This window comes from Lepus europaeus, chromosome 12, assembly GCF_033115175.1.
Source record: "Lepus europaeus isolate LE1 chromosome 12, mLepTim1.pri, whole genome shotgun sequence".
NCBI lineage: Eukaryota > Metazoa > Chordata > Mammalia > Lagomorpha > Leporidae > Lepus > Lepus europaeus.
This window is the reverse complement of record NC_084838.1, coordinates 59,729,815-59,873,993: the sequence shown is the minus strand read 5'-3', so window position 1 is coordinate 59,873,993 and position 144,179 is coordinate 59,729,815. Positions and strand designations below refer to the sequence as shown.

The 144,179-nt window shown below is 42.3% G+C and overlaps 2 protein-coding genes and 1 pseudogene across 14 annotated transcripts; 2 read left to right on the top strand and 1 right to left on the bottom strand.

Moving 5' to 3' along the window:
* Positions 1–44,694: 44,694 nt before the first annotated feature.
* Positions 44,695–114,975, top strand: SNAPC3 (small nuclear RNA activating complex polypeptide 3). Of its 5 annotated transcripts, none has more exons than XR_009867643.1 (11): positions 44,695–45,051; positions 45,773–45,850; positions 60,981–61,065; positions 74,052–74,156; positions 76,042–76,191; positions 80,509–80,591; positions 83,288–83,452; positions 86,952–87,059; positions 88,658–89,192; positions 89,614–90,995; positions 114,704–114,975. XR_009867643.1 is itself a non-coding variant. In XM_062208218.1 (9 exons), the coding sequence occupies exons 1-9, from the start codon at positions 44,735–44,737 to the stop codon at positions 88,803–88,805; spliced, it is 1,239 nt and encodes a 412-aa protein (XP_062064202.1). In that variant the 5' UTR covers positions 44,695–44,734; the 3' UTR covers positions 88,806–89,565. The 5 variants fall into 5 exon arrangements, 1 of the variants encoding a protein (XP_062064202.1); XR_009867645.1 differs by lacking the exon at positions 114,704–114,975 and adding an exon at positions 107,373–107,480; XR_009867644.1 differs by lacking the exon at positions 114,704–114,975 and having other exon boundaries at positions 89,614–89,806; positions 90,862–91,452.
* On the top strand, positions 64,591–65,709 carry LOC133771872 (cytochrome b-c1 complex subunit 2, mitochondrial-like; annotated as a pseudogene).
* PSIP1 (PC4 and SRSF1 interacting protein 1) lies at positions 91,718–143,444 on the bottom strand. Of its 9 annotated transcripts, none has more exons than XM_062208209.1 (15): positions 143,252–143,442; positions 139,846–139,922; positions 120,367–120,505; positions 116,892–116,996; positions 115,129–115,218; positions 107,746–107,845; positions 106,584–106,659; positions 101,439–101,667; positions 100,245–100,363; positions 97,583–97,638; positions 96,928–96,998; positions 96,626–96,727; positions 96,320–96,533; positions 93,765–93,876; positions 91,718–93,221 (listed from the first exon to the last, which is right to left on the bottom strand). In XM_062208209.1, exons 1-15 carry the CDS (start codon positions 143,321–143,323, stop codon positions 93,161–93,163), a joined length of 1,623 nt encoding a protein of 540 aa, XP_062064193.1. In that variant the 5' UTR covers positions 143,324–143,442; the 3' UTR covers positions 91,718–93,160. The 9 variants fall into 9 exon arrangements, with proteins under 9 accessions (XP_062064193.1, XP_062064194.1, XP_062064195.1 ...); XM_062208210.1 differs by having other exon boundaries at positions 115,129–115,191; XM_062208211.1 differs by lacking the exon at positions 143,252–143,442 and adding an exon at positions 143,011–143,054.
* Positions 143,445–144,179: the final 735 nt, after the last annotated feature.

Below are 144,179 nucleotides of genomic sequence, written 5' to 3'. Positions count from 1 at the left end.
CCTGGGGGGTACAGATAATTCTTTCATATTCTGATTTCCTTTGGCTTGCGTAGATTCCCAGGAGTGGGATGGCTGGATCATTTGGGAGGTCTATATTCAGATTTCTGAGGTATCTGCACACTGTCTTCCACAGTGGCTACACCGGTTTACATTCCCACCAACAGTGGATTAGAGTATCTTTCCCCTATATCCTCACTAGCATTTGTTGTCTGTTGATTTTGGTATGAGAACTATTCTTAAAAAAAAAAAATCCTCTTGAGTCCACAAACTCTGACATTATTTAGACAAGGCCATAATCAAAGTGGTTCTCTCCTCCCTTCAGAGAAAGGAACCTCCTTCTTTGATGGCCCCTTCTTTCCGCTGGGATCTCACTCGGAGATCTTTCATTTAGGTCATTTTTTGCCACAGTGTCTTGGCTTTCCATGCCTGAAATGCTCTCATGGGCTTTTTAGCTGGATCCAAATGCCTTAAGGGCTGAAAGAATCTGTTCTTGTAACAGGACACAGGTGAAAACACTGGTTTTATTACAAAAACTTTGACTGGAATAGAGTAGTTTCTCATATGACCAGACATGTTTAAGGAACTGAAGTGAACCTTATGAAGCCAATAACAATCCTTGGAGAAAATGGCCAGGTGCCTCAAATACACGATTCCTAGCCTTGCACTGAGTACAGGATGTCACAGCTGGATAGGCCCATGTACCTGAGAATATAATGGGGCTCTAAAGAAGAGAAGAAGTTACCCAGCTCTGAGGTAACACAAGCACAGCCTGAAGACAAGGCTTTGGCTTGGTTTTCTAATCTGAAGAGGATTTATAAATTTTTTAAAATAAATTTTAATTTATTTCTTTCCATTTTATTTTAAAAGCAGAGAGACAAACAGAAAACATTCACTGGTTCACTCCTCAAATGCCCACAACAGCTGGGACAGAACAAGGCCAAATCAGGAGCATGGAAATCAGTGTGGGTCTCCCCCTGGTTGACAGCGACCCAACTACTTGAACCATCACCTGCTGCCTCCCAGAGTGAGCATCAGCAGAAAACTGGAATTGGAAGCAGAGCTGGGACTGAAACCTGGGCACTCCGATAATGAATGTGGGTGTCCACGTCCAGCTGTGCCAAATACCTGCCAATGGAGAGGCTTGGTGGTGTGGCATAGTAGGCTAAGCCTCTGCCTGCAGCACTGGCATCCCATTTAGGTTCTGGTTCATGTCCTTGCTGCTCCCCTTCTAAACCAGCTCTCTGCCAATGGCCTGAGAGAGCAGTAGAGGACAGCCCAAGTGCTTGGGCCCCTGTACCCACATGGAAGATCTAGAAGAAGCTCCTGGCTTCGAATCAGCCCAGATCCAGCCTTTATGGTTATTTGGGGATGGAAGACCTTTCTCTCTGTCTCTCCCTCTCTGTCTGTAACTTTGCCTCTCAAATAAATAAAATCTTTTAACAAAAAGTCTAATCTGAGATTCCTTATTAAAAGTCCCAAAAAAGCAAAACATTTAAAGACCATGTACTATCAACCACTGTTCTTGCTGAACTTATATAAATAATGAGGCTAAGACTAAACTTACTTTGCAAATAAATTAGTCTTACTATTATCTTTGGTAAACAGGAGGATGACTGCAGAGAAAAACTATTTTTCCAAAGAAAACTGTAATATACCTGTTATTAGATGGTACATTGTTTCTGAGATTTTACTAACTACCTGAACCTGGACTACAACCTAAATTCTTCTAATTTCCTCTGATATTTGGCTAGGACTCCAAACTAACATTCACAATTTTCTTGCACCCTTCTGGCTGGGAACCATGAATTGTTAAGAATGCTCCTTTCCAGAAGCCCTGCAAGTTGAAGCTGGTCAGACTGATAGAGACTTCAGAGGACTCATCATAGCCCTTTGTGATCTTTTCCCTGTGGTTGTATAGATGAGTCAAAGTCTGCTGGAACATCTGGCTCAAACTACAAATCGGAAAACCCCCCTCAGATAGCCTCTGCCTGCCTTCTCTGTGTCTGAAGATGCTTTGAGCCCAGTATCTAGAAACCATCTTGATAGGCTGTCCTCTGGGCTCAAAAACTGAATTTATAGTTTGTTCTAACCACTAATGATAATACCCATGAGTGATACCTCTTATTAAGTATCTGATTGTTCAAATCACATAAACGCCTGCCCTTGTGGGAAGCCCATTTGCAATAGCACTGCATGAAATGAAACACAACTGTTGACTGGCTTAGTCTCAGGATTGAGAGACTAGATCAGTGACTGATAAGACAACCTACGAAGGGTTGGTATTGTGGCGCAGCAGGTTAAGCTGCAGTCTGCGATGCTGGCGTCCTGTACAGGTGCCCGTTGGAGTCCTGGATGCTCTTCTTCAGATCCAGCTCCCTACTAACGTGCCTGGGAAAGCAGTGGAAGATGGACCAGATACTTGAGCCCCTACCACCCACCTGGAGACCTGGATAGAGTTCTAGGTTCCTGGCTTTGGCCTGGCCCAGCCCTGGCTGTTGCAGTCATTTGGGAAGTGAACCAGTGGATGTAAGACCTCTCTCTGTCTCGCCTTCTTTCTGTAACTCTGCCTTTCAAATAAGTAAATCTTAAAAAAAAAATCTGCCGACCCGATTTTGTCAGGGCTCAGAAAGCAGGACTGCAAAGTGGACATCTCAGGAGCGAAGTTTCCCTCTTGCCTTCTGTGCTCCTGTCTCCTGCTCCCTTTCTTCCCAGCCTCCCCAAGGCAGAGCCTAGAGTGTATATTCCCCCAAAGCAAGTACTGGAAACTAGAATCCTTCCTTCCAAAGCAAGCTGTGCAGCCCAAAAATAGTGCTCTTTTCTTCCCCTGCCTGCCTGTCTTGCAACTGGCCATAAAGAAATTCTCCAGCCTACCTTGTCTGATAGTAAATTATAAAGTCCTCATTTCAAGGGGGGTCCTGCCCTATACCTAGGATGAAGGAATGCTGCTCAGAAAAGCAAAAAAAAAAAAAAAAAAAAAAAATTAACAAACAGCTTTGCTGTGTTTCCCAGTCAGTCCATCAGCACTCCATCATACCCCTTTTGTCTGGCCATGGTTCTACATAATTGCTCATGCTTCCTGCCATGTAAGCAAGAAAATCAATATTCATGGGGCTGGTGATGTAGCACAATAGGAAAATCCTCTGCCTGTGGTGCCATCATCCCATATGGGCACCGTTTCTAGTCCCAGCTGCTCTACTTCCAATCCAGCTCTCTGCTGTGGCCTGGGAAAGCAGTAGAGGATAGCCCAAGTGCTTGGGCCCCTTCACCCACATAGGAGACCTGGAAGCTCCTGGCTTAGGATCGGTGCAGCTCCAGCCATTGCAGCCACTTGGGAAGTGAACCAGCAGATAGAAGATCTTTCTGTCTCTCCCTCTCACTGTCTGTAACTCTACATTTCAAGTAAATAAATAAAATATTAAAAGGAAAATGAATGCTCACACTAGGTCTTTGGTTCTGCAATCCAAAAACTCCTAAGTCTCATAAAACTATGATCACATAAATCTGTTATGCTCTTCCCTTGTTAACTTGCCTTTTGGTGTTGGAGCACTGGCCATAACCCTTTAGAAGGAGCAGGAAAGGGATCACCTCTTTTCCATGCCTATGACTCATAAAATTAACCATTACATTCCGTGTGTTTAACTGCCAAATTGTTTTCCAAGTTTACTGTCCCATTTTTACATTCTTGCTAGCAATGTATGAGTGTTCATGTTGGTGATTTTAAGATTTTTATTTATTTGACAGGTGGAGTTACAGATAGTGAGAGGGAGAGACAGAAAGGTCTTCCATCTTCTGGTTCACTCCCCAAATGGCCACAATGGCCGGAGCTGAGCTGGTCCAAAGCCAGGGGCCAGGAGCTCCTTCCAGGACTCTCACATGGATGCAGAGCCCCAAGTGCTTGGGCCATCTTCTATTGCTTTCCCAGGCCATAGCAGAGAGCTGGATAGGAAGAGGAGCAGCCAGGACTAGAACTGGCGCCCATTTGTGATGCCCATTGTGATGCCTCTGCCACAGGCGGAGGATTAACCTACTGCACCACAGCGCCATCCCATGTTGGCGATTTTTTTAAAAAAAGATTTATCTATTTGAGAGGCAGAGCTACAGAGAAGGGAGAGGGAGAGAGAGAGGTCTTCTGTCTGCTGGTTCACTCCCCAAATGACCACAATAGCCAGAGCTGGACCAGTCTGAAGCCAGGACCCAGGAGCTTCATCCAGGACCTCAGGCATGGGAGGCCCAAGCACTTGGGCCATCCTCTACTGCTTTTCCAGGCCACAAACAGAGAGCTGGATCAGCAGAGTAGCAGCTGCGACACAAACCAGTGCCCATATGGGATGTTGGCACCACAGGTGGAGGCCTAGCCTACTGTACAACAGCACTGGTCCCCTCTGGTGTTGGTGATTTTTTAAAACCTTTTTTTTTATTCTTATTACATAGACACTGTTTGCCATAGTACTAGGGATGTCAGAAAATTAGGAAAAATAATTTTCTCTCTTTTTATGGTTCTTAGTTTGGACTGACTCCTATAACAAAAGACAGATTAACAAAAGAAAAACAAAAATTTATTAGCATGTTTACTTCACATTTGCTTGAAAGATACCAAGAGAAATGAGTAAATCTCAAAGAGGTAGATTTGAATTCAGTTTTAAATACCATCAGACCCTGAAACAAGGAATGGTATGGAGGAGGCTGGTTGTGGGGAGACACCCCAGCAGGACAAGGAGTAGATCTGTGTCAACGCCTTCTCCATGGGTAAGGGTCTAGTGGCTCCATCATCAGCCCTCTTCCCAGTGCAGAGAGAGAGACGCTCTTACAATGGCACATTCCCTTTAAAGAGGCAAGTTTCCCTTATAGAAAGGAGACTTCTCTATTTTCAGAAATAAAATTTCTTGAAATAATAAGCTCAAAATAACCCTTAAGCAAAATAGGTATATTTTATGGTGGCAGATTCTGGGCTCCTACAGTCATATTTTGGGGTGACATATTCTAGTCCACTCCACTATCCTTAGGAAGTTTTCTGTAAACAAATACCCAAACAATTGTTTTCTGCTTTCAAGTTTAGATAGGCCCCAGGTTAGGCGCATACAGTTTATGATTTTTTTTTTTTACTTTGTAATGGTGCAAATGTGTAATTATGCAAGCATTTTGTCTCTCCCTTTCAATATAATATTCAATAAATTATATGAGCTGTTCAATACTTTATTATAAAATAAGCATTAAGTTTCATGGCTTGCCCAACTGTACACTAATGTAAGTGTTCTTAGCACATTTAAGGCAGGCTAGGATAAATTATGATGTTCAATGGGTAAGGTGTATTAAATGTACCTTCAACTTATATTTTCCACTTGCAATGAATTTATTGGGATGCAACCTCACTGTAAGTCGAGGAGTACCTTATGAGTAAGACTATTAATCTAACATAAATTTAAAAGGTGAAGTGACTATTCAATGATACTTAGCTAATAAACTTAATTTACTGGCAAGTTTATTTTACCCTTCAACAATTGGCTGCCATTGTATCTATTTATTTTCACTTTATCTGAAAAGTAAAGACACAGAGATGATATGGTACTTCAAGTTTAGGTGAGCTCTTGCATCTCTGCAAGGTGATACTGTCTCTTTAACTGTCAGTTTGATACACCCACCACCCTAGGGTGCACCTCTCACATTCAGGACCAAGGCACATACTCACATTCACCCTGGTTGGATATCCAGTTGGAGTCCCACCCCCTTCCTTATAAAAAGAAGTGGGAAGAGCTCTCTTTCCCCAAAGGCACTCTGATGTACCACTCTCATTTTCTCTCTTCCCACAGCAGACTAGATGGATCTCTTCCACTCTTGCTTAGAAAGCAGCATTTTCATTTTTTTAACTTTTTTTTTTAAATTTTAATTAATTTATTTAAGAGGTAGAGTTAGAGAGGGAGAGACAGAGAGAAAGGTCTTCCAGCCACTGGTTCACTTTCCAAATGGCTGCAACAGTCAGAGCTGGACAGATCTGAAGCCAGGAGCCTGGATCTTCTTCCAGGTCTCCACTCAGGTGCAGAGGCCCAAGCACTTGGGCCATCCTCTGCTGCTTTCCAAGGCCATTAGCAGGGAGCTGGATCAGAAGAAGAGCAGCCAGGATACAAACTAGCACCCATGTGGGATGCCAGCACCACATGAGGAGGCTTAGCCTACTATACAATAATACTGGTCTGGTTTTTTCTTTCTATCATTTATGGACAACACGTGGCCCACTGAATGTGGGTATTTGCGTAGGGTGGCCCACATGTGTGCAAGAATGTGTGTTTACTCCCTCACTACTGCATAAATTCTGTTCTCGTTTGCCCATGACAATAGTCTCTACTTAGTTTTTTTTACCTCTACAGGAGACAAGAACCTGGATTGAAAATTAATATATTCATTGCCCACATCAGAGAGAGAGAGATCTTCCATCCACTGATTCACTCTTCATATACCTGAGAGAACCAGGGCCAACCCAGTCTGAAGCCAGAAGGCCAGAATTCAATCCCGATCTTTTAAATAGGTGGCATGTGCCCAAGTTCTAGAGCCATCATTTGCTGCCTCCAAGGATATGTGTTAGCAAGCTGGATCAGAAGCTGAGGAACCAGGACTGGAATCAGGTACTCTAACATGGGATGTGAGCACCCTGAGTAGTGTCTTAAGAGCTGCGCTAAGACCGGCGCCGTGGCTCAACAGACTAATCCTCCGCCTAGCGGCGCTGGCACACCAGGTTCTAGTCCCGGTCGGGGCGCCGGATTCTGTCCCGGTTGCCCCTCTTCCAGGCCAGCTCTCTGCAGTGGCCTGGGAGTGCAGTGGAGGATGGCTCAAGTGCTTGGTCCCTGCACGCCATGGGAGACCTGGCTCCTGCCTTCGGATCAGCGTGGCGCGCCTGCGACAGTGCGCCGCGGCGGCGGCCATTGGAGGGTGAACCAACGGCAAAAGGAAGACCTTTCTCTCTGTCTCTCTCTCACTGTCCACTCTGCCTGTCAAAAAAAAAAAAAAAAAAAGCTTCACTAAGCGCCTGTCCACGTTAGCTGGAATTTTACATTTTAACCATATTAGGCATGCCCTCAGTAGAAGCATAAAACCAGAAAACCTAAATGGTGTTGGTGTTGGTGTTGGCTAAAGGACACTTCCTTCCCGCACTTAACCATTGTTCTTATTTCCCTCCCCAGTATGAGACTGGCTTTTTTGTTTGTTCTTTATATTGCATTATATTTATTTAATTGAGAGAGAGGGATAAAGAGAGAGTTCCCATCCATGGGTTCACTTTGCAAATGCCCATGATGGCTAGTGCTGGATCAAGATCAAAACCAGGAACTGGGAACTCAATCCAAGCTTCCCATGTGGATGGCAGGAATCTAGTCACTCAAAGCATCACCACTTCTTTCCAGGTTCTGCTTTGGCAGAAATCTGGAGTCAGGAGCCACAGTCAGATATCAAACCCAGGTGCTCCAATATTAGACATGGGCAACTTAACCAGTTTCTTAAGTACTAGGCTAAATGCCCACCCCAAGATCAGCCTTTAATCAAGAGTGATGGGCTATGTAAAGCATCCATGACTTATCAGGTAAGAGTAAGGAGTAAATAGCAACTCCTGTACTCCCTGCCCTTTCACAGAATCCTGCTTACTTCAGTGCTCAGCTGATCTTCTCATTACCATGGTAACAGCATCGCTCATTCCCACTCTAGGGAGCTTTGCCTGCATCTGCTGATGGAAAGACACAACCACATTTGCATCAGAAATAAATACTTCCCAAGAAGGACTTTTAATGACCAACATCCACACACCCCAGGGCTAGAACCACAGGGATCACCCACATAGCCTTGATGGAAAGGAGCACAATTAGCCCAATATTTATAATACTCACCTTAGCATCATTTCATGATTTTAAAGAGTAGGAAATTGATGATTCATAATTTAGGAAGCTCATAGCTTAGCAGGGTACTAAGTGAGAGTATTCTCTTGTCTTGAAAGAGGCAACACAGAGCTGGGGCTTTCTGCAGTGAGCCTGCTGGGTTTTAGGACTGCTCCTAGCTAGTCTCCTTGGGCATGGCCCCACAGTGCCTCTGAAACCTTTTTAAATATCAGAAAGCTAGTAGATCAGGAGGGATCTCTCTCTCTCTCTCTCTCTCTCTCTCTCTCTCTCTCTCTCTCTCTCATATTCACACACACACATTCTCATTCTCAATTTCAACCACCTCTCTTCTGCATTCGTTCCCTTCTATTTACCAACATTCCTTTGGGGTTTAATTTGGAATGACTGTTGGCCTGGGGACCTTCCTCCCAGGTGTCTCCATGTCCCTCCAATCACTGTATGCTAAGGTCTGGAAATGGTTTAAGAGTGTTCAGTTGGCTGGCGCCACAGCTCAATAGGCTAATCCTCCGCCTGCGGTGCCGGCACACCAGGTTCTAGTCCCAGTTGGGGCGCCAGATTCTGTCCCGGTTGCCCCTCTTCCAAGCCAGCTCTCTGCTGTGGCCCGGGAGTGCAGTGGCGGATGGCCCAAGTGCTTGGGCCCTGCACCCGCATGGGAGACCAGGAGAAGCACCTGGCTCCTGGCTTCGGATCAGCGTGATGCGCCGGCCGCAGCGGCCATTGGAGGGTGAACCAACGGTAAAGGAGAACCTTTCTCTCTGTCTCTCTCTCTCACTGTTTACTCTGGATGTCAAAAAAAAAAGTGTTCAGCCAGCTTTTCATTACTATAATGAAATACATCAGGTAGGCCACAATATAAAGAAAAGATGTTTATTCTGAGTCACGATTCTGGAGATTCAAAATCCAGGCAGCATGATACAGACTTTGACTTTGGCAAAGGCCTTGTGGGACTGTATCTCATCAAGGCGGGGTTGTCCATGTCTCTATTGTGTTCTCTGTCTCTCTCACTCTCTCCCTCTTTCTCCCCCTCTCTTGCTCTTGCTCTCCATCCCCTTCCCTCCCTCTCTCCTTCTCTCCCTTTTATAAAGTCAAGAATCAATCCTGGGCAATCCACCCTAATGACCTATTTCAATCCAATCAATTCCCAAAGGTTTCACCTCTAAGTACCATAAATAGATTAACTTTCCCCCCACTTAGTACCTTCAACATAAGACTTTGGGAACTAAATTCTGGCATGAGTTAAAGGTGACAATACTTAAACCATAGCACCCCAAAGGTCATGTGCTGGAAGCTTGGTCTTCAATATGGTGACGTTAAGGTGCTGGAAGCTTTAAGAGGTGGGGTCTGGAGGAAGATAACTAGATCACTGGGAGCACTGCCCTCCAAAGAGATTAACTTAGTTCTCTCAAAACTCCCACTAGTTCCCTTAGCTTCCCATCTAACCGTGGAACTGTTCTCTTTCTCTTACATATTCTCCTACCATCTGCCATTTGTGATGTGGCCAGAAGGCCCTCACCAGAGACCCAATTTTAGGGGCTACCCCAGCTTGGACCATTAGTCTCCAAAACTGTGAGCTAAATAAATCTGCTTTCTTCCTACATTATTCATCCTCTGGTATTTGGTTTTTGCAACAGAAAATGGACTAAGACACTGCCTCTCCTCACCTTGTCTCTGGAGGTGGGTGCTTCAGTGTCTGGAAAAGGGACCCTATTTATTTCTCATCCTGGAAGTTGGCCTCATGGTTTTACCTTTCACCTGCCCTCCCCCTCAATCCCTACTCCCACGCTTCTTTCTCTTTCCTTTCTCCATCCTTTCCTTTGCTGTTGTTCTCTGCCTGAACCTTAGTGCCCCAAAAATGCAGCTGTACAAATTTCATCCCAGTGCTGATGTTCAGGGCTTAGTGTGGATGGCCAGCCTCCAAGCTTTGTGTATTAGAACACAGGCCCTAACGTAACATCCTGGTGAAAAAAACACCCATGGTCAAAGATGTACCCTATGTGTCACCATACCATAATAACCTGTGGCTGTGAAGGAAGTCCCATGAGTATCCATAGCTTTGTCTGGTCAAACGATTCAAATGACTTTATCCCCCATCTTCGGCACCTACTAAAACCTGTCTGTTAAGTACAGCAGTGTGTCAAGCTATAAAATGTTCATTTCCCAGCTTCTCCCTAAAGCAAAGATGCTGAAATATGAGGGGCAGTTTGGGGGGCTGGGGCTTTAGAGAAAGCTCCTTACAGAGGGCTGGTTGGCTAAGGCACCTTCTTCCCTATGCTGTGTTATAAATTCTGTCCTCCCACAGAGCATGACTATTTGAAGAGGGGCCTTGAAAGAGTTGACTAAGTTCAAATTTTAGCAGGGTGTGCACTAATCCAATAGAATGGTGTCCTTATGAGACTAGGATGCAGGAAGAATGCAGCCATCTGCAAGCCAAGGAGAGAGGCCTCAGAAGAAACCAACCACACTGGGGTGCCGGATTCTATCCCGATTGCCCCTCTTCCAGGCCAGCTCTCTGCTATGGCCCGGGAAGGCAGTGGAGGATGGCCCAAGCCCTTGGGCCCTGTACCCCATGGGAGATCGGGAGAGGCGCCTGGCTCCTGGCTTCGGATCAGCATGATGTTCTGGCCGCAGCGGCCATTGGAGGGTGAACCAACGGCAAAAAGGAAGACCTTTGTCTCTGTCTCTCTCTCACTATCCACTCTGCCTGTCAAAAAAAAAAAAGAAAAAGAAAAAGAAACCAACCACACTATCACCCTCTTCTCTGACCTCTGGCCTCTAGAATTATGAGAAAATGAAATTTCTGTTGGTTTAGTCACTTAGTCTGTGATTTATTTTGTCATGGCAGCCACTCCCACTCCCCGCGTGGGTGACTTACATGGACTTCCCAGCTCTCCACTTCAATCTGGTCCAGCCCCAGCTATTGCAGGCATTTGGAGAGTGAGTGAACAGATGAAAGATCTCTGTCTGGGTCTCTCTAGGTCTCTCTGCCTTTCAAATAAAACAAATGAGTAAATAGAAAAATAAGCATCACTTTAAAAATTAATAACCTTTGATATGAGATCCAGGGGACTGAAAAATTTTAGAGAAACACCAACTGACAGATAACTAATTGTGCCTCTGCTTAGAAGCCTGAAGTTGAAAGGAAGCTTGCACAGCAAGATTAATCATGCTTTCTGGTAGCCATAGGTGGCACACGTGGCCCCAAAATAAGGGCCCTTCAAGAAATTGGAGCTAAAGGAAAAAAACTGCCCTCTGGGAGCTACATTAAGATATAAGCAAAGAAAGAATTGTGTCAAAGATAGCAAAATCATAGTAAACAGAGAGAGATGGCAAGACACCTTGGCCAGTTGAACGTAACCAGAACTTGAAGGATCTTTGTGAATGTGCTTAAAGAGTGTGTCGGGGGCAGCGGGGGGGGAGGCTGGTGCCATGGCTCACTTGGTTAATCCTCTGCCTGTGGCGCTGGCATCCCATATGGGTGCTAGGTTCTAGTCCCGGTTGCTCCTCTTCCAGTCCAGCTCTCTGCTGTGGCCTGGGAGGGCAGTGGAGGATGACCCAAGCACTTGGGCCCCTGCACCCATATGGGAGACCAGGAAGAAGCACTAGGCTCCTAGCTTCAGATCAGCGTAACTCCGGCCGTAGCGGCAATTTAGGGGGTGAACCAATGGAAGGAAGACTTTTCTCTCTGTCTCTCTCACTGTAACTCTACCTGTCGAATAAATAAAAAATCTTAAAAAAAAATGTATCTATCAGGTTTGGTTTGGGTTGATAAACTGAGCATGAAAGAGTCAGAGACAGGGATATTGACCAGGTACCTATTAAATAGGCCAAGGCAGTGAGCCCTCTGTCCCATGGGCATTGATAGCCTGACACACCCAGATCCCTGCTATTTATCATACATGGATGACAATAGCCATTAAATTCATCCAGCTGATTCCCTTGTGCTATTCTGTGTTCACCAACCAAGCTCCAAGTAGATTCTGGTCTCCCATGAAGATTTTGCAACTGGGACAAGAATGTGTTGATCAAGAACACAACCATTTGGTCATGAGAGTTATAGATCAAATGGCATTCTAGGTGTAAGAGTGAGCTTCAGAAAGTTCATGGAAAATTCTCATTTCCATTTTTTAAAGAACTTTTTGGAATCCCCTCATGTAACCCTGAGGGTTTGGGCAAGGGGATTAAGTCCCCCTAATCTAAATTTCTTTTCAATTTATTCTATCCTATGATACATTTTTTAAAAGATTAGTTTGTTTATTTGAAAGGAAGAGGGATAGAGATGGAGAGATAGACAGGAAGATCTTGGATCTATTGGTTTACTCCCCAAATAGATACAATGGCTGAGGCTTGGCCAGGTCGAATCCAGGAACCCTGAACTCCATCCTGATCACATAAGTGGCAGGGGCCCAAGTACTTAGATCATTTTATACTGCATTCCTAGGCTCCCGGAGCTGGACAGCAAAGTGGAGCAGCCGGAACTCGAACTCGAATTGGCACTCTGATATGAGATGCTGGCTTAACCTACTGCACCACAATACCAGCCCAGTCCAAACACCTTTGAATGGTCTAACAGTCTGGAACCAAAAAGGCTGAGTATCATTTCCCAGAAAGTGGCAAACACCAAATACAGCCACCGTATGAAGTTGGATTGGGATGACAGCAATCCTTTCCTAGGTAGTACTCCTCCGACCCACTGCCCTCCTGCAAATCTCCATGATTTCTGCATATAATCAACAACAGTAACAACACTCATCTTCTCTTTTCGTCTTAGAGCATACACCAGTAGTTAAACTGTTACAGCTGAATATTACTGTGATTGGTTATGTGGTACTGTGTAAAAACGTTATACATCTGGAGATCAATATGGCATTTATGAAATATGCAGAGCAAGCAAATGGATAGGAAACACTCTCTGGTCATAAAATCATAAAGAAATAAACAGACTCATTGCCATATCAGTAAGACAACATAGGTAGGGGTTGGTGTCTTGGCATAGTGGATAAAGCCGTTGCCTGCGATGTCAGCATTACATATGGGTGCCAGTGCATGTCTTGGCTGCTCCATTTCTGATCCAGCTCCCTGCTCATGGCCTGGGAAAAGCAGCAGCAGAAGATGGCCCAAGTGCTTGACCCCTGCCACTCACGTGGGTGACCTGGAAGAAACTCCTGGCTCCTGGCTTCAGCTGGGCCCAATCCCGGCTGTTGCGGCCATCTAGGGAGGGAACCAGTGGATGGAAGGTCTCTTTCTACCTCTCCTTCTCTCTCTCTGTAACTCTAATTTTCAAGTAAACAAATAAATAGAGAGGGATGGAGGGAGCAAGACAACATAGATGATTTGGTAACAGACTAGCTAAGTAGGCATGTAGCCAATATTCCACTTGAGACCCACTTCCATAACACATTCTGTGTGAATAAGTTCTTCTAGAGCTGTTAACTATTACTCATACCTATGAAACGATGTGTTTTAGACATCTTTTCATCACTTTAACTTAAAGAGGAGCTACTTAGGAAACAGAAGGTTTATTTCAGATTACAACTTGGAGGCTCACAGTCTTAATACCTTGTGACCCCCATTAGTATGGCATCCAGTGGAGGCTGGTGGTGGTAGAACACGTGTAGAGGGATGATCACATGCCAGGCCAGATCAGAGAAACACGGATCACACTTTACCCTTTAGGTGGTCTCTGGTTATAATACCATCGTGATTCAATCAAGTAATTCCACCCTAGCAACCCAATCCAATCACTTTCCAAAGACCTCATCTTCAGATGCCATCATTGGATGAAATAGTCACCCTAATCTGTCAACCATTAGCATTAATCCATTGACCATTAAATAAGACTCTGGGTTTGAAACATCTGCATGAGTTTGTGGAGCCAAATCCTATTCAATCCTTAACATCCCGTAAGCATTATATTGAATAGCATGCCCCTGGCACATAGTAAAGCAAATGTATTTGTTCCTTCTAAATGTACTCATCAGGACTTCTTCCCTCTGGAAAATAATTTGAAGCAAGTCCTATGGATTCTCTATCCTCAAGTAATGCAAAAGCCTTAGTCAATATCTTAGCCTCATGTAATAGTGAAAGCTTTGAACTTGAACTGTTGTACCTGAGCGAGTGCAAACAAAGGAGTACAACACACATTGATAAAATTTAATGGTCCTTTAATGCCGGTGGTGGAGAGTGAGTTCATGCCCTAAAGAACTCTCGACCCTGAAGTCCAAAGCAACAGGGTTTATAAAGGCAAAAACCACAAAATCGGGAGAGGAATACATGGCTACCAGGGTCAAGCTAACCTAAAACCTTTGCAAAACTAGTATCAATCATAATCTTAACAATTCCAGTTACATTCCTAACAATTTCAATTATAATCTTGACATTAATCCAGGTATTGGCTTAAATCATATGTAGGACATAGACAAATTACATTTTTATCATTAACCCAAGTGCAGCCTATCCACTTCCAAGCTTGAGCAATTATGCTAGGGGGTTTCTATGCTTTGCCAAATGTGATGCAGGTTGCCAAGTGTGATGTAGTGGACTGCTATTGTCTGAGTGTTTTAGATCATAGTTTCAGACCAGAGTCTCACGGTGCAGGGAGAGGGGGAAGATGTGTTTTCTTAAGATGGAGTCTCAGGTGCTCCAAAATGGAATCCCTACTGTCCAGGTGTTACTTCACAACATATGGGACCTCTCCTCCCATTCTCCGAGCTCTGGCTTATTGTTTATATTTATGTAAGTACTTGAAAAGCAGAGCAATAGAAGGAGGGGAGGAGAGGGAGAGAGAAAGAGAGAGAGATCAATCTTCCTCCATTGGTTCACTCCCCAAATGCCAGCAATAGCCAAGGCTGGTCCAAACAGAGGCCAGGATCCCATAACTCCATCCAGGCCTCTCATGTGGGTGGTAGGGATCCAAGTAAGTGGCCCATTGTCAGCTACCTTCTGGGATGCATTAGCACAAAGCTGGATCAGAAGTGAAGGTACTGGGGCTGAAACCAGCACTCTGATATGGGATGTGAGCATGCACACATCCCCATGCACTACAACACTCACCCCTGGTTTATTATCAGCTTCTCTCTTTCCTACACTTTGGGCTTTTACTATTCCTCTTCCATCTTGCTAGTGTGCTTCTAAGGTTTCTAGGGGAATCATTACTTGCACTGTGTGTTCCAGGAGTTGGCACTCTTTGGTAGTACCAGGTAATTTTAAAAATTGCATCTTTCTCTAATGGGTGCATTTGTGAGTTCTTTGGAGATCCCTGATCAGTTAGGGTCATAGCAGAAAATAGCAATTGCTTCAGAGGACTTACAGAGCCTCTAATGAAGGGTCTGCTTATAGAACTGTGAACATGGTTAATGGAATTCAGAAGGGACAGTGTCACACACAGATTATTAGTAGTCCGAAGCCATTACCACTCCAGGTATGAGAGGGCAAAGGAAGGAAAGAGTGAACCAGAGCTCGATGAAGACTGAGATCATGAAGCAGGAGCTGCCTAGGTTCCTGGAAGGATGCAAACCCTGCCAAAGACACAATAGCAGTGCACAGAGGCAGCAGGGAAGACATACAGAGAACTCTCTTCTGTTCAGGGACCTCCAGCCAGTGCCTCATGTTGGCCAAACCCAACTGGAAGCTAGCCAGCAAGGAGCTCCACTAACAGAGTTCTCAGGGGATAGCCTTCTGGGAAGAATACTGAGTGTGGGGAACAAACAGAATAACCAGCACACCCCTCTCAGTGGGGATCTGTCACCTCTACTTCCCTTGAAGACAAGTACATCTCCATTACGCTTACTCTTTCTTAGCCTCCCCCCCACCAGGAATTAGTCTTGTCATGTTAACAACTTCCCCTCTAGGGGCCTATAGCAAACACTTGCACATCCTTGGCAGTAATATCCCTCATGTAACATTCAAGTTTTGATATACATCCTGTTACATACATTATGTACTATTCACTGAGCTGTCTGTAGCCAGGCACTGTGCTAGCTGCCCTATCTGCTTTCTCTTTACACCTCACAATAGCACATCAAGGCAGTTATTACTACCTTTAATTAAAGGGAATGATTAGGGGACAGAAGAAGTGGAGAGTTTGGCCCCAAGCAGTGAAGTGACTTACTCAGGATATAAATGTACCAAGTTTCCTCCAGGAAGAGAAAACAATTGTTGACATCCCTTGCTCTGCTTTTGACAATGCCCCCTCATCCTTGAAGTTGGTATCAGTATATTTAGCTTGGACATTGCAAACAACTGAACTTGACTCTGAGATTTCCACTAGGAATTGCCTTATATCAAGCTGGCTGGAGAAACCAAGTCCTTTGTGTCCTCCTTAGTTGCTGGTTCATGCCTTTAACTCATAGGCTGCTTTATTTGGAACATTTTATTTTTTAAAAGATTTATTATTAAAGAGAGATGTCTTCCATCCCCTGGCTCACTCCCTAAATGGCCAAAATGGCCAGGGCTGGGCCAAGCCATAGCCAAGGAGCCAAGAGCCTCATCCGGGTCTCCCACATGGGCACAGGGGCCCAAACATGTGGGCCATCCTTCGCTGCTTTCCCAGGCACTTTAGCAGGTAGCCAGATGGAGCTGGATCAGAAGTGCAGCAGCTGGGACTTAAACTGCGCCCATATGGGATACCAGCACTGAATGCATTGGCTTAACTCTGCGTTGCAGGCGGTGGCTTAACCCTCTATGCCACAATGACGGCTCCAGATTTGGAGCACTTTAAAGAACAACTGTCCTTATTCTCTCTTGAGCATAAGGGGTTCTTTCAAGCATTAAGGCACAATTTAAAGGCCATCTCCCAAGGCATATGAATAACATATGGTATTGTTATTTTGTTTGGAAAAATTCTGGGAAATGGTAATGCTTGGCTCTTGCCAAGATACTGATTTTCATTGCAAGCTGCCTTCTTTCCTGATCAGATCCTCAGTGGAGCTGAATAAAAGCCTATATCTTCAGCTCTTGGAGAACTCTGGAGGGCCAGCCTAGAACTGAGCACAGCCTATGTTTCCACAAGAAAGAAGTGTACTTTTAGGGTCAAAGCTTTGGCATAGTGGGTTACGCCTCCGCCTGCAACACCAGCATCCCATATGGGCGCTGGTTCTAGTCCAGGCAGCTCCTCTTCTGATCCAGCTCTCTGCTATGGCCTGGGAAAGCAGAAGAAGATGGTCCAAGTTCTTGGGTCCCTGCACTCAAGTGGGAGACCCAGAAGAAGCTCCTGACTTCTGATTGGCTCAGCTCTGGCTGTTGCAGTCAATTGGGGAGTGAACCAGTCAATAGAAGACCTTTCTATCTCTCCCTCTGTATAACTCTACCTCTCAAATAAATAAATAAAATCTTAAAAAAAAAAAATAAGTGTACTTTCTTTGGGCTATGCCAAGTAAGGAGTGAAGATACCTGGCAATGGTTTTCTAATATCTGATTTATTCAAGACCAAAGCAAGGCAGGCTTACCTTGACTGCTAGGTGTGAGTAAGTAATTCTCCAAGGAAAATGCAAGAAGCACAGTTGCTATGACATGTAATTAAACTGGATTGGTCAATTCCCAGGTGCCTATCTTCAAGCAGCCTCTTTCTTTCTAATAAGTCTTATAGAGTGTTACTCTGAGTATTACTACATACAAATTGAGCCTACCTGCCTTTCTCTCTTTCTTTCAAAAAGCTACAATGTGCTTTATTTGGTTTAACATGTAATTGAAGTTCCTCTTTATAAGGGCAATACCTTTTTTCCCTAAGAATTACTTTTACTGAGACATAATTTACATTCAATAAAATTCACTCATTTTAAGTATATAGTTTAAGTTTTGGAAAACAAATACAGTCCTGTAATTATGGCCAAAATCAAGATATAGAACATCCCAATACACCAAGAAGGTCCCTCGTGACAGTTTTCTGCCATTTCCCTCACCCAAATGTGTCTCTTAGGACAGTAGTTTTGCCTTTCATAGAATTCCATACAAATGAAACTCTTTTTTTCACTTAGCGGCTTTTTATATTCATCAATGTCTTTGCAAGTTATCAGTTGTCCCTTCGATCAGAGTATACATTTTTGAGTGGATAAATGTTGTCATTTCTCTTGGGTAAGCATCTATTTATGATATTGCTGGAATGTATGTTGGGTGTATTTGAACTTCATTTTTTTTAAAAATATGGCTATGAATCAGAATAGTAGGTGCTTGATATCTGTGACAAAAATTAGCATTTTCAGTCCTTTAATTACATTATTCTAGTACTTTATGGTATTACTTTATTGTGGTTTTAATATTCATTTCCCTAGTGGTTAATGACACTGAGAATCTTTTTGTGTGGTTAGTTGCCAGTTTTTAGATATTCTTTTGTAAAATGTCTATTCCTATATTTTGCCCCATCTTTAATTGCTTCAATTGTCTTATTATTGAATTGGAAGAGATCTTTATGTATTCTAGATACAAATTTATAAGAGATGAATTTTCACATAGTTTCTCTGTGTGGTTTGCCATTAATTTTCTTAAAATGCCTTGGGAAGAACAAAAGCTTTTAATATCAACGAAGTTCAGTTTATTAATTTTACTTTTATAACTCATGTTTTTGTGACCTAAGAAAACTTTGTCCAACTGAACATTATGAGAACTAGCATTGTGTGACACATTCCATACTGGAGGGGCTGGCTTTGTGGAGTAGGGGGCAAAGCTGCTGCCTGAAGTGCTGGTGTCCCATATGGGTGCCAGTTCGAGTCCTGGCTACTCCACTTCTGATCCAGCTCTCTGCTACAGCCTGGGAAAGCAGTGGAAGATGGACCCGCATGGGAGACCTGGAAGAGGCTCCTGGCTCTGGATTGGCAAAGCTCCAGCCATTGCGGCCATTTGGGGAGTGAACAGATGGAAGACCTCCCTCCCTCCCTCCCTCTCTCTCTTTCTGTCTCTCTGCCTTTGTCTCTTGATAACTCTGCCTTTCAGATAAATATTTATTTATTTATTTATTTAGCTGAAAGGCAAAGTTACAGAGAGACAGAGATCTTCCATCCACTGGTTTGCTCCCCAAACAAACATAATGGCTGGAGCTGGGCCAACTGGAAGCCAGGAGCCAGGCGCTTCTTCTGGATCTCCCATGTGGGTACCCAGATTCTTGGCCTAAGAATTTGGGCCATCCTCTGCTGCTTTCCCAGGTGCGTTATCAGGGAGCTGAATTGGAAATGGAACAGCTGGAACTCAAACTGGCACCCTTATGGGATGCCGGTACTGCAGGCGGTGGCTTTACCTGTTATGCCATAGAGCCAGCCCCAAACCATTCAATATTGCATCATTAATTACAAAGATAGCTGTAAGTTTTTATAGATATTAATTATCACGTAAACAAAATTAAGTTCTTGTAATTTGTGGAAATTTTCATAATTGGATACTGAATTCTGTGAATTTTTCTGTATCTATCGAAGTCTAACTTTTCATTATGCTAAAATGATGAATGCACGGCCAGTGCCGTGGCTTAACAGGCTAATCCTCCGCCTTGCGGCGCTGGCACACTGGGTTCTAGACCCAGTTGGGGCGCCGGATTCTATCCCGGTTGCCCCTCTTCCAGGCCAGCTCTCTGCTATGGCCTGGGAAGGCAGTGGAGGATGGCCCAAGTGCTTGGGCCCTGCACCCACATGGGAGACCAGGAGAAGCACCTGGCTCCTGGCTTCGGATCAGCGAGATGCACCGGCCGCAGCGGCCATTGGAGGGTGAACCAATGGCAAAAAGGAAGACCTTTCTCTCTGTCTCTCTCTCTCTCTCCCTCTCTCACTATCCACTCTGCCTGTAAAAAAAAAATAAATAAATATTTTTTAAAAAATGATGAATGCACTGGTTTTCTGATTTTGACTTTTGATTTTACTGAACCAATCAATGTTTTATTCCTAGATGAACCACACTTGGTCATCGTGTATTATTATCACATACTTTTTTTCTGGATTCAGTTTCCTAATATTTAATTAAGGTTTTTGTGTCTCCATTTATGAGATTGACTTACAATTTTGTTTTATTTTGTTTTGGTAAAACTCTCATTATCAAGCTACCCTGACCTCATAGAACAACCTGAAAAGTGTTATCACTTCCCTTTATCTGAAAGAATTTGAGTAAGATTGGTATTATTTCTCCTTTTTTTTTGACAGAATTCCAAGTGAAATGCCTGGGCCTGTGTTGTCTTCTTGAGAAGGTTTTTAAATTATAAATTCAATTTGTTTATTGAAATTGCAGTCATAGAGCTTTTTTTTAACTTTTATTTAATGAACATAAATTTCCAAAGTACAGCTTATGGATTACAATGGCTTCCCCCCCGCCCCATAACTTCCCTCCCACCCGCAACCCTCCCCTTTCCTGTTCCCTCTCCCCTTCCATTCATATCAAGATTCATTTTCAATTCTCTTTATATACAGAAGATCAATTTAGTATATATTAAGTAAAGATTTCAACAGTTTACACCCACACAGAAACACAAAGTGTAAAATACTGTTTGTACTAGTTATAGCATTAAATCACATTGTACAACACATTGAGGACAGAGATCCTACATGAGGAGTAAGTGCACAGTGACTCCTGTTGTTGACTTAGCAAACTGACGCTCTTGTTTATGGAGTCAGTAATCTCCCTAGGCTCTAGTCATGAGTTGCCAAGGCTATGGAGGCCTTTTGAGTTCACCAACTCCAATCTTATTTAGCCAAGGTCATAGTCAAAGTGGATGTTCTCTCCTCCCTTCAGAGAAAGGTACCTCCTTCTTTCCACTGGGATCTCACTCGCAGAGAGCTTTCATTTAGGTTTTGTTTTTTTGTTTTGTTTTGTTTTTTTGGTTTTTTGTTTGTTTGTTTTTGTTTTGTTTTGTTTTGTTTTGTTTGCCAGAGTGTCTTGGCTTTCCATGCCTAAAATACTCTCATGGGCTCTTGAGCCAGATCCGAATGCCTTAAGGGCTGATTCTGAGGCCTGAGAGTCATAGAGCTTTACAAATGATCTCTTTTTATCTTTTTTGGTAAAAATGTTTTTCAAAGAATTTTTGCATTTTCTGTAAGTTGTCAAACTTATTGGCATAGAATTGATCAAAATATTTCCTTATTATCCTTTCGTCCTATAGGATTCATAGAGATAGCAAATTTTTTTTTTTTGCTCTTATTTGGAATTTGTCTCTTCTCTGTCTTTATCAGTCTTCCTCAATTTCATTTTTTCAGAGTCCTTTTTTATTAACTTGATTATTACTATTGTTTATCTCTCATTTCTGTTCTTATTCTTTCCTTCTTGCCTTTTGTTTAATTTGCTTTTTTTCTAGCTTTTTTGAATGTAAACTCATATTATTGATCTTAAACCATATTTCTTTTCTAACATCATTTGGAACTATTAACATTTCCCTAAGGACTGTGCTAGCCACATCCTACAAATTTTGAAGTAAATTGTGTTTGGAGCTTTGTTTTTGACACAAGAGTTATTTAAAGTTGTCTTTAAAAAAAAAAAAGATTTATTTATTTATTTGAAAGAGTTACAGAGAGGCAGAAGCAGAGAGATCTTCCATCCTCTGTTTCACTCCCCAATTGGCTGCAATGGCCAAAGGTGGGTCAATCTGCAGCCAGGAGCCAGGAGCTCCTTCAAGGTCTCCCACACAGATGCAGGGACTCAAGCACTTGGGCCATCCTCTGCTGCTTTCCAAAGAGCATTAGCAGGGAGCTGGATCAGAAGTGGAGCAGCCAGGACACGAATTGATGCCGATATGGGATGCTGGTGCTACAGGCCAGGGCTTTAACCTGCTGCACCACAGTGCCAGCACCCAGCCTGTCATCTTAACCACTAGGGAAATGCTCACTCTGGGCTTTATATTATTTTATAAATTAGTATTCATTTCTAATTTTATTTTGCTATGGTCAGAGAACATATCCTGTATGATTTCAATCTTTGGAAACTTGAGACACATTTTATAGCCCAGAAGATGGTCTGGCTTGGTGAACAATGCATGGGTCCTTGCAAAGAATGTACGTCTGCAGTTGTTGGGCTGGTGTCCTCTAAACAGCACTGGGCCATGTTGGCTGATTCAATCATTCAAATCACCCTTATCCATGATGACTTGTCTTTTCGTTCTATCAGTTACTGGAAGGGCTAAAACCTCCAGCTATAATTTGGACTTGTCTACTTCTCCTTTGAGTTCTTCCACTGTTTGCTTTTGCTAAGCTTTGCACACCTTTGCCATTGTACGTGGATTCTAACCTCAGGCAAGCAGCCAAGGGAAATCACCCCATAAGCATTTCCGGCCCCCTCTCCTCATCTCTCCCTCAAGTTCAGGGTCTCCTGCATGGTCCTGGTCCCATGAGTTGCAGCTTGGCAGTTGTTCCAGGAGCCCCTTACATTCAACCTGCTCTCTGAGGAGAAAATTTGAAGCTCATCCCATTTATTTCTCTTCTTTAGAGGATGTCTCATAGCATCTATTGTCCAATGCCTGAAAACAGTGGTTTCATGGGTTTAGTTCAAATTTAATATTGTTTATGGCTAAAGGGAAAGTACAAAATCAGTTACTCCTTCGTAGCTAAGTGTAGAAGTTCAGAACACTCAGAGTTCTTTTAAGAAAGTTATTTAAAAAATAAAAATTAAAAACGTTATTTTACTCCTTCTTGCTCATTCCATATTTAATATAAATTCTGTAGAAAGAAAATGCATTAATGTTGAGTTTATACTGAGCTCAAAATAAAGAAAACTCCCGCTAAGTTTATTTTACAGAAAGGGAGGGGTCCCTCCTAAAGAAGTAAGGCTCTCTTTGATACAGGAAATAGATGTGCCTTTGTATTAAGAGGATGGTCCTCCTACCCTTCCATTTCCAATGATGATACATAGAATGTTGGGAAAGAGTCGATTCCAAAGGGTGGGCACCATGGTGCAGCAGCTTAAAGCCACTGCTTGGGATGCCCACATCCCATATCTAAGCGCCTGGGATCGAGTCCCATCTCCACCTCTGCTTCATGTCTAACTTCCTATTAATATTCATGGGAGGCAGAAGATACCGGCTCAAGTACTCAGTCCCTGCCACCCATGTAGGAGATCTGGATGGAGTTTCTTACTCCTGGTGTTGTTATGGCCCACTTCCAGCTGTTTTGAGCATTTGGGAAGTTAACCAACAGTTGGAAAATCTGTGTGTGTGCATGTGTGTGTATGTGTGTATTTCTCTGTTACTCTGCCTTTCAAAGAACTAAAAATAATAAACATTTTAAAATAAACATGTTAAAAATAAAAAAGAATTATTTCCCAGTACCATAAGTGGCTAAAACTAGAAATCTTGCCTGATTCAACCAACCTGGCACTATGTTATACTTTGGGGAAATTGGTTGTGTGTTGGTGTTTGTGTATGTGTGTGGAGGTTGTATGGTTTGAGGGAAGGGAAAATTAAATAGTTGGATAAATAAAGAGCTCAGATATTGACAGCATGCTTGCAGTGGTATAAAAGTATCATAATATTCATAACGTTGGAGGAAAAGATTTTTGAAAACTGAATAACCCCAGACAGACACTTATTTGGAGAAAATCATGAGTCTAAAGTTCTCTTTTCATTTTTGTAGCTTTATTCATTTTCGTTTCATTTGAAAGGAAGAGAAAGAGGGAAAAAACATACAGAGATTTTCCATATACTGGTTCATTCCTCAAAATGTCATCCACAGACAGGGCTGGGCCAGACCAAAGCCAGAAGCCCAAAACCCAATGTAGGCCTCTTATGTAGGTGACAGGGACCCAAACACTTCGTCCATCCCAGAGTTCACATTAGCAAGAAGCTAGAATGCAAGCAGAGTCAAGACTTGAGCCCAGGCACTCTCATGTAGTTTACAGGCATCCCAGGAAGAGCTTTAACTGCTGTGCCAAATGCCAGCCCCTAATGTGTTTCTGTTTTGTTAACAACAGATAGCAGGCTATGAGCACGCACCTCTACCCTTGAAACATTATTAAGTGAAACCAAGCCCTTGGATATAATTTTAATGTTATCATGGGTAGAGAAAGACATCCCAAGAGGGAATAAAGTCATTTTCACAATGGATAGGGCATGGGTTCTGAACTTTGTTATTGATTACTCAAGCAGATATGAGTCCACACATGGCCTGTGCTTCCCTACCTCGGGGTGTTTGCTAGGGGTTTTCCTAGTCTGAAACGTCCTTCTCAAGGCCAGATCATATTCCACCTCTCCTGCAAAGTTGTCCTTGAACTTTCAAACTCAAAGTCACCCTCTTCCTCTTTTGAACTGCTGTACTTTCTTTATTCATTACTTATGGCATTTTTCCTACATTGCATTCTACTTACAGAATACAAATCTCATTTCCCTCCATAAACCTAGTTGTTTCAAAATCAGAGACCAAGGTTCATTCCTGTCGATATGCTCAGAATACATTGCACATAAGAGGAGCTTAAAAATGTGTTTTCGGGGGCAAGGGTTTGATCTAGCGGTTAACCACCATTTGGGATGTCTGCATCCCATCCAGGACTGCCTGGATTCAAGTCCTAGCTCTGGATACCCACCTCAGCCTGGCTCAGCCCTGGTCATTGTGAGCATTTGCGGAGTGAACCAGGAAATGAGCTAGTTCTCTCTTTCTTTCTCTCAAATAAATAAGTTTTTTTAAATTTTCAAATATTTCTTTACTGCACAAACAAATGATTGACTAAATAAATAAATCAATAAAAACAATGGCTCCGGGGCTGGCACTGTGGTGCAGTAGGTTAATGCCTTGGCCTGAAGCACCGGCATCCCATTTGGGCACTGGTTCTAGTCCCGGCTTCTCCTCTTCTGATCCAGCTCTCTGCTGTGGCCTGGGAAAGCAGTAGAAGATGGCCCAAGTCCTTGGGCCCCTACACCGATGTCGGAGACCCGGAGGAAGCTCCTGGCTCCTGGCTTTGAATTGGTGTGGCTCCAGCCGTTGCGGCCATCTGGAGAGTGAGTCAGCAGATGGAAGACCTCTCTCCCTGTCTCTACCTCTCTGTAACTCTTTCAAATAAATAAAATAAATCTTTTAAAAATGGCTCCATCCCCAAATTGGGGCAATTTCTTCATGGGCTATCTCTTTCATATTTACTGCACAATACATCAAAACTTCTGTCTATCTCATTGCGACTGAAAAAACAATGGCAAAACTGTTCCAATGCAAATAATCTTCTCTATGTTGAAATGGAAAATTACCATGAACTTCTTATGCATGAAATTCCAACAATAAATACTGAGTGAAGGATACCATGATATATCATACTTACTGGTTTTTTTTTTTTTAAGATTTATTTATTTATTTGAAATAGTTACACAGAGAGAGAAGGAGAGGCAGAGAGAGAGAGAGAGAGAGAGAGGTCTTCCATCCACTGATTCACTCACCAATTGGCCACAGTGCCAGAGCTGCGCCAATCTGAAGCCAGGAGCCAGGAACTTCTTCCAGTCTCCCAGGTGGGTGCAGGGGCCCAAGGACTTGGGCCATCTTCTGCTTTCCCAGGCCACAGAAGAGAGCCGTATCTGAAGTGGAGCAGCCAGGTCTCGAAGCAGCACCCATATAGGATGCCAACACTTCAAGCAGCAGCCTTACCCACTACACCACAGCGCTGGCCCCCATAGTTACTATTTATTATAGCTCACTGGGTAGCTTATAAACAACTGGTTAATGACATGCTGATTTTGTCTTTTTGCACCCTATCACCTATTCCTCATTTTTCAACCCACTACATTCCATTCTCATTATCTGGCTCCATTCCTACTTTCTACCTATAGATCCTCCTTGCCAAAGATAAACATTTCCCTGTCTTCCTGCAGGCTGTAGAATATAGATGAGTTATGCTGTCACTGGACTGTGGGTGGTATCTGACTAGGCCAAGCCAAAGACATTTGAGTCTGACCTTAGGAACAAACTAAGGGGCCATTCGATTTATGGAAACCTGAAATCTGTCAGTCAGGTGTTAGGGAAACAAAATACAGGATTTAAATACTATTGGCTAATGTCAAAATAAGAAAAAAGTCCAAGCCACTTATGTAAATGGGGAATAGGTAGCCTACTGGCAAATTCCAAGAGAAGTAGGCACCATCACAGGTAGACTTGAACAAGTAGTAGACAAAGGGTTTGGAGGTGAGTGGCAACAGGTAGAGTACCTACCCCCTGGGGCCATTGGTGTCTTAGTCCATTTTGTGCTTTTAGAACATAATACCAGAAACTAGCAATTTATGGAGAGAAGAAATGTATGTCTCCTATTTCTAGGTGCTGGTATAGGACTTCCCAACCCCTAGAAATAGGACACATACATTTCTTCTCTCCATGAATTGCCATCTGGTGAGGGCCTTTCTGCTGGCCCAACCCATGGCAGAAGGCAAAAGGACAGAGCTCACAAGAGATTAAGGGAGCAGCTAGCGCCGCGGCTCACTTGGCTAATCTTCCACCTGCAGCGCTGGTGCCCCAGGTTCTAGTCCTGGTTGGGGCGCCAGATTTTGCCCCAGTTGCTCCTCTTCCAGTCCAGCTCTCTGCTGTGGCCCGGAAAGGCAGTGGAGGATGGCCCAAGTGCTTGGGCCCTGCACCCGCATGGGAGACCAGGAGAAAGCACCTGGCTCCTGGCTTCGGATCAGTGCAGTGCCGGCCATGGTGGCCATTTCGGGGGTGAACCAATGGAAGGAAGACCTTTCTCTCTGTCTCTCTGTCTCTCTGTCTCTCTGTCTCTCTCTCTCTCTCTCTCTCTCTCTAACTCTGCCTGTCCAAAAAAAAAGAAAAAGAAAAAAAAGAAAAAAAGAGAGATTAAGAGATCAAGAGAGGCTAAAGTTGCTTTCATAACAAGCCCACACTTGAGATGACTAAACCACTCATCCAGACAGAGCCCTCATTGTGTAATGGCCTCTTATTAGACCCCACCTCCTAACATCGTTGCCTTCAGATAAGTTTCCAAAACATGAACATTCAAACCATAGCAAGTGTATATCTATGAGAATTTAGTTCTTAGAGAAATTAAAAACCTACCCCTAAACTCAGTCAACCCTAATTTTTCGCACCCTAATTCCCAGTGTCTCTTTGCTAGAGAATATTTCTCTGCCACCTCTCTAAGGATATTGTTCTGGGCTCCCAGCTAGCTATTCCAGTGCCCATAATAGGAGGTAATGTGTGATGTATTCTGTTTTCCAGCACTTGATTGATTATGAATTAGTATTTCCCATTCAAAATTCCTTCTATAGGAAAATGTATGCTGGAACATTATTGGTGGTAATGTTCAGAACTTTCTTTTTTAAGATTTATTTTATTTATTTGAAAGACAGAGTTATAGAGAGAGGTAGAAACAGAAAGAGAGAGAGGTCTTCCATCTGCTGGTTCACTCCAAATGGTCGCAACAGCCAGTGCTGAGCTGATCTGAAGTCAAGAGCCAAGAACCCCCTCAGGGTCTCCCACATAGGTGCAGAGGTCCAAGGACTTGGGCCATCCTCTGCTGCTTTCCCAGGCACATCGGCAGGGTTGCTGGATTGGAAGTGGAGCATCCGGGACTTGAACTGGCACCCATATCGGATATTGGTGCTTTAGGCTGGGGCTTTAACCTGCTGTGCCACAGTGCCAGCCCCATATTTAGAATTTTCTAAAGTAGAGTTGATAAAACAAGCTTGTTTGGTTGTTTTTGTTTTGTTTTGTTTTGTTTTTAAAGATTTATTTTATTTACTTGAAACACAGAGTTAGAGAGGTAGAGACAGAAAGAGAGGTCTTCCACCTGCTGGTTCACTCCCCAAATGGCCGCAACGGCCAGAGCTGCGCCAATCTGAAGCCAGGAGCCAGGAGCCTTTTCTGGATCTCCTACATGGGTGCAGCAGCCCAAGGACCTGTGCCATCTTCCACTGCTATCCCAGGCCATAGCAGAGAGCTGGATCAGAAGGGGAGCAGCCGGAACTAGAACCAGCGCCCATATGGGATGCCAGGACTTTAACCTGCTGCACCACAGCACCAGCCTCTTGTTTTTGTTTTTGTCTGTAATTTTCTTTCTTTTATTTTTTTACAGGCAGAGTTAGACAGAGAGAGAGAGAGACAGAGAGAAAGGTCTTCCTTCCATTGGTTCACCCCCAAAATGGCTGCTACAGCTGGCGTGCTGCGCCAATCCGAAGCCAGGAGCCAGGTGCTTCTCCTGGTCTCCCATGCGGGTGCAGGGCCCAAGCACCTGGGACATCCTCCACTGCCTTCCTGGGCCACAGTAGAGAGCTGGACTGGAAGAGGAGCAACCGGGACAGAATCCAGTACCCCAACCGGGACTAGAACCTGGGGCGCAGGCGCCACAGGCAGAGGATTAGCCTAGTGAGCTGTGGTGCTGGCCTATCTTTTTTGTTTTATGAAGATTTTCATGTTTTTGGAATAAGACAAAAATCATTCGGTTTCAGGTCTGGAGAGGAAAAAAATGGATGATCAAGTTGAGTTATTCCATTTAGGTCAACAATGAAGGTGTAACCATAAAGTGAGATCACTAGCCTGTAAACTCCTTTTTATGATAGAGACAATGAAGGTTCAGACAGGTAATTAGCTTGGTTCTGTACAGTCAATAAATGTCTGAGTTGAGCTTCAGACCTGACCTCTAACCACTCTGATTATACTGCCTTCTACAATGTGACCATCTCTCTGTCTTAGGTAGTGTAATGCTGAGCAGAGAGTAAATTAATGAATGCGATGTATTATAACTAACAGAAGTTGACACCATATTTATACTTGCCTAGTAAATCCCTTTTGCTGGGGTAATACACAATACTCAAATAGCGAAACAAAACTCAGGAAGAAGATGACAAAGAGTAGCAGAAAAAATAACTTGCTGCTAGTTCCAGCATTTTGTAGTCCCCATGACCATGGACAGCCATAAAGGGCAGCTACTAGGTAAGAAATGGATTTTGGAGGAGAGCAAATCTGAATCCAAATCCTTCTCTATTTGTTCCTTTTGTCTAGGTTTTAGTGTCATCATTTCTAAAACAGAGATCATAATAGCACCTGATTACTTCAGTTGTTTAGAAGATTAAATGTACTAAATACATTTAACTCAGAAATGATTGATAAAATGAGAGTTTCTTCTTTCAATGAGTTAATTTAGTTTAAGGGAAACTCCTTTTGCTTGTTTTTCACCCCTCAACACTCACCTTACACAAAAAGCCCTACTCATGGAAGGGTGTTTCTGTGTGTAGTAGACAAACTAGGAGAAATAGATTGCACAGAAATCAAATGCTTTAAAATTGAGTGTTAGACACATCTACTCCATAAATTTCTTTCTATCAATTTCAGGAACATTGACCTTCACCCTACAACTCTATTGCTGAACCCTTTCTCTACCCTCTTCTTTGCAATCTCTCTACCTCTAAATTTCTGTTGATTTCTAGTATACAAAACTTTACTTCTAACTTTCCATCCATATAACTATTTTCCAACACATACAAAAAATTTCCCCAGCAGATTTGTTTTTCTTTTTTCTTTTTCTTTTTTTTTTTTTTTGTTTACATCTGCTCTACATCTTGGAATTCTGAATAAGTACTTAATTTCTACTACCAAAACTGGTGGGTGTATGGATGAGGATTTTAAATAACTCTTAGAGACCAGAGAAGTAAGGAAGACAATATGCTAACGAGAAACTGAGTAGAGGGTTTCAAAGTGTCCTTGGGAATGCCAGATCACATGGGTATGCTGCTCAATTCTGCTTCATTGAATCATATAATATGTGAAAAAATTAGCAAATGAGTAAAGAAGAATGTCAAGAGTACCTGCATATTGTCACAGAGGCTAACAAAATGTGGTACCAGTATGAGGTGTATCTATATCCACATTGAAGTTGTCTAAAGCAGAAGCAATCTCTAATTGCCTCAAGTGCTGTGAAAGCAGAAGGCATGGTATTTGCAGTACAATAGAAGAACCTGGATGTCAGCTAATTCAACCCTCTCACTTTATAGCTGAGAAACTGAGTCATCACCTAATTAACAGCATAGCTAACCTGGAGTTGAGGCTTCCTGACTCCAAGTTATTCCATGGTCCGTGATGTCATGGCAGGCATATAGTCACTATCAAGACTGGTCACATGGGTCCCATGCACCTGTGTTAAGATCCAAGAGGAGGGGCCAGTGAAGTGGCATAGTGGGTAAAGCTACTGCCTGCAGTGCTGGTATCCCATATGGGCACTGGTTTGAGACCCAGCTGCTCCACTTTGTCTCCAGCTCTCTGCTATGGCCTGAGAAAGCAGCAGAAATGGCCCAAGTCCTTGGGCCTCTGCACCCACATGGGAGACCTGAAGGAAGCTCCTGGCTTCAGATGGGGGCAGCTCTGGCCACTGCAGCCAATTAGGGAGTGAACCAGCAGGTGGAAAACCTCTCTCTCTCTCTCTCTGCATCTCCTTCTCTCTGTGTGTAACTCTGACTTTCAAATAAATAAATCTTAAAAAAAAAAAAAGACCTAATATTTCCTCAAAGAACTGTTTTGAGGATTGTAGATGAAGGAATGCATTTGAGATCTCCATCATGGCCTGCAGTGTATCAGGCAAAAAATGAATGCTGATAGCCTCTCCTTTCTTAGTCACACCAGCTTACAGGTTGGACAAGGTCAAATAACATCAACTAAAAAACATGACAGCACCAACAGCTGAGAGACAGTGAAATACGGAGGTGTTTACTTGGTGTACGGCATGAGATTCCGGCAGGCAGGCCTGTCCCGCACAGTGAGAGCTGGCAGGTGAGTGGAAAGAGATGGATAGGTAGCTCTGGCCCAAGTTCTTTATCAAACAATGGTGCTTGCCAGGCCCAGCTTGGTTTCCAGCCACAGCATCCACCCTCAGTGGCTCCCCTCTTATTTCCCAGGGGCAAATTCCCTCCCCTTCCAGTTCCCAGAGCCAATCTGACCCAGAGCCAGATGTGTTCAGATGACTGCAACCCCACATTCACTGCCTGTGAACTCTTGACCCATTACTTCAGCCTTTTTTTTTAAGGCAGCATTACAGAGAGGGAGGGAGACACAGAAAGGGGGAGGGGATTCTATCCTCTGGTTTATTCCCCAAATGCTTGCAATGGCCATGGCTGGGCCAAGCCAAAGCCAGGAGCTGGGAATACCACCCTGATCTTCTATGGAAGTGGCAGGGGTCCAAGTACGGGGGATATCTTCTGATGCTTTCCCAGTCACATTAGCAGGGAGCTGGATCAGAAATGGAGCGGCCAGGATTCGAATCAATGTTCATATGAGATGCCGGTGTCGCAGGTGGTGGCTTAACCTGCTATGCCACCACGCTAGCCTCTGTTGCTCAAGCCTTGATGGTCGAGCTTCCGCCTGCTCTCACAAACCTGCTTTCTGCTTTCCCCTGGCTTCCTGCCACTCTACCACACATTGTTAGGAAGCCTGCTTTCTTGTTGCCTTGGGACCTCAAACAGTCAAAACTTACTATGACTGGCACATAATGATTTATCCAAAAGCCATGCTTGTGCTGCCCTTCTTGTCTTTAATTATGCCTGAATGATCCAAGGGAAGTGGCTGCTGACCAACCAGGATCTTTCCTGAGAGTTTTGAGAACTTAATTGGAGACAAAAAATGGTAATTAGTAACCTCTTGAAATTTTCAAAAGAGAAAACGGTAGGTTCTTCCTGTTTCTGAAGGGCTAACCCTGTTACCATCGTTCTTGAGAATTAGCTGTTTGTGTCTTCTATGTTAAGTTTCCACAGTCAATCCAACTTTTGCTTAAGTGTGGAAAGATCTAGAACAGAATCACTCTCAGCTCAGCCAAGCCAAATGCTAAAGCAGAACAATTCACACTGTGCCTAATATTGACCATTGTCTGAGGTTCTCATAAACTGTAATCTTTGAAACTTACTCAAGCTGATGTCTGGTTGTACTTACTGATTCATCGTCTCTCCATCCATCTCAAGCATCTACCGCTGGGCACTGTCCATGGTGCTGGGGTTACAAAAAAATATAGCAAACAGCATTTCTGCTTTCCAACATCCTAGAACAGTGGAGGAGACTCCCATATCAATTAATAATCTCAGTATGAAGGTGTAAGAGCATGGTGGAGGGGTGAATACAGGGCACTGAGAGCACAAAAGGTGAGGGCAAGCAACTATTCTCAGAAAGGAGGTCAGGGAAACCTTCAAGGAGTGGCTGGTATTTAAAATGAGTATTGGAGAATGAGGGTGATTTTTCCAAGAGGAAAAAGGAAGTATTAGTTTATAAAAATACCATGAGTATGACAAATTTATGAGCTATTAAACCTAAGTAATCCATTGCTGGAATTTATCCTACAGTACATTTTAAATGAATAACTTATGTATAAGATAAACTATTACAGCATTGTTTGTCAGAATAATAGATTGAAAACAATCCAAATGGAAATTAATAGAGCACTAGTTAAGTAAATATGGCATATACATTTGATGGAAGTTTTCAAGGGTGTAAAAAACAGAATGAGGAAGATCTCTATTTACCAATAAGAAAGATCATTAAGATACAATGCTAAGTAAAAAAAGAAAAATTTAGTGCAATAGTACATTTTGTTTCAAATAGGAAGCAATGATAATATATATTTATACTTGTTTACCTTTATGTTAAGCTGATGGAGGGACTGGTGTTGTGGCACAGTGTGTTAAGCTGCTTCCTGTGATGCTAGCATCCCATGAGTACTGGTTTGAGTCCTGGCTGCTCCACTTTCAATCCAATTCCCTGATAAAGCACCTGGAAAATCAGAAGAAGATGGCCCACATACTTGGGTCCCTGCCACTCACATTTCAAGCTCCTGGCTTCTGGCTGGCCAGTGCTGGCTGTTGTGGCCATTTTGGGGGTGAACCAAGGGATGTAAGCTCACTCGCTCTCTCTTTCTCTCCCTATGTAACTCTGCCTTTCAAATAAATAATTTTTTAAAAGAATCTGAATTATATTTATCTGATTAAATAAATGTCATTACTATTAGAGTGGAGTGGTGAGAAATGAGAAGACATCAAAAGGGATGGGAGTAAAATTTTTCACTTACAACTAATTTTTTGTTTTTAAGCTATGGAAAATATTGCATAATAAAATTGTTTTCAAAGACTGTACTGCAAGGAAACACCAAAGTTAGATCTAGGACTTAGAAGACAATACTTCTTTTAACTACTCTATAAATCAGAAACTTGATGGCAAAAGAAAGTAATAACTTCACCTGCCTCTTTTTTTTTTACAAAGATTTATTTATTTGAAAGACACAGTTGCAGAAAGAGAGAGAGAGAGAAAGAGAGAGAGAGAGGTCCTCCATTCATTGGCTCACTCCTCAAATGGCCACAACAGCCAGAGCTGAGCCGATCCTAAGCCAGGAGCCAGGAGCCAGGAGCTTCCTCTGGGTCTCCCACATGGGTTCAGGGGCCCAAGCTTTTGGGTCATCTTCCACTGCTTTCCCAGGCACGTTAGCAGGGAGCTGGATCCGAAGTGGGGAAACTGGGGCAGGAATCAGTGTCCATAAGGGATGCTGGCATCACAGGCAGTGGCTTAACTGCTACAGCACAATGTTGGCTCCTATTCTGCCGTATTCTTAAAAGGATGTGAAGACTTCGCTGCAAACACTGAGAAAAAAAATACAATTGCTGTCTTGCCTCTAGGGCCGCTATAACAAAATACCACAAACTGGGTGACTTACAAACAACAGAAAGCTATTTCTCCCAGTTCGGGAGGCTGGCAAGTCTATGATGAAGATGCTGGCAAAATCTGTGTCTGGTTGGGACAGTCCCCTGTTCTACGGATGGCACCTTGAAGACAGGGAGTTGGAGGGAAGAGTTGCGCCACCTGGAGTCACTTCCTATTATCTCAAGGCTTATAGGATAAGTATTTGGTTCCTCTTGCTCTGAAGATAAACAGACCCCCAGCCCAGACCAGCCTAACACCAGGGCATCAAGCCTGACCTAACTTGACCTACATCTCATTAAACACTCATTATAGTACATTAGTGCTAAATGACACACCCACCTGCCTGCCATGACAGGAAACATTGGACCATACAAGGAGCAAAAAGGAGCAGTAGTTAGACTTTGGAAAATCAGGAAAAACCATAAATGTTCCTCCCCTTTATTAGAATGTAATTCTCTTTTCATTAAATCCATATGTCATTAAATATAGCTCAGAGACACTCCTCTCCAAGGGAGGCCACATTCTGACTGTGGAGTGTGTACTTTCTCTTTCTCAGTGAAACACTTGTTGCCCGCTATTCACTGTTCCCTAACTGGCTCCTGAATTCTTTCCTTGAGGCGAAGTCAAGAGGATAGGCAATCCGTCTCCACCTTCTTGCTGTGTCCTTACACAATGGAAGGGAAACACTCTCTGGAGCCCCTTTTATAAGGGCACTAATACCATTTATGAGATCACTGCCCTCATAACCTAATTACCTCCCCAAAGTCCCATCTCTTAATACCACTAGAAGCTCTCAACATGCTTTTAGGTAGTTAGGAGGGAGTTAAATTGGTCTAATGCATCTGCTGGTTCTCAATTGACTTCAGCTCAAAATAATCCTATGCTTAAGTGGCATATTTTGGGTGACATAGCTTAATGGCCAAACTGGAAAAATGTGAGCCACAAAATAAATAAGTAGTTTATTTATTGGGGCCAGCATTGTGGCATAGTGGGTAAAGCCGCCACCTGCAACACTGGCACCCCATATGGGTGCTGGTTTGAGTCCTGGCTGCTCCACTTCCAATCCAGCTCTCTGCTATGGCCTATGAAAGAAGTAGAAGATAGCCCAAGTCCTTACCCCCCCTGCGTCTGTGTTGGAGACCGGGGGGAGGCTCCTTGCTCCTGTCTTCAGATTGGTGCAGCTCCGGCCATTGCGGCCATCTGGGAAGTGAACTAGTGGATGGAAGACCTCTCTCTCTCTCTGCATCTGCCTCTCTGTAACTCTGCCTTTCAAATAAATAAATAAATCTTTGAAAATAAAAAAAGAAGATGATTTGGCTAGCTTGAGTGGTTTCAGTGAGCTCTGGGGCACAGGGGTTGTCCCTGGGTGTTTGTCCCTGGTCCTGGGGTAATAAGACAGGGGAATAGTAGCCCTGAATGTGAGAGCCCAGTAGGAGAAGGGGTGGGGATATGGGCTGTGGTCTGGTTGGTTTGTATATGAAATGTGTACCTGCTCAGTTAGATTTCCTAATGATTTCTAGAAATTGGTCATCCCTGGGCGGGGGGCAGGGTGGTTCTTTCCAGCATCAAAAGACGAAATATCAAAAACACATGATTAATACAGTTACTGTAGGAGAAGTCTTCAAAACATCCATGGAAAACATGAAACAACTATGAATGGATTTTGAAGTTTTTTGTACCCAAATAAACTTATATTTGTTTTGTTTTTTGTTTTGTTTTGTTTTTTTTTTTTGACAGGCAGAGTGGACAGTGAGAGATATTTTAATTCCATGTTTCACAACTTTTTGAGGTACTCCTATTGGATGATAATCTGATAAAATAATTCTAAGGAGCAGGCATTGTAGCACAGTGGCTTAAGCCACTACTTATGAACCAACCATTCCAAATCAGCATGCCTGGTTTGAGTCCTGGCTACTCTGCTTTTTCTGATTCAGCTTCCTGCTAATGCAACTTGGGACAGCAAGAGATGGTCTTAATGCTTGGGTTCCTACCATCCGCATGGAAGACCTGGGTTCCTGGCTCCTAGCTTTGGCCTGGCTTAGTCTTGGCTGTTGTGAGCATTTGGGGAGTGAATCAGTGGATAGAAAAACTGTTTGTGTGTGTGTGTGTGTGTGTCTTCCTCTGTCATTCTGCTTTCAAACAAATCTTTTTTTAGAAAAAAATTCTGAGATGTCCTAATTTAAGCTATAGGTTAGAGGATAGAGGGATGGATGGGATAAATTTATGTTAACGTGACAGCTTTGGGCTAAACCAACAAAGACAAGACCCAAAGAAACTGCTCCCTCCAGCTGCCCATTACTTTCCTGTATGCTGAAGATTAGTCATCAAGGCAACATTGCATCCTGCATATAGAACCAACCAAGAGGCAAAAAGCTCTTCTCTTTAGGGACTATCCTATCCCAGGACACAGCTGGTTTTGTCATATCCCACCTCCTATCTACAACCACTGTAGGGTCAACATAAGCAGCTTATGTGTTCTTCTCCCACCAAATTTCACTATAAAATATCCTGGTTTTTTTAGAGTCAGTGGACCTTTTTCCCAATACTACCTCTCATGCTGCTAGTAGCATATGAATATGTCCCAGCATCCGTCCTTTATTTAAAGTGCCTAGCATCTGTAACAGCTCAATAAAATTTTAACTTTAGAGATCTCTTGATATCTAAATTTAAGAAATTAAAGTACAAAATAAACACCCAGGCCAGGTATTTCGTGTAGTGATGAAAGACACTTTTGGAAAGACACCATATTGGAGTGCTTGGGTTCAAGTCCCAGCTCTGCTTCCAATTCCAGCTTCCTGCTAATATGTACCCTGGGAGGCAGCAAGTGATGGTTCAAGAACTTGAGACCCTGCCACTCTGCTGGAAGACCTAGTGTGAGTTCTAGGCTACCACCTTCAGTCTAGGCCTGGCCCCAGCTGTTGCAAACATAAGGATAGGGAGCCAGCAGATGCAAGGTCTCTGTCTCTGTCCCTCTGCCTTTCAAATGAATAAAAATAAATTTAAAATAAACATCCATAGTTTAAACTGATATAAATAAAATATTGGCTAACTGAATGAAGAATAAATGTCTCCTTCATAGAGTTGGATTTTTTTAAGATTTATTTATTTGAAAGGCAGAGTTAAGAGAGGCAGAGGCAGAGAGAGAGAGGTCATCCACCACTGATTCACACCCCAGATGGCTGCAACGGCCAGAGCTGCTCCAATCCAAAGGCAGGAGCCAGGAGCTTCTTCTGGGTCTCCCACATGGGTGCAGGGGACCAAGGACTTGGGCCATCTTCTACTGCTTTCCCAGGCCATAGCAGAGAGCTGGATCATTAGTGGAGCAGCCGGGACTTGAACCAGCATCTATATGGGATGCCGGCACTGCAGGCCACGGCTTTACCCACTATCCCAGAGTGCCAGCCCCTTTCACAGAGTTCTGACTAGTGTAACTACTCCCTACTCCAGGAGATGGAGCTTAATCCCCACTGCTTGCCCCTTGAGCATGATCTGTGTTGAGTGACTTCCCTCCCAAAACTATGGTATGGAAAAAATGGGGCCAGTGGACAGGGAAGTAGCCTTATAATTCAAAGATGCTTTCCATCCAAGATGGGGGCAAAATCTTATCTTACAGTGTTCGATTATCTGGTTCCAGAGCTTTTAGCCTTCAGTCACTTTCTACTATTACCAGGATCCGTTCCCCTTATTACAGAATATCCCCCCAAACCTGGTTGGAGGAATTGCTATAGGAACCTTAAAAGTGGGTCTGAAGTGGGAGAGGTGGGGTTTAATTGTATTCCAGGTCCTTGCCTTCTACTTAAGAGAAGCATTCTAAGCACAGACACGTATATGGAGCACAAAGTTCATTTAAAAGGTGAGAAAGCGGTCGCATACACATGTAGGTATAGTTGAGGAGTGGAGTGGACTAGAGGGAGAAAAGAGGTGGGGGAAGGGAAGTGGAGTGATGGCACCTCAGCACCTTCTCTCTTCTCTGTCTGCAGAGAGCCCCACCCCGTTGTCGGCCCCTTTTATCAGAATAGAAAGGGCATGGTTAAGTGGCAACTCCCCTCGCAAGTCCCAGGTGAAGGTGGATGGTTTGACTGACAGGTAAGTGGATAGGATTACATAGGGTGGGGGTGGAGGGCCAGCTGTGGCTTCCAGCTGGAGGCCTTAATCCAGCTGTCCCTTATCAGGTGCACCCACCCAGCACAGAGCAAACCAATCATTGATTCCAGGAAGACAGAAGAGTTTATTTGCGCTGTATAGAGCAAGAAGTCAGGCATCTGTCACTCAATTCTTAAACACCCTGAGAGATTAAGGACAGTGAATCTTATAAAGTGGAGAGTGAGCAGTGCATGATCAGCTCCAGTGTGGGCCTTTGGTTGGCCCACAGTGCTCATGGCCTTCCTTAGCTGGTCAGCAGCAGGGAGCTGGTGTGTTCTGAAGGTGCAGAGTGGGCTCCAGCCTGTCTGGGGTTTCCAGGTGGATTGATTATCACTTTGATCATGGCTTGAAGATCCTACACAACATCTCAAAATACCCTAACATAGGTTGTTAGCCATAGAGGTGATGATGGAATTCTGAGTCTTGCAATCCAGAGCTCTGCGGAGTCACCCTGACCCTTGTTCCATTCCGTATTAATCTTTAAGAAGAAGTTGATTTGTCATCACAAGGATCACAAGGAACTGGAAGCTGCAGGAGAGACTATGGCAGGATAAAGTCTGCACCAAAGGCATTAGGGATGGGTGCTAGGTTCTGCCCTTGCATCAGTAAATGTGATTCACAGATACCCTTGAATTCAAGAAAAACTTAAGCAAATAAAAAGAATGGTTGGTTGGCAGAAATTCAGGCTAATGCCAGCCTCACCTCATGGGAGCCAGTGTTCTTGTCCAAGCCTCTCTCCAGCTTCTCCCAAATGTCCCCTCTATGTCCACAGCCCTTTAATCAATAGGGGCCAAAACATTTCCTAATTGTTTTCTGTGCTTTCTACCAGTAGACATTTTTTGCTTTATTTGCTCATCCAAAATTGAAAACATCTTAAAATAAAATTGGCACTGTTCTGGGGGAAAATGTATTAGCTAATTTTTGCATATCACTAGAGCAAAGCTGGGGGGTGGGGTGGGAAAACTGGAAGCCATAGTGATCGCCTAAGACAATGAGCTGGAGGCAATTTAGAGAATAAAAAGAAAATCATTATGCAAATATAGATCTACTAATAGTTATTCAGCTTTGAAAAGGAGGGCTGCTTTAGAATTGCAGAGGGCACAAGATGATTGCACTTTTTCACCTGAGTTGTTGGAAGCCTTTAAAATTAATGTCAGGCCTCTGAATGGTTGTTATCATTCAGCTGATGGCCCTGGCAACAAGGAGCTTTCCACAGTCTTCCAGCTCACAGTAATCTCCATCCTACTAAGACTCCGTTCTTTGATAAAAATACATCCCTATGCGACCCTCTGGCTTCAAGAAAGCTGTTTTAACAGATGGGTGAGGATGAGGCATTTGACCTATCCCTTTCTCACCAGAAAGGTTTTGGCTGTAGCAGCAGATGTTCCAACCAGTCATCCAGGGCTTGTCTTTGAACCTGGTATATATGCCTGCCCCACGGAGCAAGAAGGAGAGAGCGATCGAGCTTGTTCGGAATTGTCACTGACAAGGTAAAATGGAGGATGCTTCTATCTTAGTCTGTTTGAGCTACTGTAACAAAATCCCATAGGTTGATTGGCTTATAACAACAGAAGTTTGTTTCTCACAGTTCTGGGGGCTGGGAAGTCAAAAAATAAAGGGGCTTGTAGATTTGGTGTCTGGTACTGGCCTGCGTTTTTGTTCACAGATGGCATTGTCTGTGTTTCTCACAGGGTGGAGGAGATGAAGCTAGCTTCAGGGTCGTTTTCATGATGGCACTAATCCCATTTATGAGAATTTTGCCCTCATGACTTACTCACTGCCCAAAGGCCCCACTTCCTAATACTGTGAGGAGCTGGGTGGGCTAATAGGAAGTTAGGTCAGATCCCTGTTGGAATGAAAAAAGGGAGAGTCCCTTTAAAAGTAGGCAAAATGCTTGCTTCTCCCCAGGAGCCATCTTTAGCAAGATCAAAGTACTGAATGGACCCCTCTGAGCTTCTAATTTTACCATGGGAATAGAAATGAAATTGCCAATCCCACCCTTCTGATGAGAACGCTGGACAGGGTCACAATTCCAGCCCTCCGATGATTATTAGCTGTTATTCTGTCCCTCTCTGGAACTGTGCTTAGAAGGCCTCACTTTGACAAGTTTTCTGGGTTTCCTACCTTGAAGACCCCTCCTGATGCAGCAGCAGGAAGTTTCTGACTTAAATAAATACACCTTGGATTTATTATGTGTTTACCTACATAGGCCATTGTAGAGGAGCTTCTGTATGTATAAGTAAACATGATTTATCCAGAAAGATGCACAAAAATATGCTAATATGGTTATTGTTTCCTCCAGGAAGGGGCTCTCCATGGCTGATAATGTGTAATATTTTTATCTTTAAATTATGTGCTATATAAGGATATTGCCTGTTCAAAAAAAAAAACAAAAAACAAAAAACAAACAAAAAAAACCTAAATAAATTCTAAACTAAGGGGGAAAAAAACCCTGAAGCCAGAAGAGAATAATAAACTAAATGACTGATCTATAGGAAAGATTTAGACATTAGAGAGAACTGGCTGGAAATGTAGCTGCTATAATTGACATTGAAGTGATGGGTTATGGGCATGCGTTCATCCCAAGGTGACACTCTCAGGTGTCTGTTATCTAATTCTGAGAAAGAATGCCTTGAGCAGTGGCAGAATTACTCTGGAAAATAAACTGAAAGAATTTCACATGTGGAATTACATAAATTGGGAGCTACATGGATTTTAGAGACAGAAAAGATCAAAGATCACAAACTGGCAGGCCCACAGGCCAGATGCCTGTGTATATTGTATTTGGCCTGAATTCTGTTTTTAAATTTTGTATAAGTTACTTGCTAACATGTTAAGAGAAGATAATTTCATATAAAAAGAAAAAAATTAGTTATCTAGCTTCCTTTGAAAGTTTGGGAGCTCTGGAAAATAAAGCCTTCAGATTCTGGCATGGCATCATTGCAACTGTGCCCTTTATACAGAGGCTGGGGGATCCCCAGTTTGTCACAGTTCCCACCATCAACTCTTTCTAATTTTATCACCTGCTGAGTCCACCTAAGCATCTCAGGTGAGGACGGTAATGCTCAGAGCAAACACTGGGAGCCCATGTGTCCCTATTCCTGTTTCCCAAGTCTTAGCCTTTGATAAACAGACTTCAGAAACCAAGAGCCAGACAATATAATCTTGATTTGTGCCACTACTCAGAATTCCTGACTCTAAATCTCACACCACTACCTCAATCCAGTGCTTTGTTCCAACACTCACAATTGGGAAATCTTAGCTTTTTTTTTTCTCCCCTAAGATTTGTACAAAGCTCACCTAGAATAGGAGGGACTCTACTATTCTACTAGAATAGGGGACTTTGGAATCATCCCACATCTTTTCTGTTGCTGTCCAGTTAGAGTGAGAGGCCCAGCAACACTCTTGTCTTCTCCCAAGTTTGCCACAGAGCCAGAAGCTGCCTTTGCCATGGCCTCATCCCAAGACTGGGCAGCTGCTGCTAAAAACCACTGACTGCCACATTGTGACTGGTGCTGATTCTCCCCATGAACCCTTTCCCACGGATCCCTGCAATCCACACCTCTTTAAGTTGCTGTTCTCCAATGCTGCACCTTACAGAGACCACTTTCCCCATCATGCTCACTCTGATCCTACTCTCACCCACAGCTGCCCAGGAACTTCTCTGTTCTCCACTCCTGAAGCCAGTGTTACTAAATCTCCGGATGTGTGTTCATCTGAGTTCTTCCCCAGGGAAGTGTGACCTCATTGTCTGGAGTGACAGCTCCCCCTGTTGAAGGATTTGTACTAAATCTTACAGGTTTTGTGAAGACCATTAGTTTTTAGGATGTAAGAGAATACCTCTCAAACTAGCTTAAGATAGTAAATATAAATATAAATAAACATATACTTATGCATATACTGATGGGGTTAAAACATGTCATCCCAAAAATACAACTGGAACATTGAATATTTTAAGTTAAAGACAAAAAACAGGTACAAAAAGGTCCCTCTGCCTTTCTGTTTCTTAAAAGCAGGAGATGAAATTTGCACATGAAAGACACTCTCCCTGTAGCAGAGGTTCACTGGCATTCTTATCATCAAGGATGGGGCACTGAAGTGGAAGGAAATATGTACAAACAAGCCTTGTTAAAAACAACCCTTCTTTTTCTTGTCACTTCTCTACCCAGCTAACCACCCTAGCCTAAACCCCTTTACTTGATCACATTTTCATAAGTTGCTATGCTGTAGTCAATTCAGTATCAAGATTACTTCAAAGAGTTCATGGAAAAATGAATTAAAAGATGTACAAATATGGCTGAAATCCATGCTTAGTTTTTTTTCATATTTTCCATGAACTTTTTGAGGCTACCTTGTATAAGGGTTCCACCAACTCTAATTGCATCTTTACACCTTCATTTCCTGTGAAATCTGCCGTGCCACATAAAACTTGTATTTAATATAAATGTGTGCACTTTTCTCTTGTTAATCTTTCTTTCGTCAATTTCATTCTCAGGTTCAGCCAAAGATCTCTGAGACGGTCCAAGTAAAGTTTTGCCTCCCTTCCCTTGGCAAATATAGGGGAGGAGATAGCTTTAGCTGCAGTCGTTGGCTCCTTTTTCTCCATTTCCTGCCTTTGTTTTTTCAAACTCTTGCTTCTCTTCCTAACTCTTCCACTGACAGAGATAGGTTGTGTCTAGGACACATCCTCATGTCCTTGGAATGGAGGAAGAGTTTCTTAGTTCATTGATAAAAATCTCAGAGGAAGATTTTGATTGGCTGTAGTTGAGTCGCTTGTTCATCCTTGAACCAATCCCTATAGCCAGAGGTGGAAGGGTTCTAGGATTGGCAGCCCCAGGAGGACCAAAAGGAGCAGAGAAGATAAGATCTAAGAAACAAAAGGCCAGGCAGACAAAAATGACAGAAGTACCCTACAGACTATACTGAGCTTCTCTAAAAAGACAACTTTATACTAAAATGGGCAAAAAGGACTTGAACAGAAACTTCATTGCCTAAAGAAATATGCCAGTGGTCAATAAGCTTATAAAATTTTGTTGGAGATCATGTCATCAGGGAAATGAAAAGCAAAGCCACAGGAGGCATGGGTGTTGGGGCGCAGTGAGTCAAGCTCCACCCACATCAGAGTGGGTGAGATGGAGTTCCAGCTCCTTGGCTGCTGGTCCAGCTTCCTGCTAATGTGTCTGACAGTCAGCATATGATGGTCCACGTACTTGGGTTCGTAAAATGTACTGTCTTATCTATGGCGCCATCCATGCCCCTGACGCTAACTTAGGTCCTGCCCCCACCACCACCACGGGGCATAGTAGGCTTTGGTCCTAAACCTCATGGTCCAATCACCGGTGTTAGCTCCACCCCCACCCTAATGGGATTCGATATCCCTACTTCCCTACCCATCCCCTGACAAAGGGATATTAGGACCCTTTTCCTGGGACACATGCTCTCTCTTTTTCCTTGTTTGCCCCTTCCCTCCCGTCTGTCGGGTTTCTCCCACCAATAAACCCTTTCCTCTTACTTCAGTGTTTGGTGTGTTTTGTGGCAGCCTTACACTTGGGTTCCTGTCACCCTCGTGGGAGACCCGGATGGCGCTCCTGGTTATGGCTTCTCATGGCCCAGCCCCAGCTGTTGTGGGGGCGTTTGGGGAGCAAACAAGCAGATGCAAAATCTTTTGTCTCTTTGTGACTCTCTGCCTTTCAAAAAATAAATCTTTCTGAAAAAACACAAGAGATTGATAAGATTGCTTTTTAACACTACAAAGAATACTATTTCACAGCTACCAAGATGGTTACAATAAAAAATTAAGATAGTGTTGGCAAGGATGTGGAGAAATCCATACATCATACCCTTACTGGCAGGAATACAAAATGGCATGGCCACTTTGGAAAAAAGTCTGGCAGTTCTTTTAATGGTTTAACCACATAAACTGACCATGAATAACATCCTAGGTCTCTACCCGAGAGAGATGAAAACACGGTTCTGTACAAAATCTGGTACATGAATTTTAGAGCAACATTATTCATAATAGCCAATAGGTGGAAACAATCCTTTGCTAAATGGCAAACAAAAGGTAGTACATTCATATAATATATTTATCGGGCTCAAAAAGGGGGGTTACTGATATGTGCTAGACATGGATGAACCTTGAAAATTTGCTAAGTGAAAGAAACCAGACACAGTAAGACCAAGTGTTATACAATGCTGTTTGCACTAACTGCTCAGAATAGGTAAATCTCTAGACAGAAAGCAGAATAGTAATTGGCTAGGGCTGGAAGTACTGGGCGGGCCGAATTGGAGGTGATAGCTACAATGGATGCAGGTGTCTTTCCTGGTGTGGTGAAAATCTTCTCTAAATTGGTTGCAGTAATGGGTACCCAACTCTGAAAATCCTAAAATCCACTAAAGAACACTTCTCGTGGGTGAATTACGTGGTACGTGACTAGAGCATCATAAGCAGCAGGGGCTTTTTCTGTGTGTCCTGCTCTGCTTTTGGGGGCCTCCATCTGAAGCTACACCAACTGAGCTCCAAAATTGCTGGTTCTTGACAGTTAACTCCCTCCTCAGCAGATGACAATGCCTACCTGGCAACGTTTGGTGATTTAAATGACACATACCTAAGGGCTAACGAGGTACACTATGGGTTACACAGGGGGCACTCTGTCAACAACATCGTGCGTGTGAACAGCCATGCTTGTGTTTTACACAGGAGCAGGGGGCCTGGGGAGGTTCAGAAGGAACCTGGTTTTAGACCTTGCCCCCTTGTCTAGCACAACAGTGCAGCCTCCGAATCCCAGCATCAAGTAAAAGTCCTGCACTCGGGAAGCAAGGACCTGGACCGAAGGGAGTGGCAAGGCCGCGCTACCAGGCAGAGGAACGCGCTTCGTAAATGGAAGCGGGGAACCCAGCAGGACTGCCACTGTAGCACAGGTGTAGCAAAGGAGCCACAGCCGCATCCCGCACCTCCCCGCCCGAGAACAATGCGCTCAGACCTGGGCGCAGAGCCTCGCGCGACCGCGCCCGGGGACGGGCCTGGCCCGGGGCCTGCCGGGAAATGCAGTCTGTAAAGCCCCGCCCGCGCCGCCCCGCCGCTCGCCGGCCTGGTGCCTTACGCAACTACAAGTCCCGTCACGCTCCGCGAGACCTTGCTCGCTCGGCTTTGCAAAAGGGAAGGGAGTGGGGACGAACATGGCTGAAGACAGCCGGGGTGGCCCAACGTGCAGCTGGATGGAGGGCAGTCAGGACCCGCTCCCCGGCAGTGGTGGCTACAACTTTCCAGAGTACGAGATTCCCGAGGTTAACACGCGCGTTTTCCATGTTGGCACCCTTGGGGAGCTGTGGCGTGGCCGGCTGCGCGGGGCCGAGGACTTGTCACTGAAGGAGCCGCGGGCACCGGAGCTGCCCGGGTGCCCAGGGGACGCTGCCTCCGATCCGGGGGATGCCGCGGTGGCCCGGGATCTGGACTGCAGCCTGGAGAAGGCGGCCGAGCTGAGGGCGGTGTGCAGGTGAGTGCTGGGTCAGGCGGTCCTTGCAGCTTGGGGCCCGTCAGGAGCCTTGCTCCCGAGCTCCCTGGGGGCTCCCTCTCTGGGAGGGCCTGCGGTTCAGACCCGGCGTAGGAGGACGGCCCTTCCAAAGCGTTCCACGCGCTGGAACCTTCCCGGAACTCGGGGACGGGTCCTGGCATCCGAATGCTCAATCTGCGAGTTGGAGTGAAAGAAGGAGACAGCTGCCTGAAGGCTAATGTTTCCATTCGCCCGTTTATAAAGTGCTTGTTAATGAAGAGCAGCGGTCCGGGCAACACGACGTGCCCCTGCCATTGACACTTGGACAATGGAGGAGTAGCGGAATGATGAGGCTGGAGGAGACTTAACGCGAGGACTGTTCAAACCTTGCTTAACTCTGGCCTTGTGAGGGACGTCCGAGGGATGCTGTTATTGCCCCCCCCCCCCAACGTGGATTGTTTGGGGTGCAAATATAAACATAACTTTTAGTGACCTTTCGTCATTTAACATACTGGTCATCTTCAATCGGCCTGTATCCCTTTCAATATACACTAACGGCACAGCAGTCATTGCCGTGGATTGTAGCCTCTCTGAGCCGCCTCCTGGGTTTTGTCTGACTTCGTAATTATTCGGTGATGTGTTTAGCACACAGCCCCAGCTCGTTGCTGGGATGCACAGGATGCACGTGCGTCGTTGAAGCATTGCTTTCCCTTTTTTGTTCTAGCCTTGATAAACTGAAGTGCCTAGAGGAAGGTGAGGATCCGGAAGTCATCCCAGAGGACACGGACCTGGTGACGTTAGGGTATGCCTGATTTTGTTTTTTTTAGGTGACACTGGTTGAAGCATTTTTTTTTAACATTATATTTTGGAAAGTTGAAACTATAGTGTTGTTACCCTTGTATTCACACCTTAAATGCAACTGTTGTTAGCGTTTGGCCATACTAGTTTCAGCTGTGTATGTGTGAGCTGCCTGTTTTGTCCTATTCACTTGCTGTGCCATTCAATAAGTTGCACCTGTTGTGATATTTTACCCCAAATACATCAGCATGTCACTCCTAAAAGTGCCATTTTCTTGAATAATCAGCATGCTATTACTACAACTAGGAAAATTAACGATAATTTGATAGCCTCTGCTATCCAACCCATATTCAAATTCATGTTATTTTTGAATGTGCATTTACAAAGGTGGAGTTAATTTGGGGTGCAAGCTAAATACTTTGATAGTGTTTCTCAGACTACCTCTGGTAAAGAACCAGTTGTTCTTTGATTTTTAAAAATGTTTAGTTTTTGACAGATCCATACTTCTTAAAATACTGTTAAGATTATTTATTAGAAAAATGGTATTAAAAACAAGTGCAAATTTTTTATTAAATTTAACATCAAGTGATTGTCAGCTTGCACTGAAAGCTTCTAAATGCTTACTTTCATCTTTCCTGTACATGTTGGATAATAAATAGTTCAGAAATTGGTTCCAGTCTGCCATCCACACTCTGAGATGATGAAGTATACTATAGAAAATTGTGTTATGATGAAATTTATAATTTCCTGTTTGCGACCCACTTATTTCACACCAGCTGAGCTATTTCTGTCATCCTTGATCCTCTCCTTTCTATTGTTCCCCTCAGATACTCAGGCATCCACTTTGCCTTTGTTTTCTTTTGTTGTAACTGCCAAATCTGTTCCCCTGATCTACATTGCTAACATTTACATTGGCAGCTCTGGCTTCTGTCTTGCTTAAGTCTAGTCTTCTGTCCTTTTAATTTATCTACCATGTTATCACCTAAGCACGCTGTTTTGTTTAGATACTGTCAATGGTGCCCATAAGGAAAAATTGCTAACTCCTTAGCTAGACGTTTGAAGCCTTCCACGTATATCCCAAATCTTCCCTTCCAGATTTATTTTCAGTCAATTACTGTTTTAAATGGCTGAGGCTGTTCTTGGCCTCTTCCATCTGAAACCTACCCATCTTTTAAAAATAGTTAGGTGCCGGCTCTGTGGTGTAGCGGGTAAAACCGCGCTGCCTGTAATGCTGGCATCCCAGTTCGAGTCTCAGCTGCTACACTTCCGATCCAGCTCTCTGCTATTGCTTGGAAAAGCAGTAAAAGATGGCCCAAGTTTTTGGGCCCCTGTACCCACTTGGGAGACCCAGAGGAAGTTCCTGGCTCCTGGCTTCAGATTGGTGCAGCTCTGGCTGTTGTGGCCATTTGGGCAGTGAAATCGGATGGAAGACCTCCCCGCTACCTCCTCTGCCTATCTGTAACTCTGCCTTTCAAATATATATATTTTAAAATATATATTTATTTGAGAGGCAGAGAGAGAGTTCCCATTGCTGGGTCATTTCCCAAATGCCTGCAACAGCTGGAACGAAAGCTGGGAACTGGGAAGTCGACCTAGGTCTCCCATGTGGGTGGCGGTGGGTGGCAGAAAGCTGGAATCAGGAGTGGAGGCAGGACTGAAACCCACACCCTCTGATACAGGATGCACGAGTCCCACATGGTGTCTTTACCACTGGGCCAAATGTCTACTCTGAAACTCATCTTTGAGATTCCTTTCCAGCTTACTGCAACCCATCTGTTCCTTAGGAAGTAGAAGTGGTTGTACTACCTTGAACTGTCACATTTCTGAGGTCCTTGAAAGCTCCTTGAGAGTCCAAACTCTGCTGGGCTTGTATGCATTGCTCCGGTTGGTGCTCTCTATTGCCGACTGATTAGTTATTTGGCTTTGTCTAACATGCGTACCTGATTGTATTACTCTCTTGCTTAAAACTTTTTGATGTCCCTTTGGCTAAAGACCTGAGTTCCTAAGTGGCTCACAGAGGCCTCAATGGAGTGGACCGTGCTGATCTTTGGCGCTGTGGAAGCTCTCTCTGGGGCTTTGCCTGGAATGCTCACTCTTCCTTATCCCCTTGGCCTTGCTAATTTCTACTCACCCTTTAAGTCCTAGCTAAAGAACTCAGGACTCCATCTAGGTCCCCTTGTGTGTTCCTGTGACACCCCGTGCTTCTCTATGAAAATACTCATCACGTTTAAATGGTACTTGTATGATTTTCTGTCTTGTAGATACACTCAAAATTCTCATACAATATCTTTCATACTCACTGCTATATTCCTAGTTCCTAGAACTGGGACACACAATAGGGAGTCAATAAATAGTTGTGGAATGAGTAGAAAAATAAAGCTTTCATAAACTGAGGTACGTTTGTGATAATCATAAACAAGCAAACTCATTTTTGCCCTAGTTAATAACATGTTAATTGGCTTGTAATGATTTCATTAAGCCATGTTAGATAGTAATTTTAAGACTGTTTACCACATTGCTCACTTTGACTGCTTCCCTCTACTTAGTCAACTGGATGTCCTTCGTTGTCTTCTCATCCTTCCAAATACAGAATATGTGGGTAGAATTAGATCTATAATCTAATGTAAAAGGATTCAATACAGCATTCCTTAGCTGGGATTGTTTTGATATATTGTGAAGTTGTTGTCTTTAAAACATGACTAATGTTAATCTCATTGATCCTAAAAAAGAAAATTAGACTGGTGGCACTGTATCACTATGCTTTCTCTTCTCTAAACACCAGTAACATGAAAACAAGACCTAAACCTGTGATCCTTTATTATGACAAGAACATTTCTGGTTCTCTTTCTTTTCCCTGACAACTGAGAGAGTCAACCATGAGGTTGACTCATTTTGTGTAGGTAAGGGGAAAAGGGTGGTTGGTAGAAGTCTCTAATAGTATTCTTTTCATGTATCCGTGGCAAGCTAGATAACACTTTTAGCACTCTTGAACATTTTTGACTACTTCAATAATAGATTTTACTTCCTAGAAGTAGAATAGAGAATTGCTACTACTGTCGTGCTGCTGAAATTTATCTATCATCCCAAAAGCTCCAACATTACTTTTTTATTTTTTAATATTTTATATATTTATTTGAGAGGTAGTGTTAGAGATAGTGAGTGGGAGAGACAGAGAGAAAAGTCCTCCATCTGCTGGTTCACACTCCAAATGGTCACAGTGGCCAGCGCTGAGCTGATCCGAAGCCAGGAGCCAGAATCTTCTTCCAAGTCCCAAGAGGAGCAACTGGGACTAGAACCGTCACCCATATGGGATGCCAGTGCTGCAGGCAGAGGATTAACCTGCAACACAGTGCTGGCCCCAACATTACTTTTTTTTTTTTTTGACAGGCAGAGTGGACAGTGAGAGAGAGAGAGACAGAGAGAAAGGTCTTCCTTTTGCCGTTGGTTCACCCTCCAATGGCCGCCGCGGTAGCGCCCAGCGGCCGGCGCACCGCGCTGTTCCGATGGCAGGAGCCAGGTGCTTCTCCTGGTCTCCCATGGGGTGCAGGACCCAAGGACTTGGGCCATCCTCCACTGCACTCCCTAGCCACAGCAGAGAGCTGGCCTGGAAGAGGGGCAACCGGGACAGGATCGGTGCCCCGACCGGGACTAGAACCCGGTGTGCCGGCGCCGCAAGGCGGAGGATTAGCCTAGTGAGCCGCGGCGCCGGCCCCAACATTACTTTTAATACAATAGCAGTTTCAGTTAGATTATTTTGTCTGTCCCCCTCACATCTGTGGCCAAGAAAGCCCTGTTTACCCAACTAGTAGGTACAATTTAAAGGATGAAAGGAGTCAGCTTTAGAGTCCTGCGAGAAAAAGACAAAAATAAAATAGAGCATTCAAAACTCTATTCCACCATCATAGAACACCCATTTCTGATATATGTAGGCTTTGTTAGAATTAGGAAAGAGGCCGGCTAATCCTGCACCGGCGGCGCTGGCACCCCCGGTTCTAGTCCCGGTTGGGGCGTCGGATTCTGTCCCAGTTGCTCCTCTTCCAGTCCAGCTCTCTGCTGTGGCCCGGGAAGGCTCCTCTTCCAGTCCAGCTCTCTGCTGTGGCTCGGGAATGCAGTGGAGGATAGCCCAAGTGCTTGGGCCCTGCACCCGCGTGGAGACCAGGAGGAAGCACCTGGCTCCTGGCTTCAGATCAGCGCAGCGCACCGGCCGCAGCGGCCATTTGGGGTGTGAACCAGTGGAAAGGAAGACCTTTCTCTCTGTCTCTCTCTCACTGTCTAACTCTGCCTGTCAAAAAATTTTTTTAAAAATAAAAAAGAATTAGGAAAGAGCATCATTTAGTTGGGAATTTTGTAAACTACCACCTCCTCCCCCACCGTGTAACATAAACATGTCCATGAAGAAGTAAGATCCAAAGAGATCTTACTGCAGAAAATCAGAAAGCAACTGTTCATACAAATTGGCTTGGGAGACTACCTCCCTTCCCCTAGAAAATAACTAGGAAACAGAAGTAAACCTGGACTCCAAACATAATTGAATATGCTCACACAAGTATTTAATGGTGTGGAGATTCCTTAGGTTAGAAACTTTAAAGCTGAAAAAGTAATTGATTAAAAAAGAAATGGTGAGAGCAGGTGCAGAAGTTAAGACATAAACCATGGGACACCTGCATTCCATGTCAAGAATTCCTGGGTTTGAGTCTCACCTCTGCTTCTAATCCAGCTTCCTACTCATAGGCACCGTTGAAAGCAGCAGGTGATGGCTCAGGTTTGTGGTTCCCTGCCACCCACCTGGGAAAACTAGATGGAGGTCCAGGTTCCTGGCTTCAGCCTGGTCCCATCCCAGCGGTTTTAGGCAGTAGATGGAAGATCTCTCTCTGCCTTTCAGTAAAAATGAGAATTAAGAAAGAAGGGGTGGGGGAAGTAAAAGGAAAGAAATGAAAAAATAACACAAAAGTATCTCACAAGCAAAAAAAGTGTGAGACATGCAAGGTAGAATAAACTCAAGTAGAAATTTAATAAGAGGTAGGGCCGGCGCTGTGGCACAGCAGGTTAATGCCCAGGCCTGAAGTGCCGGCATCCCATATGGGTGCCGGTTCCAGACCCAGCTGTTCCACTTCCAATTCAGCTCTCTGCTATGGCCTGGGAAAGCAGTAGAAGATGGCCCAAGTCCTTGGGCAACCCTGCACCCATGTGGGATACCCAGAAGTTCCTGGCTCCTGGCTTCGCATCAGCTCAGCTCCGGCTGTTGGGTACAGTTGGGGGTGTGAACCAGCAGATGGAAGACCCCTCTCTCTTTTTCTGCCTCTCCTCTCTCTCTGTGTAACTCTGACTTTCAAATAAATAAATAAATATTTTTAAAAAAAAGAAATTTAATAAGAGGCGATGAAGAAAGGCATGACAACATCTAAGAGAACTGGAAACTAAATACAAAATTAAAATGAGTTGGGGGAAGTATTAGGAATGGAAGAAAGGCAAAGAAGATAAAGTAGTTATATTATCAGAGTCCCTGAAGAATAAAAATAAAGAAATGGAACAGAACTAACATTAAAAATATAATCTAAGAAAAATTTCCAGCAATGGAAAACAAACTTAAGTCTGCAAATTGAAAGGACTTGCTAAATACCGGGGAAAACTGATCCAGAATTACCAATTCTGGGATTATATCTTAGTAAAACTATTAGGTTTCAGGAATAAAGATAAAATCATAAGGCTTCCAGGCAAAATGAACACATAATTTACAAAGGCAAACTTCCAAGAAGTATTAAACCACAAAAGTGACATACAAATTAAGATCACAAAGTGGCAGTGTTTTTAAGATCTTGAAGTCTGAAATAAGGATTTTATATGCTACTGAGATGTCCCTCAGATATCAAGGTTATAAAAAAAGTTTCCAGCATCCAAGATCCTGAGTAACTGTACCTACTAGCCGTTTCTGAGAAATATACTAGAATATGAGCTTAATGCCTCTGCAGGTGACTAGAAAAGTTTCAGCAGAAGTGCCACTCAGGTGAGGATGAAGAAGGAGACTACAGTGGCTGTGTGTTGAAATGGAGGTTAATATTGCAACTGAGAAGAGGAGAGGAGAGAAGAGGATAATGTGCTAGCCATTGGTGGCTTTAGTGCTGGGGACTGGGGGACTTTAAATAATAAAAGGTAAAATGAGATAATCCAGACTAGAACAAAAGTAGAAATTCCAATCCCCTCTGCCCAATTTCTAAAGTTCTAAAAAGTATATGAGAATACACATCAAAAAAACAGCTATTATGACAAAATCTTTGTGATTGGAAAATACTGTGATAGCATTGAGACTAAGTAACCTAATAAAAGGAGTTTCAGGGACAGGTGTTGTGGCCTGGCATGGTAAGCTGCACTTTAGACTCTTGCATCCCATCTCAGAGTTCCTAGGATTTATTCCCTGTTATTCCACTTCCAATCCAGCTTCCTGCTATTGTGCATCCTGGGAAGGCAGCAAATGATAATAGCTCAAGTGCTTGAGCCCCCCACCACCCATATGAGATCTGTATGGAGTCCTTGGTTCCTGGCTTTGGCCTGGCCCAGCCCTGGCTGTTGTGGGTCCTTGGAGACTGAATCAGTAGAAAAAAGATCTCGCTCGCTCACCCTCTGTCACTATGCCTTTGAAGAGGATAGGTAAGTAGGTAGATGAAACTTTAAAGAAAATAAGTTTCAATTTGGCTTCTAAAACAAAAACCTTGGAAAGATGAAACATATCTAAAATAGTGATTCAGAGAGACTAAAAATAAGGGGTTGGAGAAAAGTTTATCAGGTAAATAGAAAGAAAAATAAAGCAAGAGAAGTGATTCTGATACTAGACAAATAGAATCCAGGCCTCAAAGCATTAGATGTAGCAAAGGACACTTTTTAGAAAATTACTTGTTTGTGAGACAGAGCTCCCATCTGCTGGATCGCTCCCCCAGATATTCACAGGGACCAGGCCAAAGCGGGAAGATAGGGATGCAATCCAGGTTTTCCATGTGGGAGATAGCAAGTGGATTATTTGAGCTATCACCACTGTCTCCTAGGGTCTGCATTGGCAGGAAGGTAGAGTCAGGCCCTAGAGCTAAGAATTGAACAGTTACTCTGATATGGGATATGGGCATCTTAATTGGTATCAATCACTAGGCCCAATAGAACTAGATCCTAAAGAACGTTTTTAAATATATATCTTATGAGGGTATATATACATAAAATTTATAGCCTGAATAGATACCGTATGGCATGTTCACAACAATTATCTATTAGATCACAAAAGAAACATCAATAATGCCCATAAAATAGCAATATTACTAATAATATTCTCTCATTACAGTGACATAAACCTGGAGTTTACCAACAAACACAAAAATCAGACAGGCCCTTCACCTGAAAATTTTAAAACTTATTGAGTAATAACTCCTGGATGAAAGGGAAAATATATTCTGAAATTACAGAATATTAAAAAGGATATTGAAAACACATGGTAGAACATAAGGTAATGTATTTTAAGCAGTAATTAAAGGAAAAGTCAATGCACTAAATATCTATTAATAAAAGTGAGAGAATGCTCAGAAAACTAAAAAGGGACAAACAAGTAAGCCAGGAAAAAAAAAAGGAAATAATAAAGTATAATAAAAGCAGAGATTAATGAGGGAATAATGGGTCTAATTAGTAAATCAAAACACTTTTGAAGTAATTAAAACAGGAGGCTGGTGCTGTGGCGCAGCGCGTTAACACCCTGTCCCAAAGTACCGGCATCCCATATGGGCGCTGGTTCGAGACCCGGCTGCTTTCACTTCTGATCCAGCTCTCTGCTATGGCCTGGTAAAGCAGTGGAAGATGGCCCATGTCCTTGGAGCCCTGCATCAGCATGGGAGACTCGGAAGAGGCTCCTGGCTTCAGATTGAGCAGCTCCAGCCATTGCAGCCGATTAGGGAGTGAACCATCGGAATGAAGACCTCTCTCTCTCTCTCTCTGCCTTTCTCTGTGTAACTCTGCCTTTCAAATAAATAAATGAATCTTAAAAAAAAAAAAAAAAAGCAGATGAAAGCTTAGCCCAGTTGATTAAGACAAAATGGGGGCCGGCGCCGCGGCTCAATAGGCTAATCCTCCGCCTTGCGGTGCCGGCACACCGGGTTCTAGTCCCAGTCGGGGCGCCAGATTCTGTCCCGGTTGCTCCTCTTCCAGTCCAGCTCTCTGCTGTGGCCAGGGAGTGCAGTGGAGGATGGCCCAAGTGCTTGGGCCTTTCACCCGCATGGAAGACCAGGAAAAGCACCTGGCTCCTGGCTTCGGATCAGCGTGGTGCGCCAGCCGCAGCGGCCATTGGAGGGTGAACCAACGGTAAAGGAGGACCTTTCTCTCTGTCTCTCTCACTGTCCACTCTGCCTCCAAAAAAAAACCAAAAAACAAAAAAACAAAAAAAGACAAAATGGGAATTGACACCATTGAAATGAATTTTTAGAATTTGTCCAAGGAAGCCGGCGCCGCGGCTCACTAGGCTAATCCTCCGTCTTGCAGCGCCGGCACACTGGGTTCTAGTCCCGGTCCGGGCACCGGATTCTGTCCTGGTTGCCCCTCTTCCACGCCAGCTCTCTGCTGTGGCCAGGGAGTGCAGTGGACGATGGCCCAAGTGCTTGGGCCCTGCACCCCATGGGAGACCAGGAGAAGCACCTGGCTCCTGCCATCGGATCAGCGCGGTGCGCCGGTCGCAGCGCACCAACCGCGGCGGCCATTGGAGGGTGAACCAACGGCAAAGGAAGACCTTTCTCTCTGTCTCTCTCTCTCTCACTGTCCACTCTGCCTGTCAAAAATTAAAAAAAAAAAAAATTGTCCAAGGTTTGGCAAACTGGCCCCCAGGCTGGCTGTTTCTATATATAGCCACACCTTTTTATTTATATAATATGTTTTGCTTCTTTTTTACTTCAATGGCAAGTTAAATTGTTTTGAGAGAGGTCAGATTGCCCACAGCCTAACTATTTACTATCTGATCTTTTAAGGAAAAGTTTACTTATCCCTGTTCTTCATAAATAAATGATTGATAAATAGAAAATATTGTTAGAGTAATCTCTGCTCTATACAAATAGATTTGGAAACATAGATGAAATAGATAATTTCCTAGGGAAAAACAGGTTACTGAAATTAAGCACATTAGAGTTAGAAAACTTAGATAATATCCATAGAAAACAGAGAAAATTATTTGAGGGGAACTATTCCCGAAAAACTGCAAGTCCAGGTGGTTTCACAGAAGAATTTTATCAAACACTCAAAGACCAGATAGTCCCAGTGTCTTAGTTTTTTTTTAATGAAGCAAACATGATACTGATACTTAAACTTGAAAGCAACAGCACATAGAAAGAAGACTTGATACCAGTATCACTCAACACAGAATAATAGCAGACAGTGTAACACTGTATTAAAAAGATACTATATGGGGAGGTGCTGTGGCACAGCGATTTAAAGCCCTGGCCTGCAGTGCTGGCATTCCATATGGGCACCAGTTCAAGTCCTGGCTGCTCCACTTCTGATCCAGCTCTCTGCTAATTTGCCTGGGAAAGCAGCGGAGGATGTCCTGAATCCTTGGGCCCCTGCACCCATTTGAGAGACCCGAAGGAAGCCCCTGGCCCCTGGCTTCAGATTGCTCAGCTCTGGCCGTTGTGGCCATTTAGGGAATGAACCATTGGGTAGAAGATCTCTCTCTCTCTCTCTCTGTCTCTCTCTGTCTCTGTAACTCTGTCTTTCAAATAAGTAAAATAAATAAAAAAATATATAAAAAGATACTACACAATTGCCAAGTGGAAATTACTTCAGGAATGGAAGGTTAGTTCAAGATGAGACAACTCATTTGATTATTTCCAGAGATGATGAGAAAGCCTTAATACAATTCAGCACCCATTCATGAAAAAATAAATATAACTCAAGGAAACAGATTTTGGAGAGAGATTGTTTCAAAATGATAAAATACATACACTTGAGTCGCAAAGTGTCTTATTTAATAATGAAGCAGCACAGGTAGTCCTGCCAAGATTTGGAACAAGGCAAGCGTGCCCATTTTCTGTACTGTTTTGCAACATTGTCCTACAGATATTAACCATGCACTTTGGCATAGAATAAAGAAAAGTTCTCTATTTAGCTGAAAAATCCCAAAGAAATCAGTGCTAACTCAAAGAAGCAAATAATCTGGTGGAGTGGTAGGATACAAAATTGACATATAAAAATCAGTAATCTTTTTAGATACACTAAGATAAATAGAGTATATAATGGCAGAGGAAATCCCATTTACAATAGCTAAAGTAACATTGAGTACTTGGAAATGAGATGTAACAAGAAATGTGTACACTCCTGTAAGGAAAATTTTTAAATACTGCTGAAAGACTCAGAAGAAGACTTGAACAAATTGAAAGTTACTCCCTGTTCTTAAATAGGATGACTAAACATTATAACAATATCAGTTCTTCCTAAATTAATGCATAAATTAAGTATAAGCCCAATATTTTAATAGAATTATCACTTATTTTATGGAGTTAGACAAGTTGATAATTTCATATGAAAAACATGCAAGAATAGCTAGGAGGAAAATTATGACAGAGTGGCAATTTTATCAGATAGTAAAATATACTACCAAGCCTTTATAATTAAAACAGTAGGTACTGGATCACGAACAAGTAGACCAGTGGAACAGATTAGAAGGTCCAGAGTTAGAGTCAAATACATATGAACATTTAGTATGGCACCACATGTAAGAATAAACTCCGGGGCCAACACTGTGGCATAGCAGGTAAAGCTGCTGCCTGCAGTGCCGGCATCCCATATGGGCGCCGGTTTCAGTCCCGGCTGCTTCACTTCTAATCCAGCTCTCTGCTATGGCCTGGGAAAGCAATGGAGGATGGGCCAAGTCCTTGGGCCCCTGTATCCAGTGGGAGACCCTGAAGAAGCTCCTGGCTTTGGATTGGCGCAGCTCTGGCCGTTGCAGCCAGTTAGGGAGAACCAGTCAATGGAAGACCTCTCTCTCTCTCTCTCTGCCTCTCCTCTCTCTGTGTAACTCTGACTTTCAAATAAATAAATCTTAAAAAAAAAAAATAAATAAAAAGAATAAGCTCCAAGGAGATTATAGAAAATGTAACACCTGAAAGACTTTCCAACTGTGATTTTAAACGAATGATGAAATTGACTACCTAAAAATTAAAAATGTTTGCATGACTAAAGACACTATTAAAGTCAAAAGACAACTGCCAAACTTGGAGAAAATATTTATAATGTGTTCCACAAAGTCCTAATTATCTCTGATGTAGAAGAATTCTTAAAAATTGAACAAAGACCAAAGCTGGGAAAAAGACACAAACCAGTAATTTACAGACAAAAGTAAAAAAAAAAAAAAAAAAAAAAAAAAACTCGTAAACATTTAAAGAAAGCCAAAACACACTTGTAAGAATGTTAAAACTACATGAAGATACCTTTTCTTAACCTTTCAGATTGATACAATTTTTTAAAAAAATATTTATTTATTTACTTTAAAGAGTTACACAGAGAGAAAGAGGTCTTCCAATGGTTCACTCCCCAGTTGGCCACAACAGCTGGAGCTGCGCCAATCTGAAGCCAGGAGCCAGGAGCTTCTTCCAGGTCTCCTACACAGATACAGGGCCCCAGGGACATGGGCCATCTTCCACTGCTTTACCAGGCCATAGCAGAGAGCTGGATCGGAAGTGGAGCAGCTGGGTCTCAAACTGGCACCCATATGGGATGCTGGTTCCTCAGGCCAGGGCGTTAACTCACTGCACCACAGTGCTGGCCCCTCAGATTGGTACAAATTTTAAAAATACACATTCCATTGATGCAGCTTTGGAAACAAACATATTTGGAAGTTGCTTGGGGAGGCAGATTGGTACAGCTCTCCTCTAGGGGAATTTGGCAGTACCCAACACAATTGCATTTGCTCTTACCTTTTGACCCATTATCTGACTTTCAAACTATACTGAAAATACATATGTCAAAGGTTATTCGTTGCAGCATTGTGATTGCAAAATATTTCAGATACCTTAAATTGCTTATGTAGAATAATTTTGAACACTACTTGTGGGAAATCTACACAGTGAAATATCTTGTAGCAATAATAAAGTATGAAAAAGTTATATTCAGGATGTCTGGGTACTAGTTTGTGAAAAAAGCAAAGCTCCTAAGCATGTGCTATCCTTTAGGTATGAAATAAGGTATGGCAGATGTAATTTATCGGCTCTCTTTGACAGATTATTCCTTTTGCCAGCTCTGTTAAAATAGCCCTTGACCCTTTAAATATAAGTGTTTTTCTGTTGCCAGTTGGCACATTATTAGTGTTGTCAGAAAGGGGGATGCGGAGATCTTGTGGATACCTGGGAAGAGTTTTGCTTTCTGGTCCCGCGTGTTGGCTCGGCAGGATCCTGCAGTGCACACAGCTTCCTTTGTGCCAGACTTCTGCAGTACAGTGCACCCAAGGCCCAGCATCTTTCCCAGCCTCCTGCACTCACATTGATACTTCCCTGAACACTTTTGCTGGGACCCTAGGGAGTGGACTTCCAGCCAATTCTGCTGATGCAGCACTTTAGTGACTTCTCTGCCCTCCGCTGTGTTACAGCCATGTCCTCTCTAACACGTCTGGACTTGAATCTTGGCAGGAAGAAATGGACTTCCTTGGGAACTTTTTCTCAGCCTTAGGGAAAGGGTGCTCCTTGTATCTGCTCTTCTTTATTCTTTAGAGTTCCCTTTACTTCTTCCTTGACAATGCTTCATTACTCCAGTCCTCTGTTAAAGTTAGTAATTCCTTAGATTAAGCTTTCTCTATTCAAATTACTGTTTCATTTCTTCCTCTTAATTGAATTTAGACTGGTACAGGAGATAAAATACACAAATATCTGTTCATTTGAACAAAAGAAATGGAACCCAGAGTTGTAGTGATTGGTTGTCTGCAGCAGTTACATGTGAAAGGTATGTAAAGAAGGAGGGAATTCGAACAAGTAAGTGGGGGCAAAGAAACAGTGACACTTGTGACTTTTAAAGTCATAGTCATGTTTCACCCATCTTTCACTTACCTCAGAAATAAAAGGACAGCAAAACCAAGTAGGGGAGCCGGTGCTGTGGCACAGCAGGTTAAAGCCCCAGTCTGCAGTGCTGGCATCCCATATGGCACTGGTTCGAGTTCCCAGCTGCTTCACTTCTGATCTAACTTTCTGCTATGGCCTGGGAAAGCAGTGGAAGATGCCCCAAGCCCTTGGGCCCCTGCACCCATGTGTGAGACCCAGAGGAAGCTCCTAGCTCCTGGCTTCAGACCGGCTCAGCTCAGGCTCTTGTGGCCATTTGGGGAAAGCAGTGGAGAATGGCCGAAGTCCCTGGGCCCTTGCACTCCCATGAGAGACCAGGAAGAAGCTCCTGGCTCCTGGCTTTGGATCGGCCCAGCTCTGGCTGTTGCAGCCATTTAGTGAACCAGTGGTTAGAAGACCCCTCTCTCTGTCTCTACTTCTCCATGTGACTCTGTCTTTCAAATAAATAAAATAATTAAAAAAAAAAAAAAGTGGGAACCAAAATAAAAAACAAAAACTTAGCAGATGAGCCTGATTGCATTATAAATGAAAGCTAACACTGAAGACGATGAGGAAAAGGAACTAAGACTCAAGTCTATATATAAAAGTATATTTTGATATAATGTAAGGCTGGAGACAAAGAAATGTTCTTAATTTTTACCAGTTTTCTTATAAGGGTATATAGGTTAGTAATTCTGTAACTACTTTATTTATTAGAATTGAACAAATGTTAATATGTCAGTAATGAGAGCTGGGCTTGTCACTTGTGGAGAAAGAAGTTGTAAACAAGAAAAGGTTTAAGACTAAAATGAATCCTGTGGTTTTAATTTGCCATCAAAAGTATCAGTATAAACTCGTGGTTTTAAATATGTAGCATAAAAATCCAGAAATACACACATTTGTGCATATATGCACAGGATCATACACATACGTTTGTTTCCTGCCTGTCTCAGTTCAGAGGCTCAACAGTCATCCCAGTAACAATGAAAATGCCTGGCACTCAGATCCTGGCCTCTAAACCAATAGAGGATCTGCACTCCTAGAAGAAGTGGTTGATTCCAGGACCAAGACAAGAAAATTACAAGATGGGCCTTGAACATTTTGTAGTGTCAAAAAGTAAAGAAGTGCATAAAATAAGCATCAGAACTTGTTGAAACAACAGGAGCCAATCTGAGAGGGTTCCTCATGACCAAAGCTGAATAGCTTCAGCAACAAAGTGATTATTGTGTTGGGTTTTAATCCTTTGAATAAAGTAAATATCTATGAATTGGTACTAATTATGATGAAATAAATGGGAGGAGAGGGACAGGTCTTCCTCCTAAAAGAATTCCCAATGGATAAATGTAGAAGGAGGGAAATGGAAAATGGAAAATTACCATTATAGGTGTACTACAGTAACAAATGTTGTGGACAACATCTAGTGATGAATGCTAAAATTCCTTGGTGAAATTAAAGCAAAGGAAGTGTCTAGTGGAGGGACCTGACGGAACTTTACCAAGGTGGACATCAGTAAAATGACATATTTCCATCATAGACCTTCTGGTATGTGAACTCTGATTACATCATTCTTCATGTTTATTCTTGCCCAAATTGCCAAGTTTACTCCAGTGATGAGCAAACAGCAGTCAAATCCACATTGAAGAGCTCTTCAAAAGTGTCAAGATCATGAAAGACAGGAGAGTCTGAGGAACTATAACAGACTGGAGGGAATCAAGGAAAAATGACAGATACAATGGGGGATCCTGTATAGGAATCTGTAATAGAACAAAAGAAATGACATTTAAAATTGTGTGAAATTTGAAAAGGGTCTAATAATTATAATAATAACATAATATTATAGTGATATAATATAGTAATGTTGATTAATTATTATATATGTTATAATATTAATGTTGTTTTCCTGTTCTCGGTAATTTTAGGGTTATATAAGGTATTAATTTAGGGGAGGCTGGGAAAGAGATATAAGGGAACCCTGTACTGTTTTTGCCACTTGAAGTTTAAATTTAGTTCAAAATAAAAAGTTAAAGATGTTTTTTGCAATCCCAGTAAAATATGTTGAACTCTGATTTTTTTTTTTTTTTCTTATATCTACAACAGGATTAGAAAGAGGTTCTTGGAACATCGGGAAGAAACCATAACCATAGATCGCGCCTGCCGACAAGAAACGTTTGCTTATGAGATGGTGAGAGTCTCAGCTCTTTGACCCTTTTCCCATGAACCAGTGAGCTGTTTGTTGCTGACTGTTAGTGATGACTGTATGGTGGCTTTACATAGCTTAGCTTTGGGTATTCTTAGTTGAAAACAAACTAGGGGAACTTCTTAGGCTAGGCTAGGGACTAGTGAGAAAAGAACCGCAGAACTCCTAGGTTTACATACCTTTCAGCTCTCTGCCTTTACCTGTTTTTATTTTATTTTTAGTTTAGTCTTGTTCTCAGGTGAAATTTCTGCCTTGTCATCACCCTACTTCTGATCTTTTTGTTCTGCTCCTCATTTTGGTTCAACCACTTTCATATTCTTTTATTTATTTATTTTTTAGATTTTTTTATTTAGTGATTTTAGAGGGAGAGACAGAGAGAAAGGTCTTCCATCCTCTGGTTCACTCCCCAAATGGCTGCAATGACCAGAGCTGAGCCGATCGAAAGCCAGGAGCCAGGAGCTTCCTCCGGGTCTCCCACATGGGTGCAGGGACCCAAGGACCCGGGCCATCTTCTAATGCTTCCCCAGGCCATAGCAGAGAGCTGGATCAGAAGAGGAGCAGCTGGGATGTGACCTGGTACACATATGGGATACCTGTGCTGCAGGTGGAGGCTTAACCTACTCTGCCCCAGCCCCAGCAATAACTCTGGGGTCTCCTCTTGCAGAGCCTGCTAACCTCTATTCTACTATTTCTCTCTGTGAATTTGCCTATTCTAGAGGCCTCATATAAGTAGAACCGTAACAATATTTGCCCTTTTGTGTATATTATAATGCTTTAAAGGTTCATCCATGTTACATCATGTATCAGAATTTCATTCTTTAACTTCATTCCTGTTTAATAATACTGTATTGTATGTTATCCATCTGTTGATGGACATTTGGGTTGTTTCTACCTTTTGGCTATTTTAAATAATGCTTTTGAGCCTGTTGATATATAAGTATCTGTTTGAGTCCTTGTTTACAATTCTTTTGGTTATATATTATACCAAGAAGTGGAATTGCTAAGTCATATGGTAATACTATATTTAAATACTGAGGAAATACCGAACTGTTTTCCTTTGCAGCTGCACCATTCATTTTCCATTCACATCAGCAATATATGAAGCTTTTAATTTCTCCATATCCTTTTCAATATTTATTTTTTGTTATTGTTTTAAAAAATAGCCATCCTAGTGGGTGCAAATGAAATGGTGTCCTATTGTGGTTTTTACTTGCATTTCTCCAACAACTAATCATGGTGAGCATCTTGCCACTTAATTATTATTGGCTATTTTATATTTTTAAGAAAATTGTCTATTCAAGTTCTTTGCCCATTTTTTAATTGAGCTGTTTGTCTTATTGAGATGTAAGAGTTGTCTATTCTGGATAATAGACCCTTACTGCAGATACTGGTTTTTTTTTTGTTTTGTTTTTTGTTTTTTTTTGACAGGCAGAGTGGACAGTGAGAGAGAAAGGTCTTCCTTTTTGCTGGTGGTTCACCCTCCAATGGCCGCCGTGGTTGGTGCTCTGCGGCCGGCGCACCGCGCTGATCCGATGGCAGGAGCCAGGTGCTTCTCCTGGTCTCCCATGGGGTTCAGGGCCCAAGCACTTGGGCCATCCTCCACTGCACTCCATGGCCACAGCAGAGAGCTGGCCTGGAAGAGGGGCAACCGGGACAGGATCGGTGCCCCAACCGGGACTAGAACCCGGTATGCCGGCGCCTCAAGGCGGAGGATTAGCTTAGTGAGCCGCGGCGCCGGCGGTTTTTTTTTTTTTTTTTTTTTTAAGATTTATTTTTTATTTATTTGAAAGGCAGAGTTACAGAGAGAGAGAGAGACATTCCATCCACTAGTTCACTCCCCAAATGGCTGCAGTGGCTGGGTCTGGGCCAGACTGAAGCCCAGAGCTTCATCCAGGGCTCCCACATGGGTGGAGGGGCTGAAGTAATTAGGCTATCTTCTACTGCTTTCCTAGGCCATAGCAGAGAGCTGGATGCGAAGAGGAGCAGCCGGGACATGAACTGGTGCCCATATGGGATGCCAGCCTGTGGGCAGAGGTTTAACCTACTATGCCACTGTGCCGACTCCTCTATGTCAGAATTTTTAATGAAGACTACATTGTTCAAGCAGAACGAGCCCTGCTGCTCTCCCTTTTCTACATTCTGGACATTCCTCTAACCCTTTCTTTTTTTTTTTTTTAAGAATTATTTTATTTATTTGAAAGAGTTACAGAGAGAGGTAGAGTCAGAGAGTTCCGCTGGTTCACTCCCCAAATGACCACAACGGCCAGAGCTGAGCTGTTCTGCAGCCAGGAGCCAGGAGCTTCTTCTGGGTCTCTCATGTGGGTGCTAGGGCCCAAGGACTTGGGCCATTTCTGCTGCTTTCCCAGGCCATAGCAGAGAGCTGGATCAGAAGTGGAGCCTCCAGGACTCAAACTGGCACCCATATGGGATGCTGGCATTGAAGGCGACGCCTTTACCCACAGTGCCGGCCCCAGCTGCTCCATTTCTAATCCAGCTCCAAGCTAGTGTGCCTAGGAAGGCAATGAAGAATAACCTTAGTACTTGAATTCCTGCTACTCATCTGGAAGATCCAGATGGAGCACTGGACTCCCGCCTTCAGCCTGGACCAACCCTACCCATTGTGTAAATTTGTGAACCAGTAGATGGAATCAGTCAGACTGTGTGTGTGTGTGTGTGTGTGTGTGACTCTCACTCTTCCCTTCAAACAAGTAAATATATTTTATTTGAAAGGCAGAGAGACAAGGGGGGAGGGAGGGAGAGAGAGGAAAAGAGGGAGAGGGAGAGAGGGAAAGAGAGAGATCCTCCATTTACTGGTTCACTCCCCAAAAATCCACAATGGCCGGAGCTGAGTCAGTCTGGAGCCAGGAGCTTCTTATGGGTTTCCCATGTGGGTGCAGGACCCAAGGATTTGGGCCATTTCTGCTGCTTTCCCAGGCCATAGCAAGAGCTGGATCAGAAGTGGAGCACCCACGCCTGGAACTGGCGCCCATTTGGGATGCCGGCACCGCGGGTGGTGATTTCACCTGCTATGCAACAGCACTGGCCCCTAAGTAAATCTTTAAAAACAAAAAAAGGATAGTTTGAGGGGCAGTCACTGTGGTGCAGCAGGATAAGTCACTGTTGGCGCTCCCACATCCCACATTGGAGTGCCTGGTTTCAGTCCTGTTTACTCCACTTTTCTGATCCAGCTTCTGCTGATGCACACGCTGGGCGGCAGTGGGTGATGGCCCAAGTACCCACATGGGAGACCCAGATGGCTTCAACCTGGCTCAGGCATTTGAGTGTAAGCCAGTAGATAGAAGATTTTCTCTTTCTGTCTTTCAAATTAATAAATCAGCATTAAAAAAGTTGGCTTATTTATTAAAGCAGGGAGTAGATATGAGGTCTCCAACAGTTTAGGATCCTCTCATTGGCAGTGTCTACCTCTAGCTGGACTACAGAAGGTGGGTCATCTTTCAAGATAACAAGTAGAATTGAAGTGGTTGGTGGTAAATTAAGTTTGACCGCAACATGGGAAAACATGGCATATATAGTGTGGAATGCCTGGGGCTGGTATAAATATTCTAATGAAGTCCTTGCTCATTGTCACCATAGCACTGGAATTTTGTGTTAGAAAGTAGCTGCCATTGAGTCTCTTAGGTAAGGATTGACACAGTTGGGGCTTTTCAACATCCATAGGCTCCAGTCATTGAAAATTTGCTTGCTATGGCTTACAGGAATGCCTCAGCCAGTTCCTTGTACTGTCCTGACTGTAGAATTGGAAAAATGACATCAGAGTAGTAACTACTATGTTTAAAACCATTACACAAGTGCAAGAATGGATTTGATGGGATTTGGTGTGACTCATGCTCTAAGGCAAGTCCCTGAGTTTCCATAGTGAGGGGTGGGCTTGGTTTATCTGATGCTAAGGTCAAATACTGTGGAGGTGAAATTCAAGAACAGACTGGAGACAGTCTTGTCCATGCTGATGCATTTAGTGTTCTCTTTAGCATGTCGTCAGTGCTGGACCACTTGTCAAGAGGGGCAGCCATGCCACCAGCCCTCTATACTAGTCCATTTGCAAGGGAGTTCACGAGCCGTCTGATGTTTCTACTTTTAACCCCAGTTACTGAGATTCTAGACTCATGAATTTACAGTATCTCCTTAGCAGCAGCTGCTGTAGATGTTCCTGCAGCTCCCTTTAACCAAGTAAAACTAATTGCTCCAGGAAACCTGCCCGATATAGATGTTCCAGCTGCCAGGAACAAGCTGAAAGCTGAATACATAATGTCACTGGTGTCTTCTGAGGGTTTCCTGGGTGAAGCTGAGTCAGGCTCTAGCTGCTGGTTAGGCGTCAGAGTCCACAGTCCCTGAGCAGACTGACTTGGTGGCTGATGATGCCATAAATACTGCCAAGAAGTTTGTGGGTAGAAGTCAGTGGCAGCAGATGGAAACTTGGGGCGTTTGCCTTTTGTTGATGAGTTGTAATCCTGAAGCACATATTACCGGAGAGAGCTGAACATTTTCTCTCCCCAGAGCAGCAAATACATGAAAGTGAGAAGTATCTAAAATAACAGTTATCTTTTTTTCCCCACTGAGGTAAAATATTTTAAAGCATATATGCAAGTAATTATTCGCAGCTGAATTAAAGTCAACAAAAATTTCCAGTTAAATGTTTTTCTTGCATTTTTCCTAGCTAATCAACAGTATTTGTTATATGCTAAGACTTTTGTTTTAAATGCATGAGATAGGAATATAATAATTGTATAAAAGTATCAATAATTATTAAAATTAATACTATCTAGTTCTTAAAAAATTCCAGATTCTTACATTGTTTCAATATAAAAGCATATTGGATATCTGTCATTTTAGATAACAACAGTTAACTGTTCTGGTTTGTTTGCCTTTTTTACAATAAAATTATTTCTGAGAAACCTTTCCATCCATGTAGTTTTTCATAATAGGGCTTTTCCATTAACTTTTTTTTTTAAAGATTTATTTATTTTATTTGAAAGAGTTACACAGAGAGAGGAGAGGCAGAGCTGAGGGAGGGAGGGGGAAGGGAGGAAGGAAAAGAGAGAGGTCTTCCATCCGAATGGTTCACTCCCCAGTTGGCTGCAGCGGCCCGGGCAGTGATCAGGAGCCGGGAGCTTCTTCCAGGTCTCCCACTGGGTGCAGGGGCCCAAGCACTTGGGCCATCCTCCACTGCTTTCCCAGGCCATAGCAGAGAGCTGGATCAGAAGTGGAGCAGCCAGGACTAGAACTGGCACCCATATGGGATGCCGGCGCTTCAGGCCAGGGTGTTTACCCGCTGCGCCACAGCGCTGGCCCCTACGTGAACTTTAATAATAATTTTTACTTGTTCATTTGAAAGAGAAAGATGTATAAACAGAGTTGTCGCCTGCTGGTTAACTCCCCAAATGCCTGCAATGGCCAATACTGGGCCAAGCCAAAGTCAGGACACAAGAACTCAATCCAGATCTCCCACGAGTGTGGCAGGAACCCAATCACTTGAGCCATCACTGCTGCCTCTCAGTGTCTGCATTGTCAAGAAACTGGAATCAGGAGCTAGAGACAGGTATCAAACCCAGGTATTGTTGTTTGAAATACGTGTATCTTGACAGAGGCATCTTAACTGGCAGTTCATATGCCCACCCCTCCATGAATTTTTTGGAGTATCCTTGTATGTCTGATGTAAGACTTTCACTTCATCCTTTCACATGTAGATATTTTTCTTAGCATCACTTGTTGAAAAGACCATCCTTTCCCTATTGAATGATCTTGGCACCTTTGCCAAAAGTTGGTTGACTACACAATTTCTTCTGTTCAGTTCCATAACAGCCCTGTTTTAATTACAGTAGGCTTAGGTTTGTAGTAACTTCTGAAATCAGGAAGTGTGAATTCCCCAACTTTATTTTTCAAGATTTTTTTTTTTTGACTATGCAGAGTCTCTTGAAATTTCATATGAATTTTAGCATGGTGGTTTTTCTATTTTTGTTTAAAAAAAAAAAGACTATTGGAATTTTGATAGGGATTGCATTGATTCTGGAGACCACTTTGGGGAGTATTGACATCTTAAGAATATTAAATCTTTCAGTCATGAGCAAGAGATACATATTTTCATTTATTTAGGTTTCTTTAATTTCTTTCACCAATATATATCTGTTTTTAAGATTAAAGAGAGATCTTCATCCACTGAGTCACTATCCCGACAGCTAGGGCTGGCCTAGGCTGAAACCAGGAACCTGGAACTCCATTTCATTTTTGTGTATTAATTTTGTATCCTTCAACTTTACTACACTTATTGATTAGCTCTAACCTTTTTTGTGTGTGCATGGATTCTTTAGGGTTTTGTACTTACTAGATCATGTCATATGCAAGTAGAGATAATTTTATTTCTTCCTTTCCAATTTGCCCTCTCTTCTTCCTTCTTCCTTTCTTACCACTCTGGCTAGAATTTCCAGTACTATTGATATGTTGCTGTTGATAGATCACATCCTGCTCCTGATACTAACACAGCGGGGCGGGGGGTGGGGGGTGGGGGGATGGAGTTTCAGGCTTTGACCAATTAATATGATGTTAGTTGTCGCTTTCTTTCATACATGGCTATTATCATACTGAGGAAGTTCCTTTCTGTTGTTGAGTTTATTTATTTTTTTTTCAGGAAAGGGTATAAGTTTTTTGTTTTTTGTTTTTTTTTGACAGGCAGAGTGGATAGAGAGAGAGAGAGACAGAAAGGTCTTCCTTTTGCCGTTGGTTCACCCTCCAGTGGCCGCTGCGGCCGGCTCATCTCATTGATCCGAAGCCAAGAGCCAGGTGCTTCTCCTGGTCTCCCATGCGGGTGCAGGGCCCAAGGACTTGGGCCATCCTCCACTGCCTTCCTGGGCCATAGCAGAGAGCTGGCCTGGAAGAGGGGCAACCGGGATAGAATCCGGCGCCCCGACTGGGACTAGAATCTGGTGTGCTGGCGCCGCAAGGCGGAGGATTAGCCTGTTAAGCCACGGCGCCGGCCCAAGGGTATAAGATTTTATCAGATGTTTTTCTGCAGCAGTTGAGATGATATGGTTGTTTTTCCAAGTATTCTGTCAGTGTGGTGTATTCAAATGATTGGTTTGCTAATGTGAAATTGCCCTTGCTTTCCAAGGATAGACCTCATTTGGTTGTAGTGTATACTACTGAATTTGGCTTGCTAGTATTCTGTGGGATTATGCATTGATTTTCTATGGGACATTGGCCTGTAGTTTTAATAGTGACCCTCCCTCCCCTTTTTAAAAGATTTACTTATTTATTTGAAAGGCAGAATTGCAGAGAGAGAGGCAGAGAGAGAGAGAGAGGTCTTCCATCCTCTGGATCTGTCCCCAAATGGCCACAACTGCTGAAGCTGGGCCAATCTGGAGCCAGGAGCCTGGAGCTTCTTCTGGGTCTACCACAAGGGTGCAGGGGCCCAAGTATTTGGGCCATCTTCTGCTTTCCCAGGCCATAGCAGAGAGCTGGATTGGAAGTGGAGCAGCTGGGACTCTATCTGGCTCCCATGTAGGATGCTGGCACTGCAGGTGGTGGCTTTACCTGTTACACCACACACACACCTGTTACACACACACACCCAGCCTCCCTGCTTTTTAAAGATAGATTTATTTATTTGAAAGAGTTACAGAGGGAGCGGGAGAGACATAGAGAAAGAGAGTTCATTCGCTGGTTCACTCCCCAAATGATCACAATAGTTGGGACTCAGCTAAGTTGAAGTCAGGAGCCTGAAAATCCATCCACATTTCCCACATGGGTGGCAGAGCCCAAGTACTTGGCCATCTTCTGCTGCCTTCCTTGGTGCGTTAGCAGGGAGCTGAGTAAAAAGTGGAGCAAGGGGTGGTGTTGTGGCATATTAGGTAAAGCTGCCACCTCCAGTGCTGGCTTCTCATGTGGCTACTGATTTGGGGCCCAGATGCTCCACTTTTGATCCAGTTCCCTGCTGGTGGCCTAAGAAAACAATAGAAGATGGCCTAAGTGCTTGGGCCCCTGTATCCATGTAGGAGACATGGGTAAAGCACCTGGTGCCTGGCTTCAGCCTGGCCCAACCCTGGCTGTTGCAGCCATTTAGGGAGTGAACCAATTGATGGAAGATCTCTCTGTCTCTCCCTCTCTCTAATTCTTTTAAATAAATAAATGTATTTAACAAAAGGGATTTATTTATTTAAAAGGCAGAGTTGCACAGAGAAATCTTCCATTTGCTCATTCACTCCCCAGATGGCCGCAACAGCCAGAGCTGGGCCAGTCAGAATCCAGGAGCTTCATCCGGGTCTCCCATGGTGGTGGTGGGGAGTGGTGAGCAAGTACTTGGGCCATCTTCTGCTTTCCCAGGAGCATTAGCAGGGAGCTGGATTGGAAGTGGAGCAGCTGTGACTAGAACCGGTACCCAAATTGGATGCCGGTGCCACAGGTGGTGGCTTTATCGACTATCCCACAGCGCTAGCCCCTACTGTTTGTTTGGTTATGTTTTGTTTTTGTTTTTTAGATTTTATTCTTTTATTTGGGACGTAGAGTTACAGAGAGAGGGGGAAATAGAGAGAAGAAAGGTCTTCCATATACTGGTTCACTCCCCAAATGGCCACAACTGAACTGATCTGAAGCCAGGAGCCAGGAGCTTCTTCTGGCACCAGAGGAGGAGGTGGCTTAGCCTACTACATCACAAGGCGGGTCACTGCTGTTGTGCTTTAATTTTCATTTGCTTCAGAGTACTTTGTAGTCCCCTTGTGTTTTTTCCTTTAATCTATTGGTTTTTTTTTTTTAATTAAACTTTTATTTAATGAATATAAATTTCCAAAGTACAGCTTATGGGTTACAATGGCTTCCCCCTCCCAAAACTTCCCTCCCACCCACAACCCTCCCCTTTCCCGCTCCCTCTCCCCTTCCAATCACATCATGATTCATTTTCAATTCTCTTTATATACAAAAGATCAGTTTAGTATATATTAATCTATTGGTTTTAAGAGTGTGCTGTTTGAGGCAGATATTTGGCACAGCAGTTAAGATACCTGTTGTGGACACCCAAATCCCACCTGGGAGTGCCTGGCCTAGAGTCCCAGCTGTGCTTCCAATTCCAGCATCCTGCTGATATGCACCCTGGAATGCAGCAAGTGATGGCTCAAGTCGTTGGGTCCCTGCCACCCAAGTGGGAGACCTGGATTGAGTTCCTGGCTGCTGCCTTCAGGGTGACAGAGATTGGTAAATCGGGTTTAAAAACATGGCCCATTTATATGCTATCTATGAGACTCACTTTAGATATAAAAACACAAACAGGTTGTAAGTAAAAAGAAAAAGATACTCCATGCAAGTAATAGCCAAAAGATATCTGCTGACTGTATTATTATCTATAAAATAGACTTTAAGCCAAAAAAGTACCTCAGAGACTTTGGAAGGTAGAGAGGAGAGGCGATAGGAGAGATTAGCCAGTAAGTACAAAGATACAGTTCGATAGGAGGAATAAGTTCTGATGTTTATTGCACAGTAGAGTGACCAGAGTTAAAAGTAATGTTACATACTTTTTGAAATAGCTAGAAGAGGGGATTATGAGTGCTTTTATTATAAGAAATGATGAATATTTGAGGTGATGGGTATGCTAATTACTCTGATTTGATTATTGCATAAATGTAAACCTGCACTGAGATAGCACATTGTACCCCATACATATGTACAGTATGTGTCAATGATATTTTTTACATTTTTACTAATAGAAAGAGAATAGATTGCATGTGTTTCGTAGATACAATTAAAAAAAACAAAAGATTTTATTTATTTGAGAGGTAGAGTTAGAGACAGAGAGGTCTTCCATCCACTGGTTCACTCACCCAATGGCCACAATGACCAGAACTGGGCCAATCAGAATCCAAGAGCCAGAAGCTTCTTTCAGGTCTCCCACAAGTGCTTGGGCCACCTTCTGCTGCTTTCCCTGGCCATAGCAGAGAACTGGATCAGAAGTGGAGTAGGCGGGTCTTGAACTGGCACCCATATGGGATGCTGGCTCTGCAGGCGGTGGCTTTTTACCTGCTACTCCACAGCACCAGCCCCCAAATGTATCTTCTTCTTCTTCTTCTTTTTTTTTTTTTTAAGATTTATTTATTTATTTGAAAGAGTTACAGAGAGAGGTAGAGACAGAGAGGACTTCCATCCGCTGGTTCACTCCCCAGATGGCCACAGCGGCCGGAGCTGCGCCAATTCAAAGCCAGGAGCCAGGAGCTTCTTCTGGGTCTCCCACGTGGGTGCAGGGCCCAAGGACTTGGGCCATCTTCTACTGCTATCCCAGGCCATAGCAGAGAGCTGGACTGGAAGAGGAGCAACCGGGACTAGAACCTGGCACCCATATGGGATGCTGGTGCTGCCCCCCCCCCCCCAGCATTCTTGATTAGAATAATTAATTAAAATCTTTGGCCAGTAATTTCAGTGTTTGGGCTTTCTCAGGATTGGTTCCTCTGATTTTCCTGTTAATGTGTTTTCTAAGTTTTTGTTGAGAACTGGATATGTGAAAATGATTTTTCTTCCTGAGGCTGCAGCTGCCTGGCCTCTTCTGTTTTTGCAGCATGTATACTCTTGTGTGTGGCCACTGACATTTCTGTTGTGTTACTTCTGTGGTCAGTCAGTGACCTGACAATGAATTCCTTAAATGTTTGGCTCCAAAAAGAAAAAAAGGGTCCTGTCTCTTAGTTTTCAAGTCGATGGTGCTGGGGAAAGCTGCTGCCACCAAGGGAGCCCAAACCAAGGCAGGCATCCGAATCGGGACCACCCGTATATAGCCATCAGTTTTGGGGAGCTAGGTTCTTCACTGCCTGTCTGGGTACCAGCCAACTGTTCCGACAACTCGGGCTGCTGTTTCCACATCTGCTTTGGGACTGAGGAATGCAGTAGCTTCTGTCATCATCAAGTACCCTTGCTGTTACAAGTCTCTGGCTAGGTTCCAGAATCCTAAAACAGTTGATTACAGTTTCTCTGGCTTAATACTTGCTTCAGTAAAGGAACAACTTCTAAAGCTTCCTACTCTGCCATTTTATGTGACATCATTCCCACTTTTTTTTTTTTTTTTCAAGATTTATTTATTTGAAAGGTAGAGTTACAGAGAAGCAGAGGCAGAGAGTGAGAGAGAGCGAGCAAGCGAGAGAGGTCTTCTATCTGGTGGTCTACTACTCATTTGGCTGCAACAGCCGGAGCTGGGTCCATCTGAAGCCAGGACCCAAGAACTTCTTCCAGGTCTCCCACCTGGGTGCAGGAGCCCAAGCATTTGGGCCATCTTCTACTGTTTTCCCAGGCCATAGCAGAGAGCTGGATCAGAATAGGAGCAGCCAGGACTGAAACTGGCACCCATATGAGATGCCGACATTGCAGGTAGTGGTTTTACTTTACAGCACTGGTCCCCCCACACACACACTTTTTTTTTTTTTTTTTTAAGATTTATTTATTTATTTGAAAGAGTTACAGAGAGGCAGTGGCGGAGTGGGGGGGGAGTGGTCTTCAATCTGCTGGTTCACTCCTCAGGTGCTGCAATGGTCAGAGCTGCGCTGATCTAGAGCCAGGAGCCAGGAGCTTCTTCTGGTCTCCCACGTGGGTGCAGGGACCCAAGGACTTGGGCCGTCTTCTACTGCTTTCCCAGGCCATAGTAGAGAGCTGGATCGGAGGTGTTGCAGCCGGGACTTAAACCAGCACCCATATAGGATGCTGGCACTGCAGGTGGAGGGTTTACCCACTATGCCACAGCATAGGCGCTGCCCCCACTTATTTTTAAAACATCTTATGGGCCCGGAACAACAGGTTAAGCCATGGTCTACAGTGCTGGCATCCAATATGGGTGCTAGTTTGAGTCTTGGCCCTTACACTTCCAGTCCAGCCCTCTGCTAATGTGCCTGGGAAAACAGCAGAAGATGGCCAAGCCCCTGGGTCCCTGCACCCTCAAGGGAGTCCTGGAAGAAGTTCCTGGCACAGCCTTAGCCATTGCCACCATTTGAGGGGTAAACCAACAAATGGAAGATCTCTCTCTGTCTCTCCTTCTTTCTCTCTGTAACTCTCCCTTTCAAATAAATAAATCTTTAAAACATCTTGCATCTTCTTAACCAGTCCACCTTGGTGGTCCCTATGTTGTAGTTATGAAGCTCATATAAAAATATGATAGATTAGGGGCTGGCACTGTGGCGCAGCGGGTTAAGGCCGCAGCCTGCAGTGCCGGCATCCCATATGGGTGCCAGTTAGAGTCCTGGCTGCTCCTCTTCTGATCCAGCTCTCTGCTGTGGCCTGGGAAAGCAGTAGAAGATGGCCCAGGTCCTTTGGCCCTTGCACCCTCATGGGAGACCCAGAAGAGGCTACTGGCTCCTGGCTTCAGATCAGCTCAGCTCTGGCTGTCATTTGGGGAGTGAATCAGCGGATGGAAGACCTCTCTCTCTCTACCTCTCCCTCTCCCTCTCCCTCTCTATCTACCTCTCTCTGTAAATCTCTTTCAAATAAATAAAATCTTTTAAAAAATATGATAGATTAAAGATGTGATGCTATTGTAAACAACAAGACTTTTAGTGCCAGACATATCTATATTTGCACACTAATTCTCTAGCCTGACTTTGGGTACATCCCTGAGTTTCTGAGCTTCATCTGTAAGACTGCTTTTTAAGAAATTAGATAAAGTATGTGAAAAATTGTAGTGACTGGAAATGTCAATGTTCTTCCAACATTAGCTAGTGTTTTTCTTTTATCATTGATTTCTAAGCACTTACTGCTAAACATCCTAATAGCTGCTTTACGTGCACATTTCTCCACAACAATTCTCTAAAAGACTCATGAGTATTTTCCATTTTTTTAATGGAAGCTGAAGCTCAGAGAAGTTGTTAACAATTTTCCTGCAGTAGAATTAGGTGTTAGACCGAGGGCTTGCCTGACCCGAGCCCTTGCTGCTAACCACTTCCTACACTGCCTCTTACCTGAGTTATACTATTTGATTTCAAAGTCTCTTTTTCTTTCCTCAGGAGTCACATGCAATTGGAAAAAAGCCTGAAAATCCAGCAAATATGATTGAAGAAGGAGAACTTATCCTATCTGTGAATATCTTGTACCCTGTTATATTTCATAAGGTTTGTAGCAAAACTTTCTAGACTTCATGGATAATATGAGTAACTTTTGATTATGGATTTAATTATTTGAGGTCTCGTATTCCTTAGGATCTAAAACAAATGCAAGCATATGATGTCTGACAGCTTATTTTTAGAGCTGACAGTGTATGTTCTTAAGTTTTTTGTCTTGATAAGAAATAGTGGAAATAAGGTCAAATTTCAAACCATCTCTTGGTCAGTAGGTTTACAGTTATATTGGGATATAGACCTGATTTCTGCCCTAGAAGCAACTAAAAGTATATAAATCTATAATGATTCTGATCCTACAATTTCTTGTGGATTTTTTGGAGGATAGGTAGGTGGTATAAGAATGTGGTGAATTGTTCACCAATTCATAATACTTAGGAAGTTACCAGTCTAACTAAAGGCAGCTCTTCTTTGATGAAAATGCATAAAATTAAGAAGTGAGGCTGGCACCGCGGCTCAATAGGCTGATCCTCCGCTTGCGGTGCCAGCACACCAGTGTGGTTCTAGTCCCGGTCGGGGCACTGGATTCTGTCCCGATTGCCCCTCTTCCAGGCCAGCTCTCTGCTGTGGCCCAGGAGTGCAGTGGAGGATGGCCAGGTCCTTGGGCCCTGCACCCCATGGGAGACCAGGAGAAGCACCTGGCTCCTACCTTCGGATCAGCGTGGTGCGCCGGCTGCAGCACACCAGCCGTAGCGGCCATTGGAGGGTGAACCAACGGCAAAGGAAGACCTTTCTCTCTGTCTTTCTCTCACTGTCCACTCTGCCTGTCCAAAAAAAAAAAAAAAAAAAAAGTGAGGAATATCCAGTAATTTCTAATAAAAAGAAGTATATCCTAGCCTAGAGTTTATATATATATCCTTGATCTCTGAATAATAAAAAGAAATATAGCCTAGCCCAGAGTATACATATATTCTTGATTCTCTGAGTAGGTGTGTATTAAACACTGATGAGATTTGGTTGAAATGTTAGTATATATAAATTGCACTTATGAATAAATAGGCTCTTATGAAGCTTCTGGGGTGTGCTTAGTACTAATTACCTCGTTTAAGAAAGCCAAAAAGGGAACCTTTGTTTATAACCTGAACATAGGTTTCAGATTGCTTGACTTGAATGAAGTAACTTCCAGGAGATTTTCAGACATTGGTGCTATAAGAAATTACATTCCAAAGCTATTGTCAGGTTAGTAGCTTCATGATTATAAACTTAAGCTTAAAATAAAAAGGTTCTGTTGACAATTACCCCAGTTGTACCCATGGGGTTTTCATTTATGGAAGTGAGTGAGTAATGACAAAGAGGCCAGTGCCATTGGAAGATTTTTATTCCTTACATTTGGTAAGAGGAGTGGCTGTGCCACACTATACCATGCAGGGCCACTATGTGTAGCATCAGTCTTGGTCAGGAGGCAGAAAGGAGAGAGGAGAAGGCATGGACTACCACCTTTACTGGGGTTCCCTCGGCAAGGCAAGGCAAGGCAGTAGAGCAGGGTAAACTATTTGGGATTGACTAGTTGGAATAATTCGAGCAGGATTTGGTGCATCAGGGGTGTTCCCTGTTGTCTGATACCTGGCCTTTGATTTAGGTTGATTTGGCACCAGAGGAAATACTGGTTTTGCAACTGAGAGTAAACCAAAGAGATGGTTTTGTAGTTTGGGCTCTGGATTGCAGGAGAGTTGTCAACAATTTTGACTATTTCTTTGGCCCTTTGACTAATGGCTATAAAATAAATACAGAATCTAAGAGAATATAGTTAGAACACCCAAGTTATGGGAACAACTTAAATTAAGAAAACTAATAAACCTATGTTAGATCTGATTGTTACAGGATTCATGGTGGGTTGTTTTATCTGCAAGTAGCCATTTATTTGCTGTTTGACTTTCAGCACAAAGAACACAAACCATACCAGACGATGCTGGTGTTGGGCACTCAAAAGCTCACGGAACTGAGGGATTCAATTTGCTGTGTCAGTGACCTCCAGATTGGTGGAGAATTCAGCAACTCTCCTGACCAAGCCCCTGAACACATCAGCAAAGTAAGGTGATTCCCTACTCATGGCCCTGCCCCATCAAACAAAAGGAAATGATAGCAGTAAGCTAAGGAAATAGGGACTACTCTAGCAGGCTCAGAAATATCCCAGTAAATGGTCTTCTTCCATGTGGTTCTGTCTTTCCTTCCCTTTATCTTCAGAACTTTTTCACAGAGGAGGCTAGACTTTTGTTATATAAATATTTTTAAGAGTTTATGTTCCTTGTTGGTGTTTCACAGTGTGGTGCTCTTTTGAGGCAGGGAATCCCCATGTACCCATTGTATAAGGATAGAAGCGAAATGGTAGACTGTTCACAAAGTTCATAGAAAGGATTGCTGCCTAATACAGCAGAAGGGCCTTGATTCTTCTGTTTTTCAGTGAAGAACAAGGTTGAACTAATTCTGTTTGCTGATACAATTCTGGGAGGACTCCGCCATTTACCACCCTTGTTGAGGAGAGCAACAGCAGCTCCTGTAGATGATTGGAAAGACAAAATAACAGTGTACTCAGAGGTTACATTAGGTTAATAACAGAAGTAATTTCTTAAAATTGTCTTTCCATATTTGTTTCCTGCCTCCTCCCTACCACCTAAACTAGCTAAAGTACTGACAACATAGAGAAACTGGTTGGGGATTAGTTTCTATGGAAAATGAAAATTAACTGTTATTGACATTACTCATATCTTCTATAATACCCATTTATATACTGAGATAAGGGAACGTTATTAATGGATAACTTAAGATTTACATGGAAAATGTTAGCATTTTAGAGTTTACCTTGTAATTAATAATTATGTCAAAACACATTGCTACTTAAATTACATAAGACAGAGTTCTTTGGAAATATTTTATAATGAACAAAATTTTATATATACTAAACTTGGTTTTTTCTAAAACAAGACAATAGATATCCTTTATAACCTTTTTTTTACAAAAAGACTTTATTTATTTGGAAGGTAAAGTTACAGACAGAGGGAGAGACAGAGGGAAAAGTCTTCCATCCACTGGTTTACTTCCCAAATGGCCCAATGGCCGGAGCTGAGCCAATCCAAAGCCAGGAGCCTGGTGCAGGGGCCCAAGCACTTGGGTCATGTTCCACTGCTTTCCCAGGTCACAGCAGAGAGCCAGATTAGAAGAGAAGCAGCCAGGACTAGAACCAGCATCCATATGGAATACCGGCGCCTCAAGCAAACGATTAACCTACTGTGCCACAGTGCCAGCCCTACCTTTTTTTCTAAAGTCCTTGCTTACCTCTTCTAAAGGTTTAGAAATATATTAAGGGGCCAGCATTGTGGCATAGTAGGTAAAGCCGCTGCCTGTGATGCTGGCATCTCATCTGGGCGCTGGTTGACTTCTTGGCTGCTCCACTTCCAGTCCAGCTCTCTGCTGATGGCCTGGGAGAAGCAGTGGAGGATGGCCCAGGTCTTTGGGCCCTTGCTACCCATGGGGGAGACCCAGATGAGGCTCCTGCCTTCAGCCTGGCTCAGCCCTGGTTGTTTAGCCTTTTTGGGGAGTGTATCTGCAGATGGAAGATCTCTCTGTCTCTTCCTCTCTCTTTGTAACTTTGACTTTCAAATAAATGAACAACTCTTTTAAAAAAGAAAAAAAGTATTTTAGGGGCCAGCGCTGTGGCATAGTAGGCTAAGCCTCTGCCTCTGGGGCTGGCATCCCGTATGGGTGCTGGTTCATGACGTGGCTGCTCCTCTTCCAATCCAGCTCTCTGCTGTGGCCTGGGAAAGCAGTGGAAGATGGCCCAAGTGCATGGTTCCCTGTACCCATGTGGGAGACCTGGAAGAAGCTCCTGGCTTCAGGATTTTGATTGGTCCAGTTCTGGCCATTGTGGCCATTTGGGAGTGAACTAGTGGATGGAAAACCTCTCTCTCTCTCTCTGTCTGTAATTCTGCCTCTCAAATAAATAAATGAAATTTAAAAAAATTAAACGGCAGATTTGATGTTGTAGGAGCCAGGCATGACATTCTATCTTTTTGTCTCCACAATTATCTGTGAGGAAGGTCAGAGCTTTTCTCAGGTTTTACCTGAGGAAGTAGAGGGTCAGTGAGATATATAGTGACTGGTCCAAGGAGTAACAGCACAGCCCAACTTGTGAGAGTACTGATGCCAATGCAAGGTGAGCTATAAAAGAGAAAATGAAGATAAGTAAGAAAGAAAAATAGAAGCCTCAAATAAGTCAAGAAATTCTAATATTAGAGTAAAATTCTTTTAATATTTTCAGATATCTTTAAGATGTTATATGTAACATGTATTATATATGTAAGATTATATTTATCTAATACATATCATGTATATCTAGATATTGTAGGATTTTAAAATATTTTAATATATTATTGGATATTTTCTATAGGTAAAAATTGCTTTTTTTTTTTTTTTTTTAAATTTAGTTGAGAGGGAAAGACAGAATAGTTTTCCATCCACTGGTTCACTCCCCAAATGGCTGCCATGGCTGGAGCTGGGCTGATCTGAAGTCAGGAGCCAGGAGCTTCTTCTGGGTCTCCCATGTGGGTGCAGGGGCCCAAGGACTTGGGCCATCCTCCACTGCTCTCCCAGGCCATAGCAGAGAGCCGGATTGAAAGAGGAGCAGCCGGAACAGGAGCTGGCACTGCAGGCGGAGGCTTAGCCTACTGTGCCACAGCACTGACCCCCATAGATTGCTTTTGATTCTCACTACAATCTTGTCAGATTCAGATATGGTTATTCCTATTTTACAGGTGAGGAGACAGAAGTCTACAGAAAGATTGTTATATACCCAGTGTCCCGGTGCTCTTAAGCAAAAGGTTAAGGAAAAGAACTCAGGTCTCCGACCCTCATCCAGGGTTTTATTTCTAAGCATACGATGAAGGATGAGTCTAAATAGAGCTGTCCTCAGCTGTAGTTGCATATTGTTTCTGGAGAGTTTTGGGAAAATGCCTGGGCCTGGGCCTGGGCCACATCCTCAAAGACTGTCATTTAATGAGTCTGAGTCAAGACTTGGTCTTCGGTGGTTTTGAGATTCCGTTATGTAGTCAGGAATAAGATCTATCCCTCTGTCGGCAAGTCTGATAGAATGAAAGTGAAGAGTTTACTGTGCTCTGACCATGGTGCCTAGGGCAAGATTGCCAGAGTAGAAATAGAAATTCACGTTGTTTGTTCATGAGTTACTGTGTTTGACACAGTGGTTAAGATGCCACTTGGGATGCCTACATCCTGTATCGGAATGCTTGGGTTTGAGTACCAGCTCTACTCCCAATTCCAGCTTCTTGCCGATGTGTACCCTGGGATGCAGCAGGTAATGGCTCAAACATTTGGGTCCCTGCCACCCATGTTGGAGACTCAAATTGAGTTCCTGACTCCTGGCTTTGGCGTCAGCCCAGCGCTGGCCCTCACAGGCTTTTGGGAATGAACCAGCAGTTAAGAGCTAGTTCACTCTCTCTCACTCTCATCCTCCCTTTACCTCTCAAGTAAATTTTAAAAGAAAAAATAAAATAGAAAGAAATATTCACTGGTTTATTCCCCAGTGGCCACAATGACTGGAGCTGGGCCAGACTGAAGCCAAGAGCAGAGAACTACATCTGTGTCTACCACATGGATGGCAGGGACCCAAGTACTTAGTCCGTTTTCTGCTGCCTTCCCAAGTGCATTAGCTGGATTGGAAGTGGAACAGTGGAGAGACCCTAACCAGAGCTCCGATATGAGATGACAGCATGGCAAATAGTGTTTAAACCTGCTGGTCACAGAGCCAGCCCCAGGGTTACTTAATTTCTAATTGGGTTCCTTTCTTGATCTCAGGAGAATATACAAAATTAAAGCAACCCTAATTATTGAAACAGCAATAGGATAAAAATTGAAAATAGCAACAAGGATCACATCTTATGCCTTGATCCCTGAACAGTACTTGACACGTAGTAGGTTTCCTTTACATTTAAACACGCCCAGTGGTTAAGGTACTAGTGTCCCTCATCACAGTGCCTAGGTCCAGTTCCCAGCTCTGGCTCTTGACTTCAGCTTCCTGACCATGCAGACCAGGGAGGCAGCAGTGATGGCTTCATTAATCAGGTTCTCGCCATCCACGTAGGGTACCTGGATTACAAAGATCCTGGCTCCTGCCCCTTGCCCCAGCCTTGCCCTGAGCATCTGGAGAGTAACAGTGGATGGGAATTCTCTCCATCAATCTATCTCTAATAAATAAAAAATAATTTTTAAACAGAATTTATGACCTGAGAATGTTGGGAAGTTCCATAAGATGATTGTAATAGATAGGAGATTTTTATGATATATAAACTTTGTGTTAATGCCAATTGCTATCTCGGTACTGTCTGTTCTCTTATAGGACCTGTACAAATCAGCCTTCTTTTACTTTGAAGGCACATTTTACAATGATAAAAGATACCCAGAATGCAGAGATTTGAGCAGGTATGGTTTCCAAAAGTCTTCTCAAAATACTTTCTTATTTGTAGTTCTGAAAGTAGTGATACCTCCACAAATCTCATCATTGGTCTCTTAAGGATCTTTGCCAAAGAGTTAAATTTTATTTTTGAGAGACGGGAGAGTTCCTGTACTTTAGTTTACTCCACAGATGCCTGCAACAGCCAGGACTGGACCAGGTCTCCCACATGGGTGTCAGGAACCTGGAAAAGCAGCAGAGGATAGCCCAAGTCCTTGGCCCCTGCACCCATGTGGGAAGACCTAGGCTCCTGGGTTTGGCCTGGCCCAGCCCCAACTGTTGCAGTCATTTGGGGAGTGAATGGGCAGGTAGACGATCTCTCCCTGTCTTTCTACAACTCTTCTTTTCAAATAAAATATTAAACCTTTTTTCTTTTTAAAGATGGTAAATAGAAATTATTAAGTATTTGCTATTGTTAAGCAGCTTCCCTCTTTTTAAATGTGAATGTAGAAGAATAGTGAATATTAAATCCAGTTTAAGTAAATCAAATATCTCCTTTAAAATGATGTTCTGAAAATAGCATTTATGAATTGCATATTTAAATAAGTTTTCTGAAGGGCAGAAGATCCCTTGACTATCCTTTGTTTTAGTCATAACTTAGACTATAAAGACCACAACCCAGCTTTGGTTCCCATATTTTATTCACTTATTTCATCACTTAGAAAAAAATTAACGTCAAATTCTTGAAAGAAAGCTTCAATTTATTTTAAAAGCTGTATTCAAATAAAGATATGACCTGAATATAAATCATTTGTGCTTATTTTCATTTATGGCTGATATATAAGGTGTTCATTGAGTTTTTACATATCATGGAATTGTATCATAGTCTTGAAAATGAATTTCTTGTGATCTTCATGTGGCTCCATTTATTTGACAGAAGAGGGGCAGAAGGGGAGGGAGAGAACATGAGCAAGAAAGCGAGCCCCCTCCACCCCATCTGCTGATTCACTCCCCAAATGCCATTGACAGCTGGGAGCCAGGTATAGGCCGGAGCTGGAACCTAGGAACTTAGTTCAGGTCTCCCATGTGAGTGACAGAAACCCAATCACTGAGTCATTCCCACTGCTTCCCAGAGTCTGCATTAGCAGGAAGCTGGAGCCAGGTATCTAACTCTGCCTGCTCTCTGATACAGGCTGCAGGCATATTAAATACTGCTAGGCTAGACACACCCACTCCAACAGCCCCATTTAAAGCATCATCTTTAATGAGTGGTATTGATACATTGGCAAACCTTGATGAATCCAAAATTCCGTAACAGCTTACATCTGTGACATGACTCTTATACTCTATATGTTGTTCTACATTTTCTTTTTTTTTCAGTGGATTAAAAAACAGGTCTGGGCAGATGGTATTCAGTCTCACAACTCTGCTCATAAGATTAGCAGCCATTGCTATTGAGCATATGAGTCCAGTTATGCTATGCTTTGAAGCATAAACACACTGTTGTGCATTAGGCATCTGTCCTGCTAAGGATGGCACATTGAAGTGCCGGTATTATGGCTTAGCTGATTTGACCACCCTTGTGATGTCGGCATCCCACATCAGAGTGCTGGTTCAGTCCCAGCTGCTCTCCAGATCCAGCTTCCTGCTGGTGCACCCGGGAATATAGCAGAGAATGGTGTAGTGCTTGGGCCCCTGCCACTCATGTGGGAAACCAGGATGGAGTTTATGGCCTGGCCCGGATCTGGATGTTGTACCCATTTGGGAAGTGAACCAGAAGATTGAAGCCCTCTCCCTCTCCCTCCCTCCCTCCCTCCCTCCCTCCCTCCCTCCCTCTTTCCCTTCCTCCGTCTCTCCCTCCCTCCCTCTCACCCTTCACCCTCTCCCTCTCAAATCCATCAACACAAGGTTTAAGAAAAGATGGCATGTTGACAGTGATGCTACTACCTTCATCAGTGTTTTGCATACTTGCATAATCCAGGCTAGAGTACACTAATGACAGAAACCAAATCGGTTTGTAGGTTTTATTCACTCCAGCATTATTGACCAAAATGTCCAAGCTTCCAAAGTAGTCTCCTGCTTTTCTAAACACACCTCACAGTTGTTCCTGGTCAGCCACATCACACTGCTCATCCAGGGTAGCTTTAGACTTTACCTCTGCTTCAAGATGTCAGTCCACCAGTGCTGCCCTGACACGCTAGTGCAGCAGCACCTCTGCACGTGCTGTGCCCAGATCCTGCACCATCCAGCTCACCAGCACCTCTGGGCCATTCACATGCATGGTCTGGCCACTGCTCAGCTCGAGCACCAGGCTAAGAGGTATTAAAATATTAGATAATCTCATTGTATGTTAACATGTTTGTGAAAATGTGAAGTTTTTTTTTAAAGTAAAATGATATTATTATACATTTTACATCCAAACTGAAGTGATAGATACCACATAGCCTCCAGAAAACTCACTTCCTGGAGAGGTCAGTGTTGAAGATGGCAGGTAACCCCGTAGTATTATTGCAAAGGCAGATTTGTCCACAGGGACCACATTTTGAGAACTGCTGCTGTAACAGGTAAGGAAGAACTTAGTGTTTGTGGAATTGATGTCAAAATGGCAGTTGTCCTATTAAATAGGTGAGCCAGGTTCTATGAAATCCTGCAGTCCCAAACTCTGTTCATCGTTTTTAAGTTTTTGTGGAGCAGTGTGCTATATCCTTGTCTTTTCTTCCCTCAGCACAATCATTGAGTGGTCAGAGTCCCATGATAGAGGCTATGGGAAGTTTCAGACTGCCAGAATGGAAGATTTCACCTTCAATGACTTGCATATTAAACTGGGCTTTCCTTACTTGTACTGTCACCAGGGAGATTGTGAACATGTTGTGGTCATTACCGACATAAGGTTAGTGGCAGCATTCACAATATTTCCTTCTCTTTATTTCACAATATAAAAGTAGAGGTGGTTAACAGCAAAACTCATCACTGCAGCTTGGTTTGAGAGCAGCAAAAATGAATGTGTGTTTCCCATGCAATGGCCAACTCTCTGTGTCCATCTGTAACTCTGTTGGTCATGTTTTTGAAAATCTATTAAAAGTACTTTATTATTTATTGCAGGGTTAAAATATGTAATTATTTTTAAGATGTCTCCATTTCTATATTAAATAGCTGTTATTCAGGTAGTAGCCATCCATTCTGTTTATCAGATAGGCATATAGGCCCTTTGTGCATTTGCAACTATAATTCTAGGTATCTTGTCCTTTTGCCAAAATTTGAAGGACAGAAAAGGAACTGGGGGAAAGGAAAAGTAATTCTAATATTTGACAAATGTTCGGTCTTAATTAGTTTCAACAAAGATTTTAATTGGGCAGAAGCTAAATGGCCTAAAAGAGATTTGGAGGGGCTAGTCATGGTTTTTGTTTGTTTTTCCATAGCTGTTACCTTTATTCCTCCTACAACTCTTCATTTCCACCTTAAGGAAGTATCAGCTTACGAAGGACCAATATGTAGGAATAAGCTCTGCTCTGCTGGTTTGTTTTCTGAGAGACCATTTTGAGTTTTTCATGGAGCAATAATATATCCATGTTTTTATTGTATCAGTCAAAGACATTGACTCTTTTACAGAGTCCCTGCTTCTACTTCTTTGGAACTTAGTGACTGGTCCTCAGAATTTTATATGCTATGCACTCATTCTCAGGAACTTCCCGAGGACGTCCTTCACACCGAGAGTAACTATGAAAAAGGCAGTGCAGAGCAGAGAGCAGCCCCAAAGGGCTTCTCAGAATGATGGACAGAGGAAACACCAGTGCTAGCTGCATGGCAGATCCAGATAAGCTTGGTTCAGAGACTAGAACCAAGGAGCATGGAGGACTCAGAAGCTTGCCTGGGGATGGGGAGTCAAACTGATAGACCTCCTATTGATGTTTATCCCATATGGAAAGTATTTTCAGCATTTAATCAGAAAATAAGGACCTGAATCAGAGACAAGCATGTTGAAAATTAAGCGGATATAAGCAAGAGAGAATAAGTAGCTAGAAAAAAGTTACACAGTGAAAGAAAAGTGAAGTTGGCTGGCACCACGGCTCACTTGGCTAATCCTCCACCTGCTGCACCAGCACCCCAGGTTCTAGTCCCAGTTGGGGCGCCGGTTCTGTCCCGGTTGCTCCTCTTCCAGTCCAGCTCTCTGCTGTGGCCCAGGTAGGCAGTGGAAGATGACCCAAGTCTTGGGCCCTGCACCCACATGGGAGACCAGGAGGAAGCTCCAGGGTCCTGGTTTTGGATTGGCACAGCGCGCAGGCTGCAGCAGCCATTTGGGGAGTGAACCAATGGAAGGAAGACCTTTCTCTCTGTCTCTCTCTCTCTCACTGTCTAACTCTGCCTGTCAAAAAAAAAAAAAAAAGTGAGGTTGGTTACGTGGCTTAGGTGGAAGCAGTATTAATTTGTCACAATTTAAACATTAAGTTTCTGCTTACCTAAAATTATAGTAGCTCTACACACGTGAGTTGAGCTAAATTCTAAAGAAATAGTTGCCTGTAGGAGAGATTGGTGAGACAAGAGCCAAGGGATCATATAAACCTCACATTTGTGTGACTTGCAATATGATCTGTAGGATGTTTATGTCCTTGTAAAGCTGTTCCTCCTGCGTGACCCGAGAATGTGCCTTCCTCATAATGAACACAGGGTGGAAGGTCACACAGTCTGCCTTCATGGCCTGCTGAAGGAAGAGACGTAGCCCTTAAATGCAAGGACATCTCTTGATGCACTGACCAACAAAATAAACAATGATGTATTTCATTGCTGAAGAAAAAGTAGTTTGTATTTATTAAAAGTTGGCAGTGTGGGATGTTGAGAAATTTTATAGGCAATTTAAACAAGAATTTCAATTGTTTTCTGATGGTGAACTTGAATATATTACTACCATTTTTAAAAAAGATTTAAGGGGCCAGTGATGTGGCATAGCAGGTAAAGCCTCTGCCTGCAGTGCCAGCATTCCATATGGGTGCTAGTTCGAGTCCCAGCTCCTCCACTTCCGATCCACCTTTCTGCTATGGATTGGAAAGCAGTAGATGACCCAACTCCTTGGGCCCCTGCACTCACGTGGGAGGCCCAGAAGAAGCTCCTGGCTCCTGGCTTCGATCAGCCCAGCTCTGGCTGTTGCAGCCATTTGGGGAGTGAACCAGCAGATGGAAGACCTCTCTCTATGCTCTGCCTTTCAAATAAATAAGTAAATCTTTTTTTAAAAAAAAAAAAAAAAAAAACTTATTTGAGAGAGAGATCATCCACCCTCTGGTTCACTCCCCAAATGGCCACAGCAGGCCAGGTCTGGGTCAGGCTGAAACCAGGAGGACCCAGGAACTTGATCGGCTTTCCATTGTGGGTGACAGGGACCTGAGTACTTGGGCCATCATCTGCTGCCTTTCCAGGTGCCCATATCTGAAGCAGCAGCTTAATCTGCTGTACCACAATGCTGGCCCCTGCTATTGTTTAATTTTTATTTTTTTATTTTTAAGATTTATTTTGAAAGTCAAAGTTAGAAAGTGAGGGGAGACAGAAAAAGATCTTCCATCTGTTAGTTTACTCCCCAGATGGCCACGACAGCCAGCACTGGACCAGACTGAAACCAGGAGCCAGGAGCTTTATGGGTGACAGGGGCCCAGACACTTGGGCCATCTTCCACTTCTTTTCCCAGGCACATTAGCAGGGAGCTGGATTGACGTGGAGCAGTGGAAACACAAACTGGTGCTATACATATGAGATGGCATTGTGGCAGGCAGCAGCTTTACCCACTATGCCACAAGGCTGGCAAGGCCGGCTCCTACTGTTTAAGCTTTTAAGAATCAAATTTTAGAATTGGCAGGGAGCTTTAGAATAATTTTATGCAGTCATTTCATTTTTCAGATGAAGATCCTGAAATCTATCATGATTTAAGGATTTTTTTCTAAAGCCATATACCTGATTAGTGACAGAATAGGGACTGACTGCATTTTATTAAAATCTAGTTTCTCAATTCTCACACCTAAAACTAAAATCCTGCCAGTTCAATCATACCAAAAGCCAGATTTGGATTATCCTAAAGGGGATAATAAAAAAATAGCCATGTTGTAACAGAGGTAATCTGGATAAAAATATCACTAAGTAGCAACTGTGAAGCAACCCCAAGGATTATGTGATAGAATATATTCAAAGCTAGCTGTTGGATGTCCCACAGGAAAGAAAACCTCTCAACCCAAAATGTTCTTTTGAAGGAAGTATTTCGTGGAATACAATTCAAACTTGGTGTTACAAGTCAGTTTACCTAATCTTCTATAAGCAGAACTGAAAAATTATCTAATTTTGATGTATTTAATCCTTTATAGATCTTAAGAATTTGCACTTTAATATGTTTATTTTCTCATGAACAAAAGGCTTGTGCATCACGACGACTGCTTGGATAGGACACTTTATCCCCTTCTCATCAAGAAGCACTGGCTTTGGACCCGAAAATGTTTTGTTTGTAAAATGTACACAGCTAGGTGAGTGTAATGCTGTATTTTTCCTGGGAAGTATTGTTGGTTTTCAGCAATTAAAATTTTGACTTATGGTTTTTTCACTTTCCCATTGTGGATCTGAGGGCTTGTACTTTGTAAGATGCAAGGAGGTTCCACAAAATCAGTGTGAATTAAAACTAGTGTTTTTTTAAAAATTAGAAAACATATTACCCATATAGAAATACAGGGGTGGGTCATGACTTCAGTGCTCAAGGAGCCATGTTCCGCCTTTTATCATGGTTTGAAAGGCAGATTGATAAAGACATCCTCTGTCCACCGGTTCAATCCCCAAATGGCTTCAACAGCCAGGTTAGGGTCAGGCTGAAATCAGGAGCCAGGCACTCTATCCGAGGCTCCCACATTGGTGACAGAAGCCCAAGTACATCAGTGTATATAGAGTCCATCAGTGCTGCCTTCCCAGGTGCATTAGCAGGAAGTGAAATAGCTGAGCCCCAGTCTGGGATGTAGTAGGTTAAAACCCGGTGTGCCACAACACAAGCCCAGCTTTCTGCTTATCTGTAGTTTTCAAAGTCAGCTTAATCCCACAGCTTCTCAATCAAGTTATGACAGCCACATCACTATGAGGTCAAAACATTTCATACATATTTTGCTTTATACGATTATGTTTAGATTATAAAGTGTTTCTTATTGTGGGTCAGAGTCCAAAACAAGTTTGAAAACTGGTTTTGGATTCACCACAATATACTTTTCTGAAAGAGCAATAGGAAAATAACATAAATCATTATCAGCAGGTATTCTCTAGGATGCAGAACTCAAAAAGGCAGGAAAACAGCTGAACAGTAAGGTTTCAGGCCATATAATGATACCCATATTCTAGGCTGTAACATTTTATCCTGTTCTAGAATAAGACTGTTGGGAGTTTTAATTAATCAGTACTCATTTACCAAAAAGATAAATTAAGCAAAAGTTTATCAGGTCTGTAGCATCTCATTTAATTACTGTTTTTCATGGCCTGTAGGGTAGGCATTTGGTATAATGATTAAGATGCTGCCTGAGATGCTCACATCCCATCTTGGAACACCTGGGCTCAAGTCCCCGGTCCTCTTCTGATTCCAGCTTCCTGCTGTGTACCTTGGGAGCGAGGCAGCAGGGAATAGCTCAAGTAGTTGGATCCCTGCCCCCAATGTGGGAGAACTGGATTGAGTTGCCAACATCTGGCTTTGGCCTGGCCTGAACCCAGCTATTGTGGGCATGTGTGAGGGAAAACAGTGGATGGGAGGTGTCTTGTTTCAGGTAAATAAATTGAAGGAAAAAAAAGTCATACTTACAATTAAAAAAAAAAAAAAAGGCCTGTCAGAAGATTATTGTTCATAGTAAGTTTATTTGGGGGACAGGTATATCATGGCCAGTGTATGCTGCTTTCAGGTACAGATTCACAGTCTTCTCTACTTACCTTTCAGGGAGTGTTACTTAGTATTAGATGCCTCTTTGCCTTATAGAGTGTATGTAGACTAATAAGGCAATACTGGATGTTATATTTACAGATTACTACAGGGCATGTTAAAGCATGAAAAACTTGATTGTAATGATGTACTTTTTTTTTGTTTTTTTTAAAACCACAGATGGGTGACGAACAATGACAGTTTTGCACCACAAGACCCATGTTTCTTTTGTGATGTTTGCTTCCGAATGCTCCACTATGACTCTGAAGGCAACAAACTGGGGGAATTCCTTGCTTATCCTTATGTTGATCCTGGAACCTTTAATTAAATAACAGCTTCTCCTGTAAAGTACACCACTGTCAAGTCCCCATCCTCTTGGATGGTTTATTTCCAAAATACACCACCGAGGAACAGATGCACCTGGAACAGAAGTAATCCAAGTGTTCTGGAATGTTATTTCATTCACTCCAAAGTACGTTTAACTCACTTGAAGGGGTTGTGTATCTTACTGAAGTGCTTACCATATCCTAAATATAAATCTAGGTACATACACATGTTCTCATTCTTTTCTCCCAATCCATGGCTTGCCTATTCATGCTCTGTCTCAAGTGTTTTTTGCTAAGGCTAGAATTCCTAGATACATCAAGTAGTAGAAGTATTTTGGAAATTCTCTGAAGAATTTGAGAGCTACACCTTCTACCTTGAGGCTCCCGAGGTAAAGATTCTTCACCTTAATTTTTGTTAGATATTTGAAGTTAAGGATAAAAGCAACTGTTTAACAAAATTATAAATTGAGCATAGCTGTTGTGATATAGTCATACAGTGGGTTCTTTTGTAATTGTGATAACTGAGCACATAGGACATTTTAAGAAGACTACAGGAATAATCTGCACAGATGTTGGGTATATTATCTGATTTTATATTGCCATGTGAAAAAAATCAGGATCCTGTGGAAGTCTAGCTTTGGCTGACTTATTCATGGGCAGTAATACTGTTGAATAATTATGAGCAAAAAAAAGAAAAAAGGCAACAGTTTTCTGGAAACCTTCTTAGGTGATAATTTTAATACTGTTTAAGACTTTTTAGGAATGCTATAAAAGATTTTAAATGAATCGTTTCACTTTTTTTTTCCCTAGGTTATATTTAAACTCAGCATATGTGCACATTACTCTTGATGGCTAAGAGCAGGAATTTACCATAAAAATCAAAACCTAATGAAACCTGTAACTCTGCGTGCTTAAGGCTTGACAGTGCAATATGTTTTAAGGACTTAAATGTGGCATACCCAGTTAAGTCAGTTGGTGTGAAGATGAGAAGTACCTGCTTCTGGTATGTCTAGATGGGGTTCTTACTCGTTGGTTCAGAGCATCATTATAAAGAACTAAAGAGGCCGCTCCGTGGCTGGCTTATGTTGTGCCTACGTTTTTACTTTAATGTATCCAGTGGTGCAGACATGGAGCAGACAGAAAATTCTGCTGTAAAAAATCAAATTTTTAAGATAAATGATATACCCAATTCCAAAAATCCATGGGTTAAATTTTTTACCTTTTTTTTTTTTTTTGACAGGCAGAGTAGACAGTGAGAGAAAGAGACAGAGAGCAAGGTCTTCCTTTTCCATTGGTTCACCCTGCAATGGCCGCCGCGGCCAGCGCACCGCGCTGATCCGAAGCCAGGAGCTTCTCCTGGTCTCCAATGCAGGTGCAGGGCCCAAGCACTTGGGCCATCCTCCACTGCTTTCCCGGGCCATAGCAGAGAGCTGGCCTGGAAGAGAACCGGGACAGAATCCAGCGCCCCAACCGGGACTAGAACCTGGTGTGCCGGTGCCACAGGCGGAGGATCAGCCAAGCGAGCCGCAGCACCAACCTAAATTTACTTTGATTCAGCCAACTAGTTTCATTTTACCAAACAAGACATATATTGGTTAAAACATAAAATTACTGCTACTGGGATTCTTACTTTTTGGGATATTCCTTTTTATTTTTTCTAAGAGGGATCAGGTTACTCCCAGTTTGCCAGTGTGTATCAGTTACATTGGAATTGAACTTGATGGAATACCTAAGAAATTTCTAACTGTATTTTGGGAGCTATATCCGTGATCCAAGACAGCTATTCTTTATACCTATTTCAACCTTTTAACTATTAAATAAACTACAAATACCATTGTATCTATTGAAGGAAAGCAATTATGAAAACATTACTAATCAATATTCTCTGTACTAAGAAATAAGATTTTTTATTCAATAGTGGATGCACATGTTAGCAGCTCTCTCCAGAAAAACAGCTATTTTTCATCTCATATCATCTGTTAAACACATTTCAGCCTATTGTAGCAGTTTTTGCACTTCTTAAGGGTTCAATGATGCAAGTTTTGCTGTTTCCAACAGATGAACCATTCTTGGGCCAGTGGGACAAAATAAGTTGTTAGCAAAGCCCTCAACAGAGAGCCCTATGTAAAAAGCCTTTGCCTCTGCATGAGATGAGATGTTGGACCTCATCTTGACCTAACATCTTTAACCAGGTAAGTATGTGGGCAGAAATATTTTTTGTACACTGTCAACAAAAATGGGTAAAATCCGTAATAGCTGAAATCACCAGATAGAATTATAGGACTTAAAAGGTACTCTGGTACGTATGTTCAAAGTCCCAAACTTCAGTCATTTGTGTTGGGTCATGTATAATTTACTCTTTAAAATGCAATCTAATGATCAAAAGCACAAAAGAGGTGTTGTGTATTCACATACACACACACATTTTGATGGCTAGTTATAAGTTATCTATTTGTTTGACTGTAGGCATTATTCCTGTAAAACTTCTTGGTAGTTATAAGACTTTTTCTTGTAAGTTCTTGGGTTGTTATCTGTCAATCAGCCTATGACAAAAAAACTTATTGAAATGAAGTTTAAGGTGGAAGAGAAGGCAACGTGCTTTAAGTAGAGTGCGTACATCAAGCCAGACTACGCAGGCAAACAGGTGACTGGAATGTTACTTGTATCTCCACAAATTGAATGCTGTGACTTCTTGATAAAACTAAAACAGGGTCATAGGAAAGAAAAGGAGGGTGAACAGAAGAGAAATAACATTTCCTTTATTTTTACTAGTTTGAGTTTACTGTTTGAATTGTTTGGGGATACAGGGTTGATTAATCTCTATGACTAGTCAACTAAGAAACTGTTTCCTTAGCAGCAAATCCAAGATTCCACACCTTCTTGGAAAATGGCAAAGAAGTAGTTTACTACTTAGTAGTTTGATAGAAAAATTCTTTAATCAAAACAAGTTTACACGTTGACACTTATGGCTTAACTAGAATAAATTTGTCCAAGTTAAAACTGAATTATGGACCGAAACAGGTATATATAATGTAACAGCAGAGTTCCCTCCAAACATTGGGTCCTAGCTTCCCTTCTAAGACCTCTGGACTGCACAAGTCCAATTACTGAAGTAGTTCAAATGTTAACCTGTAGATGAAAAGTCAGAACATACAATGCATGTCACACACAAACACTGGTTTTAAAGTCCTTTTCCCATATCATAGTGTCAAAACGTAAGTATCCTTCTACCTATTGAAAACCAACAACTGCCCTAATATTCAAAATATCTTAGAAACACTATCCTTTGTTATTACACTTATAATTTGTCATAACATTGGTGCACTCTGATTTAGTCTCTACTTTTTGTAATCCTGTTACATGTATGAAACAGAAATGGAAATACAAATTACTTTCTAATATGGCCTTGTTTTCAAATAGGTTAGTTCACTTGTATAGCATTTATATTTTCTGCATAAGCATCATGGATTGATTTTTTCCAATTAAAAAATATAACAGCTTTCTTAATGAGTGTGACTTTTAAAAATATTTAGAAACTTGAGACACTTCTCAAAAAATAAATGTATCTAGTTTTCAGTGTTACTAATGCCTGTAAAGGATCTTAGATGGTTGAACCCTAAAGTCAGATTTACAATATACCCAGTGTGTTCTCTTTAGGGAAGTCATGTGACTTCACTGAACTCCCAGCAAAAAAAAACTATTTCTAAAAATTAACAGTTTGTTCTGTACCTCCTAGAATCGCCAATTAAATATCAGTTGGGTATCTAGCTGTCATACAAAAAGGCATAGAGACTACACATTGTTACAAAGAAGCAGGATAATGTACCACAATGTAGAGACTGTGATATTAAAATTAACTTTTGGTGAAAGGAGGGAGTGAGTACTTATATAGAAGTAACATTTTCTCTACCGTAAAAATGCTCAACTTCTACAAAACCCACAAACAGTGAGATCCAAGATTTGTAATAAACTATGCACAAAACCCACAGTATTTGGGAGAAGAGGAAAGGTTTATACAGGTAGCATTTTTAAAAATGTAACTTTGTTCTACCAATTACACATTAACATACACACACTAATTGAAAATATGCTACAACCATTTCTGGAAAGGCAGTTTTAACATTTTCTAAATGGACTTTCTCCCCACGTTTACTGTTTAATGGAGCTGTTAATACTGCACAAGAACAATTAGTGATGTTTAATTACTTTTAAACAAAGGCATTTTCTCCCTCAAAACAAGTTTTAAACATCAAAACCTATGCTTATAAAAATTTAAAACTTTGAGCAGTCTAAATATTTCAAATGAAAACCATTACAAACTTCTCAAATGTTAACTTTAAACTCCAGGTATGTCACCCTAGTTATCTAGCGTAGAATCCGTCAGAGATATTTCAGTCTCTCTCTCTTCACTGGATGGCCTAAAGAAAAGGAAGAAAGAAAGGTGTGACAACTGGGATTCTCCTAAGAAAAAAAACTTGTTACTCAGATTTTTGTTCTATCAGGTTGTAGTTTCTTTCCAAAGTAACAGAACACCATTTTCAGCTTTAAAGTGAATTCTCTTTAAGAACATATACCAGCATATTACAAAGTGTAGATTTCCAAAATTGCTCGACTCCCAAGTCAAGTGTACAGTGTTACAAACTAAGCCTATATAAATATGGTCTCACAGCTAGTTATTTTAAGGAAGTTTGTAACTTAGAGTAGCCTATAATTCTACATCTAATTTTTAACATTCTCACAATTTATGAGCAGTGTATCAGTAAAAGAAGTCCAGGGAAAAAGTTAAGGCTCCACTTCCTTGAATATAATGACAAATTAGCTGTCTATAAATTTTACCTTTGCCTTTTTCATTTGCAGTTTACTGAAATCAGAAATTAAGTGATCAAAAAAGACCATTAACCCCGGCACAATGCTGTGATTAAAAACTTTAAGACTACGAAGACACCAAAACACATCCTCACTTTTTCTTGCTGCTGGCCTCATGACTGTCTTTGCTTTCCTCAGTGCTGTCGCCATTGTGTTGCGGCTGATTGCTATCTTGCGCCTCAGATCCTCCATTTACAGTCTTTGAACCTTTTAGAAGGATAATAATGGGAAACTTCGTTAGAACTACAGAAAGAATACATGACCTCCAGCTTTTTTTTTTTTTTTTTTTTTTTTTTTTGACAGGCAGAGTGGACAGTGAGAGAGAGACAGAGAGAGAAAGGTCTTCCTTTGCCGTTGGTTCACCCTCCAATGGCCAGCTTTTCTAATACTTAGTATCTTACGTGTGAAACTGCATTGTTAATTCAGCCCTCTCAGATTTTAGGACTGGGTTTTGATGCCATTTCAAAAATAGGAATAATGAACATTAAATAGCTATATTGTCAACACTCCTTTCGGTAGCTAAGGCACAGAAACATTCTATTATCAATCTGGAAAACTAGAGGGGGACTACAGAACTCTTTAGTACATTATGGTTTTACTTCTTAGAAAACAACATTGTACATCATGAATTTTGTATTTAGCTTTAATGGTAATTTAGAATAATAAGTGCTGAAAGTAGTACTTTGTCTCTCTCACTGTCCACTCTGCCAGTCACAGGAAGTGGACAGAGAGAAAGGTCACCCTCCAGTGGCCACCATGGCCGGCGCACCGCACTGATCCAAAGCCAGGAGCCAGGAGCTTCTCCTGGTCTCCCATGCGGGTGCAGGGCCAAGCACTTGGGCCATCCTCCACTGCACTCAGGGGCAACCGGGGCAGAATCCGGCGCCCTGACCAGGACTAGAACCCTGTGTGCTGGCACTGCAGGCAGAGGATTAGCTTATTGAGCCACTGCACCAGCCGAAAGTAGTACTTATAACTGTCACGATTTTTTTTTTTTTTTTTTTGACAGGCAGAGTGGACAGTGAGACAGAGAGAAAGGTCTTCCTTTGCCATTGGTTCACCCTCCAATGGCCACGGTGGCCGGTGCATCACTCTGATCCGAAGCCAGGAGCCAGGTGCTTCTCCTGGTCTCCCATGGGGTGCAGGGCCCAAGCACTTGGGCCATCCTCCACTGCCTTCCCGGGCAATAGCAGAGAGCTGGCCTGGAAGAGGGGCAACCGGGATAGAATCTGGCGCCCCGACCGGGACTAGAACCCGGTGTGCCGGCGCTGCAAGGCGGAGGATTAGCCTGTTAAGCCACGGCGCCGGCCAACTGTCATGATTTTTGATGCCTAATAAGTAAATAACTGGAGTTTCTTCCGGTCAATCTTAGTAACAAAGGAGACCTGTATCATTTCCTAATAAATGAGAGCAAACCAGACAAAACGGCTTCTGAAATATTGGTTTCTATCTTAAAACCACCTGGAATTGGGGGAGCTAATAATAGTACTACAAGGCTTAAGAGCCCTTAAAACATACATTCTGAACTATTTATGGATCAGATGGTATGTCTCAGAGTGGAAAACCACATTAGCCATGTACAGTCTTCCTTATCTGACATGCTCAGGGCCAGTTGTGTTTCAGATTTTGGAACATTTGTGTAACAACATATACACAATCAAATAGGATGAAGATGGACTCTCTAAACACAAAATTCATTTTTTACAATATTTAAGCAAATATTTTATATATGGAATGCACTTAGCGTACATTAAGCCATCAGAAAGCAAAGGAATTGCTATTTCAGCTACCAGGTAGACAACCTGTGGTGTTTGGCCTCACCATCATTCCTGACTCACTGTGTATGCTGCCATGACCACTGTTTTTATCAGATGTGAGAACCTCACAATAAAAATGATACACCATTCAAGAGGGTACTTTAAAAAGTTCATGAAAAAATGTTTTAGTACAAAATATTCTTGTAGTCCATGTGTAGTTTTCTTTTCATAATAGGCGTTTTCCATGAACTTCCTGACCAGCAAGCCCCCCCGCCCCCCTCCAGTGAGGGTAGCCAGGCAGCATAGTTAACAGCACCAGCAGAACACCTGTTACCAGCTGCTAACCAACAGCAAACGGCATCCACCCATCATCCTGTGTTTTGGCTAACAGGTTACTATATACGCTGTGTTTGTTTTTGTAGGTGAGAAGCATCAGAAGCAGTTGAGGGGACCAGGAAATAGGTTAAGGGCTGAGGAGGCGTTCTTCTGGATAGCTTTTTAAAATGTTTTCTCCAGAGTCACCTGCCTCTTTATAAACAGATTTAGCACAGAAACCACTGCTAAACAGTTTTTTCTGTTACCATGCAGGCTGCTCTAGTCTTCCAGTAAGCCCACCAGTTTCCCCAACTGTTCTATAGGCAGCTTTTCTGCATGGCTCATGTCATCTTTGTCAGCACTGTTCTCACAAGTCACCTTGACTGAGAAAATAAAATCATTTCAATTATTTCATCTTTCATCAATGAATGAACTGGAGCCTTAGCACTGACATTTAAGAACTCCAATATCCACTTCTTTCGAACTCTGAAGTTGTATTTTTGCTTATGTCAAAACTATTTTTAAAAGCAGTCCTGGCAAAGAGTTAAAAAGCTGGCCTGAAGTTGATGACCACATACCTGTTTGTTCCTTTTCTAGCTTTTTGTTTGGCCCTTTCTTTCCTTGATCTTTGGTTTTATTTGCTTCCTCGTGCTGTCTTTGTTCAGCAAGAGATTTATTCAGCACTTGGGTGATCACGGAATCCCCTTCACCAACCAAAAACATGTTCTTAAACTTGTTATACAACATTGTAGACTTTTCCATGATAACTTGGCTAACTTTGAATCGCCGTATCTGAAAAAATATACATTCATAATTGCTTTCGTGATATTTCAGTTTTTTAAATGAGAAAGTTTTAAGAATCTACATGACAGGAAATCACTCACTTTTTTCAGCGTTGTAATCATCTCTGTGTGTTTCTGAGCTTGTTGCATTGTGACCTGCAGTGAAGCCAGTTCATCCAAGGCCTCAATGCATCTGTTCACATCCTTCATAATAAAACAGTGATTTCATAACTGTTAATTATCACAACATAGACAATATCTGTTTCTCAAGTTTTTAAGAAATTTCAAAGCAGTATAATAACCAGTAATTGTACCTTTTATTTTAAATCCATACTTAAAAGTCATATGAGAAATATGAAGCTATAAAAGCAGCACTATATCTTTAAATGAGATTAAACACTTACAAGATTATCAATTTTGAGTGAATTTTTAATTTCAGCATGTATCCTTTGAAGCCGAGAATCCATTGATGTTTCTATAAATTAAAATATGTGAAAAACAGTAAATAGTTTTCCCAAAACCAGTATTTCTGTATAGTCTAAGGCAAAGTATTAATGGAAAGAACAGGTAAATTTTTTAAAATGTTCTCAGTAATCTTTAAAATGAAGAAGAACCAAAAATAGTTATGCTACTTTAGGACTTGGTTTAGGAAAGCAACATGCACCATAAAAACCCAAAATCACCATCCAGCTGCATCTGTTTCTAAGATAGTCTATATCCAATTTTGAACTCCTGAAACTCCAATTCTTACATACCTGCTTTACCCTTACATGTTTAACCAAAGGATTTGTCAAAAATGGGAAAGCATCTAGCTTTTGACAAAGCAACCCAAAATCTGATATTGTCGAATAATGAATATTAAAAATATAGACAACAATTTAGCATATTCACTTGATTTTGCTCAAAATACAATGCAATTTCTATAGAATCCATTATGGATTTGAAAAAGTGTAGGACATAAGAATATAAAATGAGACTAATTTGTGGAAAATTAAGCATCTATATACTCTTCTTTCTAGGTATAATTTTTACACATCTTAGGAAGTGAAGTTAACTAACCTCGCTTCTTCTCCACTTTCTTAACTTCTGGCTTCTTTCCTTCATCTTTATTCTGCCTATCAAATGTTAACACAAACATTTCAAAACATTGGAAGTTTGTGATGGATTACCCAATGCCCACAATTCCTTATGTATAAGTTACATTTTTTTCCCTTCAAGTAACAAATCATATCCTAGACCACAAGGAATTGACTGTAGATCTTTCAACTATGCAGTGACACAGCATTGATATAAGAACTCAAAAAGTAACATGCTAAATCAAACAACATTTTTTCAATTGCATCACACAATAAAAAAATCTAAAGTTGTTTAAAATGGTGAAATTTTCTTTGCAACGTTAATTTGTTGTTAAAAGACCAATTTCAGGGTCAGTGGACAAACAATTCACAATGAGAATACCTATAAATTTTTAATCAATTCTGCATCACAACTTTTAAAAAGCAGCGTGTCAAAAGATGATTTAATTGTTGCCCACATCTTCAAAGTGTGGATAATTCAAGGGATTTTGAACCAAGGTTAAAACTGTTTTAATCAAACTCAAACAATATCTAACATTTATATACCATTTCACAAATGAAAAGGTACCATATTTTACTGTAAATCACAAAAATAACCACTTAAAAGTACAATCTTAGTAATTTCTAGTACCTTGGCTTACAGAATTCAGGCCATATTATCAACCAATTGAAATAGACAAGAACAAAAAAATACCTAAAAATCAGTTTTTTTTAAAAAAAACTTTATTTTAAAATTTTGGTTACAGGTTCATTTTTCTTAACAAGTCTACTGTTTAATCTCTCAGGATTAAAAAAACAATTAAGACTCTAAAGAACTGAACAACAAAGGAATGTCAATGGAGGGCACAAGTGCCCCATTCTCAGGGTTGTATTATCTATTCCAGTTTAATACCTAGTTTCAAAACAAAACGAAAGTTTATATTTTCTAAATGAAATTATGTACAACCACCATCTTCATCTAAGCTTGTTATAATTTTCAAACACAAAGCTTCATTTTAAGCTTGGTTAAAAAAAAAAAAAAACTTAACAGGAATGATGGCCGACCTTAGTATGTAGTGTGTACCTTACAGGATATTTTGTTAACAATCATAACACAGTAATAATGCCATTAATAAATGAAGTCCTCAATTTAGAATCTGGAACATTCTTCCATCAAAGGGGGGTAGGGAAAAATTCAGTCCAATGAGTCTGTCTCAAGATCTTCATCTCTTGTTTGCTCCACTTGTATTCTCTTTTCAGTAACTGGATTAATGCTTTGAGCCCAAAATGAGATATATTTTTTATTACTGTAGATTACATGTTGTTTGGCTGGGAATACAATACAATAAACTTTATTTTGCATAATGCATTTCACACAAGCTGCATCTGAAATGCTTTACAGAGCAAAACTGTCCAAGTACAAAGTTTTGTAATAACAGGAGAAGGAAAGAAAACACAAATATTAGAATTTGAGAAAGTTACATTGGAGGACATTCAAAAGAAACTGAAATACATAGAGAACTGAGATACTGCAGTAGAGGTTGGGCTAGATTCACTAAAAACAGCAACTGCTTTTGTATCTTACTTTGGGGAGCACAATAAAGTTAAAAGCAACAAACAGTCCAACTTTTCAGTGAAATGAGAGAGGAAAGGTAACAAAAAAATATTTTACAGAAGTGGTCAAAGTCTTAGAGGGAGTAACATTTCTGAGCCTTAGAATGATTTTTAAAATTACTCCCTGAGCAGCTGAAACTGCTTATGGTATCCTCCAAACAACTAAGAAAGAAATCAGAGTCAAATGCTATACGTGTAAAGATGTTCAGCTTCAGAATGTATTAGATAAGGAAAAAATACAGAACTGCTCTCATTGCTAACTGTCTTTAATGACCTAGAGTGTTTCTAAAATCACATTTCTCTAAAACAACAAAGTAAGTTTAGTCAGAATCTAAGACACTTGACAAGGAAAGAGAAGCATTCCAGAGAAAGAACTCAGAAGTGACAGTCTAAAGATAACTATGTTATAAAGACGAAGTCTAATCATCATTACCATTGCTATTACTTTTCCTTCTAATAAAATCTTATATAATCAAAGGGAAAGAAATTCCCGATGGCAAGTATATATTGTCTCCAAATACCAAAACTTAAGACAACAAAACAACTTTGCACTTGATTTATATTGCACATATCTAATGTAAACCCTGTCACAGCCTTTAGATTTACTATTACTGGCTGCCTGGGTCTCCAACTGTGCTTTTGTTACTTTTGCTGGTCTTTAGGGGGAGGCCTGCTGGTGGTATGATGAATTATTTCCTGCATTCTTTCTCCACCAATATATTATCACCACTCTTTGTATATTTAATATATTATACAAATAATAGAGGATAAGTACATTTTCTGCAAAGCCACTAACAGTTAAATTCTATCTTCACATTCAGTTTAAACTAAGAAATAATCCACAGGATGACTGCCTCAGTGGAAGTCACCCCCTCACTCAGAAAACAATGAAGCCCAAAATAAGATAATCATACACTGAAGACTTTTCTAATATATAGGAAAAGTTACTTCTTCAAAAGGCTTCATGAAGGCTGGAAAATGAAAATCTCTTGTTTAAAAATGTCATGCTACCCTTAAGAAAAACTCAAAATTTAGAATGAAAAAATACTTACTGCTCAGTTTCCATTTGTTCCTCTTGCTTGCGTTTTCTGTCTGCTGCTTCTTTCTCATGTTGGCCTTTGAGCATATTCCTTCTGTGCGCCGTCTGAAAGTTTCTTCCACCTTTTCTCTTCTGTTTTATAGAAGAATTAGGATGGATTCAGTTAGCTATCAAGTCAGTACTTATATAAGAGAAAAACAACTAGTTTAAGGACTGAATACTTAAAAATTAGTAATTTTAAAAGATGTTCTGTAATTACAGCCTGCCCTACAAATTTAACTTTCCCTTGATGACTCTGGATTGCTGTAGGGATGCTGTTCTTTTGTTAAAATGACATCGGTTAGGCTGTTTGCCTCTACATAGTGATGCTAACTTCAATAACAATAAGCATGCAACTCAACCTATCCAATTAAGATTTTGGGCTTAAACTAAAGACTGATGTGACCTAGATTTGTAGATCCCTAACGTTATACAAAAAGATTGTGTTTTTCTAGACAAAAGGATATATAGCTTTAATGTTATTTCCAAACAACTATGGCATCCAAATGAAATTAGGAATCAATGACTAAATATGCAATAGGTCTGAAGAATGAAAAAATTTGTGAGTAAACCTGTATAAATGCACCTTTTACTTTTGTCTTCACTGGTCACAACCAACTTGGTTTAATCTCCTACCTTCTCTAGTACGTGGGGTTATTTTAAGTATCTTAAAATGTGAAAAGTTAAGAAATTTAGAATAGACAATATAAGAAATTTTCAAAATTTTTAAAATATTACTTACTTTAAGTTTATTCAAGACTGATTTACTCCCATCTAAATCTCCTCAATGGCCAGAGAGTGGACTAGGCTGAACCTGGAAGCCAGGAACTCATTCCAGATGTCCCATTGAATGACCATCACCTACTACCTCCCAGCATTAGCAAAAGGCTTGCAATCAAGAGCTGGAGTTGGGGATCTGACCCAGGTACTCCTTTATGGCACATGGACACCTTAACCAGTGTATTATGGCTAGGTCAAATGCTCCCACTCCCACCCGCAAATATGCTGTTTAAAAAAGCCAATTCAAATCTACTCAAAGATAAAAAAAAATTAAATTGAATCTTCACTGATACTCAGACTTCCACAGAAATATTGAAAGCTTACAAGGTGAATATTAACTACCTAAGAAAAATAGAACCAATATTTTTACATGATATGTAAACTCTACCTTTTCGCCTTCTTGATCATCTCCTTCTTCTTCAGAATCAGAGGTTGATGTAACCCCTGGTTTAGCTAAATTTTTCCTTTTTGATTCAGCTTCTTTCTTCCCGTCTTTTTTGTCTGGTTCCTTTCTTGGCTTATCATCTTCCTTCTGGCCCTCCTCATCCTTTTTAAGCTGCTTTTTAGGTGGTTTTTCTTCTTGCCCCTTTTTCTTATTTTTGTCTTCCTCAGTAAGCCTATTTTGGGAGAGTCCAATTAGGGGAAAACAAGTCATTTTGTATCATTAATACTTGGCATTCAACTATACACCAAACCAAATAAATACATTAGATAACAATTTGCTGTCATTTTTTAATAAAAGGCAAATTTGAAATATGGTTATTTTAGAACTAAAAGAAATATTCTTTGCAGTGTGAAAAAAACAGGTATGTTTATTTTGGTGCAAAATTTTTTTTGAAATTCATGCATTTTTAAAAAAAATTTATTTGAAAGAATTATAAAGAGAGGGAGAGACAGATCTTCCATCTGTTGGTTTACAACAGCCACAACAGTCAGGGCAAAACCAGGTTGGAGCCGGGAGCTTCATCCAGGTCCCCCATGTGAGTAGCAGGGGCCCAAGCATTTGGGCCATCTTCTGCTGCTTTCCCAGGCCATTAGCAGGAACCTGGATTGCAGGTGGCACAGAGGAAACATGAAGCAACACCCATATGGCATACCAGTGTCACAGGCAGTAGCTTAACCTGCTATGCCACAACACTGACTGCCATGCACTTTTTAATACTTTCCCTCTGTGTACATGGATTTCACAATTTTCCTGCACCGAAATAAAACTTATATTTTAGTTGCATTTTTTTCACGAACTTGCTGAACTACTCTCATATTAGGTAAATATCATACTGGGCAAATATCTGACCACCTAAACATAGTGTCAGACAGCGCTGAGCTACCAAGCACCTATAGTGTTCCTGTCATCAACTGATTTTTATCAGCATCCCCTGTCAAACTGCCTAAATTGCTCTAATACCCTAATTACTACTGGGTAATTAATATTATGTTAGCCACATAGCAACTATTATGTGGTCTACATACTAAACTAAACAATTCCTTTACAAATACTTGAAGATCTAACAAGCCATTTTATATAGACTTTTTACTAAGGCATTTCATGAAATTTTTAAAATATACAATGAACTCAATGCATTTGAGGGATGGAAGGGAAGGCCTTTTGTATCATTCAGTCCAACCTTTCCATTTGACAAATAAGATAATGATGGTTCAAAAGATCAAATGCTAGGCCCAAAATCTCAATTCCCAATCCACTCACCCCCTTCCACATGAGCTTCCTTGAACACTTAACAGACTACTAAATTTACTTCATTTCTTTAAAAATCCTTTATCACATTGTTGAGTACACTTGCTTTCAAAAGTCATTTTAAGCGTTTGTTTATAAGGCAGAGAGAGACAGTTTCTGTCAGTTGGTTTCCTCTCCCAAATGCCTGCCACAGCCAGGACTGAAGCTATCAGCCAGGACTGAAACCCAGGTCTCCCACATGGGTGGCAGAACCCAATTACATGAGCCATCACTGCTGCCTCTTAGGATCTGCATTATCAGAAAGCTGAAGTCAGGAGCCAGAAACAGGAATCAAGTCAAGTACTCTGGTGTGAAACACAGGCATCTTAACTGACAGGCCAAATGCTTGCTCCCTTATTTTACTTTTTTTCATGGAAGAAAAAGCATGGAAATAGCACCACTACATCCTTTGTTCAGAATTTCCACTAATGTAAATATTTTTATAGTAATTCATTAAAAAAAATTTTTTGTTTGACAGGCAGAGTTAGACAGTGAGAGAGACAGAGAGAAAGGTCTTCCTTCCGTTGGTTCACCCCCCAAATGGCCGCTACAGCTGGCGCACTGCTCTGATCCGAAGCCAGGAGCCAGGTGCTTCCTCCTGGTCTCCCATGCAGGTGCAGGGCCCAAGCACTTGGGCCATCCTCCACTGCCTTCCCGAGCCACAGCAGAGAGCTGGACTGGAAGAGGAGCAACCAGGACAGAATCTGGCACCCCAACCGGGACTAAAACCCAGGGTGCCGGCGCCACAGGCGGAGGATTAGCCTAGTGAGCCGCGGTGCCGGCAGTAATTCAGTTCTTAAAAATAGAATGAGTCAAGAAAGCATTTCTGTAGCTTGTAAGCAATACTGACCCACTGCTTTCTCCAAACTGTTAACCCCATGAGAGGAAGTTAACTATTAAAAAACACAAATACCCTCTGACTTGACCCAGCAAATCTGCTTCTAGCCATGTATCCTACCCAATACATTTGCATGTGTACAAAACAGACAACAAATATTTCACTATGTTTCCACATGAGATGGATCTTAAAAATGGTAATACATACACAGAATACCCTGGCATGTATTTTCAGAATCTCATAACGTCTTTGACAAGGGATTAGTATTTCAATATTTTCTGAACAGCATCAAAGCCAAGAATTACCATGAACATAACTATTACTACTTGGTACAAATGAGTCTTTTCCCAATGGTTCTTGCCATCTTCCATGAAACAGATTTGTGACAATTTCCACTTTCTAAATTTTATTTGAGAGGCAGAAAGACACAAAGAGAGAAAACAAGCTCCCGGTCTTCTCAAATGCCCACAACAGTTGGGGCTGGGCCAGAAGCTGGGAACCAGAAACTTAATCAGATCTCCCCTGTCAGTGGCAAGGGTGCAACCACCACAAGGAACCTGAATCACTGCTGCCTCCTCCAGGGTGTTCATTAGAGGAAGCCAGAATCTGGAGCAGAGCTGGAACTCAAAGCCACACACTCCAGTGAGCTGTTGGTGTCCCAAGTGATGTTGTAACTGCTACGCCTGTCCCATTTCCCTTTTTAATCTGTCACGGGACATTAGGAAAACTGTACTTGTCAATTTCTTTAGGCAAGGCTAAGGCAAATAACCTCAAATACATCAGTGGTTTTCAACAGGTATTTTTAATTATATGTGAGGATTCTACTCCAGTCATTTCAGTACTCACTGCAAAGAAGCAGTTAACTAGCACATATGTGTTACTCTCATGGAGCAAAAGTGTCAAAAGGGCTTTTATAAGTGTAGCTCTGCACTCCACTAAATGTATGTCCAAGAAACTTCCAAGAGTAAACTACAGCCAACACTCAGACTACAAACAGCATAAGAAATAAATGTACACTTCTGCTATTTTAGGGTTGTTTACTGCCTCGGCAAAAAGCTCCCTAATAGAGACAATGAACTTAAAACCTGTGGCACTTGGCATTTGGCTGGGAAACTGGAAACCATAATATAAAAGGGATCTTCAAAAAGTTCATAGAAAATGTGTATTATGAAAAAATTATGCATGGATTTCAAATAATTTTAAATCAAAAATGAACTTATCTTTTCATCCCATTTTGGACAAGCTTTCTGAAGCCCCTTATGTTGTTATACAATGCATGAAACTGTTGAACTGCAGTAACTTGAGAGAAGAAAATATATTTAATGAACTGTGGCTTTGAGTAAGGTTTCAAGACAGAATACTGGTACCCTGGGTTAATTGCCAAGATAAATTTGAAAAGGTATTCAAGAAAAAGGAGTTAAAAAAAAAAAAAAAAACAAAACAAAACCCAGTATTTTTGAACAGAGCCTGGGGTCAAAGATTCAATCAAAGGGTTGGTGCCAGTCTTCAGAATTCAAATTGGGCAGAGTCCTTCAGATAGGTAAATGGTTCCTGTGCGGTCAATCTATAAACTCAACATGTTTGAACTTAGTATAAAAAGACAAGCCTATCTGGTAAAATCTTACAAATTACGCCACTGCACAAGAAGCTGACTAGAAAAACCACAAACCCTACAGAATAAGTATATTTCCAAAAGTGACAACAAACTTCATTAAGAGAAGTGAGTGGATTCTCAAAGAGGATGCCGGGCCCCCAAATCCTTAGTCTGAAAACAGGCTCAGGAAAGCTGTTCAATCAGTAAAAAAGGGCAGTATTTTTCAGTTAGGATGATAGTGAGATCTGAGGAATTAGCCAAAAAGCCAAGGGGACAAGTGGCTGGAAGGGACAGGTGTAGGGTAAACTGAAGCTCCAATATTCCTCATATCTAAAATGTGGAGAATCTCCCAAAATATTCTCAGAATTTCAGATTTCCTAGGGAACAATGACTGCCAACAACGCCACCTACAAGTTCCCAATTTCTTAACTTCACTATAGAATTAAGCCACACTGTATTTTGCAAGTTTTTTAAATTATAAAACCATGTTTTGATGTGGAATGGATCCACCAACGCATTTAACATATGCATCACCTCACATACGTGGTTTGGGTTTTTTGTTGCAGTTTACCATGCATTGTTACTATGTGTCACTCTTAATGAGAGCTGGAAGAGCTAGGCTGGCAGTAAAACACAGCTCTTTTTGTTTTGGTTTAAAAGTATCAACTCTAATTTTTTATAATAAAAATTTCCTACAAATCAGGGCATTCAAAATATATCCATTCTTAATTTGAAATACTTGAGCCTCCCCTACAAAATCCTTAAACATAATGGACACAAAAATTTTTCCTCCTGTCTCACTCAATACAGTCCTGCTGGTGAGGATTCCCTAGAAAAGCAAAAGTAAACAAGATCCTTGAATAGAAATATGTCAAGGGAGGGAAAGAAACCTTACTCTTTGCTAACTGCTTATCATTTCAAAACACTTAAAATTATTTATAATGTGAATTTAATATTTTAAACAATACTTTTTAAATAAAGTACCTATCTATACTGTAGGAGCTAGAAAAAAGTTTGTGGACATCACTTCAAAATTCATATAAGGTTTTTAAAATTATTTTAAAAATATACTATCTTACTTTATTTCCCTAACGCAGATATGACCATGCATTATCCAAAGATTCTTCTATCATGATATGGCAAGAAAATATATTTTAATTAGACTAATGAAATAACCATGTATTTCTGATTCTCTTACAATTTTACATTTCACAAAATTTTTCCAAAGTGTTTACAAAATCTTTAGAAATATCAGAATCGTGACATTAACAAACATCCTGTAAGACTGGTGAAAATACAAAGAGATGCTTGTTCATAGCCAAACGTCTCACTTACTGTATAACTAATTATGTATTAAAAATAAACTCACATGTCACTCTCTGAAGGACAGGGCTGTTTTACCATTTTAGGTCTGCCTCTTGGTTTTGGAATCTTGACTTCTGTAGCTAGTGTTCATATGGGAAGAAAAATCATTAATTACCAGTTTACCCTTAAGATACAGTCTTACAAATAAATATTACAAACGACATATAATATAATGAACATTAGTGCCTTATTGCAGATATAATTATTTATAAACTGTAAAAACAGTACCCTCCCCCATGGTTCAAATGAGCAACAACAAATTTAAAGGAGTAATTTACAATTTGTCCTTAGTATGGTTAAAAGGACTTAAAATATTTTACAAGTTTTTTTTTTTTAAACAGGAATGTCACCGATCATTAGTGTTAAAAAGTTGCACTTATATTCAATATTAAATAATAATATATGTATAATATTATATGTATACACATCTTTGGAGGTCTGACCAGAATTTACTGAATTTTCTATCACCATTAATTTATTACAATATTGAATTCCAAAATACTATGTAAATAAATAATTGATTTTTTTCTTTTCTGATCTATCCCCTTTCATTAAAAACTCCATTGTGGAAAATGGGACTGAGGTTGGGAGAAGGAGAAGGAGGAGGAGGGAGGGGTGGGAGGGCAGGTATGGTGGGAAGAATCACTATATTCCTGAAGTTGTATTTATGAAATGTATGAAGTCTGTATGCCTTAAATAAAAGGTTTCTTGGGGTGAGGGAAGAATTCACTGCGTAGTAGAAAAGAAACTGGTTTTATTTTGATTCATTTCATTTGTTTTACTTTGTTATTAGATCCTTCCAAAATATATCCAATTTGCCAAATTAAGGAAGCACTTCGGACAATTTTGAAGAGAGCTACATATTACAAACGTCCTAAAAACAGTGCCTTAGAAGTGAGAGGTCAGACCATTATTTATGGTAGTTTCAACCTCACCACAGCCTCATTTGTTACTATTTGGAGAAAACAGCAATAAAACAAAGAATCACAGCTATTTCAAATTTAAATACTTTATTTACGCAGTAAAAACCACAGTTTATCTCCCTTGAATTCTGTTCCATGTAATCAATTGCCTACTACTTTATTCCAAAATACTTGAGGCAGCAACACTTTAATGGATTGGAATATTAACTATAAGCCAAACAAATATTTAAACAATAATCCTACCTGCAGGCCGTCCTCTTTTAGGACTCACTTTTAGATTAACAGATGCTGTTGTTGCTGTTGTCACTACTCCTGCCTCCTCAGTTTCTACTTGTTTTTCTGCCTGAATCACAAAAATTTAACTCATTTAGCAACAGGAGACAAAGTTTAATTCAATGGCAAAAACGACAGTCTATGACAACATAAGTCAAAACATAAGCATAACTTCTATAGGATGGTTATTATTTTCAAATCAGACATCCTAACTCAGCTTGAAACTTTTTTTTTTTTAAAAAGCAATTCACTAAAGATTTATTTGAAGGCAGAGTTACAGAGAGGCAGAGAGAGAGAGAGAGACAGACAGACAGACAGACAGACAGAGACAGAGACAGAGGCAGTCTTCCATCCATTGGTTCACTCCCTAAATGACTGCTATGGCCAGAGCTGGGCCAATCCAAAGCCAGGAGCTTCTTCCAGACCTCCCACGTAAGCGCTAACCCATCTCCCTGCTAATTCGCCGGAGAGCAGAAGATGATGGCCCAAGTGCTTGGCCCCTGCACCCATATGAGACCTGGAAGAAACTCCAGGCTTCAACCTGGACCCAGCCCTGGCTGTTGTGGCCATTTGGGGAGTAAACCAGCAGATGGAAGATTGATCTTTCTGCCTCTGCCTCTCTAATAAATAAATCTTTTTTAAAAATTAAAAAACTAAAGCTAATTTTTAAAAGGATTTTATTTATTTATCATAGAGTTACAGATAGTGAGAGGGAGAGACAAAGGTCTTCCATCCACTGGTTCACTCCCCAAATGGCACCAAAAGCCAGAGCTGGAGAAGTCAGGAGCTTCTTTGGGTCTTCTATGCAGGTACAGGGGCCCAAGCACAAAAATTTGTTCTTTAATTTCTATTTGAAAGGCAGAGACACAGATCTTCCATCTGCTGGTTCACTCCCCATATGCCTACAACAGGTTGGCCAGGCCAAACATAGGAGCTAGGAACACAGATATTCGGCCCATCACTGCTGCCTGCGTCTACATTAGCAAAAAGCTACAGTCAGGAGCCAGAACCAGATACTCAATCCAGATACTCTGATAAAAGACATGGGAGTAATAATTTCCAGGCCATATACTTACCCATAAGGTTAACTCTTTTTTAAAGATTTATTAATTAACTTGATGATGGAAAAGTCGGGGGCGGGGGCAGGAAAGAGAAGAAGAGTTATCATCCCTTCTTCTTGGGGAGCTGGTACACCCCCCAAATAGCTGTTAACAGCCAGGGCTGGGACAAGCCAAAACCAGAAGCAAAGAACTCCATCTGGGTCTCCAATGTAAGGAGCAGAGACCCAAGGACTTGAGTCATTTTCTCTTGCTGTCCCAGGTACATTACAGGGAGCTGGTTTGGAAGAGAAAATCTGGGACTCAACCTCTCTCCAGGGACCAGTGTTGTGGCTTAAAGGGTTAAACCACCACCTGGCAATACCGGCATTTCATATGCGCACTGGTCCAAGTCCTGGCTGCTCCACTTCCAATCCAGCTCCCGGCTAATGCCCCTGGGAAAGCACTGAAAATGGCCCAAAAGCTTGAGCCCCTGTACCCAACGGAGAGACCTGAAAAAAGCTCCTGGCTTGTACCTGGCTCAGCCCCGACTGTTATGGCCGTTTGGGGAGTGAACTAGCAGACAGAAGATCTGTCTCTCCTTCTCCCTCTGCAATGCTTTCAAACAAAGAAATCTTAAAAAAAAAAAAAAAAAAAAAAATCACTCTCTCATGTGGGATGCCAACATTGCAGGTGTCAGCTTAGCCTGCTGCACCACAATGCCAGTCCCAGACTAATATTCTGGATGCAATATTCAGAGTAAAGTATCATGCAATTACATTGTGATAAGACACACACTGCTATTTCTAATTCTGTAACTTTATTAGTATATGTAGGTTTTACTTTAGAGCTGAGACTAGTGTCTGTTATGCTCCCCTAAGAAACTACTTTTCAGAGAGACTGACTACATACAGCAGAGAAGGAAGAATCCCCGAGATCCTTTGCATACTTTAATGCTCCTGTGTAAACTCTGGTACAACTCTCAGTGTTACTAATTTAGGCATGAGAGTAGAACAAAGGTGAAGAAACAGAAATCAGAAAGGAAACACAGACATGACACAGTAGTACTGATCCCAACTCTAAAAGGAGTGAAGAAACTGAAGGAGAGACCAAAGCAAAGAATGGGAGAACCACTAAGAGCTGCTCTCCCACCTCCTATTGAAAACTTAGCTTTTTATCAATAAAAATAACCCATTCAGCAACATGAACAACCCAAACCCATTGGTTAAAAAAATCAACTTATAATTAACAAATTTGATTTGCAAACATAATGCCCAGTGTTTGTAAAATAGAGAATCATTCATGTACTGATTATTAATGGCCAATAAACTGACACTACCTTTTAAAGAAATTATTATTTTGAATATGGCAATAAAGAACATTCAAATCTAAATCTCAAATTCCACAAAGAATCTGTCCATTTCTTTATGATCAGTTTTATAATTGTAACATAATCATATTCAAAGTATTAAAATTCATCTAAGGCAACCTTTGAATTGTTCTCAGGAATGCTACAAAAATTCCTCCTGGTACAGTAGCTCAGGTTGTCTTTTTACAATTTTAAGAACCTGCACATCAACTAGCCCTGCCCTAATCCTGACGACTCCACAGTTAAAGGTTAGGGGAGCCAGGCATCTGTGTTTCCATAAAGCTCCATAGGTTCCCAAGGTAGAGACCTGCTGTGTAAGAGCTCTTTTCTTATTAAGGTGTACAAAGGGCAACCATTCTCCAAAAATTCAGTTCAAACTAATGTGCTCTTCAGGGCAAGAAAACCTCTTCACTTAAACTTTCTGCTTGTGGAAATAAGACATCAAGAATTATAAATAGAATGAAGATACCAATTAAGAGACAATAAAACCATCAATAGTAAATAAAAATATATTAACACTAATACTAGGTAAATAATCTTTACCTGACTAGTATAGTGAAATCATACAAGTCAAAACCATTCCTCATAAAAATAAAGTTGAAAAAATAAGAGGACTATTTGAAATATATACACATCTAAAGATTTTAAATATAAATATCCTGATTACAGTATATCTGATCTTGCGGAGACCTCTAGCCCTTTTACTCATTTTCCCCCCAACTTATTATCCTACTTCCCCTGATCTTCCCTAAAGCTACTCTCTTTTTTTCTTTTTTTCTTTTTTTTTTTTTAATTTTTGACAGGCAGAGTGGACAGTGAGAGAGAGAGAGACAGAGAGAAAGGTCTTCCTTTTGCCGTTGGTTCACCCTCCAATGGCCGCCGCAGTAGCGCGCTGCGGCCGGCGCACTGCGCTGATCCGATGGCAGGAGCCAGGTGCTTATACTGGTCTCCCATGGGGTGCAGGGCCCAAGGACTTGGGCCATCCTCCACTGCACTCCCTGGCCACAGCAGAGAGCTGGCCTGGAAGAGGGGCAACCGGGACAGGATCGGTGCCCCGACGGGGACTAGAACCCGGTGTGCCGGCGCCGCAAGGCGGAGGATTAGCCTAGTGAGCCGCGGCGCCGGCTAAAGCTACTCTCTATCAACAGAAACCTCAGGGGACTATTACTCATATACATTCCCAAGCCCCCTGTGTCCTGGTTTTGTAGCACCTGTCCCACAATTCAGCAACAGTGGATCATTACACAATTCTACTTCCTTGCATTATTCCCAGCTGCTGAGCCCAGCTTGGGGAGAGGGTGGTACATAACTATACCAACTCACTGTATGCAATCTCAGTTGGGATCTCAGCCAGTCATTAAACCCTTTTATCAGGTACTGAATAACAAGCACAAACTTTCAACCCATGTTCCTTGCACCGTACCTGAAGTCTCACTTTGAATTGGGTGGGGCTGAAGGAAGAGATTAAAGCCAGTAAGAAGCAATTCCCTAATTTCTCATAAACTCCGTCTCCTCCACCCTTTCCTTCCCATTACAGAGGCTGCACTGTTCCTCTTCAATTCCCTCTAATGTGCTCTTCCTTCCCTCTTGTCTAGCATACACTAAAATAACTTATACTGACTCCACATCTTTAATCTTTCCTAGTTCTGCTAAGAGAAAGGGTTAAGGTTAGGCAACTTCTTATTATCTTTGAATTTTAAAAACTCCCCTTTGAGGCCATACTTCTGATCCAGCTCTCTGCTGTGGCCTGGGAAAGCAGTGCAAGACGGCCTAGGTCCCAGAGCCCCTGCACCCTCATGGGAAGACCAGGAGGAAGCTCCTGGCTTCAGATCAGCATAACTCCAGCCGTTGTGGCCAACTAGGGAGTGCACCAGTGGATGGAAGACCTCTCTCTCTCCTCTCTCTGTGTAACTTTCAAATAAATCAATCTTTAAAAAAAAAAAAAAAAAAAAAAAAAAAACTTCCCCTTGCCCATGCAAATCTGTTAAATGACCACATTTGCTCCCCCTTTCTTCATATTTCAGAAGTTCAGTGTAACTGCACTACAACACATTTTCATCTCCAACACAGTGCTTCTGGCTTCTGCCCTTAATGTTCAACCAAATGGAGCTCCCCCTAAAGAAATGGGGCCCTGACAAATACCACAACTTGCCCAAGAAGCATCCCCTCAGTCCTAAGAGCCTCCTCTTCCTGCTGGGGCTGGTTCTGCTGTCCACTCTCAGACCTCCGAAAATATGGCGGAGGATCAACCCCCACCTCCCCTCCACTGTATTCCCTCTGGATTCTGGTTTCTCCATTCTTGCCAGTAAGCACCCTCCCCTCTGACTTCACCCATTCTTCTATTTTTATATCAGTGACTGCATCTTCAACTTTTCCCTTTGGTTCCAAAAGGATACACAATCCCCACAGATACTTCCCTTCCTCCTCCAAATGACTTGGATTCCAGACTAACCTCTCCATTTCCAGTATCTAATGTGGTCATCCAAGCCAACACCCTCAAGTCCTATTAGATTCTACCTCTCCCTTTACTGTCCACTCCATCAGCCATCAACTTAACCACCAGTGCTCTTAAATCTGATCTCCTACACTACTGAAAAAACTGCTAGGGTCACTTCGTCCTTCAAATCTCACACCAGCGCTTTCAAAAGGCCTTTCTTAACCTAGTCAGTTATCAACAGACTACCTTAACTCTCCATTTTAACTTTCTTGTCTTATACACTTATTTTCTGTTTCAATTAAAAAAAACACAGCTTCCATGAGAACAGAACCCATGTTATCTCTATTCACTACACAATGCCATGCATAACCCAAAAGTCAGTACTAAAATTCTGAATGAATTTTTCAAGGAGTTGGTCTTGCAGCCCCACCTAATCCCCATCATCACACTGCTTTAAAAAAGAAGGCATAAGGTCCAGCGTTGTGGTGCAGGGGGTTAAACCACTGCCAGCCACGCCAGCATCCCATGTAAGTGCTGGTTCAAGTCCCAGCTGCTCTGCTGCTGATCTAGCTTCCCACTAATGCGCTCAAGAAAGCAGTAGAAGATGGGCCAGAGACCTGAATGGAGTTCCAGGCTCCTGATTTCCACCTAGCCCAGCCTCGGCTGTGGCAGGCATTTGGAAAATGAACCAGCAGATGGAAGATCTTTCGCGCTCTCTCTCTCCATCTCTAACTCTGCCTTTCAAATAAGTAAATAAATCTTTTAAAAATAAAGCATCTCTGGGTTGGGCTTTTGATCTAGTGGTTGAGACACCATTTAAGATGTCCGGTTCCTTATGGGTGCTTGGCCCAGTTCCTGGCTCTGTTCCTGACTCCATCTTCCTGATAGTGCAGATTATGGGAGGCAATGGTGAGGGCTCTGATGTTTGGGTTGCTGCCACCCATGTGAGAGACCTGAATTGAGTTTCCAGTTTTGGCTCTGGCCCAAAAGAAATTGGGAACTGAACTAGTGGATGGGACCTTTTTCTCTCTCAAATAAATAATCTTCTAAAAGTAGTCTCATTGAAAAACTAAATTAATAAAAGGGAGAAAACTAAATTTTAAAATGATTCAGTGACTTCCTACCTACCACATCTCTGTTTCAGTTCTTCAGGGTAACACTTTTTTCCCCTCAAAATTTACAATTTGGGGGCCGGTACTGTGTCACAGCGGGTTAATACCCCCAGCCTGGAGTGCTGGCATCCCATATGGGCACCAGTTCTAGTCCCAGCTGCTCCACTTCTGATCCAGCTCTCTGCTATGGCCTGGGATAGCTGTGGAATATGGCCCAAAGCCTTGAGGCCCCTGTACCCATGTGGGAGACCTGGAAGAAGCTCCTGGCTCCTGCTCGGCGCAGCTCTGGCCGTTGCGGTCAATTAAGGAATGAACCATTGGATGGAAGCCCTGTCTCTTTCTGCGTAACTCTGACTTTCAAATAAATAAATACATCTTTAAAAAAAAAGTTTATAGTCTGGTAAGACTGAAATACAATATACAAAATGCTTGAATTTTCTGTATGCCTCTGTATATACTACTCAAATTGCCTCACATGTCTTTCCTCTCTCCTTCATGTGCATGAGAAAATTCTGCCTCTTTTGAAATCTTGTTAAAGTTATCCCATTCCTTCCCATCTTAACCTACAAAGGATACAAAAATCACTAATTATTTTTCAAATTTTGCTTCCTCATGAGATGCTGAAGTCATGGTTTTATTTATCTGTACATAATAGAGGCATCAACAGGACAGAAATAGGTGTGAATAAAACCTCATATAGGTAGGGACAAACTCACATTAATTGAAAGCACAACATGTATCTGGCCCTACACTGACACACGCTCATTTCACACAATGCAGTTACATAACAAATAATGTCACAGACAACACTGATAAAGTACTCACCTGTGTTTAGGAACCAGTTTTATAAACATTTTATGTGTGTTCAATCATTTCACTTTTTAACTATAAGAATTTATTACTATAATTTTACAGGGACAACAGAGGCAGAGAGTCACTGAAATGAATGAAAACTGATGCATTTTATTTCCAGGTGGGCGGTAATGCACTAAGAAAACAAACAGTGCTTCTTATCTGTGGCACGATCTATACTTCGGACACCATCCTAAGCTCTAGTCCCTGCTGGAAGCCAAGTGACCACATGGCCCAACCACACGTGCAGCTCCACCTCCACCCTAACAGGACTCAAGGTTTAACAGGAGCTGTTCCTGAACATCTCCCTCTCCCTCTCTCTCTCTCGTCCTCTCCCTTTGAGCTTCCCCCACCAGATAATAAACCTTTCCTCTAACTCTGGTGTTTGGTGTTTTGTGGCAGCTTTACAGTGCTGCTAATTAAACAGTCTAATCTAAAAAAGGGCTTAGAGTAAAGGTCAAGTTAAATAAGGTTTTGTTATCTGTTATTCAATTCAAATAAAATAAAAATGCCTTTAAGATCCCTGTAATTAATCAGTGCAAGTACCTTTCTCTTTCTCCCTCTTCTAGCAGCTTTTGGAGTGCTGATGTCAGTTGCTTTAGACACATCCTGAAAAAAAAGCAAATAGCAATAAAACTAGATAAATTACACAAATACTGAAAGAAACATTCTTAAACTGAAATTGACCAGCACGTTTCACCAAAAGCACTGGGAAAATTGCCTTGCTTCTCTGGCCTTTGAAATTGTAAACATTAAAAGTCTTGCCATTATAAAGTGAAAGTAATAGCTATTATCTTCATCTGGAAAACACATTGCCATAGTCAGACTAAATCTAATACATGCTTGCTAATACCCAGAAAGTCTGTCTGTTTAAGTGTATAAAACCACCTTTTCTATAGGAGAAACTGGATTTTAGGGCTGTGAATCTTACAGGTAGCTTGGGTCTTTGGAGACGACCATTTCCTAAGGCCTACAAAGGCAGAGTGCCCACTTGAACTACAGAGCTGCAAGTCAAGTAGGTTTAAGAGCAACTCAGTCTAATGCCTTTTCCAATACATCCACCTGCAGTAGCTCTCTTTAATATGGGAAGATGTGGACCCAACACATTAAGCTACCATCTACAATGCGAGCATTCCAAGTGAGCACCAGTTTGAGTCCCAGCTACTCCTCTTCCAACCCAGCTCCCTGCTAATGGCCTGGGAAAGCAGTGGAAGATGGCCCAAGTGCCTTAGGCCCCTGCCATCCACATGGGAGACCCAGATGGAGTTCCAGCTTCCTGCTAACATGCGAGGCAGCAGATAACGGCTCAAGCACACAGATGGGAGACAGGGATGGAGTTCTAGGCTCCCAGCATCAGCATGGCTCAGCCCCAACCATTACAGGAATTTGAGAGAGTGAACCAGATGGATGATCTCTCTGTCTCTGGCATTCAAATAAAAATATAAAATTTAACAATATTCCTAACAAACACTAATTACCTCATAGCTGGACTTCATGTTTTGTTTTAAGATTTATTTATTTGAAAGGCAGTTACAAAGAGAAAGGGAGAGGTAGATCTTCCATCTGCTGGTTCACTCCCCAAATGGCTGCAACCTGGAACTCCAGCCAGGTCTCCCACATGGGTACAGGGGCCCAAACACTTGGACCTTCTTCTGCTGCTTTCCCCAGGCCATTAGCAGTGAGCTGGATCAGAACTGGAGAAGCCAAGACACAAACTGATCCTCACATGGAATGTCAGCATCATCTTAATTTGCTACGCACAACACCAATCCCAGACTTCATGTTTGAAACATAAAAATAATTTCAAATAGAACACCCATGCCTCTTAAAGATGCAAATTATGACATTTGGCAGTTATACAAATATAAGCCTCAAATGTCTTCTCATTCATTTTTGACATACTTTCTGATTACTCTCAGAGACAGGCATTTAGCCTCACAGTTAACATACCCACATCACTAACTAGAACAACTAAGTTGTATTGGAATAACTGAGTTGGATTCCAGGCTCTGGCTCCTATGTCCTGCTTCCCAAGCATACAGACTCTGGGAGGCAAAAGTGATGGCTCAAGTAATTAGGTTCCTGCCACCCATGTGGGAGACCTGGAATGTAATAATCCCAGCTTCTGGTTCTAACTGGCCTACCTGATCATTCCAAGAATTAGGAGAAGGAACCAGTGGATTGGAACTGCCTCTCTGTCCAGCTCTCAGGTAAATTTTTTAAAATTTACTTTCTACTTTGTCACAATCATTTCACAATTTCTTCCTTGCAACAAAATGGGTTTAGAGTGAATGAGAAATGACACATACCTCATTGCTGGCTTTTTCTTCATGATCAGTATCTTCCTTTGAAACACTAGTTTCTTTTTCTTCAGCTTCAACATCAGATGAGGCATTTGATTGTTTAGTTGATGCCTGTAAGCCATCAACTCTATTAATTTCACAAAATAAGGTTCTACCCCAACTTTAAAAAATTTTGTACTCATGAAAAAAATCAAAAGCCTGTTTACAAGAAAGTTACAAAAGTATTCTGATTTCTGCTCCACAGGACACTTAAAATATGTTCAATTTTAAAGTAATTTTAAATGCCAGTGTTTCTTTTTAAATCTTATAAGGGTCTGTATTCCTGTACAAAGTGTGAGAGTTAGACTTTCATCTATTAAAACCCAGTTTATGGGGGTTGGCACTGTAGTGTAGTATGCTAAGCCTCTGCCTACGGTGCCAGAATCCCGTTAAGGGCACCAGTTCAAATCCAGGCTGCTCCTCTTCCAATCCAGCGCTATGCTAATGGCCTAGAAAAGCAGAAGACAATGGCCCAAGTGCTTAGGCCCCTGCACCCACATGGAAGAACCAGAAGAAGCTCCTGGCTCCTGGCTTTGGATCAGCTCAACGCTGGTCACTGTGGCCATTTGGGGAGTGAACCAGTGGTTGGAAAACCTTTCTCTCTGTCTCTGCCTCTCAAATAAATCTTAAAAAAAAAAAAAAAAAAAAAATCCCAGTTTATTTAAAATGCCGATTCCTGAAATCCAAACTTGGGTGATTCTCATTTAAAGCTGTTTAGTCCAGTAATCATTGCTAAATTTTAAAAAGCACTCTTCCCTGCGATAGACAAACTTAAGTCTGGGAGTCCTAGACTTTCAGAATGCCAGGCAAAAGGGGGGAGAATGAGAAACGACCCAGAATACTTTTGGGAGTGGGGCAAGCCAACATCTAGTAGATTCCAGCAATCTAACCCAAACCACCTCTTTTTCTGTTTCCTCTTCGAAGTTTTATAAACTGAACCTATTTCCTCTGTTGTAAACAGGCAATGCTGATAATCTATTATTATAAAGATGATATAAAAATGTCCTGGGGGCCAGCGCTGTGGCACAGCAGGTTAAAGCCCTGGCCTGAAGCACTGGCATCCCATATGGGTGCCAGTTCTAGTCCCGGCTGCCCTCCTTCCGATCCTGCTCTCTGCTATGGGCCTTGGAAGGAGAAGATGGCCCAAGTCCTTGGGCCCCAGCACCCACGTGGGAGACCAGGAAGAAGCTCCTGGCTCCATTGTGGCCATCTGGGGAGTGAACCAGAGGAAGACCTCTCTCTCTGTCTCTACCTCTCTCTGTAACTCAAATAAATAAAAATAAATCTTTTAAAAAAATGCCCTGAAGATTACTTAGTGATATAGGAATTTTTAAAAATCATGACAACCAATCTTTTTTTTTAATTAAATGTGGGCATCGCTGCTTTTCCAAAACTCTAGAATATGGAACACTGTGGATGTGTCTGGGCCTGGGAATCACAAGAGTATATCAGATCAGCACAATCATTCATACTTTGATAAAAACAGAAAAGGTAATTTGGTTGCATCCACAAAACCTACCAAGGCTTTCATGGTGGAGCAGAAAATCCCATTTCTACAGGGAGAAAACTACCTAGGGATTAAGTAGGGAGATAGAATAAAGGACAGCATTATCATGCTGGGCAATCTGGAGGATGAAAAGGATCATGACCATAACAGTGCAGTCACAGAACTGCGAAATGTTAATTTCAGAAACAATCCATTTCATTTATTTAGACAAATTCCTCCCATTACACTGTCAGGGCAATGATGGGAACCCTAGCATCCATTCAACACATACACAGTGAATATTTATGCTTGCTCACTCTGTTTCCCTCTCTCTTTATGTGTGTGTGTATAAAATCTGTGGCAGTTACTGACAAATATCAAAGTAACAGATGGTAATCAAGGCACATAACTGCGACCCTGGAGCAAAGATTTCTATATTCCAGATAGAGGAGCATCTGAAAAGTTCTCAAAGGTGAGACAAGCATAGCACTCCTGTGAAGAACTTTAAAAAGGTTGAGTACAAAGTTGCAGAATGTTCAGTTTTCTCCCCAGCTGCTGACCACTCAAGTTTTAATAAAAGAACTTTCATTGACAAATGAGAAGCTATCAATAGTTTCATAAAGATCTCCACTTACAGCTTTCTGGTCCCATTATAAAACCTGGATGGTTTATTTTAAATCCTAAACTTTAGGACTACATAGTTCAAGAGTGCAACTGACAATATAGAAAAAAAAGTCAGTAAGTACTAACAGCCAGAATAGAGAAAAAAATAAGAGAAACAGTAAGTTCTGTTGTATGAAAAAAAAAAATGATACAAATTGGGTACCAACCACTCCATGAAAAATTTAGTGTCATGTATAATTAACAAAGTCTTGGACACAAAAAAATAAGAGAAAAGAAAAAGTCTAATAAATCTGCAGTTTTAGATGTGATATATATAATCTGCAGTGTTGCACTTTGGTAACCATTTCATTTGACCCATGTGAGGTTCATATTCTAATACTATGTATATAAATAGAGAATAAGAAAACTGAAGCACACACTCTGTAAATTACAGAACCTGAATTAAGAAGAAAAAATTAACAACACACGTGGTTTAAATTCAAGGATATAGGCAGCAGCAGGTTTATTTATTTATTTATTTTTTAAATTTTTGACAGGCAGAGTGGACAGTGAGAGAGAAAGAGACAGAGAGAAAGGTCTTCCTTTGCTGTTGGTTCACCCTCCAATGGCCGCCACGGCCGGTGTGCTGTGGCCGGTGCACCGCGCTGATCCGAAGGCAGGAGCCAGGTGCTTATCCTGGTCTCCCATGGAGTGCAGGGCCCAAGCACTGGGGCCATCCTCCACTGCCTTCCCGGGCCATAGCAGAGAGCTGGCCTGGAAGAGGGGCAACCGGGACAGAATCCGGCACCCTGACCGGGACTAGAACCCGGTGTGCCGGCGCCGCAGGCGGAGGATTAGCCTGTTGAGCTATGGCGCCGTCCTAAGCATCAGGAGTTTGACCAAGGTTAAGGCACTCACATTCTGTATCATAGCTTCCTGCTAAGGCACAAGCTGGGAGGCAGCACTGATGGCTCAAGTAGTTGGGTCCTTCTAACCATTAATGGGGAGACATGGAATGAGCTCCTAGCTCCTGGCCAAGCCATTGTAGGCTTCTGAGAAATGAACCACCGGAGGAAAGCTCACTTTGCCTATCCCTCTCTGCCTCTCAAATTACAAAAAATTTCAATGATGTGTCAAATAATAAACCCTTAATCAGTAAGTTAATAACTGAGTATTTGTTTTCTTTAAAATGCTTAGCCATGCAAGTAATTTTATCAATTCATCTACACATGAACAAGAACACACCAATTTAACCTGAATTTTGTGATAAGACATTTATTTTCCTACAATTAGGGTACTGATTATTCCCCAAGATTGAGTAAATAATACTAAATTTTATGTAATATGACTCACCTGTTGACTTGAAAATTTCACTTTCGGATTGTTATCTATCTCCCATAAACCTTCATTAAAACCTTTTCGTTTATTTGGCTTGCCATACTTTTCCTTATTTTCTGAGTAAGGAAAAATATCCTTTGGTCCTAAAAAAGCACTAAAAAAGAAGATGGATATGAGTGCAAAGAAACTTCAATTAAATAATAAGCCACTGAACAGCACTACCCCATGATCTACTCATCAAAAATTCTTAATCTAAACTGCATTATAAATCTTACGTAAATGGTAAACACAAGTAAATACACTTAATTCTTTTACTAAGATCTGTAATCCTATTAAAAAAGAAACATGGCCAGCAATGTAGTGGGCAAAGACGCCACCTGTGGCACTGGCATCCCATATGGGCACCAGTTAGATTTCCGGCTGCTCTGCTTCTGATGCAGTGCCCTGCTAATGTGCCTGGGAAAGCAGCGGAGGACAGCCCAAATCCTTGGGCCCCTGCACCCACTTGGGAGACCAGGAAGAAGCTCCTGGCTTCATTCTGGCCCAGCCAAGTCACTGCAGGCATTTGGGGAGTGAACTAGCAGATGGAAGACCTCTCTCTTTCTCTGTCTCTCCCTCTCTCTCTCTCCATCTGCCTTTCAAATAAAATCTTTAAAAAAAGAAAAAAATAGGCTGGCGCCGTGGCTTAACAGGCTAATCCTCTGCCTTGCGGCGCCGGCACACCGGGTTCTAGTCCCGGTCGGGGCGCCGGATTCTATCCCGGTTGCCCCTCTTCCAGGCCAGCTCTCTGCTATGGCCCGGGAAGGCAGTGGAGGATGGCCCAAGTCTTTGGGCCCTGCACCCGCATGGGAGACCAGGAGAAGCACCTGGCTCCTGGCTTCGGATCAGCGCGATGTGCTGGCTGCGGCGGCCATTGGAGGGTGAACCAACGGCAAAAAGGAAGACCTTTCTCTCTGTCTCTCTCTCTCACTATCCACTCTGCCTGTCAAAAAAAAAAAAGAGGAAGACCTTTCTCTCTGCCTCTCTCTCTCACTATCCACTCTGCCTGTCAAAAAAAAAAAAAAATAGATGGGGGCCAGTGATCTGGCATAGTAGGCTAGGCCTCCACCTGCAGCGCCGGCTTCCAGTATGAATGCCGGTTCATGTCTCAGCTGCTCCTCTTCCAATCCAGCTTCTGCTGTGGCCTCAGAAAGCAGAAGATGGCCCAAGAGCTTGGGCCTTTTCACCTGTGTGTGAGACCGGGAGGAAACTCCTGGCTCCCAGCTTCAGTTAGGCCCATCTCTGGCCGTTGAGGCTATTTGGGGAATGAACAAGTAGACGAAGACCTGTCTCTCCCTCTGTCTGTAACTCTCTCAAATAAATAAACAAATTTTTTGAAAAAAATAGAGAAAAAGAAACCTCCAAAAGTTGGACAATGTAAATGTACTTAACTCAATGAACCATACATTTTAAAAGGTTAAAACAGTAAATTTCCTTTAACCACAAAAAACAATCATAAAAACCTTTGACAACAGCATTAATAAACACTTTGCACTCCAAATACAATTTTCCTGCAAAACAATTTGGTTACACAATTTATGAAACTGTCAAAAGTTTATTATCTAAATTTACATTTTTAAAATGTCTTAAGTATTTCATTCAATGAGTGAATTAGATAAATACTATAGCCAGTTTATTTACATATACACAGTCAACTATTATTATTTGTGGCAGTTATGTTTTTTTAATTCACCATGAACACTAAGTTGGTGACTTAGAGCTGAACCACTGCTCCTTAGGAAATATACAAGATTAGGCCCTTTAACAACATTTTAGTAAACCAGTCAATATTAGTTGATTGTGTTTTTTCTGTGTTATATTTTTCTGTGTATTTTTATTAAAAGACATCTTATTTAATATAAGAATAGACTGTTAATTAACACTGTGCTCAAAGCCAGCCACTTACATAACACATACTTTCTCTATGAAAGCACATCATAGCCACCTTGCACTCTACAGCATTGCAGCACTACACCTGACAGCTAGGTTAAGAAGTAAGTGCAAAATGCAAAAACCTATGGCAATAAATAGATTGCAAAACAGACTTGTTTACAGCATGAGAATCTGAACAAAGTACTTCCTTGTTCAACCTCTGCAGGAAAAGCATCCATTAGACACCTCAGATTGTTATGCTATTCTACGTACATCTTCGAATGATCTCACAGGTGCTGCAAGTATTTATTTGGAATGACAAATTTTAGTGACTAGGCAAATTCACAAATAATAAGCATCAACTCAGTATGCATGACTACACATATATGCACACATTTCCTTATGTCATTTATGCAGGAGTCTCTCAATCTATAAAAGCAGACAGCTTTTGAGTTTTTTGCTATGAGAACTGAATGTACATTCCAAAGCAACAGGAAAATGGAACTGATAGTCATTTCCTCTAAAGTGCACTAAAACTTAAAGGTATTACAATTAGATATATTTATTTATAAATAGACATTTATTTACAAATATATATATATATAAATACATAAATCTATCTGCTGGAGCCGGCGCTGTGGCACAGTGGGTTAATGCCCTGTCCTGAAGTGCCAGCATCCCATATGGGCACCGGTCTGAGACCCGGCTGCTCCACTTCCGATCCAGCTCTCTGCTGTGGCCTGGGAAAGCAGTGGAAGACGGCTCAAGTCCTTGGACCCCTGCACCAGCATGGGAGACTGGGAAGAGGCTCCTGAATTCTGGCTTTGGATTGGCATGGCTCTAGCCATTGCAGCCAACTAGGGAGTGAACCATCAGATGGAAGACCCCTCTCTCTCTCTCTCTGCCTCTCCTCTCTCTCTGTAACTGACTTTCAAATAGATAAATCTTTAAAAAAATAATCCATCCATCTGCTGAAATTCTTTAAGAAATCAGGGACCTAATGACTAGTTGACTCTAGCCAGAATACTCTGAAAGGATTTTAAAGAAAATTTCCATTCAAGTGAGAATTAGGGGCAGATGTCTGGCCTAGCAGTTAAGACATCCACATAGCATATGGGAGTGCCTGTGTTTGAATTCGAGCTTCCCTCCTGATTGCAGCTTCCAACTGAAGTACACCCTGAGAGGAAGCGTGTGATGGCTCCAGTGGTTCGGGTCTCTGCCACTCAGAAGATACCTGGCCGTTGGAAGCGAACCAGTGGACAGAAACTTTCTTCATGTGTGTGTGCATGCACATGTTCATGCCTCTCAATAAATAAAAACTGTAACAGCACATTTTGGAGCTCTATTTAAATATGAGGGTATATAAAAGTTTATTATTTCAATTCTGTAAATCAGGGATACTCAACATATCTACGTATTTTAATTGTACATCTCAATTTCAAAATAATATACATTATATATATACTAGGAGTAAAGAATACCAGTAACTTCATTCATGAAGAAATTTACTTGGGGCAGGGGATATGGGGGCTGGCACTGTGGCATAGCAGGTTAAGACACTGCCTGCAGTGCCAACATCCTATATGGGCGTCAGTTCTAGTCCTGGCTGCTCTACTTCTGATCCAGCTCTCTGCTATGACCTGGGAAAGCAGCAGAGGATGACCCAAGTCCTTGGATCTCTGTACCTGCATGGAGACCCAGAAGAAGCTCCTGGCTCCGGCCGTTGCGGCCATTTGGGAAGTGAACCAGTGGATGGAAAACCTCTATCTCTGCACCTCTGTAACTCTGCCTTTCAAACAAATAAATAAATCTTAAAAAAAAAAAAAAAGAAAAGAAGAAGAAATTTACTTGGGGATTAAACTGAAATTATCATCTCATTTCATCAAGAATTTCAGGTTTTTATTAGGTATCATTCATTTCTGCCTCAAATCAGAAAAATTGGCATTTATAGTTAAAACAGTACAATTCTCCTATGCAATTGATTTCAAATTCTAAATGTATGACTTCAATTCAACTTTCATCAAAAATATACTTCTAGTGGCAGGCACTGTGGTTAACTGCTGCTTGGGGCACCTGCGTCCCATATCAGAATTCCTGACTCAAGTTCCAGCTACTCCACACTTATACTCCAGCTTCCTACTGATGCGCCTGGGCAGCAGCAGATAATGGATTAACCACTTGGATTCTTGCCCTATGTGAGAGACTCTGATCGGAGTTCCTGGATCTTGGCCTTGGCCTGGTGTAGCTCCTGGTTGTTGCGGGTGTCTGGGGAGTGAACCAGAGGATGGACAGAAGATAACTGTTGTTGTGTGTCTCCCTCCCTCTCTGTCATTCTGCCTTTCAGATGAAATAAATAAATCTTATATATTTCTAGCTAGAATCAATGCAACACAAATTTTCAGTCCCTCATGAAACCCCACAAAAACAGGAGGATTATTTTAAAGGTATAAATAGACTCAACACCAAGCAAGACAAGAGATAAATTGGAATCTAAGTCAGAAAAGGCTGACTCCTAAGCCAACAATGGAGACAAAGTCAGCACTCTCACTTACAGTTCAAATGCCCTAACGGGCTCAAAATTGTCGACAGCAACTCCAGAAAGTAGGGAGAGACTTTAAAAACATCTAATTATAGAAAAATGCTTTAAAACCTCAAATATGAAGTACATTTAGATGACTCTAAACATAAAAGCCATTGAAAATGACTCATCTATCATAACATTTAGTATATCAAGGTTTGAAATAAGTATTTCTAAACAGATTATTTTTATTCATCTCAAAACAGGCAGTCTTTCCTTTGCATGGGAGTGTAAGCAAAAATCACTGTGCAAAGCACAATGGGAAATAATCAACAGAAAAATCAGTGATTGTTCCATGACTTAAAAATTGTCAAGGAGTCGGCACTGGGGTGCTGGCATTTGATATGGGAGCTGGCTCAAATCCTATCTGTTCCACTTCCAATCCAGGTCCCTGCTAATGGCCTGGGAAAACAGTTTAAGGAGGCCCAAGTATTTGGGCTCTTGCACCCACATGAGAGACTGGGAAGAAGGTCCTGGCTCCTGGCTTGGGATCAGCTCAGCTCTGGTGATTGTGGCCATTTGGAGAGTGAACCAGTGGATGGAAGACCTCTCTGTCTCCCTGTGCTGTAACTCTGCCTCTCAAATAAGTAAACCTTTAAAAAAATAAAAATTGTCAAAACACTAAACAGCATTACTGACAATTATCAATTTGTAATGAAATAAAACAATAAAGCCAATACTTAGTACACTATAACTTAAACATTAGAAACATCGAGATTAAATTTATTTAGTTTCAACAGGAGTTGCCTTCTTCTATAGCTTAACATATGGAACGAGCATATTCTAGACCTTGGTGAATTGTGATATTCCCAAGTTTGGATCTGCTTACAACACTTAATTCTTTGTACATTTAATTTTTTTTTTTTTTTTTTTGGACAGGCAGAGTGGACAGTGAGAGAGAGACAGAGAGAAAGGTCTTCCTTTTGCCGTTGGTTCACCCTCCAATGGCCGCCGCGGTAGCGTGCTGCGGCCGGCGCACCGCGCTGTTCCGATGGCAGGAGCCAGGTGCTTCTCCTGGTCTCCCATGGGGTGCAGGGCCCAAGGACTTGGGCCATCCTCCACTGCACTCCCTGGCCACAGCAGAGAGCTGGCCTGGAAGAGGGGCAACCGGGACAGGATCGGTGCCCCGACCGGGACTAGAACCCGGTGTGCCGGCGCCGCAAGGCGGAGGATTAGCCTGTTGAGCCACGGCGCCGGCCCATTTAATTTCTTTTATTTGAAAGGTAGAGAAACAAAGAACAAGCTCCCACCTGTTAGTTCACTCCCCAAAGTCTGCAACAGCCAGGGCTGGACCAGGCTGCAACCAGGAGCCCAGAACCCAATCCAGATCTCCCATGTGGACAGCATGAACCCAGCTATTTTAATTATCACCTGCCGTGTGCATTAGCAAAAAGTTGGGGATCAGTCTTCGGTATATAAAGAAAATTGAAAATGAATCTTGATGTGAATGGAATGGGAGAGGGAGCGGGAGATGGGAGGGTTGCGGGTGAGAGGGAAGTAATGGGGGGGGGGAGCCATTGTAATCCATAAACTGTACTTTGGAAATTTATATTTACTAAATAAAAGTTAAAAAAAAAAGTTGGGGATCAGTAGCAGAGCCAGGACTCAAACTCAGCTACCCTAAGATGCCATCCCAGGTGGCATCTTAGTCACTGTGTCAAACATTTGTCCCTCTTCGTACTTTTTAAGTCATTATACTATCTTTATTGTTTTTCTGTTGGCATCATTTCCTCTGGAACATCATCCTCCTACTACACTCACTTCCCCTCATGTTCGGTTAATAACACTGCTTGCCCTTCATCACTTCACTAGGACATTAGTCTCTCTCCAACTGCACATATCTTCATTCACAAGGTCATCTATTTTTCTAACCTCCACTAATATTAATCAATTTCTTTTCTAGTATTGTTACTGGTTTCTTCCTGAACTTTTCATCTTTGTAGGCTAATTTCCTCTTCTTTTTATCTTGGTAAGATCAAACATGGGTATATTACTGGGATAAAGAGGCCATCTATGGGGCCAGCACTGTGGCTCAGTAGGTTAATCCTCTGTCTGCAGTGTTGGCATCCCATATGGACACCAGTTCTAGTCCCAACTGCTCCTCTTCTGATCCAGCTCTCTGCTTTGGCCTGGGAAAGCAGTAGAAGATGGCCTAAACACCTGGGCCCCTGCACCTGACGCGGGAAATGCGGAAGAAGCTCCTAGCTTTGGATCGGTACAGTTCCGGCCACTGCAGCCAATAGGGGAGTGAACCAGCAGACGGAAGACCTTTATATCTCTCTCTCACTGTAACTCTCTCTCCCAAATAAATAAATGAATAAAATCTTAAAAAAAAAAAAAAAAAAAAAAAAGAGGCCATCTATGTTCTGCTGTATGATTTGAAAAAAAAAAAAAAAAAGATGCTTAGTCACCAATCACCAAGAATTTTTCAAAGTGACAAAATGCACCCAATTTACATCTTTATTTATGGACTGAAAAGCTAGCAGCAAATATCAGTCTATGTAACTGCACAGACTGTAACACAGCAGGATAAGCCAAAGTTTAACCATATTGCTAGGTAACGGTGCTACTTAATTAAACCAAGGTAACTGAAACATATGCATACTGGAATCATGCAAACCTGATGGCACGTGCCTTCTCTTAAATTCCACTTTTATCAGTCAAGCAAGTGACATCTTGCTCTGTTTCTGACTGCACTGTGTCATTACCTGGTCTTGATTTGTTTGATTCTTGTCTCACAAAATAAAACACTGCTATTTCATCGTATTAATAAAATCTGAAAGTCTGAATAGAATTCTAGACATTCACAGAATATAATCAACTCACATTTGGTCTTATTCAACCATCTCATTTCACATATAGCCTTTCATTATATTTGGTTTATCTTTATCTTCAATTTTGCTGAATAGGTTTTTAAAATTCATCCCTCATTCCTCCTTGCAGATTTCTGTGTCCTACTTTCCATTTTTTATAACTCATGTTCTTACATCACAAATAAATTCACAAGTTTTTTTTTTTTTTTTAATTTTTGACAGAGTGGACAGTGAGAGAGAGACAGAGAGAAAGGTCTTCCTTTACCGTTGGTTCACCCTCCAATGGCCGCTGTGGCCTGCACGCTGCAGCTGGCGCATCGTGCTGATCTGAGGCCAGGAGCCAGGTACTTCCTCCTGGTCTCCCATGCGGGTGCAGGGCCCAAGGACTTGGGCTATCCTCCACTGCACTCCCGGGCCACAGCAGAGCTGGACTGGAAGAGGAGCAACCGGGACAGAATCCAGCGCCCCAACCGGGACTAGAACCCCGTGTGCCGGCGCCGCAGGAGGAGGCTTAGCCTAGTGAGCCACGGCGCTGGCCACAAGTCTTAATATACCAAAAATTAAATGCCCTCCCAACAGAAAAGACCTTTACAAATCAATATAGTTTGCTTTAAAAACAGAAGATGTTTTAATAATTCACATATGAACAGACGTTCAGTATCATTAGCTACCAGGGAAATATACATTGAAACCACAGTAAGACACAGCTTTATAGCCACAAGGATGGCCATAATAAAAAAGGTATTAACAAGTACTGGGAAGCACATGGAGAAATAAGAAACTTCACACACTGCCACCAGGAATGTAAAATGGGGACAGCTGATCTGGAACAGTCTGGCAGTTTCTCAAAAGATCAAACATAAAAGTTGCCATTTGACCCAGGAATCCCACTTCTAGAGGAAATGAAAACATATGTCAACACAAAAGCTTGTATACAAATAGTCACAGCAGCATTGTTCACAAGAGCTGAAAGTTGAAACAACCCAAATGTCTATCAAGAAATGAATAAATAAAATACAGAAGACCAATCAATGGGATATTATTTGTCAGTAAGAAACAAAGTACTATTCACATGCTACAACACAGATGAATTCTGAAAATGCTAAAGTAGGGGGCTGGCGTTGTGCTGTAGGGGTTTAGGCAGACACGTGCAGCAGCGGCATCACATTATAGGCACGGGATTGTGTCCCAGCTGCTCCACTTCCAATCCAGTTCCCTGTGAAAGCAGCAGAAGATGGCCCAACTATTTAGGTCCCTGCCACCCCCATGGAGACCTGGATAAAGCTCCTGGCTTTAGTCTGGCCCAACTCCGGCTATTGTGATATTTGGGGAGAAAACCAGCAGATAAATAATCTGCCTCTAACCCTTTCAAATAAATAAATAAGAAAAAAAAGAAGATGCTAAAGTGGAAAAAAAAAAAAAAAAAAAAACCCAGTCACTAGAGATTTAGAGATTTCATGGGGCCTGGGCTATGGCATAGCAGGTGCCAGCATCCCATGTGGGCTCCAGTTGGAGCCCTGGCTGCTCCACTTCTGATCCAGCTCTCTAGTATGGCCTCGGAAAGCAGAAGATGGCCCAAGTCTTTAGGCCCCTGCACCCACGTGGGAGACCTGGAGAAGGCTCCTGGTTCCTAGCTTCAGATTGGCTCCAGCCATTGCAGCCAACTGGGGAGTGAGCCAGCAGATGAAAGACCTTTCTCTGCCATTGCCTCTCTAACTCTGCCTTTCAAATAAATAAATCTTAAAAAAAGGGTGCTTTATATCATAGAAAACATATAAAAAAAGGTTTCATATTGTATGTCTCCATTTTTTTTTTAAAGATTTATTTATTTATTTGAAAGTCAAGAGTTATTGAGAGAGAGGAGAAGTAGAGGGAGGTCTCCCATCCTCCGGTTCACGCCTCAATTAGCTGCAATGGTCGGTACTGTGCCAATCCGAAGCCAGGAGCTTTCTTCTGGGTCTCCCACACAGGTGCAGGAGCCCAAGGACTTGGGGGCAATCTTCTACTGCTTTCCCAGGCCATAGCAGAGAGCTGGATCAGAAGTGGAGCAGCCAGGTCTTGGACCAGCACCCATGTGGGATGCCGGCACCACAGGCAGCGGCTTCATACGCTACACCACAGTGCCAGCCCTGTATGGATCCATTAATAAGCAATGTCTACACCAAGAACGTGGCTGTCTAAGCCAAGGCAAGAGGGATGACTGGGAAATAACTGCTAATGGGCACTGGGTTTCTTCTGGGGATGAAGAAGACTGTACTACTGGCTGCACTACTTCTGAATATACTAAATTCTACTCAATTATACACTTTAAATGGGTGAACTGTATGTGAAATGGAATGTCTCAATACTTAAGTTGTTAAAAATTGAGAAAATATCGTATCAAATTAAAAAAAGAGTAATCAATTTCACTCAACTACAGCCACTTTAAAAAAAAACAACAAAAACCTTTTATTTGAGAGTTACAAAAAGAGGTAGCGATGTGCGAGTGAGGGGGGGTCTTCCATCCTCCTGGTTCACTCCCCAAATGGCTGCAACAGAGCTGGACCAATATCAAGCCAGGAATCAGAGGCTTCCTCCAGGTCTCCCACAAGAGTGCATGGGTCCAAGGACCTTTCTAGGTACATTAGCAGGGAATGGAAATGGAGCAGCCAGGGCTCAAACCGGCGCCCACATAGCATGCCAGCACTGTAGGCCAGGGTTTTAATCTGCTGCACTGCAGCGCCAGCCCCATACAGCCACTCTTTTCAACCCACTTATTTGTATACTTAGAAATGTAGTTTCAATATATTATACAGTCATTCACAAGTAGCCCTTATCAAACTAAAATAAATGTCTTTTCATATCAACAGTTACTTAACATCTTACCTATTTACTAAAAAGCTGCAACAAAATTAATTTTTGGTGGGACCATTTCATATTCCAAATTTTGTTATAAAATAACGCTACAATAATAAAGTTGAGGATTAAAATTATACTCAAGACTCATGAAGTTCTACTGAGACTCAGAAACAACAGTAGTTGAAAAGGAATCCTCCCTGGGAATTCAACTCCAAAAACTCGATGAACAAAGCCCATATCAGTTTCTAGACAGCCATCACTAGCTCCCCCAAGGGCCACCTAGTATGGCTGCAGCAGATTCATTCTTCAATGCATTCCATTTTTAAATGACACACAAAAAATGCTTAACATGCAAAATAAAAGCAGGATGTAATTACATACAGTAGCAAATACCAAAAAAAATACGAAAGCCAGTCTGAAATACTGCAAACTATTAACAAGTTCGGCGTTTTTAAATAGGAGTAAAACTTACTCTGTTCCCTTTTTAGATAATATTTAATCTTTAAAAATGGTGACAATGCAAAGACATATTAATTCAAGGAAAGTTACTCATGCAATAAGGACACTTTAGGAGCACCACAAGCCTAATTTTAAAGATTAGAAAACTGGAGCCAGCACTACGGTACAGCAAGTTAAAGCCCTGACCTGCAGCACCTGGATCCCATATGGGCACCGGTTCGAGTTCCAGCTGCTCCACTTCCCATCCAACTCTTTGCTATGGCCTGGGAAAGCAGCAGGGGATGGCCCAAGTGTTTGGGCTCCTGCACCCACATGGGAGACTCAAAAGAAGCTCCAGGCTTCCGATTGACTCAGCTCCAGCCATTGCGGCCATTTGGTGAGCCAGCAGATCGAAGACCTCTCTTTCTGTCTCTGTAACCCTTTCAAATAAATAAATCTTAAAAAAAACTAGACTGAAGGCCAGAAAGCTGAAGTGAATCAGGCAAGGTAATCTGTTAAAAGCAGAGCCTCACTCCACACAGTGCTCCTTAAACAAGGCTGCAGAAGTTCCTTTACCCACTGCCACACAGACTCTGAAACACTACCTAATATATCTCTATACATAGCAACTCAGACCTCAAATATCAATGTCAAGAAGGAAGGCTGGCCGGCGCCACAGCTCAATAGGCTAATCCTCCGCCTTGCGGCGCTGCCACACTAGATTCTAGTCCTGGTCGGGGCACCGATCCTGTCCCGGTTGCCCCTCTTCCAGGCCAGCTCTCTGCTGTGGCCAGGGAGTGCAGTGGAGGATGGCCCAAGTACTTGGGCCCTGCACCCCATGGGAGACCAGGACAAGCATCTGGCTCCTGCCATCGGATCAGCGCGGTGCGCTGGCCGCAGCGCGCTACCGCGGCGGCCATTGGAGGGTGAACCAACGGCAAAGGAAGACCTTTCTCTCTGTCTCTCTCTGTCCACTCTGCCTGTCAAAAAAAAAAAAAAAAAGGAAGGCTAATGTAAAACATCCTAGGAAAAGAGCAAATCACTAACTGAATACAATACTAATTTTATAATTCGGAAGTGATCTAAAGCCTACAAGTATGTTTCTTACATGGTACTTGTCAAAGCTCAAAGTGTGTACCTATGAGTATCCCAATTTTTTTAAGAATGTCAGTACACTGAAAGCAGTTTTTTCTCTGAATTCCATTTACAATCGCCTCCAAGAATGTATGTACATATCACTCACAGAAACATCAGTTATCACAAATTCTGAACTCTTTCTTTAAAGCAAATCAGAAGTCACAAATTAAAAAATGGGAAAGCCTATTAGAGTTGAAGATGAGATGTTTACAACTCATTTAACTTTGCTAAGTTAGTATTACCAAACAGGAGCTGGCGCTGTGGTAAAGCAGGTAAAGCCACAGCTTGCTGTGCTGGCATCCCATAAGGGTGCCGGTTTAAATCCTGGCTGCTCCACTTCCAATCCAGCTCCCTGCTATGGCCTGGGAAAGCAGAAGATGGCCCAAGTCCTTGGACTCCTGCATCCGACATGGGAGACCGGGAAGAAGCTCCTGGCTTCAAATCAGAACAGCTCCGGCCACTGTGGCTATTTGGGAGTGAAGCAGCGGATGGAAGACTTCTCTTTCTCTCTCTGCAACTCTGCCTTGCAAATAAATAATCAAAAAAAAAAAAATTACTAAACAGAAAATCCTATTTAAGCACAGATTGGGGTTTCCTTTTAAGATTTATTTATTATTTATGCAAAAGGAAGAGTTACAGAAAGGCAGAGGCAGATCTTCCATCTGCTGGTTCACGCCCCAAATGGCTGCCACGGCTGGAGCTGTGCCAATCCAGAGCCAGGAGCTTCTTCCAGGTCTCCCACATGAATGCAGGGGTCCAGACACCTGGGCTATCTTGTGCTGCTTTCCCAGGCCATAGCAGGGAGCTGGATTGGAAGTGGAGCAGTTGGAACTCAATATGAATGCCGGCACTGCAGGTGAAGGTTTTACCTGCTATACCACAGCACCAGCCCCCACATACTGGTTCTAACTTGAGGCATTGCTCATTAAATCACAAAATATACTTCTCTACAAGTACATATTTTATTTTACAACAGCATCCATGATTTGAGACAAATCATTGTTTATACAATTAAATATGCATTTACTATGTGCTATGAATCTGCTGCTATAGGCTTAAGAACAACTATCCAAGTCCCACAGCAACACATTCTGCTATGCTTGTCATGGAGAAATGGTACAGAAGAACCAGTGTGGAAGAAAACAAGATCCCCATTTTTTTATTCCTTTCTTGTGAACACTGTTAGTATCTCCTCATTCACCTTCACTCCTCAAAATATAAACTAGAGGCAAATTTGAAAACAGCCTGTGATATATGTATCTTTAGAGTCCCTAAAATTTAGCTTCCAACTTCTTTGTATTACAAATGATTAAAAGCAGGCCGGCGCCGCGGCTCACTAGGCTAATCCTCCACCTTGCGGCGCCAGCACACCGGGTTCTAGTCCCGGTCGGGGCACCAGATTCTGTCCTGGTTGCACCTCTTCCAGGCCAGCTCTCTGCTGTGGCCAGGGAGTGCAGTGGAGGATGGCCCAAGTACTTGGGCCCTGCACCCCATGGGAGACCAGGACAAGCATCTGGCTCCTGCCATCGGATCAGCGCGGTGCGCCGGCCACAGCACGCCTGCCGCAGCGGCCATTGGAGGGTGAACCAACGGCAAAAGGAAGACCTTTCTCTCTGTCTTTCTCTCTCACTGTCCACTCTGCCTGTCAAAAAAAAAAAAAAAAAAAAAACAAGTGATTAAAAGCAATTAAGAGGCGCCGATACTGTGGCGTAGCAGGTAAAGCTGCCACCTCCAGTGCCAGCATCCTATATGGGCGCCAGTTCTAGTCCCGGCAGCTCCACTTCCCATCCAGCTCACTGCTGTGAGCCTGAGAAAACACTAGAGGATGGCCAGGTCCTTGGGCCCCTGCACCCACATGGGAGACCCAGAGGAAGCTCCTGGCTCCTGGCTTCAGATTGGCTCAGCTCTGGCCGTTGCAGCCATCTGGGGAGTGAACCAGTGGATGGAAGACCTCTCTTTCTGCCTCTCTGTAACTGCCTTTCAAATAATAAACCTTTAAAAAAAAAAAAAAAAAAAAAGCAGTAAGAGAGAAAGGCAGCGGGCCAGCACCGTGGCTCACTAGGCTAATCCTCTGCCTGCAGTGCCGGCACATCGGGTTCTAGTCCCAGTTGAGGCGCCAGATTCTGCCCTGGTTGCTCCTCTTCCAGTCCAGCTCTCTGCTGTGGCCCAGGAGTGCAGTGGAGGATGGCCCAAGTGCTTGGGCCCTGCACCCGCATGGGAGACCAGGAGGAAGCACTTGGCTGCTGGCTTCAGACTGGTGCAGTGTGCCGGCCATAGCAGCCATTTGGGGAGTGAACCAACGGAAGGAAGACCTTTCTGTCTCTCACTGTCTAACTCTGCCTGTCAAAAAAATAAATAAGTAAATAAAAAGAGAAAGGCAGCAAAATAGCATATTTAAGTATTTCACACTTCAGAGACATAGAGCTGGGTGAAAGTATTTCCTCAGTGAGCAAAACTCAAACTGACATGCATTTCAAACAATTCCATACACACTACAAGTAGCAGTCTTGTAAAAATATGTAATGTTACCTTTATCAATTTCCACATATTCCCAAAATGAAATAAAAGTCAAAGCTGTACAATTTGTCATGAGTAACAGCTGACATTTGTTTTGTGTAACACATGCCAAGCACTGGTCTAAGCAATTATCAAGTAATACCTTGTATGGATCCAAAAATTCTGAAGTCGATTATATTGCTATTCCCTTTTTACAAATTAAGAAATGAACACAAGGCAAGTAATCTGCCTGAGGTCATACAGCAGGCAAATAGCAGTGAGGATTTACTTCTGAATTGTCTTAAGCATGATACAGTGTTAGCTAAATGGTCAGAAAGTTCATAATCAACAAATAATTATCTAGCTTACAGAGCTTTCGATCAAATATTTACTTAACAGCTACTATATGCCAGGCACTTAAGTAAATGATGACAAGATGAATGAAGACAAGGCCCCTGATGTCCTAGCTCTTCATGTGTAGGTGAAGGAAAGAGGAAAAAATTCAGTCATTGTACAATGGAGAAAATAAACATAAACAGAGGATTTGAGCTAAGATCTGAATCCCAGCTTTGGATGGCCCAGCTCTGGCCATTTGGGGAGTGAACCAGCGGATGGAAGAATTCTCTCTGTAACTCAGCCTTTCGAGTAAATAAATAAATCTTTAAAAAAAAAGATACCTAGGAGAGGGTATTGTGGTATGCCTAATTCTCAAAACTTGATGGCTATACAAACTGACTTTCAATGTCATAAAATTTTTGAAGGTCAGGAAAAGAAAGCACCTACAAAAGGACTTTGCTTTTTTTTTTTTTAAGATTTATTTTATTTATTTGAAAGAGTTCCAGAGAAAGGTAGAGACAGAGAAAGAGATCTTCCATCCGCTGGTTTGCTCCCCAGATGGCCACAAAGGCCGGAGCTGCCCTGATCTGAAGCCAGGAGCCTGGAGCCTCCTCCGGATCTCCCACATGGGTGCAGGGGCCATCCTCCACTGCTCTCCCAGACCATAGCAGAGAGCTGGATCAGAAAAGCAGCCAGGACTAGAACCGGCGCCCATATGGGATGTCAGCACTTCAGGTCAGGGCGTTAACCCACTGCGTCAAGGAACCAGCCCCAGGTTTTTGTTCTAAATTAATACATCAAAAATGCAGACTATAAATTATGAATTACAGCAGTTTTCCAAATTGCTATTTCTGCTTGTCTATTCTTTATATTCCATCTAATTCCTGGATATTAGGATAAACTTTCATTTATGCAAAATCTAAACAAAAAGTTAAAAAAAAAAAAAAAGTTCAGAGGGCAGTTATTTAAAGATTTATTTATTTTACTTGAAAGTCAGAGTTACACAGAGAGGTCTTCCATCCACTGGTTCACTCCCCAATTGGCCGCAATAGCCGGAACTGCGCCAATCCAAAGCCAGGAACCAGGTGCTTCTTCCAGGTCTCCCACGTGGGAGTAGGAGCCCAAGGACTTGGGCCATCTTCCACTGCTTTCACAGGCCACAGCAGAGAGCTGGATTGGAAGTGGAGCAGCCAGGTCTCGAATCCGTGCCCATATGGGATGCTAGCACTTCAGGCCAGGGCGTTAACCCACTGTGCCACAGCGTCAGCCCCTGCCCTCCTAACTTTTGAGGAGAAAGATGACCAGAGACCTCTTTTCTAAAAATTAATCTTGGGGTCAGCATTGTGGTGTAACAGGCAAAATGTCAGCCTGTGGCACCGGCATCCTATATGGGCACTTTTTCAAGTCCTAGCTGCTCCACCTCCAAACCAGCTCCCTGCTAATGCACCTGGAAAAACAGCAAAGGATGGCCTAAGTCCCTGGGCCCCTGCACCCCAATGAGAGACCTGGAAGAAGCTCCTGGCTCTGGCCAGGTCCAGCCCCGGTCGTTGCAGCCATTTGGGGAGCAAACCAGCAGATGGGAAGATCTGTCTTTCCTTCTAACTCTTTTTAAATAAAGATCCCTTTAAAATATTAATATTAAGTAGAAAAAAAGTTACCACACCCAAGAATATATAGGGCTACCTTTCCAAAAACTACTGGTGGGGCCGGTGCTGTGGCGCAGTGGGTTAACACCCTGGTCTAAAGCGGTGGCATCCCATATGGGCACTGGTTCTAGTCCCAGCTGCTCCTCTTCCGATCCAGCGCTCTGCTATGGCCTGGGAAAGCAGCAGCAGATGGCCCAAGTCCTTGGGCCCCTGCACAAACATGGGAGACCAGGAAGAAGCTCCTGGCTCCTGGCTCCTGGTTCCGGATCAGCGCAGCTCTGACCATTGCGGTCATCTGGGGAGTGGACCAGTGGATGGAAGACTCTGTGTCTCTACCTAACTCTTTCAAATAAATAAATTTTAGGGAAAGAAAAAAAAAAAAAAAAAGACTCATGGTATATTTAAAAGATTTAGGCACAAAACATTGCCAAGTGCATTTTGAAAGGAAAACTTAGTATCATTAGCTTAATTTAAAGCTGAAGACATTTTAATTCCTTGAATATATACTAATTTACTGAACTGGAATAATTCACTGTCTTATTAACCACCTTAATTCTTATTAAATCAAAAAGTGCTTATTTTGTGCAGTTTGTTTTAAAATACAGATATTTATAATTTAAACCATCCACTATATATTCACTTTTATTTAAAAAGATTTATTTGGAAGGCAGAGCTGAGGCCAGCGCTGTGGTACAGTGGGTTAAAGTGGCATCCCATACGAGTGCCAGCTGCTCCACTTCCAAGCCAGCTCCCTGCTAATGCACCTGGAAAAGCAGTAGAAGATGGCCCAAGTACTTGGGCCCCTGCACCTGCATGGGAGACCTGGAAGAAGCTCCTGATCAGCCCAGCTCCAGCCATTGCGGCCATCTGGGGGAGTGACCAGCAGATGGAAGGCCTCTTTCTAGCTCTTTAAAAAAAAAAGAAAAGAAAAAAAAAAAGGCAGAGTCACACACAGAAAGAGACTGATCTTCCATCCGCTAGTTTCACTCCCCAAATGGCTCCAATGGCCAGGAGTTTCTTTTAGGTCTCCCATGTGGCTGCAGGGGCCCAAGTACTTGGACCATCTTCCATTGCCTTCCCAGGTACATTGGCAGGCAGCTAGTTGGGAGGCAGAGCAGCGAGGACTGGAATGGGTACCCAAATGGGAAGCCAGGGCTGCAGGTGGCAACTTTACCAGCTACACCATAGCACCAGTCCCAAAACCACTCACTTTTAAACACTGTGAAGAGGGGCTAGCACTGTGGCGTATCAGATAAAACTACTACCTGCAGTGATGGCATCCCATACGGGCATCGGTTTGAGTCCCGGCTGCTCCACTTCCAATCCAGCTCTCTGCTATGGCCTGGGAATGCAATGGAAGATGGCCCAAGTCCTTCCTGCGCCCACATGGGAGACCCAGAAGAAGCTCCTGGCTCCGGATCAGCACAGCTCTGGCAGTTGCGGCCAACTGAGAAGTGAACCAGCGGATGAAGACCTCTCTCTCTCTGCCTCTCCTCTGTGTAACTCTTTCAAATAAAAAAATATTAAAAAAAAAAAAAAAAGAATTTTGCACTGTAGTGCAGTAGCTTAATCCTCTGCCTGCAGCGTCAGCATCCCATGTGGGCTCCAGGACGGTTCTAGTCCTAGCTGCTCCTCTTCTGATCCAGCTCTCTGTTTTGGCCTGGGAAAGCAGTGGAAGATGGCCCAAGCGTTTGGGCCCCTGCACCTTTGTTGAAGACCAGGAAGAAGCTCCTTGCTCCTGGCTCCAGTTTGGCCCAGCTCTGGCTGTTTTGAGGTTTTGGGGAATGAATCAGCAGATGGAAGGCCTATCTACCTCTCCTACTGTCTGTAACTTTACTTCTCAAATAAATGAATAAAATTATAAAAAAAAAAAAAAAATAGAGGGCCAGCACTGTGGCATTGTGGGCTAATAATAAGCCTCTGCCTGCAGTGCAGGCATCCTATGTGGGCGCCAGTTCTAGTCTCGGCTGCTTCTCTTCTGATCCAGCTCTATGCTTATGGCCTGGAAAAGCAGTGGAGAATGGCCCAAGTGCTTAGGCTCTGCACCCATGTGGGAAACCTGGAGGAAGCTCCTGGCTTTGGATCACCTCAGCTCCAGCTGTTGCAACCATTTGGGGAGTGAACCAACAGATGAAGACCTTTCTCTATGTCTCTCCTTCCTTCTTTCTATAACTCTACTTCTCAACTAAATTTTTTTTTAAAAAAGCATATGGGAAAATGGAATTAAAAGATAATTATTTTGAAAAAGAATTATGTGACATGAGATATCATTAATATGAAACATCCAGAATATGCAAATCTATACAGAAGTGGCTGCAGAGGGTGGAACCAAGAATGATCACCAGGTAGGTACGGAAGTAAATACACTAAAATCTGACTTACAAACTTTAAACAGGTGAATTTTATGGCATGTAAATTACATTTCAATAAAGCTGCTGTTAGTGAGAAGTTTATACAGTAGCTAAGCAACATTAAACCAAATGCTATCACCGTAGCCACTCTTAGGAATACAAAATTCTAATTAGAGTACCAACAGCTTTGCTTCTTCATGTCCCAGGTAAACAAGCCTACTCTGAAAATTACAGCAAATCCAAAATCAGTTAGATATGCAGTACTTGTTAAGCTATTAAATTATAGGCATGTAGGAATAGTATTTTTGGAAATTAATGAGATGGCCTCCAGAGTAATCCTTTGTACCCAGAGCTAACAGTTAACTCTCAGCTGCAATTCTGAAAAATTAACTTGCTTCACCAAATCATTTCTCTGCCCTCAAATTCACGAGGGGCAGTAGAGCAGCCAGAGTGGCTCAAGGGATCCATTACATAAACACACACAGAGCTCTATTCAGATTCTCTCATCTTTCCCACATATATAGTTTGTGTGGCTCATATCACAAATGGGGTGCCATGTGGTCCTTATAAAAAGCACTTGTTTTCTTAACAGGAATACTGAAGCACTATTAAATCTTTTTTTCATACTTTCATCCACCAATCAGCCCTCTGAATGCTGGGAAGATCTTTACCTTCTTTTTTAATTAAGAAAACATCTACTAAAAATAAAAACACATAAAAAGAAAAAAAGGGAAAAAATTCTACTCACATAAAAATTAAGCCTACAGTGTCATTAAAAGATTTACCTTAAAGATTTAAGGATATATTTTTCCAAAGTTCATGGAGGATTTTACGGTTTTTCTATTATTTTAGTTTTCCCCCCTTGAATGAATCTCTACTTGGTTTTCATTTTATGTCCCATGACCCAGTTAAATTAACACTGTCTTGCCTTTAAAGACAACAGGACTTACGTCTCATGAGTTCCAAAAAAGAAAATGGGAAGTTTGTTGGTAGGTGGCTTTACAGCTCCATCAGGAACCTCATCTACCTAAAAGAAAGATTAGAAAAATGAGAATCTTCTAAATCATACATATCTCAACACAACTGAATAAACTGAGACCAAGACATCCGAAAAGGGTATCAAACAAAACAGACCAGTTCTATGAGCCGATAATCCCATATCCCCAGTTCTGGAACCCACTGGCAAAAAGGCTAATATAGTCATTTCCTTAACTCAACTAGTACTTCCACTGTTATTCTCTGCAGAAACACTGTGCTATCATGTATTATGCTTGATCCTATTAGTAGCAAAATGTATGGCACTTGTACCATCACCACCTTCTCACAACCATGACTTCTGAATTCTTAAATCATATCAAAATCTAAACATTTCAGATGAGTCTAAATCTGACAATCCTAAGTGATCTTTCTGTAGGAAGGCTAGATAAAGAATAATTAATTGTAAAAACAGATATTAACAAGAGTTGAAAGCAGTATTTTTCAAAAGATGCAACATGTATTACAGAAAGATCCTTCACCTATATGGCTGAATCACAGCAGGATACAGTCCCTTTTTCAATTTGCCTTAAATTAAGGAAGAAAGCATCAGGTTCTGCTACATCTAATGTATCTGTGATATTTGTTACTCTCCTTTATCCGTAAGGAAAAAGCAAATCCAAGGTTAAAGCCCCTAGATTATTGTTCCTAGCAGATTTTAGTAACATTTTTATTTTAAATGTTAACCTTTTATAATTTCAAAAACACTTAATTTTTTTTAAAAAATCAGCTTTGTTAAGAAAAACACTGCCGATCAAAGGGCTTCTATAAGCACCGCAGTGTTGAAGAAAAGATCCTAAGGATAACTAGACTGGTTATTTGCAAGGGCGAGAAAGGTTCCACTGGCTGGCAGAATTCATTACCACTCAGCATCTGCAGGAACTCTGACTTCTCTATCAATATGGTTCTCCCAGTCTTTTCAGTTTTGTGGAAAAAGACCAGAGGTGTATGTTTTCTGTCAATCTGGTTCATGTTTCTTCTGCTGGCAGAAGGCTTTCAGACTTTGTGTAAATGCCTAGCACTTACAGAGTTTAATAAACATTAAGCAACTTTTTAAAAAGTTGATTTTAAGAACCACTGATAAAAGATTAGAAAAGGGCCAGTGTTGTGGCTTCACGGGTAAATACCAGGATACAGGAGTCAGTTCATGTCCTGACTGTTCCGCTTCAAATCCAGCTCCCTGCTAACAGCCTGAGAAAAGCAAAAGACAGTCCAAATGTGTGGGCCCCCTGCTACCTACTCAGGAGACCCAGAGGAAGCTCCTGGCTTCTGCCTGGCCCAGGCCTCATCAAAGCTGCCATCTGAGGAGCGAACCAACGGATCAAAGCCCTCTCTCTCTCTCTGCCTCTGCTTCTCTGTAACTCTGCCTTTCAAATAAACAAACCTTTAAAAAAAAATCTCAAAAAAAATTTAAAAACAAAAGAATCAAGTTTGGAATATGTAAACAGAAAATGTTAAAACCAAAACTGGAACAGGCATCATCTTTACAGCTGAGGCCTTAAATACATCCTCTCATTCTCCTCAGCCAGGATTTAGAATTCCTACAACTGAAGAAAAGAACATAATTCTAGGATATAGACTGTCAAAACCAAATTAGCTGCTTTAAAGAAAAAATGAGAAAAGAAAAAAAGACAAAAATCTCCCATTCTAACCCAAATGAATTTTTTAAAATGAACTTATTAAATACAGCATTTGTTAAATCAAGGAGGAAAAACTTTGGCCCCCCCAAAGCTATTTCACTTTTAATAGCACTAAAAGTTTCATCACCTAACATTAATGAAGGGTGGGGAGGATGATTTGGAAGTAGGTAATTTTTAAAACACTCCTATTTGGCCCTCAACGGCATTGTGGCACAGAGATCTGAATACAGATGTAATAAGACAATCTTGGACTTTACAGCACCTCAAAAAAATAAAAATAAAAAGGATGCTTCTAAAATCATGAAATACTATCAGGCAGAGGCCTTAAACAGACTCTTAAACAGTTTTCCTGGGCCTTCTTCAAATATAATGTGTTTAAACATGCAAAGTTATGTATTAACGATGGGGGGAGGTAGACACATTTCAGGCTTCTGCCTTCACGCATCTCAATACATTTGAAAATCAAACTATACTCAAACTAAGAGTTAAAAGATTTTCATAAAGGCAATAGATTAGAATGCCAAATATATGAACCAGGATCATGACTGTGGAGCTTTCAAGTTGATTCCCCTGAAAAGGCAGACTTGATAAACAAGGAGTCCACAGCTTTGGAATGAAACCTGTGCAGGTGTCTGTGAAGGGCTGCATGGGAGCAATCTCGGACATCGGCATCTGCCACCTGCATGACACTCAGCTTCTCGTCCACAATTCCGTTACCTATGGGTCTTCCCCCCATTCCCCTTCTCAGTTGAGACACAGGATTTAATATTTAAGAAACACGGTTTCAAAGGAAAAAACACAGTGGAAAATAAACGGTTTGTAAAAATAATGCCATCGTTAGACTACCACATGGTCAGACTTTAGAAGGATCTTGAGCTTACCTAATCTAACAGATCTCAACCTTTTTTTAGATCCTGTTATTGTCTTAGAAAACAAGCTTCCCAAGAAACTAACAAAAAGATCTTTTTTGAAACATCACGTAGATACTGACTCAACTCCTGAGTGCCACAAAACATCTTGGGTCCTTAACGACTTCTCTGTACCTCTAGAGAACCTAGAAAACTCTGGTCCACTCCTTTTGCCTATGGGAAACAACAAAAAGGTAAAACTACTTCTTCAAGGTCACCAAGCAAACAACATGAACAAAAACGTGGGAAAACATTTTCTGGGCCTTCCCTGGTACTTACTCATTGTTAGATGTTTAAGAACACCCAGTCCTGAATCTCGTCATTAAATTAGCACACCTGTAAGGCTTCATTACTTACACATTCTTGCATATACTTAAAACCTCCTAAGTCCAATTTAATCAGGCACCTTTCTCTTGCACATCTTTCATCTGCACAGACCCCACTGGCATCTTGTATTTTAGGCAGTAAGACACCGTCGATGCTGGACCAATTTCTAAAGCTAACACCCCTACCGGATTAGTATTTCACCTACTGGCATCTCCTTTCAATATTCCTTCGCTCCGAAGAAAACCTGCGGGAAGTCGCCCAAGAAACCAAGCGCGGGGACACCTGCATTTTTCTACTTCCACGGGAGCCTTCCGGACAAAAAACTAGAAGGGAAGGTCAGGTTACACACGAGGCGACGGGGAGATTCGGAGCCGCGGTAGGAAGCAGGCCTGCGAGGCAGGAGGCACGAGCAGCACCGCCCGACGCCAGGGCCGCCGTTCACTCACCCGAGCTGGCCAATGAGGATAACCTTTCATCTTGGCGAAGATGAGGTCTCCAGGTTTGAAATCGCGAGTCATGTTTCGGGGGCGAGGCCGGGGGTCCACAGCCCAGGAGGAGGAGGCGGGGGAGGAGGAGCGGCGGCGCGGCCGGCGGCTGGGGGATGCGGCGGGAGCCGGAGCGCAGGCTCCCCGGCCGGCGGGCGGAGGAGGATGCCGCGGGGCGTCCCGACGCGCCTGCGAGGGACAGCACCGAGGGCGGTTAAAGCGAAGACGCCCGGAGGGAGGGGCCTCCCGGGGAGGGGGAGGGGAGCGGAGGAGGGGGAAGGGCAGCGGGGAGGGGGGTGGGAGAGCGCGAGCGGGGCCGCCTCCCGCTCCGCCCCTGCAAGTGCGCGGCCTCCGCAGCCCCGGAGCTGCCCCTGCGGGCCGGGAAGCCCCGCCGCCCCAACGACGCCACCACCTGAGGCAGGGATGCTGCCCGGCCCCGGACTCCCCTCCTCCCTGGAGCTTTCTCCTCAGGGCTCAAGCCCCAAGGGGGGGGGGGGGCGCAGGGCAGAGGGAAGGAGAAAAAAAATAAAAGGCGGTTCAGAGACGCGAACGACCCCCTCCCGTGCACACTCGACCGCCCCCCACCCGGCGGCCCGACGGTCGCAGCCTGGGGCCGCTCGTCGGGCCCCCCGGGAGGGCCGCGTCCACTTCCCCGCTACAGCCAGGAGCGAGGCCACCGAGGGGGGGCGGGGCGACTCGCTGCCGCCCGCTCACCTGCCGGGGCCGCGGGCGCGGAGGCTGCAGTGGCGGGCCGGCCGCCTCTGCCCGCGTCCACGCAAGCCACCTGCGCCACCAGCTGCCGCAGAGGCGTCCCAACGGTTCCGAATCGCAACCGCCGCCGCCGCTGCCGCCGCCGTCGCTGCGCTGCTCCCGCGCGGCTCCCGCTCGG

Excerpts from the sequence above, each read along its gene's own strand:
- SNAPC3 (XM_062208218.1), top strand. The coding sequence starts at position 44,735 with ATGGCTGAAGACAGCCGGGGTGGCCCAACGTGCAGCTGGATGGAGGGC. Across the intron at positions 45,851-60,980 it reads ACGGACCTGGTGACGTTAGG|GATTAGAAAGAGGTTCTTGG; the intron begins GTATGCCTGATT and ends TATCTACAACAG. Across the intron at positions 61,066-74,051 it reads AAACGTTTGCTTATGAGATG|GAGTCACATGCAATTGGAAA; the intron begins GTGAGAGTCTCA and ends TTCTTTCCTCAG.
- PSIP1 (XM_062208209.1), bottom strand. The coding sequence starts at position 143,323 with ATGACTCGCGATTTCAAACCTGGAGACCTCATCTTCGCCAAGATGAAA. Across the intron at positions 107,846-115,128 it reads GAAGAGGGAGAAAGAGAAAG|GCAGAAAAACAAGTAGAAAC; the intron begins GTACTTGCACTG and ends TTTGTGATTCAG. Across the intron at positions 93,222-93,764 it reads GAGGCCAGCAGCAAGAAAAA|GCCATCCAGTGAAGAGAGAG; the intron begins GTGAGGATGTGT and ends CCTTTTCTTTAG.